Source organism: Haliotis rubra, unplaced genomic scaffold (genome assembly GCF_003918875.1).
Source record: "Haliotis rubra isolate DU_JTF1 unplaced genomic scaffold, ASM391887v1 Scf173, whole genome shotgun sequence".
Classification (NCBI taxonomy): Eukaryota; Metazoa; Mollusca; class Gastropoda; order Lepetellida; family Haliotidae; genus Haliotis; species Haliotis rubra.
Genome location: NW_025765703.1, coordinates 427,844 through 572,022, shown reverse-complemented (window position 1 = coordinate 572,022; position 144,179 = coordinate 427,844). Strand labels below are relative to the sequence as shown.

General features: G+C 40.7%; 1 protein-coding gene across 7 annotated transcripts; it reads left to right on the top strand.

The window, feature by feature from the left end:
* The first annotated feature begins 40,999 nt into the window (after positions 1-40,999).
* Positions 41,000-127,281, top strand: LOC124272790 (neurocalcin homolog). 7 transcript variants are annotated; one of them, XM_046707993.1, is made up of 4 exons: positions 41,000-41,100; positions 102,536-102,619; positions 120,064-120,521; positions 125,830-127,281. In XM_046707993.1, exons 3-4 carry the CDS (start codon positions 120,144-120,146, stop codon positions 126,025-126,027), a joined length of 576 nt encoding a protein of 191 aa, XP_046563949.1. In that variant the 5' UTR covers positions 41,000-41,100; positions 102,536-102,619; positions 120,064-120,143; the 3' UTR covers positions 126,028-127,281. The 7 variants fall into 7 exon arrangements, with proteins under 7 accessions (XP_046563949.1, XP_046563952.1, XP_046563951.1 ...); XM_046707991.1 differs by lacking the exon at positions 41,000-41,100 and adding an exon at positions 100,688-101,094; XM_046707994.1 differs by lacking the exon at positions 41,000-41,100 and adding an exon at positions 101,122-101,205.
* The last annotated feature ends 16,898 nt before the right edge of the window (positions 127,282-144,179 follow it).

Below are 144,179 nucleotides of genomic sequence, written 5' to 3'. Positions count from 1 at the left end.
TCCCACCTCACACTTCAGACTGGCTGAACGAAATACTAGGGGTGGGTATTGCAGAGAACTTTCATATTGCCATATATTGCGATGCGAAAGCATGTATTGCGATATGTATTGCATGAAGTATTTTTAAACAAAAAACTACTTATAATCGAGTTAATGCTTGATTTATAGAGCAAAAACACAACAAAATCACTATGCTTGATTAAGCTTTAATAACAACTTTTAATCATGATAAAATAAAAATGTGAATAATATTTGGCACAAAATGAAACAAGGAAATCGGTTTTCGATCAGCTACAAAGTATCCTAATGCAAGTAAAAATCGTTTTCATGTCTGAACCGGTAAATACCGGTAAACTGGTTATATTGTGCAGCCCTACGAAATACTGCATTGGATGTGAAGGCTTCTGCTTTGCTGCTTGTATGAAGATCCACCTCATCAGTCACTATCAGGCATTCTACAAACTCAAAATAGTGTTGAGATTATATTAAATGTTAAATCATAAAGACAACAACAGTTAGGAGACACAGTTTTTGTAAAAAAAAAATTAACATATATTTGAAAGTCATATGAGTGAAAATTAGTGTATTTTTTTAAATATTAAAAGAGAACTAGGTTGATCCATTGTTCACATTAAATAAGAGGGTTTGTGACATGTTTGGCTGTCCACAGAAACACTTGTCATACTCATGATGCTCATATCACATGACTTGACTCTAAATTCAATCAGACACCCAAATTGATGTGTCAGTGGTGACTTCATCCTAATTTGTTGTCAAATTCATCAGTTTCAACAAATTTAGAAGCCATCTAAATATTACTTGATGGTAAGGGCCACCATACTAACTCAAGGCTCTAATCAGGTTTGTATTGTGGATGAAGATTTTTGAAAAGCTGAGCAGTAATGTTTCCACCAAGATGTTCTGATGTCCGGATTCAGAAATATGGATGTGATACCACCTGTTTACAGTAACTTCATGGGTATTCCTACAGATATATCGTTAGAGATCAGGCAAGACCAAATTGGTTTTGTAAATAATGAAAGCATCTCAACACAGGAGTATATTAGCTGCTCAAGGATGGATGTCCACTCAGCTTGGGCATTCTGACTGAGCTGCTCTTCTAACTCGTCAAGGGGTGGTGGGATAGCCTAGTGGTTAAAGCGTTCGCTCGTCACGCCGAAGACCGGGGTTCGATTCCCCACATGGGCACAATGTGTGAAGCCCATTTCTGGTGTCCCCGGTCGTTATATTGCTGGAATATTGCTAAAAGCGGCGTTAAACTAAACTCACTCACTCACTCTAACCAGTCGAGTAAGTTGGTCCTTTCAGAGCAAGCTGATTCTGAGGAGGACTTTAATAACAACTATTGTCGATGAGGTCAGAAGTGATTCTAACCAGAAGTTCTGCTTGAGTGTATAAATGAATCTGAAAGACATGTTTGCCCAAGAGCCAACATTGAGTCTGGACAGGATTCATTTTGTGCTCCCTCCGGGAAAGGTAAATCCTCTCTTCAGTACATAAATGTGAAGGCTGATTCCTAGTTCCTACTTTTCTCTATGGGTCGAAGTAGGTCTTTTTTTGGAGGGTCTAAGACTATCAAACTTTGCTGACAGACTTCTATTCAAAATTTCTAATCAGTGCAAGGTTGAGGCCAAAAGTCTGGATTTATAGGGGTGCATACCTGCATATTCCCTCAGTTTGCAGCAAACAATTGGAGGTAGATGTTGGTGGTTCAACATCGCGATAGCATCTTGATAGCATCTTGGCCATTCATGAGGATTACAACCCATTACATCGGTTTTGCTCATCTGTGTCTTATAGTAGACATATGGAGGACATTTCAAAATTCTATGCATCAGTGACTAAAATGATGTCTGATGCAATTGCCTATTTTGATTCGTACAATGCGTTCCTGAATTATTATTGAATACCCATTATATTGCTTCAAGTACTTCATGGCCACATAGTATCACATAGGCTATAATCCCCAGTATATTCCTTCTGGTACTACATGGCCACATAGTGTCACATAGGCCATAATTCTCAGTATGTTCCTTCTAGTACTACATGGCCACATTATAAGTGTCACATAGGCCATAATTCTCAGTATGTTCCTTCTAGTACTACATGGCCACATTATAAGTGTCACATAGGATATAATCCCCAGTATATTCGTTCTAGTACTACATGGCCACATTATAAGTGTCACATAGGCCATAATTCTCAGTATGTTCCTTTCTAGTACTACATGGCCACATTATAAGTGTCACATAGGCCATAATTCTCAGTATGTTCCTTCTAGTACTACATGGCCACATTATAAGTGTCACATAGGATATAATCCCCAGTATATTCGTTCTAGTACTACATGGCCACATTATAAGTGTCACATAGGCCATAATTCTCAGTATGTTCCCTTCTAGTACTACATGGCCACATTATAAGTGTCACATAGGCCATAATTCTCAGTATGTTCCTTCTAGTACTACATGGCCACATTGTAAGTGTCACATAGGATATAATCCCCAGTATATTCGTTCTAGTACTACATGGCCACATTATAAGTGTCACATAGGCCATAATTCTCAGTATGTTCCTTCTAGTACTACATGGCCACATTATAAGTGTCACATAGGATATAATCCCCAGTATATTCGTTCTAGTACTACATGGCCACATTATAAGTGTCACATAGGCCATAATTCTCAGTATGTTCCTTCTAGTACTACATGGCCACATTATAAGTGTCACATAGGCCATAATTCTCAGTATGTTCCTTCTAGTACTACATGGCCACATTATAAGTGTCACATAGGATATAATCCCCAGTATGTTCCTTCTAGTACTACATGGCCACATTATAAGTGTCACATAGGATATCATCCCCAGTATATTCGTTCTAGTACTACATGGCCACATTATAAGTGTCACATAGGCCATAATTCTCAGTATGTTCCTTCTAGTACTACATGGCCACATTATAAGTGTCACATAGGATATAATCCCCAGTATATTCGTTCTAGTACTACATGGCCACATTATAAGTGTCACATAGGCCATAATTCTCAGTATGTTCCTTCTAGTACTACATGGCCACATTATAAGTGTCACATAGGATATAATCCCCAGGTATTCTGTTCTAGTACTACATGGCCACATTATAAGTGTCACATAGGCCATAATTCTCAGTATGTTCCTTCTAGTACTACATGGCCACATTATAAGTGTCACATAGGCCATAATTCTCAGTATGTTCCTTCTAGTACTACATGGCCACATTATAAGTGTCACATAGGATATAATCCCCAGTATATTGTTCTAGTACTACATGGCCACATTATAAGTGTCACATAGGCCATAATTCTCAGTATGTTCCTTCTAGTACTACATGGCCACATTATAAGTGTCACATAGGCCATAATTCTCAGTATGTTCCTTCTAGTACTACATGGCCACATTATAAGTGTCACATAGGCCATAATTCTCAGTATGTTCCTTCTAGTACTACATGGCCACATTATAAGTGTCACATAGGCATGTGTTCTGTCATTGTATTGCATGGTGGCAATCACTGGATTGTCTGGTCCAGAGTAGATTTATTTGCAAACAACATCATACAGCAGACTGCTGAAAAAAATACATGCTCATGATATAGTCACAATTGTACAATCGACTTTGCTTTTAGCAGAGATTTCTTATAAATGTTGAAAGGGTTTTGTCGCTTTTATTATATAGTTTCTCTGTAATTTTATCCCTTTCCACAGATAATTGATGAGAATTAAGAAGCAAGAATTCCTGGTGTCTAAAACCTTCTGAGGTCATTAAACTGTCTTTACACTGTTTTCCATTGTAGGCTGATCATTGGTAATGGCTGGACTCTCTTTATAGGTCTGAAAGTTCTTCTGTGGTTTCAACATGGTTATTGTCAAGCTGAATATCAGTATTGTCATATTAAGTCATGGTAACTGGTCAAGTAAGGTCACAGATATTGTGTGTTTTACTGTCTAGCTTTTTACTGTCCATTTTGTGTACTGTTGAACAGTACATGCCCCTGTGGTACTTACATGGCTACCTTGTGTCACATAGGCTATAATCCCCAGTATAATCCTTCTAGTACTACATGGCCACATAGTGTCACATAGGCTATAATCCCCAGTATATTCCTTCTGGTACTACATAGCCACATAATGTCACATAGGCTATAAGCCCCAGTATATTCCTTCTAGTAGTACATGACATGGCCACATGGTGTCACATGGGCTATAATACCCAGTATATTGCTTCAAGTAGAACTTCATGGCCACATAGTGTCACATAGGCTATAATCCCCAGTATATTCCTTCTGGTACTACATGGCCACATAGTGTCACATAGGCTATAATCCCCAGTATATGCCTCTATAGTACTACATGGCCATATAGTGTCACATAGGCTATAATACCCAGTATATTCCTTCTAGTACTACATGGCCACATTGTGTCACATAGGCTTTAATACCCAGTATATTCCTTCTAGTACTACATGGCCACATTGTGTCACATAGGCTATAATACCCAGTATATTCCTTCTAGTACTACATGGCCACATTGTGTCACATAGGCTTTAATACCCAGTATATTCCTTTAGTACTTCATGGCCACATAGTGTTACACAGGCTATAATACCCAGTATATTCCTCTATAGTACTACATGGCCACATAGTGTCACATAGGCTATAATACCCAGCATATGCCTCTATAGTACTACATGGCCACATAGTGTCACATAGGCTATAAGTCCGAGTATATTTCTTCTAGTACTACATAGCCACATTGTGTCACATAGGCTTTAATACCCAGTATATTCCTTCTAGTACTACATGGCGACATAGTGTCACATAGGCTATAATACCCAGTATATTCCTTCAGGTACTACATGGCCACATAGTATATGCCTCTATAGTACTACATGGCCACATAGTGTCACATAGGCTATAATACCCATTATATGCCTCTATAGTACTACATGGCCACATAGTGTCACATAGGCTATAATACCCAGTATATGCCTCTATAGTACTACATGGCCACATAGTGTCACATAGGCTATAATCCCCAGTATATTCCTTCTAGTACTACATGGCCACATTGTGTCACATAGGCTATAATCCCCAGTATATTCCTTCTAGTACTACATGGCCACATAGTGTCACATAGGCTATAATACCCAGTATGTTCCTTCTAGAACTACATAGCCACATAATGTCACATAGGCTAAAATACCCAGTATATTCCTTCTGGTACTACATAGCCACATAGTACTGTAAATCAATAAAATAATGCGAGCTACTTATTAATGCGAAAAATGCGACTATATCTGAAGCGCATTAATATATCTCGCATTATTATATTGTCTTTTGCACTCGATATCGTTATTACTAGTATTTGGGTCACGATAACCCAGTGAACAAAGACGAACGATTGATTCACAAAAATTCCTTTATTGACACAATAACATCGACATTATATTATATGAACAAGTAAAATACATTCTGGGGAAGAAAGATTGAGCACTAATCTTTTAAGTTGTATTACAGTCTTTGAATAAACAGTCTAGTTTACATGGTTTGAACTCACTGGACCACGTCCAGCAGACCTGCCAACTGCCATCCACGTAAGATTACCTCACGATTTCTGCCTACCTTTTCAATTGCTCTCTGCATCCAACGTTTGTTATCGTCTTTTGTCTTGAGATTAGCTGCCACTTTGTCGGCATACCACTCGGTGAATTGTTCCTTCATTATCCCTTTCAATTCTCCGTTCACTGATAGGTCCATCGGCTGGAACTCACCAGTGCACCCAGCCGGAACAAAGCGAACTTCAAAATGTTTCTTTTTCAAAGTTTGAAGAAACGATTCGCAACGATGTGCTGCAAAACATCGAAAATCAAGAGCGATGGCAACTTCAATTCCTTTTTCACGTTCCTTTTTACTTTGACGAAACTACTTCCCCTATTTCTGTAATGAACTCTTCCCGTTTTGTGTCATAATCAGATGGTAGTTTCCTGGCAGTAGCTGGATCCGGAAGACCGACAGGTCGACGCTACGTGACAGTTACGTACTTCAGCATAATTGTTATGTGCAGTATGATGCATGATACATCTTCCAAACGCTTTTGAATGATACTACTATTGACTAGTTGAGTTTGAAATGTCACACACGGAGATCATCCTGTCTACTGTCAATAAATAGTACTAACAGTTGAAAGGAAAGCCGTCTTTGATCCAAACGCCCATGTGTTCGCGGAATTAAGATGTTTACACTTGAGTCGGATTAAATACTAGTATAGTATTTCCCAAAGTTGTGAGTGTAGTCATTAGTGAGTATAGTCATTCTGGTCAACTATTTTCTGATTTGCCTCCTCGCATTAATAAATGCACGCATTTTCGTTTTGAGGTTTGCGCTTGCATTATTTAATACACGCATTAGTTTGTTGATTTACAGTATATGCCTCTATAGTACTACATAGCCACATAGTGTCACATAGGCTATAATACCCAGTATATTCCTTCTGGTACTACATAGCCACATAGTATATGCCTCTATAGTACTACATGGCCTCATAGTGTCACATAGGCTATAATACCCAGTATATTCCTTCTGGTACTACATAGCCACATAGTATATGCCTCTATAGTACTACTTGGCCACATAGTGTCACATAGGCTATAATACCCAGTATATGCCTCTATAGTACTACATGGCCACATAGTGTCACATAGGCTATAATACCCAGTATATGCCTCTATAGTACTACATGGCCACATAGTGTCACACAGGCTATAATACCCAGTATATTTCTTCTAGTACTACATGGCCACATTGTGTCACATAGGCTTTAATACCCAGTATATTCCTTCTAGTACTACATGGCCACATAGTGTCACATAGGCTATAATACCCAGTACGTTCCTTCTAGAACTACATAGCCACATAATGTCACATAGGCTAAAATACCCAGTATATTCCTTCTGGTACTACATAGCCACATAGTATATGCCTCTATAGTACTACTTGGCCACATAGTGTCACGTAGGCTTTAATACCCAGTATATGCCTCTATAGTACTACATGGCCACATAGTGTCACATAGGCTAAAATACCCAGTATATGCCTCTATAGTACTACATGGGCACATAGTGTCATATAGGCTATAATACCCAGTATATGCCTCTATAGTACTACATGGCCACATAGTGTCACATAGGCTATAATACCCATTATATGCCTCTATAGTACTACATAGCCACATAGTGTCACATAGGCTATAAGCCCCAGTCCATTTCTTCTTGTACTACATAGCCACATAGTGTCACATAGGCTATAATCCCCAGTATATTCCTTCTAGTCCTACATAGCCACATAGTCTCACATAGGCTATAAGCCCCAGTATATTCCTTCTAGTACTACATGGCCACATAATGTCACATGGGCTATAAGCCCCAGTATATGCCTCTATAGTACTACATGGCCACATAGTGTCACATAGGCTATAATACCCAGTATATTCCTTCTAGTCCTACATAGCCACATAGTGTCACATAGGCTATAATACACAGTATATTCCTTTAGTACTACATAGCCACATAGTATATGCCTCTATAGTACTACTTGGCCACATAGTGTCACATAGGCTATAATACCCAGTATATGCCTCTATAGTACTACATGGCCACATAGTGTCACATAGGCTATAAGCCCCAGTATATTCCTTCTGGTACTACATAGCCACATAGTATATGCCTCTATAGTACTACTTGGCCACATTGTGTCACATAGGCTATAATACCCATTATATGCCTCTATAGTACTACATGGCCACATAGTGTCACATAGGCTATAATCCCCAGTTTATTCCTTCTAGTACTACATGGCCACAGAGTCTCACATAGGCTATAAGCCCCAGTATATTCCTTCTAGTACTACATGGCCACATAATGTCACATGGGCTATAAGCCCCAGTATATGCCTCTATAGTACTACATGGCCACATAGTGTCACATAGGCTATAATACCCAGTATATTCCTTCTAGTCCTACATAGCCACATAGTGTCACATAGGCTATAATACCCAGTATATTCCTTCTAGTCCTACATAGCCACATAGTGTCACATAGGCTATAATACCCAGTATATGCCTCTATAGTATTACATGGCCACATAGTGTCACATAGGCTATAATACCCAGTATATGCCCCTCTCTAGTCCTACATAGCCACATAGTGTCACATAGGCTATAATACCCAGTATATGCCTCTATAGTACTACATGGCCACATAGTGTCACATAGGCTATAATACCCAGTATATGCCTCTATAGTACTACATGGCCACATAGTGTCACATAGGCTATAATACCCAGTATATGCCTCTATAGTACTACATGGCCACATAATGTCACATAGGCTATAATACCCAGTATATGCCTCTATAGTACTACATGGCCACATAGTGTCACATAGGCTATAATACCCAGTATATGCCTCTATAGTACTACATGGCCACATAGTGTCACATAGGCTATAATACCCAGTATATGCCTCTATAGTACTACATGGCCACATAGTGTCACATAGGCTATAATACCCAGTATATGCCTCTATAGTACTACATAGCCACATAGTGTCACATAGGCTATAATACCCAGTATATGCCTCTATAGTACTACATAGCCACATAGTGTCACATAGGCTATAATACCCAGTATATGCCTCTATAGTACTACATGGCCACATAGTGTCACATAGGCTATAATACCCAGTATATGCCTCTATAGTACTACATGGCCACATAGTGTCACATAGGCTATAATACCCAGTATATGCCTCTATAGTACTACATGGCCACATAGTGTCACATAGGCTATAATACCCAGTATATGCCTCTATAGTACTACATGGCCACATAGTGTCACATAGGCTATAATACCCAGTATATGCCTCTATAGTACTACATGGCCACATAGTGTCACATAGGCTATAATACCCAGTATATGCCTCTATAGTACTACATGGCCACATAGTGTCACATAGGCTATAATACCCAGTATATGCCTCTATAGTACTACATGGCCACATAGTGTCACATAGGCTATAATACCCAGTATATGCCTCTATAGTACTACATGGCCACATAGTGTCACATAGGCTATAATACCCAGTATATGCCTCTATAGTACTACATGGCCACATAGTGTCACATAGGCTATAATACCCAGTATATGCCTCTATAGTACTACATGGCCACATAGTGTCACATAGGCTATAATACCCAGTATATGCCTCTATAGTACTACATGGCCACATAGTGTCACATAGGCTATAATACCCAGTATATGCCTCTATAGTACCACATGGCCACATAGTGTCACATAGGCTATAATACCCAGTATATGCCTCTATAGTACTACATGGCCACCTAGTGTTACATAGGCTATAATACCCAGTATATGCCTCTATAGTACTACATGGCCACATAGTGTTCACATAGGCTATAATACCCAGTATATGCCTCTATAGTACTACATGGCCACATAGTGTCACATAGGCTATAATACCCAGTATATGCCTCTATAGTACTACACATGGCCACCTAGTGTTACATAGGCTATAATACCCAGTATATGCCTCTATAGTACTACATGGCCACCTAGTGTTACATAGGCTATAATACCCAGTATATGCCTCTATAGTACTACATGGCCACCTAGTGTCACATAGGCTATAATACCCAGTATATGCCTCTATAGTACTACATGGCCACCTAGTGTTACATAGGCTATAATACCCAGTATATGCCTCTATAGTACTACATGGCCACATAGTGTCACATAGGCTATAATCCCCTGTAAATGCCTCTATAGTACTACATGGCCACATAGTGTCACATAGGCTATAATCCCCAGTATATGCCTCTATAGTACTACATGGCCACATAGTGTCACATAGGCTATAATCCCCAGTATATGCCTCTATAGTACTACATGGCCACATAGTGTCACATAGGCTATAATCCCCTGTATATGCCTCTATAGTACTACATGGCCACATAGTGTCACATAGGCTATAATACCCAGTATATGCCTCTATAGTACTACATGGCCACATAGTGTCACATAGGCTATAATCCCCTGTAAATGCCTCTATAGTACTACATGGCCACATAGTGTCACATAGGCTATAATCCCCAGTATATGCCTCTATAGTACTACATGGCCACATAGTGTCACATAGGCTATAATACCCAGTATATGCCTCTATAGTACTACATGGCCACATAGTGTCACATAGGCTATAATCCCCAGTATATGCCTCTATAGTACTACATGGCCACCTAGTGTCACATAGGCTATAATCCCCAGTATATGCCTCTATAGTACTACTACATGGCCACATAGTGTCACATAGGCTATAAACCCAGTATATGCCTCTATAGTACTACATGGCCACATAGTGTCACATAGGCTATAATACCCAGTATATGCCTCTATAGTACTACATGGCCACATAGTGTCACATAGGCTATAATCCCCTGTAAATGCCTCTATAGTACTACATGGCCACATAGTGTCACATAGGCTATAATCCCCAGTATATGCCTCTATAGTACTACATGGCCACCTAGTGTCACATAGGCTATAATCCCCTGTAAATGCCTCTATAGTACTACATGGCCACATAGTGTCACATAGGCTATAATCCCCTGTAAATGCCTCTATAGTACTACATGGCCACATAGTGTCACATAGGCTATAATCCCCAGTATATGCCTCTATAGTACTACATGGCCACCTAGTGTCACATAGGCTATAATCCCCTGTATATGCCTCTATAGTACTACATGGCCACATAGTGTCACATAGGCTATAATAATGCCCAGTATATGCCTCTATAGTACTACATGGCCACCTAGTGTCACATAGGCTATAATACCCAGTATATGCCTCTATAGTACTACATGGCCACCTAGTGTCACATAGGCTATAATACCCAGTATATGCCTCTATAGTACTACATGGCCACATAGTGTCACATAGGCTATAATCCCCAGTATATGCCTCTATAGTACTACATGGCCACTAGTGTCACATAGGCTATAATACCCAGTATATGCCTCTATAGTACTACATGGCCACATAGTGTCACATAGGCTATAATCCCCAGTATATGCCTCTATAGTACTACATGGCCACCTAGTGTCACATAGGCTATAATCCCCTGTATATGCCTCTATAGTACTACATGGCCACATAGTGTCACATAGGCTATAATACCCAGTATATGCCTCTATAGTACTACATGGCCACATAGTGTCACATAGGCTATAATCCCCAGTATATGCCTCTATAGTACTACATGGCCACATAGTGTCACATAGGCTATAATCCCCAGTATATGCCTCTATAGTACTACATAGCCACATAGTGTCACATAGGCTATAATCCCCTGTAAATGCCCTTGTGGAACTATATGGCTATATTGTGTCACATAGACTATTATCGCCAGCACCCACTGTATAAAGTCATTGACACAAAGTGTCACACTGGCTATAATCACTAATCTTTATTACTTGATCAATAGTAATTTGTTTATCTGTGTCACTGAAAAGTTGATCCCTATCCTTTATTTGTGATTATTAAGCATATATTGATTTGGTGAGATAGCGGTGAAACATCGCTGCACAGTGTAATGAGGGAATTCAACCACCCACCAAATTACATACTGCTTAATTGGAATGGTTGTCTTGTTTCTCTCATGTTAATTCTGCCAAGTTGATTTTCACTCTAAGAAAGTACTTAGTAGTGATGAGGTAACACCATGAGTAGAATTCAGTCATAACATAGATTATGATAGCTGAGCTGGCAGGAGTGGCTAACATTGAATACTGCACAAATGGATGAAAATTGTATGCACCCTCTTATACATGATCAATCCCTAAACCTATTTGATCCCTTCAGTGTGCGGTATTGACATATCTCACTAATATTGACCTCCATACACCATGACAGGTGCTAGCAGGCTGTCCACAGCCTATATATCTTGCTCAGTCCCATTTACTATGTTTTGAGCCACAGGCACCTTTCCATTGATTACAGAACTAAATAAATGTCTTGACCTGTGAACGTTGATCACACATCATGTGTTGCCATGGGCAGCTTTCATCTGATCTGCCTCTGTATTATGTGTATCTTTGTGGAGAAGACAAGACCTCCACTATCGCCTCTGTCCTCTCCTGATGGAGCACAGACCACACATCAAAAGACTCCATCAGGAAAATATTATCTTCAATAGAGGCATATTATCAGCCACTGGGAGAACAGTATCCTATGAATAGGACTTGCACCGAATCACTTGGGCCTCCCAGACATGGGATGCAGCTTATTATGTGACATCTTCTCTCAGAGATGTTCCTCTCTGTTAAGTCCTATGGTCCTGCTCTACAAAGTAATCACTGCCTTGTGCCTATCACATCTTGTCCACTTCACCATTGACTGATGATGGTCAATGAATTGGGATCCCTTTCTGAAATGAGGCTTGTATCTCTGCATCTTTCTCTTGTAACGGTTTGAAACCATGGCTGTCTGTGTTTAGTGCCCTGTGAGGTTCCAGAACAGAACCCAGCACCCTATGTTGATTAGAATGAGGCTGATGTTATCTTTCTCATTGACTAACGGCTGTTGTTCGTGTTCCTGATGTCATGACCCTGTTGGGGTTCACAGCCTTCACTGCTGATAGGATATTGGGATTGGAAAGACAACGAGGGACATGGTAATCTTGCATATTGGAATAGATGGCGCCAAGAACCCAGTCTGAATGGTCTTCAGCTAATTCTAAAAAGACTTTCCATGTGATGATCTTCAGATACAAGATTAAAAGAATCCGTATTGGACATAGGGAAATCATGCAACCTTCAGCCTTGGTTGAAGAGGAACTGTTACTCTGTACACACAAGTCGTCTGGTGGTGATTACTCAAGTCCTGATGTACTGAGACCATCTGCACTTCACATTTAACACTACATTAACCCTTTTTGAACCCAGATCAGAAGATGTCCTGCCTATATGCTAAACTGACTAACTTGGAACACATGATCAGACTTCGTTGAGTGAAATTTTGAAGTTGGGAAATACAAATTTTATTACTAACAACTTCTTAAGTTTCATATGTGCGACATTTTGATACATATTTGTACCATATTGAACAAACTTTATGGATAACAACTGCTTTTATTTCATGAGTGCGGCATTTCATTACAGATTCTTGTACCTTTGTCAAACGGAAACAGTCCTCATGAAATAGAAGAAGTTGTTATCCATAAAGTTTGTTCAATATTGTACTTCCCAACTTCTAAAATGCCATTCAAAGAAGCAGATTTATACTGTTATCAAGCAATGTCTATTTCATTTTACATTCCTGCATGACAACAGTCCAAGAATCTGTATTGAAATGTCCCACCTATGAAACAATAGAAGTTGTTATCCATAACATTTCTCATGTTTGTCCCGAGTCATACGATTGGCTTTGATTGGTGCTGATGTTTCTCTGACTGGTTTCCCTGATCCAGACTTGAACACTTACAGGCTGATAGTGCTGAACTACTGCTGACTGCTGTTGACAGCCGTGTGAACAACATGCACAGTCTTTACCTAAACACTTCTGTGAGTGGTTGATCTTGAAGCCATGGGATGAGGTTGCCTTGGTTAACTTGAAACTCAGCATCAACTTGAATCTTTGTCTCCCTATTTGAATGGAGCTGTGGATCTTCGTACATAAAGCCAAGGTTTGCCAAAGATATTTTGACTTTAATTGCTGGGGTTAAATGTATTTCAGCTTGGGAGACATGTTGAGGCTCTATTTATCATACAAGGCGGTTGTGTAGCCAAGTGATTAAAGCATTTGGTCATCGCGCTGAAGACCTGGGTTCAATTCCCCACATGGGTACAATTTGTGAAGCTCATTTCTTGTGTCCCCTGCTGTGATATTGCTGGAACATTGCTAAAAGCAGCGTAAAACAATACTTACTCACTCATTTATCATACAAACTTTTCTCTGTAGACTGAGAGAACCAGTGTCTTACAATATATGTTGAAAGAAATATGCAATATTTGGGTCAGGGTGTTATATTTTATTTTCTCAAGTGGCTTATTTTGATGACCGACCCAGGTGAACTACAGTGCCCCAGCGCTATTCTTGCTTGAGGTGAAACTGATAATGTGTCATTTTAATGGATTACTTGTGTGACAACTCCTCCAAACAAGCATCTAACTACAGTCCAAGAATATCCCCATAAGAAGTACATATGTGTCATTTAATTTCCAGATGAAGCAAGTTGTGCAATTTTGGAGAATTACCTCCCTGGAAATATCATCTACGCTGAAGTAGCAATATACAAGCCATGTATGTGGGTGTAGAAGTTGGGCTTGATGGTATGGGATGTGCTTTATGACCTGTTTTCCACAGTAAAATGTTGAATATCCACTCCTAGAAAGTAGATTCCTGTTTGCTGATTGCATGGGGAGTGATCTCTTTAAACGTATCTGGATGGAAGTGTAGCAACAGTTTCAGTGGCCACCATCACACCAGATCACTAGTGTAAGAGAATCTCAGGACTAGTGGGAGAAATGCTTTGTTCCCGTCTCCCACGTGGGAAATGATTCTCTGTTTATGTGGCAAGAGCTTCAGACTGTGCCCTCTCAAGCCTCCCCTTATTGCCAGACCGCTTGAAGCTGATTGCTGTTTTCACAGATCCATGCTGGTTGTTGTACATAGAACATTACTTAGAGGCAGCAGCTGGGGTCTTGTGCTGGTGCACTGGTCTGTGTGGCAGTATTTTGTGCCTCGGTAGATGACCAGGGACACTCATTTACAGTCCTACTTTCAGAGCTGGTCAACCAAAGCCTTCCGTTTACCTCAGATGAGATGTTTACTCATGGGATAGGGTGTAAATTGTGAGTAATCAACAATATACAAGAGACTCTGAGAAGATATGGAGTACAACCAGGAATTTTACAGAAATTCACTACTTCAAACTGCAAAATAACATTGAAGGTCATAACGTTCCACTGAATGTCTGCCAAAGCCCTGAGTTGAAAACAGGCATGTTATGATTCAGCCACACATAGAACTGAAAAACTGTCATTGGTATTTTTACCTTATGAATCAAACTTTTAATTTTTTTGTCAGTCAACATAATGTTTATTCCCTCAATAAGACCTCTCAAAGTTTTTTCTCTACGCTGTATAAGTGGAAGAAATAAAGATTGTATAATGTCAATGTCTTGTATTGTATGTTGGATATAGCAGTCAAAAGTACCATATTCCAAGTACCATATCTCTCTTAAACAAATGTGAAGATGCCTAAATCAAAGAATTTATGTAAATATGTTTGGTATCTCTCTAATGTGTCAGTAGCTCTGCTGATGTAACACAAATTCCTGAAAAGGCATTAAAGTATTATTCTATTCTATGCTTCTACACCCATTTCTTTCTGTTATCTTTTACTTGAAAAAAAGATCAATAAGAATATGCAGAATAAACTGACGCAGGACATGACTGCTTGCAGACTGGTAACTTTGGAAAAATGATATTACTTAAACAGAATCTCATCCTTGTGTCTCGTGGTACGACTTCAAATATATAGACACTTGTTCATGTCAGTTAAAAGTTTTAAGTGAGTGAGTATGGTTTATGCCACTTTTAGCATTATTCCAGCAATATCACGTCGGGGGACACCAGAAATGGGCTTCACACATTCTACCCATGTAGGGAATCGAACCTGAGTCCTCGGCGTGATGAGCAAATGCTTTAACCGCTAGGCTACCCCATCGCTCCTAAAAGTTTTAAACTTTTATCAGCATGTATCAGTTTACTTGAAACCAAAATATGAGCTGCTGATATACTTGTGGTGTAGGTATTTGTACATTCATACCAGTGTAGCTACCTATACCCTGGAGACATGTTAAGTTATTTATCCAGATGGGGCACATCCTAACCCTCAGTTTAAGAATGTTTCCCACAGAGTCTGAAGTTTTCATTTGTGAAAGTTTCATTTTATATTATATGATTTCCACTGTGAAATGTCATTGTGGAGGTTCTCTTCATCAGTGTCAAGGGTTGAATATGTCTGTCAGCATGGGACAATGGATGGGTCTGAAAGTAGGACCACTACCAGATATCATTCACTTCCATTGTTGTCGGTATTAAATTTACATATACATCATGATTGTACAATTGATGTTGGGGCTCCTGGGGAATGGCCATGTATATTGGTATATAATGGCATTGATTGCCCAACCGCTTTCCGGGCTGCTGAGGGAATTCCAACTTGGTTAGTAGGCCTGTGTTGCTGAATCCCGCCAGAACTTGATCTGCCGATCATTCATGGGGACGGGGACAGAAATGTTGGAATACTTTATGTTATGAGTAAGAGTGTTTGATCGGTTGTATTTTGAGGAATGATGAAACAAGGACATTACTGCTTTGCCAACATTGTAATTGATTGGTTGGAATGGTCATGTGATTATGCTAGCCTTCTTGGGAAGCACAGACATCTGAGAAAGCATGGCCAAACAGAGGGTATTGATCAGAGGCTGGCAGAGAGCTAATGTGTTGGCCTCAAAAGCTTCCCATCTATTTCATATTTAAGCATATATCGATCAGAGCATTGGAAGCGACTGAGGCAAGTGGAGCTTGGTTTGAAGTTAATTTAGGTATTTTGTGAGGTGAGAAATCATCGGCTTACGTCCGATTCATGTCTACATTGTCATTACTAGCGACAGGAGATACCTATATATAGGACGGCGGAGAACGTCCGCCATGGAACTCAAGCTAAGAAACTGTTTCTTAATCAGTATACATGTCTTCAGCTGTGTTAATTACATAAACAATTTGCTTATTTAGCAATAAAGTTCTCCATTTGGTAGATCTTTATCTCTGTAAATCAATATTTATGTTGGTGGTGTATATGATTAAGGATAGTGGGTGCTGAGCTGTATCATATGGGATAGCAGGTGCCCTGTGTGTCTTGTGGAATTCAAAGTGTGCTGTGTTTGAAGGAAAGGAAGGTACATCTGGATGGTATCACAGAGAACATATACTGAGTTAAAAAAGAAACTTCACATTCTTTCTTCAGGGCACTATAAAAGAACAAGAGATGGTAAGATGGTTAAATTGTTATTATTTCATTGCTGAGGTCTGTGTGATGTACTCAATACACTGACAGTGCTATAATCAGTTCCAGTAAGCTACACCGCCGTTCCAAAACATGGGTATACAGAATGTCAAGTCACAAGAATAAAAATGCGAAATTTCTCAGTTCAATATCGTGTATGGCCGCCCCGCGCATTCACCACTGCCAAACACCGTCTCCTCATTGACTGCCTGATGCTTGTGAACATGTAGTTGGGGATTCTGCGCCATTGCTCTTGCAAGGCAGCGCCAAGTTCCTGCAAATTCTGAGGTTGGTTCCTAAGACCACGAAGCCTTCTCCCAAGTGCATCCCAAACGTGCTCTATTGGATTAAGGTCAGGGGACCTCGATGGCCAGTCCATGACGTTGATTCCAGCGTTTTGAAGGAAATTTCGTGTCAACATCGCGGTATGCGGCCACTGTAGACCTGGGCCATGAGCCGCCATGAAAGGAACGAGTTCAGGGGTGAGCACCTGGTCACGGTAAGCAGCAGCTGTGAGGTTTCCACGGATGACCAGAAGTCGGGAACGGTTGTTCCCACAGAAAGCACCCCACACCATGCAACTTCCGCCCCCGGATCTGTTGACCTCCTGTACACAACATTGGGCATACCGTTCACGACGTCGTCTCCGTGCCTGCCGTCCGCGAATCTGAGGGTAAACCTGGATTCATCGCTAAAGATGACTCGATTCCAGTCTCTCTGGGTCCATCGGAGGTGACGTTTGGCCCACAGCAGACGTTGACGTTGATGAAACGGCTTCAATATTGGCCCACGATATGGACGTCAAGAATGGAGATTGGCAGCCCGCAACCGATTTCGAATGGTCTGTGAGGACAGTCGACCTCTAAACATCTCAGCCCTGGTTCGTGTAGCCGGCAGAAATCTGTCACGAGGTGACGAGGACGATTTGATCGGTCTTCTGCTCGTGGACGCCACACGTGGATCTAACTCGACCTTGGGCAATCAGAAGTGGCGCCAGTTTGTTGTAGACGACCTCGCAAGTCATACACAGTGCGACGGCTGCATCCCATTGCTCTTGCGACGTCAATAACTGATCTTCCCGCTTGCAACATGCCTCATTTGACAATCGTGGCATTTCAAGTACCGTTAGAACTGTGGTTTAAAAGTGTTTTTTCAATTCTTGAGGCCAATGCAAACACGTGCATATGAAGAAAACTTCGATGCGAAGATCACTTGATCGACTGCACGTGCAAAACCTGATTTGGCACTAACGTCATTTGCACGCCGAATGGATGAGTTTGAGTGGGTTTTGCTAACGTTTTTCTAGAGTCGAAAGATAGGGATCCCATTTCGGATACATGGATGTATCATCAGAGAAAAATTATTCATTATTTTTCAAATTACATTTTGTGAAGTTTCTTTTTTGACTCAGTATATTATAGACATAAAGTATAGACAACCAGCACCTGTCCAACAACTTTAAAAAATAAAAGATAAATATACATGTGTCAATACTGCAGGGTTTAGTTGCACCAGCTTCCATTAATTGTAGTTCGAATCTCTGATTTATGATCGTGGTGTGCCAGCACCAAACCTGTGTTCCTTGGTGTTGACATGTAAAATACTGTTCAAGACATCAACCTGCTCTTCTGCAATCTTTCTTGCTGAAAGAATTTGTCATTCTCTACAGCATAAGGGGTGACGGGGTAGACTAGTGGTTAGACAAGCCAAAGACCCAGGTTCGATTCCCCACATGGCTACAATATGTGAAGCCCATTTCTGGTGTCCCCTGCCATGATATTGCTGGAATATTGCTAAAAGCGGCATAAAACTAAACTCAATCACTCACTCTAACCAGTCGAGTAAGTTGGTCCTTTCAGAGCAAGCTGATTCTGAGGAGGACTTTAATAACAACTATTGTCGATGAGGTCAGAAGTGATTCTAACCAGAAGTTCTGCTTGAGTGTATAAATGAACCTGAAAGACATGTTTGCCCAAGAGCCAACATTGAGTCTGGACAGGATTCATTTTGTGCTCCCTCTGGGAAAGGTAAATCCTCTCTTCAGTACATAAATGTGAAGGCTGATTCCTAGTTCCTACTTTTCTCTATGGGTCGAAGTAGATCTTTTTTCTGGAGGGTCTAAGACTATCAAACTTTGCCGACAGACTCACTCACTCTGTACAGCCTGGGTTGATACTCTTGGCCACAGGTTGGTCCAGATATAGATACCTCTCTTGAACTGAGAAACATTCATCTTGTCTGACAAAATCTGGCACAAAATATGGAACAATTAGGGAAAAAAAACCTATTTTGAAATATTAAAAAGTCTGAAATTGAAGTGAATAACTTGAAATTTGATTTTGCTTCCACCATTGGCAACATTTGTCCCCATAAGCCATGTGATGTGCCCAGGTGATCAATGGTCCTGTGATTTGATGGCAAGATTTGGGGGACAGGTTGGAGCAAATCTATACTTCCTCACTTTCTGTCATGGATTAAACATATTTCTCAAACCTCTATTGAATCTGCATACACTTCAGCTAAAATTGATAATTTTTTAACTCCCTCCTTATGGTATTGGCACATTTAAAAGTGAATATTTTGGATGCATGATGTTAAAAATTGTAGCCACAGATAGTTAATAGTGTCTACAAAAAACTCTGCAGAGTTAATCAAGTAACATTTCAAAGTGAATTTTATTTGTTTCTTTGTTTTGTGTGGGTTTTTTTTCAATATTTTTATTCATTTCAGTGGAGCATATACAGAAGCATATAAGTATGGTTTGATGGAGTATCAGTGTTGGCATAGCAGGCATTATAGACTATACAGCAAGTAGTGCATAGTACACTCACATGAGAAGATATATTCAGGCTACATATTTTTTATGGTGAAAGTAATACAATGGAATATTAATGTTGGCATAGCAAACATTTTAGTCTAGCATAACCAACACAATAGGTAGTGCATATATCACTTATAAGAGAATGTATAGTCAGACTAAGGATATTATTTCAGTTCCTTTGGCTATTACCTTCTGTGGTGAATATGGTACAATGAAATAACAATGTTGGCATAGCAAACATTATAGTCTGGCATAATATACTAGGCACATAAGAAACTGTGCATACAAAAATTTAAAATATAAATTTATCAAACCTGTGTAGACACATAAGGATTTAAACTCAGAGATGAGTGACATGTATCCAACATGCATGCACGTGCCACGTCCCGTGACGTCAGTGGGTTCGCCCTTGAGACGTGCAATACGTTGTTGCACGTGCATTCCGGGAAAGAGAAACAGAGCAAATGAATGCCACACAATACTGTCACTTTGGAAAGCTCAACCCCTGCCCTTGCCATTGTTCAAACAATTAAACGGCTATTGAAACGCATAGCATGCCAAGGCTCACGTCTGCGCAACGTCATGAGGCCATTGGGATGGTCCGTGGGAGAATATCTCAACGACAAGTGGCTGCACATTTCCACTGCCACCGGAACACCATTTCTGCACTGGTGAGATGCTACCAGAACACAAATGACGTCATTGATCAGCATAGTTCTGGACGTCCACGTGTACCAACGCCAAGGACACATGGATAAGGGTGACCCATCTTCGCCACAGGTTTCAGACTGCAGTGATGACTGCCCGAACCATCCCAGGACTTCGCCGTATCCACCCCAACACAGTTCGACAACGTTTACGTCATCGGAGGATCAGACCACGATGTCCCGCCATACGGCCTATCCTGACACAACGTCATCGACAAGCTCGCCGAATGTGGTGCCGAAATCATGTCCGCAGACCCTTGTTTTGGTGGAGAAATGTTGTTTTTACAGATGAGTCCAGGTTTAACATTTCCCATAGTGATGGACGTCAACGTGCCTATATGCACAGGCCTTGTTTTTGGAGAGGAATCGCTTTGGTGGTGGTTCCGTGATGATTTGGGGTGGAATAACAGCACGCCAAAGAACTCCTTTGGTGATTGTGCAGGGCAGCTTAACTGGTGTGGGCTACAGGGATCAGATTCTTCGACCTGTGGCAATTCCTTTTCTGCAACGTCATGGCCCTGGGTTAACATTCCAACAGGACAATGCCCGCCCTCATACGGCAAGGGTTGCTATGGATTTCTTGCAACACCACAACGTTGACTTACTGCCTTGGCCTGCAAATTCACCGGATCTCTCCCTGATAGAGCATGTTTGGAACGAGATGGATCGACGTCTACGCCATCTTCCTCATCCGCCAGATAACGTCCTTGACCTTGCAACAGAACTTGAGAGAATCAGGCGTGACATCCCACAAGCTTTCCTTGCACGTTTGATAGGCTCTATGCGTCGTCGATGCACTGCTGTTCTCAATGCCGATGGTGGACATACCCGTTATTGAGCTTGTGACATGGTCGTTTGACCCCTGTCCCGCTTGTGGACTCGTGACGTCATTGTGATTGACTTTTCAATTGAAATTCTCCCAACTTGTTATGGTCTCATGATCCCTCCATTAAAGTTTATATGTACCTTTGACATTGTTATCGTACTTATCAACAGGGATAATATTTTGACAATGCACAGTTTCTTTATGTGGCTAGTATAGATACAATAGCGTAGTACACTTTTATAGTAGGTAGTGCATAATACACTTGTAAGAGAAAGTATAGTCAGGCAAAGGATATTGTTAGTAGGAAACGTATACCAAGGGGTGAGCACTGCTGACCAAATTTAGTTGAAATAAGTTGAGAAACTAGTCTGACTCCTTCTTTGTGCTGTTCTTTGTGATTTGGTTTTCAAATCATAAAGGTCTTCATGCAAACTGAACCAAAACAGACTTGGACTAGAGGTCCATTTGAGCCAGATTGTCAGTAAATATTGGTTTGTGATTGACCACCTTATGGATTTTCTCTTGTAAGTGACCAGTGCATCATTACAGTCATTCCTAGATGCCATCTTCTTGCTGAAGTGACAGTCTGGCCAGGAAAATGCTTCCCATCAAATTATCATGACTGACATGGCTGCCGACAGGTGCTTTATTTGCTTTTCCTGATCAATTACAAATTATGGGCAGTGCCCCTCTGCAGAAACTCGGTCTTCAAAATGAGTCCATTTTAGGATGACACTGTTTCCATGTGGGTCACCTAATTTGTGTTCATTTGAGCTGATGCATTACTTCATGGCTTGTAACATAAACCCCACAGTCACGCCAAGATTTGTATGGTTGTCCTACTTCAGGTGGCACCATGGGAAACAGTTGTCTGGTCTGCGTGTGTCACATTCATTGTTTTAGACCAGCATGTAGCCTTTGGGGTATTTGTTTGTACGGGAAACACTTGTTCATTTCCCCAAAATGTGACGTTAACTGTTCATATATCAATATGTCATGACAACCACCTTTATGTAGGTGTCTATTTAAGAAAGTGGATATGTAATAAACGAAATAGATGACTGGTATCTACTCTCATTTGCAAGGTCAAGGTCATACTTGGAAGCAGTGATGAAAGTTGTGATGAAGCTTTGAGGGATTGTTACTAATGCTCTGAACTATCTAAATACCTCTATGCTTGCATTACTACAAGACAAAAGTGAATGTGTATCCCCTTCTTTATTCTCTTATCTTTTGTGGAAGTGAGTCCTGTGCAATATATACGCCACAATATAGCTGGGATATTAATAAGTCAACCAACCAATCAACCAACCAATCAAAAGCTTTGTACTCCACCACTACACAGATTTGACAATTTCAGAGACTCAACTAATCTGTGGTGTTTTGTGAAAATAGGAAGGGTCTAGTAGATTATCTGTGTCAGAGTACTGTAGATGTTTCAAGCTGCACAGTGCTACAATTTACAAACCAGCTGATGATCAGAAGTAGTCCCGTCTGCACATCGTGTTGTTGGACAATGTGCAATGCCACCACATTTGTATTATCAGTGGTATTTTCCATGAGTAATAAAGTGTTTTCAATGCATTGTAAATGCAGACATTCTGAAAATATACCTTGTTTCTGGAAGCAGAGTTTACTCTACAGGCTGGGAAGTTATACAACTAACAAGCCACCCACCCAAGGGCTTTCATTATAGGGCCCTTGTCTGGGCTCGCAGTCAACCTCAAGTCAGCATTGACTTAAACTCACGCCAGCGGCATGACAGTTTTATGTCAAAGTTGCCATCATAATTAGTGAGTGTTGTATTTCTTGGCTTGGAGACATTTTAGGAGCGCCTTTATCCATGATTCTGGTGACCACAGAGTCGGCTTAAGATGCCACCTTGCAGAACTGACATCGACATTGAACACCAAAGTCACCATAATTCCCTTTGTGGGAAGCTTTCCTCATGCACACACTTGCAACATGCGAAAACATTAGGTTCTGTTATAGTAGCAGCTTGTGTTAAGTTTGTTGTCATAATGAATTCATTCTTTTTTATCAGGACTGTTATGTTCTTGTAGGAGATGCTGTGTACATGGTGACCATTCTGAGAAACACTTCTATCAATCTCCCTTTAATGAAATGTTCTGCAGTTCATTGTACAGATTCCAACAGTATTTTCTTATCTGAAAGTCTTGAGTGCTTCTGTTCACACACAGTGTTTGGAATCCATGGAAAGGGATAACCTTTTAATGCAGTTTCATGAACTTTATGTGTCAGTTTCCAAACTGAAACGTCAACAAAAATGGTATACCATTAACAAATGTATTACAAAGGTTCGCAAATCAATGCAAAGTGCAGTATTTACTGGTTGTACAATCACAATGTCAGTAATATTGTCGGTGACAATATTCACCCAGTGGTTACAGGTGATGTATTCAAAACAAGCATATACTGGATATCTAGGGTGAAAGATTGTCCTTCACACAACAACTGGTCTTAATGTACTGTGAGCAGATAGAGGCTTGTGCTTGCCTTGCTAAACTTATATAGTCATACAAATCTTTTTTGAAATGTCCATACTGTGATGGATTAATCTAAGCTGATCTAGACAATTCCAGAGGTCCATTGACCCCAGTATAATAATAATAATAGCATGCTTGTAATGCGCTGTTCTCCATGTACAACATGCTCAAAGCGCAAGACATAGAAGTACATACAAACAGACTATAGCAGAGAATAAAAGATTAGAGAGATACATGGAAACAATGCAATGAATTATAGTTTACACTCATAAGCTAATCTGAAAAAGTGCGTCTTTAGTAAAGATTTAAAATTAGAAAGTTCTGTACAGTCACGTAGATATTGAGGTAGTTGATTCCAGGCTGTAGAGGCTGCATACGAAAAGGACCTTTCACCATACGTAGAAGTCCTAACAGTGGGGATAACGAGGAAACGTTTATCCTGTGAACGGAGAGAGCGACATGGGCGGTGCTGTGTGAGGGACTGGGCCAGATACGAAGGGGCAGATCCAGACAGTATCAGCGAAATAGGGCAGCTAACACCCTCTCTGTAACAGAAGCACTATTATACAGTTGCAACATTGTTTTACAATAAAGTATACGGTCATATAATAACAACAGAGTATGCTATTTCTAATTGTTTGTGTTGTTAGTATATGTTTGGATTGAGATCACAGTGGTATTCAGGGTGGAACTAATGGTGGTTTGTCATCACAGCAACTCGGCCATCCATACACTAAGTATACTAAGTCTGTTGTAGTCTCCCCAGCTGAAATGATAGGAAACATTTTGCAATGGAGGTGTGAGTGTATTTTACAACATTCTCACATGGGTTTCCCATGAAGCAGCACTTTTGGGCAGTCCATTATAATTTGTCTTCCTTTCACTAACCTCTGGTTTTGCTGGCCAAGCTGGTCCAATCTTGAACCCAGGGCCTAGCTTTTCGAAGAGCTTTTAGCGCGCTCAGATAGTCGTAAGTTAATGTTAATGTATGGCACTTACGACTACCTTAGAGCTAAGAGAGCTTCGAAAATCCAGGCCCAGGTGCCCATACAAGTGGTATGGGTTTCTGTAGTCCAGCGTTCACCTTTATCGGTAACTTTGACTCTCACTCACTTACATATGAATTAGATTCTAGTGGTACCCATGTATTGGGCTAAGTGTAGTCACAATGCAGGCTGTAAAGTTGCTAAGTAAATTATAAATAATGATGACAAGTTTAAGGTAGGAGTGTTATGGAGAGGATAGAACATGTACAAGCCGGTCGTAGTTGCCAGTATATGTTGATATTTGTTATGTGGATGGTGCATTAAAATGGATGGTTGCAGATGCTTTTTGCCATATACCATGGTAACTGCTGTTGCAAAGTATTCTATTTGAATACATGAATATTACATTTTCATCCATAGAAAACCCAATAATTTAAGGACCTCACCATGCACACCTTTTCTGTCTAAATCTAAAACGTATTATGAAAATGATCAGTCTCTATTATGTTCCTAGGTTAATGTAAACCAAACATGTGCTACATTTCTCTGACGACATCGAGTTCGCTCTGTCAGTGATCAGATGATTACAGTCAATATGGTTGAACAATGAATGATTCCCTATTCTGAAATGATAAATATTAAAGGCTACACAATAATTTTATTCACTCCAAAAGACAACTGTATTATGTGCAGTGTCATAATTCAATAATTAAATATATTTTATAAGATTGTGTAATTGTGCATGCATGTCTATTTCGCTGCTTTGTCAATTTCGCAATGTTCAAGTTTGAAATAAATCAAGTCCTATGATAAATATTTTAGAGCAATTGTAGACACTCCAACTACAACCTTTAAGTTTGACATGCCTTTGGCTGCAATATCCCCTCAGGAGAGATAAACGAAAGACGCAATATTGTATATTAACAAACAGTAGTCTTCTTTGGAAACTGGATATTCCCATGTGTGCCCTACAGCCTTAGTGTGAAGGCCATGAACTCAGTTATCTGAAGACACAAACCTGAGAATCCAGTAGCAGGACTTACGGAGACATCACAGATGATCTTGTCTAAAACAAGCATTTCATTAAAAATTCAAGCTCACATCAATCTAATTGAGAGAAGATTTCTTTTGGAAATGTGATATGAGGAAATAGAAACAATCTTCAGATGTGGAGGCATCTTGGGAATTATGTTGATAGAACAAATAGATACGCATGTTATATCCACCAGGGTAGTGGTAGGAACAGATGGTCCTGATATGTTCACCAGGGTAGTGGTAGGAACAGATAGTCCTGATATATCCACCAGGGTAGTGTGTAGGAACAGATAGATCCATGATATATCCACCAGGGTAGTGGTAGGAACAGATAGTCCTGATATATCCACCAGGGTAGTGGTAGGAACAGATAGTCCTGATATATCCACCAGGGTAGTGTGTAGGAACAGATAGTCCTGATATATCCACCAGGGTAGTGTGTAGGAACAGATAGTCCTGATATATCCACCAGGGTAGTGGTAGGAACAGATGGTCCTGATATGTTCACCAGGGTAGTGTGTAGGAACAGATGGTCCTGATGTGTTCACCAGGGTAGTGGTAGGAACAGATGGTCCTGATATGTTCATCAGGGTAGTGGTAGGAACAGATAGTCCTGATATGTTCACCAGGGTAGTGGTAGGAACAGATGGTCCTGATATATCCACCAGGGTAGTGGTAGGAACAGATGGTCCTGATGTGTTCACCAGGGTAGTGGTAGGAACAGATGGTCCTGATGTGTTCACCAGGGTAGTGGTAGGAACAGATAGTCCTGATGGTCCTGATGTGTTCATCAGGGTAGTGGTAGGAACAGATAGTCCTGATGTGTTCACCAGGGTAGTGGTAGGAACAGATGGTCCTGATATGTTCACCAGGGTAGTGGTAGGAACAGATAGTCCTGATATGTTCACAGGGGGTGGGGGAACAGATAGTAGGAACTGATGTGTCCACCAGGGTAGTGGTAGGAACAGATGGTCCTGATATGTTCACCAGGGTAGTGGTAGGAACAGATGGTCCTGATATGTTCACCAGGGTAGTGGTAGGAACAGATAGTCCTGATATGTTCACCAGGGTAGTGGTAGGAACAGATGGTCCTGATATGTTCACCAGGGTAGTGGTAGGAACAGATAGTCCTGATATGTTCACCAGGGTAGTGGTAGGAACAGATAGTCCTGATATGTTCACCACCAGTAGGAACAGATGGTCCTGATATGTTCACCAGGGTAGTGGTAGGAACAGATGGTCCTGATATGTTCACCAGGGTAGTGGTAGGAACAGATAGTCCAGGGTAGTGTGTAGGAACAGATAGTCCTGATATATCACCAGGGTAGTGGTAGGAACAGATGGTCCTGATGTTGTTCAGTGGTAGGAACAGATAGTGATATGTTCACCAGGGTAGTGGTAGGAACAGAACAGATGGTCCTGATATATCCACCAGGGTAGTGGTAGGAACAGATAGTCCTGATGGTGTTCACACCAGGGTAGTGGTAGGAACAGATGGTCCTGATATATCCACCAGGGTAGTGGTAGGAACAGATAGTCCTGATGTGTTCATCAGGGTAGTGGTAGGAACAGATGGTCCTGATGTGTTCATCAGGGTTCACCAGGAACAGATGGTCCTCAGATATGACCATTATGACAGGAACAGACAGTCCTTGTTATCCACCAGGTCAGATTTTCCTCTAGGAACAGATAGTCCTGATAACATCTGAACAGTGGTAGGTAAAATGGTCTCAATATTTCAGATTTTGCCAATCCCCAATAGTAATATGATATGTTCAGCACTATTTAGCACTTTTTTTCAAGTGGAACATTAATTTCATAAAATAAGTATTTATAATGTCCCTGATGATATCCAGGATTTACAACATGAATGCACTATTTTTACTGAGACATGGAGCCAACAGTCTGATACAGAAGCATGCCAAGAGACAAGATGGCATCTACAGATAGCTGATGAACATCACAAAAGTCTGGAAATTTCAGGTATTTCTAGTTCACAAAAATTATTGAAGGAAACAAGCATTTTAGTTGGAACGTAGTTTGTGTGTAGGACATGTAGACAAATGTACCGATAAAATAGCTATAAAGAATACTGGTTCCCTCCACCTGTGTGATTATTTTACAGATTCAACTTCAAAACCCATACATGTCCCGTAATTAATTAAAGCACTCTGAAAAGTTTCTGTTTGTATTTGCTATGTTTAGATTGAAAGTGCTTCAATAAACCACCTGAAGATTATCCTCATGACTGTATATGCATGTGCTCCTACAACTTGTAATAAACTGATGTTCTTTATGAGAGGATTTAAAGCTGCTTTGATCATTGTTTTGATGTCCACTTGAAGTGGGAGAAAACTTGAAGTGGTACAGGGCATAGATTCTTGCCACATTGGGTATGGTGGGGACAGTGTAGAAACAAGGAGATAGTAAACCTGGATTCAACACCTTGGCTGATAGAGCCTCTCTTGTTGGTTTAGAAAGTGCTTCAACAAACCATGGCTGGAACTTGGTCCGAAAGTTGCTGACAGTTTGGCATATGTCACTTGTATATGGCCAAATGGAATATGTTGTTTGTATGTGACTTCTGTCAGGACTGGGGCCGTAGGGTAGCCTAGTGGTTAAAGCATTTGCTCATCACACGAAGACCTGGGTTCAATTCCCCGCATGGGTAAAATGTGTGAAGCCCATTTCTGGTGTCTCCCGGCATGATATTGCTGAAATATTGCTAAAAGCGGCGTAAAGCTAAACTCACTCACTCACTCGCTCTCTCAAGACTGATGATTCAGACGACCCTTGAAGAAGACAACAGGCAACACTGAGCATCTCTCCTTTTCATCTATTTTCCATGCAGAGATTTGCAGTTGAATGTAACTGTTTGCGTTAACACAAAAACGTACGCACAATATTTGCCACCTGTGTGTTCTGCACGCAAAGCATTTTGTGTTCTGGGTAGTTATATTTTTAAATTACATCCTTAATTCTCATGATACTGAAATGTAACATTGTCAGTTTTGTCATGGTGAAGTTACCAAAACTTCCCCAGATGGCGTGCAATAATCTGACCTGTATATGACCATATATGTCTCGAATTCATATCCATATATAGTTATTTGACGATCAGAGATTACGTTCTCGAGTCACGTGTTGTGAGCCACACCTCCCTGTTACCGTAACGTTTGTTATTGAAGCAAATGAACATTCCAGTGTTATGATGAAAGTATGATAGCTTTGGAAGTGCATACTCGGACCTTCATTTGAAGTCGCACCCTGGCAGGCGTGGACTGAAGGATTGTTGTCTGCCCATAGCTGCCTGATACATGTTTAATATTGCATGCTGGGGGATTGATTCTCACTCACTCTCTCTCTCACTCACTGTAATTTATTCAATCTCGATAAGGAAAGTCCATTTATTTTAATGGCATATTCAGTAAAGTGTATCATTTATTAAGAACCTCATTAAAAGCACAACATTTAGAACCCTTGTTTGGAAGGTAGTCCCTACAGTGGGTATATGATTGGCAGCAATTTGTCCATGTTACCTTAGCAACCCAAGTGACCAAGAGAATGAACAAGAGCAGCAGGCATACTGAGACAACTGTAGTCTTTGTTCTTCCATTCCTCAACAAAATGTCAGAAAAAATGACTGGCTGAAATTGCCCCCCAATTACCCCAATACTGATGGCCTTCTGGTGGTGTTCAAGTCCCTAGCTGCTCTGGAACCAATAGTTACATGTCTTTAATGGAGTTGTCAGCTATTTGGACGTATTACTTGGCTCTTTCATGCCTACACCGCTGTTTGATGTTGGGTAGCCATCTTGATTCATCACTGTGGAATTCAAGATGGTAGATAACATATGGTTTGGAACATATATATTGTGACATCAATTATTCCACTCTTGCTTAATCATCAGTATTAGATATGTAGTGGTATGCTGGAATATGTTCAGTTGAATATAGATTCAAATGCATCATTTGCTTACATACTTTATCTGATAAACATGTGTATTATACATAGCAGTAACAGATGAATTCTTATTTAATTGGTGTGTGTATTCAGAGAATTATTTCACATCACCAAGAATTTAAATCTTTGCTTAGAAAACGATCACAAAAGGCATATCAAGTCATTTTTAAAACTCCGCAATTCATGCTTGTTGTAAGAGGTGACTAACAGGATCGGGTTGTCAGGTTTCCTGACATGGTTGATACACATCATTGTATCCCATTTGAGTAGATTGATGCACATGATGTCAATCACTGGATTGCCTGGTCCAGACTATTATTTACAGACTGAGGTCATATAGCTGGCTTATTACTGAATGTGACCTGTAACAACATGAACAAGTTTTACAATTTTAGGAAAGGAGAGAATTAAAAACTGAAATGAGCTGAAAATCTTATAACTGTAAAGGTTTGTGTTTGCGACATCTGTACTGAAGAATATATAACTGTTTCATTGTTGACTAAAACCTTCACAGAGACTAACTTAAACTTTGCAAAAGATAACATTGAAACTGAAATGTAATCACAATACCCAGAAACCATTTGGGGAGTGTTTTTAGCTACAGTATAACACCTTGATGTTTCTAAAAGTGTTCTGTATATCTAGCTGTTGTATTGATTTGATTGTGTGCATCACTGCGTAAAGGACTGTGACAACCAAGGCAGTGCTCACATGTATTACTGACAGCTCTGTGGCACACCTCGCAGCTCCTCTAGTGTTTCAGGTTGTCATGGCGCATATACGTCAGCTGTGTTAAGTTCCCTGCGTCACAGCTTTACACTTCCTGAATTGACAATCCCTGACAATCCATGACAATCCATGACAATCACTTTAGGTTCATGGTGCCATTGACAACGACATAGGAACCAACAGTAAGGCAGATTCCGAGCTTTTATATGAAGTCATGTTTTCAATATTTCAGAGAAGAATTTTGTATATCTTCAAACAATGTAGACCCTTCATGGTTCTATTTATTGCTTTTAACCATTTTAACCTAGTTGTAAAGTGTCTCTGAAATGTTCACTGATGCATTGCTTGTGAGCACTGAATACCATGGTTGGTTGCAGTGAAGGGGTTGGTTGGTATACCATGGGTGGTTGACTGTCATGGACAGTGTACCGTTCCACAAACGGATCTTAACTAAGATCAATCTTAGCAAGTTACACCAATTTTACAATCGTCTTAGCTAAAAGTTACACCTGTTCCACTAACGATCTTAGACCATTTCTTCAGATGCGTCCAGTGGAAATCTGAAAAACACACCAACATTTAGTCACAATCATTCTATTTCCAAACAGTCTTAAGCAAATATCAAAAAGTGTTGTTGTTGTTTTTAAATATATATTTACAGTTGCTCAAAATGGTATATATTTTTAACATATTACAAATATTTTTCACCAGACTCTAATTATATTATTCAAAATAATTTCTTTACACTGATGGCAGATTACTTTAAATTATTTTTGTAATATGAAGTGTCTATGCCAAGTAACACAACATGTATTAGAAATTAAAACACACAAAATTGGCTTCTAAATCACCATTCATAACCAAATATAATATTCTGAAATGTTTTACATTTCCCATTACTTATAATAATCAACATATCATAGGAATGATAGAAAACGTATCTTACTGTAAAGTGAAGCTATTTCCACGTTAGGTGAATAGCTAAACGTTTTTGGCACAGTCATTTTTTGGTTTACAATCAGTAGTTATTCCAAAACTGAATAAAAAACGATAGAAAGAAAATAAAAAATATCCATAAACGTGCCTGTAGCAATTATCTCCCTTTTTATGACCCTTTGAATATATTTTGCTGTCTGTGTAATCTAAGCAAAACAAACTGAATCTTCAAGCTGACCTACAAGCCCTCGTGAACTTTGACACCATTCCATCACTGATAACTTAACTATTAAAAAAAAGTCATAACGGTTGTTGTTGTTTTAAAGAATGCGTTAGATATTGGTTGTGTGTTAACATAGATATGTAGAACATATTGCACAAAGCCCAAATTAACTTTCGACTTTCCGTTTGAGAGATGTACATTGTATATAAAATGAACACTGCTATATCTTATATCGTCTTTCCGTCATTCTCCTCAAAACTGTTGCTTACCACGTCACCTATGTTCGGTAATGTCGTATTCCCCGAACATCAAAACAATTTCAATATATCTTCACTCAAAACAATTTCAATATTACTGTTATTTACTTACGCTCATGCTTATGTCCACTGGAATTCAACTTGAGATGTATCCATCGAATTAAATCTTGTCTATTCCTTTATCATGAGTTCTTGACATATCCATCAGCGGGATTATCCTCGAAATCGTCATTGCTAATATATTAGGGATATTCTTAGCTTGAATCGTTGTAGTCTATTGCCAGTGTTGACAAGAGTTGTGTTTCGCCTCTCACTGGTTTTCTTGGCGCTACCTCACACGTAATCTCGATGACAAGTAGCAACTATGGCATCCGGTCGTGCCGGAAGCGGTTGGCGTGTCTCCGTCGTGATCGTACTATTTACATTCGGGCTGGTCCCGAATGAAGTGAGAGTTGGAAGTTGAAACATATTTTTGAGAAAGAAAAATTAATTAGTGCACTAATTAGGGATGTATTATAATTGTGTAAAGCTGTATGATTAGTGCTATCCGTTGAATAAGATGGCCATGGCCGGTTGCAATCAGTCGAGAGGTACTTCATAACAAGTGGATCAACAGTGGATAATTTCTCAGCTTATTAACAAATAAAGGCAAAAATTACAATATCTGACTGTCATGGACAGTGTACCGTGGATCCGTGGAAGAAAGTTTTTTGCAATATCCCGGCAATAATTTAAATTTCATTAATCTACGGATCTTAACTGAACAGGAAGTGAGATCAATCTTAGCATACTTATAACAAGTATGGGCCGCGTTTGCCGTAGCGCGGGAGAAATTCAATGAAATAAGGCGATTTTGACATTGTACTTTCCAAATTTTATTTTTTGGAGTAAAGATGAAAAAGAAGAGAATTAAAATCGTCTTATTGCTACGCAGAAAGTTACACCTGTTCTTCACTATTGTTTTGTTGTTGCTGTTTGTTTTGGAAAAAACAACAATCTTAGGACCACGAGAGGCGGGGATCGTGTAGCTGGTGCCGATGTTACTATCCAATCCTAGCTAAGATCGAGACTGTTTCGTGTGAGAGATAGAAAAGTGCGAGTCACGAGTTACCTCCCTTTGCATACATCGAGCAGCGATGGAAGTTGTTTTGGAAACAACTGTAAACGCGGAAAAGAAACCATGAGCGAGAAAGAGCAATTTTGATCCTGAGGAAATATCCATTTTGGTTGACGAAGGGGTTATGTAATATGTGGCTGAACCTTGTCGATCAGCATGAACAAGGCGTAACAAGGCATCCTAAACCTCGCCACAAGCACATCATCTCATAATCGATGTATCTAGAATCAGTGAGCGATCTTGAAAAACACGCTCACGGTGTAATGCTCTCTCTTCTTCTTCTTCTTCACATAGAATAATGAAAGTCGCCATTTTGGTTTCTCTACGATTGATTTTAGCAATCCTAAGTTGGTCATGAGCACTTAGACTTTGGATCTTAACTTTATGATTGACTTGGGTAAAACCGGTTAGTGGTTATGGGTTAGGGGTTTACGATTGGCGTAGGGCTAAGATCAGTTAGTGGAACGGGACCCTGAACACTAAATACTGTCGTTGGTGTCAGTGAAGGGGTTGACTGTGATGGACAGAGCACTAAATACTGTGGTTGGTGTCAGTGAAGGGGTTGACTGTGATGGACAGAGCACTAAATACTGTGGTTGGTGTCAGTGAAGGGGTTGACTGTGATGGACAGAGCACTAAATACTGTGGTTGGTGTCAGTGTGGGGTTGACTGTGATGGACAGATGGACACTAAATACTGTGGTTGGTGTCAGTGAAGGGTTGACTGTGATGGACAGAACACTAAATACTGTGGTTGGTGTCAGTGAAGGGGTTGACTGTGATGGACAGAACACTAAATACTGTGGTTGGTGTCAGTGAAGGGGTTGACTGTGATGGACAGAACACTAAATACTGTGGTTGGTGTCAGTGAAGGGGTTGACTGTGATGGACAGAGCACTAAATACTGTGGTTGGTGTCAGTGAAGGGGTTGACTGTGATGGACAGATCACTAAATACTGTGGTTCAGGTGTCAGTGAAGGGGTTGACTGTGATGGACAGAGCACTAAATACTGTGGTTGGTGTCAGTGAAGGGTTGACTGTGATGGACAGAGCACTAAATACTGTGGTTCAGGTGTCAGTGAAGGGGTTGACTGTGATGGACAGAGCACTAAATACTGTGGTTTCAGGTGTCAGTGTTGACTGTGATGGAAGGGTTGTCAGTGAAGGGGTTGACTGATGGACAGAGCACTAAATACTGTGGTTGGTGTCAGTGAAGGGGTTGGGTGGCCAAGGTTGTTTTGTCAGATGTAATGAATGCACACTCACACACCTAACCAAGGCTGGTGAAAATGAAACTTGCAGAATTTCAGCCCAGAAGTGACTTCAAAAGAAGCAGTGTTAGCATTTGAATGGTACAGGCCTTGGATACACAGAATATCAATTTCAAGTCATGCATGTTCATCTTTGCAGTAAAACGTTGCTGCTGTTTAGTTTTGTCAGATTTGGCATGCCACAACTTGTTGTCAATAGCTGAAGTAATCTCTAATATCAGACCTTGAGAGGCCTGGACAATAGGCATCATTAAGGTCAGGAGCATATCACATGAGAAACCTTTCGGAAAAAAGTCTTCACCTTTGAACATTTTCACTAGTCTTTGAATGGATGTGTTTATATCTCTTAATATTTGGAATTGGAAGATATATGCTCTGTGCTGGATGTTTAGTCACTGCTAGATATATGCTCTGTGCTGGATGTTTGGTCACTGCTAGATATATGCTCAGTGCTGGATGTTTAGTCACTGCTAGATATATGCTCAGTGCTGGATGTTTAGTCACTGCTAGATATATGCTCAGTGCTGGATGTTTGGTCACTGCTAAATATATGCTCAGTGCTGGATGTTTAGTCACTGCTAGATATATGCTCAGTGCTGGATGTTTGGTCACTGCTAGATATATGCTCAGTGCTGGATGTTTGGTCACTGCTAGATATATGCTCAGTGCTGGATGTTTGTTTGGTCACTGCTAGATATATGCTCAGTGCTGGATGTTTAGTCACTGCTAGATATATGCTCAGTGCTGGATGTTTGGTCACTGCTAGATATATGCTCAGTGCTGGATGTTTAGTCACTGCTAGATATATGCTCAGTGCTGGATGTTTAGTCACTGCTCTAGATATATGCTGAGTGCTGGATGTTTGGTCACTGCTAGATATATGCTCAGTGCTGGATGTTTGGTCACTGCTAGATATATGCTCAGTGCTGGATGTTTAGTCACTGCTAGATATATGCTCAGTGCTGGATGTTTGGTCACTGCTAGATATATGCTCAGTGCTGGATGTTTGGTCACTGCTAGATCTATGCTCAGTGCTGGATGTTTAGTCACTGCTAGATATATGCTCAGTGCTGTGTGTTTAGTCACTGCTAGATATATGCTCTGTGCTGGATGTTTGGTCACTGCTAGATATATGCTCAGTGCTGGATGTTTGGTCACTGCTAGATATATGCTCAGTGCTGGATGTTTAGTCACTGCTAGATATATGCTCAGTGCTGGATGTTTGGTCACTGCTAGATATATGCTCAGTGCTGGATGTTTAGTCACTGCTAGATATATGCTCAGTGCTGGATGTTTGGTCACTGCTAGATATATGCTCAGTGCTGGATGTTTGGTCACTGCTAGATATATGCTCAGTGCTGGATGTTTAGTCACTGCTAGATATATGCTCAGTGCTGGATGTTTAGTCACTGCTAGATATATGCTGAGTGCTGGATGTTTAGTCACTGCTAGATATATGCTGAGTGCTGGATGTTTGGTCACTGCTAGATATATGCTGAGTGCTGGATGTTTAGTCACTGCTAGATATATGCTCAGTGCTGGATGTTTAGTCACTGCTAGATATATGCTCAGTGCTGGATGTTTAGTCACTGCTAGATATAGATGCTATGCTCTAGATATAGTGCTGGATGTTTAGTCACTGCTAGATATATGCTCAGTGCTGGATGTTTAGTCACTGCTAGATATATGCTGAGTGCTGGATGTTTAGTCACTGCTAGATATATGCTCAGTGCTGGATGTTTAGTCACTGCTAGATATATGCTGAGTGCTGGATGTTTAGTCACTGCTAGATATATGCTTAGTGCTGGATGTTTGTCACTGCTAGATATATGCTCAGTGCTGGATGTTTAGTCACTGCTAGATATATGCTTAGTGCTGGATGTTTGTCACCTCTAGATATATGCTCAGTGCTGGATGTTTGTCATCTCTAGATATATGCTCAGTGCTGGATGTTTGTCACCTCTAGATATATGCTTAGTGATGGATGTTTGTCACCTCTAGATATATGCTCAGTGCTGGATGTTTGTCACCTCTAGATATATGCTTAGTGATGGACATTTGTCAGCTCTAGATATATGCTTAGTGCTGGATGTTTGTGCACTGCTAGATATATTGTCAGTGCTGGATGTTTGTCACCTCTAGATATATGCTTAGTGATGGATGTTTGTTCACTGCTGGATATATTGTCAGTGCTGGATGTTTGGTCACTGCTAGATATATGCTCAGTGCTGGATGTTTGTCACTGCTAGATATATACTCAGTGCTGGATGTTTGTCACTGCTAGATATATGCTTAGTGCTGGATGTTTGGTCACTGCTAGATATATGCTCAGTGCTGGATGTTTAGTCACTGCTAGATATATGCTCAGTGCTGGATGTTTAGTCACTGCTAGATATATGCTCAGTGCTGGATGTTTAGTCACTGCTAGATATATGCTCAGTGCTGGATGTTTAGTCACCTCTAGATATATGCTGAGTGCTGGATGTTTGGTCACTGTTAGATATATGCTGAGTGCTGGATGTTTGGTCACTGCTAGATATATGCTCAGTGCTGGATGTTTAGTCACTGCTAGATATATGCTCAATTGTGGATGTCACTGCTAGATATATGCTCAGTGCTGGATGTTTGGCGGTGCTAGATTGTTTGGTCACTGCTAGATTCCCCACATGGGCACAATGTGTTGCTGGTGTCCCCCCTGTGATATGCTGGATGTTGCTGGTCACTGATAACTATATAGTCAGGCAGTCTAGATATATGCTCAGTGATGGATGTTTAGTCACTGCTAGATATATGCTCAGTGCTGGATGTTTGTAGATATATGCTCAGTGCTGCTAGATATATGCTGAGTGCTGGATGTTTGGACACCTGCTAGATATATGATCAGTGATGGATGTTTGTCTCCTCTAGATGCTTAGTTATGGATGTTTGCTAGATATATGCTCTGTGCTGGATGTTTTGGTCACTGCTAGATATATGCTCAGTGCTGGATGTTTAGTCACTGCTAGATCTATGCTCAGTGCTGGATGTTTAGTCACTGCTAGATATATGCTCAGTGCTGGATGTTTGGTCACTGCTAGATCTATGCTCAGTGCTGGATGCTTAGACACTGCTAGATATATGCTCAGTGCTGGATGTTTGGTTACTGTTAGATATATGCTCACACTCAGGTGTAATGACCAAATGTTTTAACCATGAGACCTCGACCACCACTCTTTATATTTGGTTATGGAACGCATGCACACATTTCAGTGTTCTTCACATCATCATCTTCGATGTCTACATGACAGCTCACCTAATACTTTATTTGACACTTGTAGCTTGTTACTAAATTATGAAGCTGTTATACATGCTTCTTGGTTTCTTTCAGTATATGATTTGATGATACCTTGATGCTTAACTGTTGCAAGGATGTCATTAATTTTTCAATGATTTCCAACAGGATGAATTACTGTTCGCGGCAACAAAAAAGCCTCCCTTTGTTGAATGACATAAAAAATATTGAGTTATTCTCAGTGTGTATTAATTGTTAATAGGTCTGTTTTGTTATACTTAGGCCTTGTCAGGATCACATTGTTACAATCATAAAGGGTAGCAAGAGCTTGTGTAAAAACATTAGTGAGAAATTAAAAATGATCATTTGATTGTAGTTGATAGTGATTTGTCATAAATGAAAATGCAACTGTTTCTATTCTAATTACAGTGAATTGACACATCATTGTTGTCCCAGGTAAATCACATTGTTCTCCTTGTGTAGACACATGTTGTTCCAGGAGAATCACATTGTGGCCATGTGTTACACATGTGTTCCAGGAGACACATGTTGTTCTATGTTGTTCCAGGAGAATCACATTGTTGCCATGTGTAGACACATGTTGTTCCAGGAGAATCACATTGTTGCCATGTGTAGACACATGTTGTTCCAGGAGAATCACACTGTTGCCATGTGTAGACACATGTTGTTCCAGGAGAATCACATTGTTGCCATGTGTAGACACATGTTGTTCCAGGTAAATCACATTGTTGCCATGTGTACACATGTTGTTGCCATGTGTTGCCAGACACATGTTGTTCCAAGAAAATCACACAGATATATGTTGCCATACATGTAGACACACATGTTGTTCCAGGTAAATCACATTGTTGCCATGTGTAGACACATGTTGTTCCAGGAAAATCACATTGTTGCCATGTGTAGACACATGTTGTTCCAGGAAAATCACATTGTTGCCATGTGTAGACACATGTTGTTCCAGGTTGTTCCAGTAAATCACATTGTTGCCATGTGTAGACACATGTTGTTCCAAGAAATCACATTGTTGCCATGTGTGTAGACACATGTTGTTCCAGGTAAATCACATTGTTGCCATGTGTCCAGATAATCACACATGTTGTTCCAAATAGAAATCACATTGTTGCCATGTGTAGACACATGTTGTTCCAGGAGAAATCACATTGTTGCCATGTGTAGTACACACATGTTGTTCCAGTTGTTTCCAAAATCACACATGTGTGTTGCCATCACATTGTTGCCATGTGTAGACACATGTTGTTCCAGTTTGACCACTTGCCACAGTTTGACACTCTTACAGAAACCAGCCACCTGCCACAGTTTGCCACAGTTTGACACATCTTACAGAAACCAGCCATTTGACTACTTGCCACAGTTTTGCCACATGACACTCTTACAGAAAAGCCAGTTTGACCATTTGCCACAATTTGACTTACACTTGCCACAGTTTGTTTTGCCACAGTTTGACACTCTTACAGAAACCAGCCAATTTGACCACTTGCCACAGTTTGACACTCTTACAGAAACCAGCCAAGTTTGACCACTTGCCAGTTTGTTTGACACTCTTACAGAAACCAGCCAATTTGACCACTTGCCACAGTTTGACACTCTTACAGAAACCAGCCAGTTTGACCACTTGCCACAGTTTTGACACTCTTACAGAAACCAGCCAGTTTGACCACTTGCCACAGTTTGACACTCTTACAGAAACCAGCCAATTTGACCACTTGCCACAGTTTGACACTTCTTACAGAAACCAGCCAATTTGACTACTTGCCACAGTTTGACACTCTTACAGAAACCAGCCAGTTTGACCACTTGCCACAGTTTGACACTCTTACAGAAACCAGCCAATTTGACCACTTGCCACAGTTTGACATTCTTACAGAAACCAGCCAGTTTGACCACTTGCCACAGTTTGACACTCTTACAGAAACCAGCCAGTTTGACCACTTGCCACAGTTTGACACTCTTACAGAAACCAGCCAGTTTGACCACTTGCCACAGTTTGACACTCTTACAGAAACCAGCCAGTTTGCCAGTTTGACCACTACAGCCACAGTTTGACCACTTGCCTTTTACAGAAACCAGCCAGTTTGACCACTTGCCACAGTTTGACACTCTTACAGAAACCAGCCAGTTTGACCACTTGCCACAGTTTGACACTCTTACAGAAACCAGCCAGTTTGACCACTTGCCACAGTTTGACACTCTTACAGAAACCAGCCAGTTTGACCACTTGCCACAGTTTGACACTCTTACAGAAACCAGCCAATTTGACCACTTGCCACAGTTTGACACTCTTACAGAAACCAGCCAGTTTGACCACTTGCCACAGTTTGACACTCTTACAGAAACCAGCCAGTTTGACCACTTGCCACAGTTTGACCACTTGCCACAATTTGACACTCTTACAGAAACCAGCCAATTTGACCACTTGCACACAGTTTGACACAGTTTCTTACAGAAACCAGCCAGTTTGACCACTTGCCACAGTTTGACACTCTTACAGAAACCAGCCAATTTGACCACTTGCCACAGTTTGACACTCTTACAGAAACCAGCCAGTTTGACCACTTGCCACAGTTTGACACTCTTACAGAAACCAGCCAATTTGACCACTTGCCACAGTTTGACACTCTTACAGAAACCAGCCCAGTTTGACCACTTGCCACAGTTTGACACTCTTACAGAAACCCATTTGACCACTTGCCACAGTTTGACTCTTACAGAAACCAGCCAGTTTGACCACTTGCCACAATTTGACACTCTTACAGAAACCAGCCAGTTTGACCACTTGCCACAATTTGACACTCTTACAGAAACCAGCCAATTTGACTTCATATTTTGCCACAGTTTGATGACACCTCTTACAGAAACCAGCCAGTTTGACCACTTGCCAATAAAGTTTTGACACTCTTACAGAAACCATCCAAGCTGAAGCTGCCTGGACTGTGTGTGTCACCAGTAGCTCTGTCCGTCTGTCCATGTGTCCTCACATCTCTTCCCTCTCCGACCCTCACATGCTCTATGATTTATTGATCCTCTGCTGCTACAGCAGGGTCATGTGATTGATAATTTCCTGGTGATCTGATTGGCTAGCTTGGCACATCATATTTAATTCATTCAGCAGCTCTGAGAACGAGTAGCAACACTCTGGGAGCAGGTATATGCTTGGACATCGCGTTGTTTATACTAGAGGTGATCTGGATACAGCTCCTCCCTGGCAGGTAGGCTTAATTCCACCCTTCTCATCCCATCCCTTAATCTTCTTCGTCAAGCCACCCACCAGCTGGGCCATCCTCACACAAATATTGGACACTGTCTGTGATGTCACGATGATGCCTTGTTTACATATTATATGTATGTATATTAAATGTAGTCTGCCTAGCTGTGTAGGCAGGAGAAAACCGCCACTGTGGTATATATGTGTTACACTCCATGGGGTCAGTGTTGGAGCTACACGAGGTGTTTTATTCCAATGAAGACTGAATCAGACATACAGTTTGTTTATATGCAGATCAGATGACTCAGTCCATTCCACCACAGGTTCCTCTTTCTTTGATAGTCAAGACAATATTTTTCCATGTTACATTTTATGATTATTCATTCTAATGCTCTATCAGATATTTTTGCTTGGCATAATTATTCACTTCCTCATAAAGATGCATTTGATGTCAGCATGGTTGTCATGCTTACATGATACAAACAGACCATCTGTAAGTATGTGTCGTTCATTCGGATATTTACACAACTTATTTCTCTCTCCAGATTGGTCAGTGTTTGGTTCATGGTGAATATGTGTAGTTATATGACTTAATAAGCACATACCTATATATTATTGTAGTGTATGTAATATAGTTGAATTTTCATCTCCAATATATCATGATGTGATATGGAACTAGTACAAAGTGTAGATCATAATTACCTACGGAAAATAACATCCTGCTAAACTAGAAGGTTTCCAGAAAATTGGGTTGTGGTTTAGCTGTGTGGTTGAAGTGTTTGGTTGTCATGCCAAATATCCTAGTTTGTTTATTCTCGTGGGAACAAGATGTGAAGCCCATTCTTATTATCTCTTGCTGTAGTATAGCTGGAACATTTCACTCACTCACTCAGTCTTCATATTGCATGTGATGTTAGAACAGACAGGGTTTGTATGCTGTGCAGTCAGGAGTTGGAGATTAATGTTTGCCTCATCAACTTGATGTATCTTTATGTGCATCTCGACAATTTTTAAAATATAAATAGTTGTTTTGAGTATAATATTTTCTGAACAATTTGTAGGTGAGAAGTATGCCTAACAACTCCACCAGAAAAAATATCATGCGGTATGTCTACTGACTACATGCACAGTTGTAGATCTTGTGTACCTTTCGGTCTGATTAATGTCCCCTCTCAAATCACCAATCCTCATTAATATTATACATGGATAGGTGAGAAGACATGCATAGAAAGATGGTATTGAGATGAGCGCTTCCATCCAAGATTGTGGCAAGGGATACCTGTTGCCACTGCTAATCATGTTGATTACACTAACATCAGGCCAGTGCTGACCAGTTATGGATGGTAATACTTGGTGTCCTCCCATTGGTCGTCCAGCCCTTCTATCCTATGGGATAAATAAATGTATGCTATGGTTGATTGCATCAAGACCTGTGTTAAGTGATATTAAGTGAATTAAATAAGACTGATATTGTTGAAGCCTTGCTTATTATGAATGTAGCTGAGTTTAGAGTCATCCAATAGATGAAACCCTTACATAGTCATCTTGCAGATGGGGTGAACCTCTTTAGTCATGAGGATATTGTGTCTCATGATATAGCTCTTATATGACATCAACCCCAGACTGGAAGGATATAGCTCTTATATGACATCAACCCCAGACTGGAAGGATATAGCTCTTATATGACATCAACCCCAGACTGGCAGGATATAGCTCTTATATGACATCAACCCCAGACTGGCAGGATATAGCTCTTATATGACATCAACCCCAGACTGGCAGGATATAGCTCTTATATGACATCAACCCCAGACTGGCAGGATATAGCTCTTATATGACATCAACCCCAGACTGGCATGAAATATCTCTTGTAGGACACAAGCCCAAGACTGGTAGGATATACCTGTTATAGGACATAAACCCCATATAGTAAATCCTGGTTTGATTCTCCCAGTGGCCCACCTGAGAAATGCCCCCTGTGCTGTTCCCTCACACCATCTGTCAGTGTAGTGTGGCAAACTGAATCTAATAAGGTTGATGGAGAAGGTTGAGGAGGATCGACCAGACTCGGATCAATGTCTCCATAGTTATGTTAAACAAAGTTCCATATTGATAATAAAACAATCTCAGAATGAGGGTATGGTACATGCACACGCGACTTTGTTGACATTGATTTTGATGTTTTTGAAGTGGTTATCTGTCTACCCTGTTAAACAAACAGAATGTCGGATTATGGAATTGATTATTAATAGAAGTTACGTTGAGAGTTCACTTTATGTTTAAGACTCCTGTGCCTGAAGTTCTGATCGCAGAATGTGACGAGAGCGATGAATGTGAATTTAACACTGTGACGTTAGTACATGTATCAGCAATATATTGTCACATTGATGTCTGTTATCTTGTAATGCTTGTGAGGAGCCTGAACAGTCATTCTGTGATATAATTTTGGAGGTAGGGACTAGCTCTTTCACATGATTTGGTATCAGTGCCTTTTGATGGTGGTTCATAAACATGGTCATGGTTTTGTCGGAATCATACAAAGTTCTCTGCCTTGAGCAGAGCTTTCTTAAGGTTATGGAAAGGGCTTTGTCAGTTATATCTGTAGGGAATAGCCATTTGTTGTATCGAAAAGTTACAGCCTCTGCAGAAATTGCAATGGTTGTGAATACAGAGTCATTTTCTTGAGGACATTTTCGTGTGTTGCTTGTTGTCCTGTGCTTTTTGTAGGCTGTAACCACGGTCTAATTTGTATCAGTTGGTCAACTGGGCTGCTGAGTCCAAGAGGGTCTCCAAACCCATGTTGACCAGGTTGATGGTTTGTCAGCAAGGACCACTGCGACCTCCAGACCAAACCTGTGTTGGCCAGGCTGATGGTGTGTCAACAAGGACCACTGCTAAGTCTGGTCCAAGAGCACCTCCAGACCAAACCTGTGTTGGCCAGGCTGATTGTGTGTCAACAAGGACCACTGCTAAGTCTGGTCCAAGAGCACCTCTAGACCAAACCTGTGTTGGCCGGGCTGATGGTGTGTCAGCAAGGACCACTGTGACCTCCAGACCAAACCTGTGTTGGCCAGGCTGATTGTGTGTCAACAAGGACCACTGCTAAGTCTGGTCCAAGAGCACCTCCAGACCAAACCTGTGTTGGCCAGGCTGATGGTGTGTCAACAAGGACTACTGCTAAGTCTGGTCCAAGAGCACCTCCAGACCAAACCTGTGTTGGCCAGGCTGATGGTGTGTCAACAAGGACTACTGCTAAGTCTGGTCCAAGAGCACTTCCAGACCAAACCTGTGTTGGCCAGGCTGATGGTGTGTCAGCAAGGACCACTGCTAAGTCTGGTCCATCCAGACCAAACCTGTGTTGGCCAGGCTATTGTGTTCAGCAAGGAACTGCTAAGTCTGGTGCACCTCCAGACCAAATTGGGCCAGGCTGATGGTGTGTCAACAAGGACTACTGCTAAGTCTGGTCCAAGAGCACCTCCAGACCAAACCTGTGTTGGCCAGGCTGATTGTGTGTCAACAAGGACTACTGCTAAGTCTGGTCCAAGAGCACCTCCAGACCAAACCTGTGTTGGCCAGGCTGATGGTGTGTCAACAAGGACTACTGCTAAGTCTGGTCCAAGAGCACCTCCAGACCAAACCTGTGTTGGGCAGGCTGATGGTGTGTCAGCAAGGACCACTGTGACCTCTAGACCAAACCTGTGTTGGCCAGGCTGATGGTGTGTCAGCAAGGACCACTGCGACCTGCAGACCAAACCTGTGTTGGCCAGGCTGATTGTGTGTCAACAAGGACCACTGCTATGTCTGGTCCAAGAGGACCTCCAGACCAAACCTGTGTTATAAACCAACTGTATTATATTTAGAAAATAAATGTTAATTTTGTGTGCCATTTAATGGTAAGAATGCTCACTTTGTTATTTCTTCAGAGAATTACTGTTTTTATAGTCACTCTTAATATTAGCTTCATCTTCAGGGTTTCGATCTTCAGAACTTACACACCGAGTACCTGAAGTCAGGTGAGTCAAGGCCTGTGTTTGCTTCCTGACAGCAGCCTGGCATGTATTGTGTTTCAAACACTGATGATAGAACCCCAACAAGATGGCCATACTGCTACCATTCACTGTATGGTCCAGGATGTATGCCCTTCATACCGGCTACTTATAGAAAGTTAGTAAATCTACCAGTGATTGTGGCAGACTTCCTCTACAAATTACTTATATGACTAAAGTTAATTAAATACTGGCGTCACCTATTGTATCTGCCTTATGATAGACTGCCAAAGCATTGTTATATTATGCTCAAGTCCTTAGATGATGCTGGCTGCACTACTTGGGCAACTTGTGTCAGAAATATTATATTTAAGTTCATTTTTGGCTTGCATGGATCAGTCCGGATGTTGGCAATGTTAACTATTTCATATCTTTATTTAAGCAGAGACTTTCGGATAATCTTAATGTTGGTTCACTTCAATTGAAAATTACAATAAATGTTTCTATTACTCTCAATTTAAAACACTTTTAAATGTAGAAAGATATTCCTTTACATCTCAGATCTGCACTGTCCAAAATTAGATGTGGTAATGTTAATTTAGCAGTTGAACCTGGAAGATACAATAAAGTTAATTACAATGAAAGATTGTTTATTTTGTAAATCAAATGACAAAAATGTTATTGAAGATGAATTTCATGTACTCTCCAAGTGTGAACGTTTTTCTGATTTAAGATTAAGATATATTCAGAAATATTTGCTTGATTTTGATCCAAATGCCAATTTTATCAACATTGTGAAGTCAAATAATGACTGTGTCATTAAAGATTTTAGTATCTTTCTGTATCATGTATTTCAGCAAATTAGAAATGTTCCTCTTAGCAGCATGTGCACTCAACTATCAATATCATATGCAAATAACTGTATGATGGGCCTGTGGCCGTTTACTGAATAAACTTGTCTGTCTGTCCATCTGTCTATAGCAGAGTATGGTGTTAAATACAAACAGTGAGATTATACCTTCTTATTCACACTGTACATCATATGTCCACTGCTAGCATTTCCATTACATAGGCTCACTTCATCACCAACACATTGACATATCTGCTAAATCTCACATTCTCCAAAATATTAACCTTAATATGAGTTTGATGGCGGACACATTCATCCACTGACTACTTCTTCCGAGGACAGATCTACATTGGTGTCCAGTATCTCATGTCTGCGTAATTCTTGTGCCCTTGGCGACATTCAGTTCCAATATGGCAGGGGGAGTCTTGCTGAGAGTAATCACTAGTCATTGATTTCACTGAGGTTCCCTCCTATTAGGGACATCTAAAAGCTGGAATTGTCATTACAATGTGGTTAGAAACACAATGTAGTACATTATCTTGTAATCCAAGACATGCTGGCAATCACTCTGTGTAAGTGTTGTTCACACAAAACTGAAGATGACAAGCCACAGGGTTTGATTAGAAGAGTTCTTGTGTGCTGTTTCAAATTGCTGAACCATGGTGATGATATGGTGATAGGCATAAAACAGTACTAAGTCATTACCATATGACAGTAAACAGTACACCTGTAACACACTGATAATGAATCAGTACCACACTGCGCCTGTAAGGATGGCATGCTCACACACTCATTACTAACTGATCAAATCAGTACACCTGTACACACCTGTAAGGATGTAAAACAATACTCACACACTCATTACTAACTGATCATGAATCAGTACACCTGTACACACCTGTAAGGATGTAAAACAATACTCACACACTCATTACTAACTGATCATGAATCAGTACACCTGTACACACCTGTAAGGATATAGAACATATGACACACACTCATTACTAACTGATCATGAATCAGTACACCTGTACACACCTGTAAGGATGTAAAACAATACTCACACACTCATTACTAACTGATCATGAAACAGTACGCCTGTACACACCTGTAAGGATATAGAACAATGCTCACACACTCATTACTAACTGATCATGAAACAGTACACCTGTATACACCTGTAAGGATATAGAACAATGCTCACACACTCATTACTAACTGATCATGAATCAGTACACCTGTACACACCTGTAAGGATATAAAACAATGCTCACACACTCATTACTAACTGATCATGAATCAGTACACCTGTACACACCTGTAAGGATATAGAACCATGCTCACACACTCATTACTAACTGATCATGAAACAGTACACCTGTATACACCTGTAAGGATATAGAACAATGCTCACACACTCATTACTAACTGATCATGAAACAGTACACCTGTATACACCTGTAAGGATATAGAACAATGCTCACACACTCATTACTAACTGATCATGAAACAGTACACCTGTACACACCTGTAAGGATATAGAACAATGCTCACACACTCATTACTAACTGATCATGAATCAGTACACCTGTACACACCTGTAAGGATATAGAACAATGCTCACACACTCATTACTAACTGATCATGAATCAGTACACCTGTACACACCTGTAAGGATATAAAACAATGCTCACACACTCATTACTAACTGATCATGAATCAGTACACCTGTACACACCTGTAAGGATGTAAACAATCCTCACACTCATTACTAACTGATCATGAATCAGTACACCTGTACACACCTGTAAGGATATAGAACATATGACACACTCATTACTACCTGACCATAAAGCAGGACATTGGGTTTAACGTCGTGCTTGAGAATATTTCGCTCATATGACGACGTGCATGCATGTGTATGTGTATGTGCGGCTGCTTGAACTAGCCCAGACTTAAGCTGGTTTTATAGTGCTAGCCCACCGAGATACCATGCCGCAGTGAAGCATGAATACTCCACTCAGACACATTATACTGACTCCGAGCCGACCAGTCCTTGTTGTACCCATTAATGCCAAGAGCCAGGCAGGGACCAACAAGTACCATAGTTTTAACGTCTTTTGGTATGACGCGGTCGGGGGTCGAACCCGCGACCTTCCGCTCTCCGGGCGGACGCTCTAACCACTTCACCATGGAGGCGGTCGCAGGACACTTGAACACACCTGTAGGGAGATATAAACAATGCACTATTTCAGTGTTCTTCACATTGTTTGAACGTAATTCTTCCAGTCTTGGCTGTGTGTGTTTTGTAACAGTATTTCTATTGGACATGAATCTTGTTAAGTTCTGTGTGGTATGTAATATGTATTGATGCATCACTGTGTTATGGTGTGGGAGCATGTCTAGTCACAAGAAGTTGTCAGAAACCAGTATCTGTGCTTTTGAACCGCACATTTATCCAGCTTATCTTTTTGCGGTTTTCTGCAACATATCAACGCACATGGGTTTCACCAAAGGGATAAAATGTCTGATGTTGGTTTTACCATCCGACAAGCTGACACTGTGATGTATCAGAAAAGTATTGTGCGGTATGGTGTATATACTCACTCATTCACTCACTGTCATGGTGATAGGCATAAAACAGTACTAAGTCATTACCATATGACAGTAAACAGTACACCTGTACACACCTGTAAGGATATAGAACAATGCTCACACACTCATTACTAACTGATCATGAAACAGTACACCTGTACACGTCTGTAAGGATGTAAAACAATGCTCACACACTCATAACTAACTGATCATGAATCAGTACACCTGTACACACCTGTAAGGATGTAAAACAATGCTCACACACTCATTACTAACTGATCATGAATCAGTACACCTGTACACACCTGTAAGGATATAGAACCATGCTCACACACTCATAACTAACTGATCATGAATCGGTACACCTGTACACACCTGTAAGGATATAGAACAATGCTCACACACTCATTACTAACTGATCATGAATCAGTACACCTGTACACGCCTGTAAGGATGTAAAACAATACTCACACACTCATAAATAACTGATCATGAATCAGTACACCTGTACACACCTGTAAGGATGTAAAACAATGCTCACACACTCATAACTAACTGATCATGAATCAGTACACCTGTACACACCTGTAAGGATGTAAAACAATACTCACACACTCATTACTAACTGATCATGAATCAGTACACCTGTATACACCAGTAAGGATGTAAAACAATGCTCACACACTCATTACTAACTGATCATGAATCAGTACACCTGTACACACCTGTAAGGATGTAAAACAATACTCACACACTCATAACTAACTGATCATGAATCAGTACACCTGTACACACCTGTAAGGATGTAAAACAATACTCACACACTCATTACTAACTGATCATGAATCAGTACACCTGTATACACCAGTAAGGATGTAAAACAATGCTCACACACTCATTACTAACTGATCATGTCATGGTGAATTCTTACCTGAGACTGAAGTAGCTGATACCATTGATTGTGCAAGGGATGGAATGAGCATTGACATTATTGTAAAAACAAACCAGAAGACAGAATTGCTTTGATAGCCTTCAAAAACCATATAATCCCTTGTAATTTATTCATTGAATATAACCTTAATCAATTTCTGTTGTGTGGGAAGTTTATGATGAAATGTTTCAACATAGAAGACAAATGTTTGTTGAGTTATTGTTGTGACAGTTTACTTAATGTGTTGACATTTTGAGTCTGTGTTATTTGTGTGTTGTAAGTGTTTTATCATTCCAGTTCAGATATCATCTGATCAGTGATCTGTAATGCCTCGTTTTCTGTTTTGGACAGTTCTGTTGGTTATTATCTTTGACATTAACAACAGTAGATCTACCACCATGCTTGAAACAGTAGATCTACCACCACGTTTGAAACAGTAGATCTACCACCATGTTTGAAACAGTAGATCTACCACCACACTTGGAACAGTAAATCTACCACCATGCTTGAAACAGTAGATCTACCACCACGCTTGGAAACAGTAGATCTACCACCATGTTTGAAACAGTAGATCTACCACCACGCTTGAAACAGTAGATCTACCACCATGCTTGAAACAGTAGATCTACCACCATGTTTGAAACAATAAATCTACCACCATGCTTTGAAACAGTAAATCTACCACCATGCTTGAAACAGTAAATCTACCACCACGCTTAGAAACAGTAGATCTACCACCACGCTTAGAAACAGTAAATCTACTACCATGCTTGAAACAGTAAATCTACCACCACGCTTGAAACAGTAGATCTACCACCATGTTTGAAACAGTAGATCTACCACCACGCTTGAAACAGTAAATCTAACACCACGTTTAAAACAGTAGATCTATCACAAAGTTTGAAACAATAAATCTGCCACCACGCTTGGAACTGTAGATCTACCACCACGCTTGAAACAGTAGATCTACCACCACGCTAGAAACAGTAGATCTATCCACCAAGTTTGAAACAGTAGATCTACCACCACGCTAGAAACAGTAGATCTACCACCGCGTTTGAAACAGTAGCTAATACTAGGAGGAAGAATATTTTAAATCAGAAATGGAGAAAAATTAGATTCACTCAGTCCCGTCAGCTGCGGACTCTGTTGCCGCTCATTTACATAAGTTTAGTGTTCTATGTTCGGAATATTGTTCTTTTTTTACAAACCTGCTTCTATTTTGAACATTGTATAAAAATGTCACTTGAATATTGCAAAAAAATTGCTTCTATTTTGAGGATCATGTGAAAATGTCGCTTGGATATTGCAAAAAGATAAAGCATGGCAATTATATTCTCTGACTATTGTAAGATCACTTTTTACAGAGCTGACACTAATATGAAAGTATGAAAGTATCTGTGATAGTATGATCGAATGTTTCAAAGAGCCATATTAACTTTTGCTCATTCATCTTATGATGAGGCTTCTATTCCCCAACATGATGCAGCTGATAACTGTACTCCTGTGATGGTAACAATGCAACATCATACACTTGGGTTTCAGCTTCTTAAGTTTCAGATTCATATTGAGTCAGTGCAAAGAATTTGAAGTTCAGCTGTATTAATCCGCAGAAATTCTGACCATTTCTCATCCACTTTTTCAGAAAAGTCACGAGTAAACAGTCGTAATTTCAACACAATGTGGCATTCTGTGTAATCCAAATATGATATTTATCCCATAATTGTCTGATTTGGTTGTTGAGATGCTTGGGTCTTCCATCTAATGATTACTCCAGGAACTGTGTCCACCAAGTCAGTGGCTCATGAGGACATTCAGATTTTCAGATACTCATGAGGTTTGCATTTCTTCAGTGGAACGTGACAAATATGAAAGAAAATGCACAACTTGCTCATTCAAGGTTCTTTCCATACATTGATGGCAAATACTGAAACATCGAAAATAAAATGGTCTCGTTGGTCTTGAATGACAAAAATCAGCAGTAGGAATCTTCAAGAAATGTTTCCAAACAAGGGGAGTGGGGAGCCAAAAGTTTTAGCATGTAGCATTACCATGTTCATCAAATGTCTTCAGCCTTAAGTGCATCCTTAAATGTAACCTCCAAAGAGTGGCATCTATGACTGGGTGTTGGACGGCAGGGGTGTGATGTGACTGGGGTTCATGGCGTCGGTCACGTGTGTTTGGCATTCCTTGTTCAGTTCAGTGATGCTATAGAAATTAGAGGTGTATGTATCTGTTTCATTATTGAGTTCTCTGTGTCTGCCATGCCTGCCAAAAGTCTTCATCTCTGTTGACATTGTATTGAACTGGTGAGGCTCACAGAAGACTCGCCCATCACTGGAAACTTCAAGCACATGTGACACATTTATTGTAGTCATAGTAAGCCTGTGATACTATATAATATACAAGTAACAATAGTCTTTCAGCTACTATACTTGTTCATGTGTTAAACTGTATAGTTGAAACAGTTGTCGACCTACCACAGCCGGAAGCCTATATAAATTATAGTGTTTAGTCAATGTGGAACAACCACAGTTGTCGACCTACCACAGTCGGAAGCCTATATAGATTATAGGGTTTAGTCAATGTGGAACAACCACAGTTGTAATTTAAACGATGGTATTACGATAGTCTTAGACCTATGACACTGCTTCAGTTTGCTATGTATCCAAATGGCACAACCCTAAAAATAGCTGTCAAGTTGAATTACTCTCATAAACAAGAGACTTTCTGTGCCAAAGTAGTGGACGTTCCAGAGAGTGTTCATGTGCACACCTGACCTTCAGTGGGTACAAGCATGATCATCTCATACTATCCTGTATGTCCTTCTACTGATGCATGTCCACTCTCGTTCTCACTAATGAGGTGCAATTGCTGTCCGCCCTGATCAGATCAAATACTTATGAAAGTTGATTAGATATGCCACCATATTTTAACAGGGTACAGCGAAGGCAACTTCTGACATTTCAGGATTCTCTCAGAATTCATTTCGTATTTGACAGCAACACCTCAAACATGCAAAACAATACCTACGTTACCTGTCTGCCCCTTTGGGTTGATAGAGATATGTTGCAATAAAGACATGCGAACAATAAGTATTGATTATTGTTACGGTTATAGCGATTGGTGAGTGATCCAGCCTTGCTTCCATGTCTGTTATGGTGACTTCCATTCATGCACAGCCAGATGAGCTCGGACAAAAGACTTGTCCGCTATGCTGAGGATACCTACGTTACTGGACCATTTAGCTCAGACACAAGACTTGTCCGCTATGCTGAGGATACCTACGTTACTGCACCATTTAGCTCAGACACAAGACTTGTCCGCTAAGACTTGTCCGCTATGCTGAGGATATGCACCATTTAGCTCAGACACAAGACTTGTCCGCTATGCTACGTTACTGCACCATTTAGCCTTAGAAGCGTATGCACACTACGTACTGCACCACATCCTGACCGCCATTGTAAAAAATAGATTGGAAAACGTCAAGAAATGTATGGTGACACAAACAACTTGGTCCATGGCATACCTCTTCATACATCTACTCTTGAAACTAGTCAATTAGAACCGTATATTATGAGTGATACCTACATTACTAGTGCTGTATTTGCACGAGACCTTTAACATGAAATTAATTAGCATATAGCATTATAAAAAAATAGTACAGTCATTGGTTTCAGACATCAGTGCTTATAATTTTCACATTTTCACTGTTTGGTTGATTTTTCCAGTTAAAAATACATACGTTACTGATACAAACGGTACCAAGATATAAGTAACAATGGCTTTAGAGCTTTCCTTAGAACTTTTCTTGTTTCCAAATTTAAAGATGTCATTGCTGTTTAGATTGTACTTTTAATAAGACGTAGCATCATGTTTCCACCGCATTCTTGATTAGACTTGAATGTTTTAATACCCTTTGATACATAGAGCTTGTCAGCCTTTCAACAGAAACTCCGAGGTAAATATTTGATATGATGGTTATTACATTTTGCCTTAGTAAATGCAAGAAAACCTATTTACTCTGCTGTGAAGGGTTAATAATTTTCGCCTAGGTCTCTTTACAAGATGTAATACCTACGTTAAAAGTAGTAACGAAGGTATCACCAGTTTCAATGTCTATTTTAAAGTGTATATAGTGCATTACGCTGCTGTTATATGACGTTATATAGCATATATTGAATTAATCTAGTGCAAATATATAACCTGTGAACAAACACATTTAATTTACATGTAAAAAATTGTGTTATAAAAGAATTTATGCATATATCTAAGTGTATATCTAGCTAAAGATTCAAATGCAAATCTTCAGCATGATAAATGGTCAACTTTAATTTCAAATGATAATGATGTTACATAGTTGAAAGCTTGATTTCTTCAAATTCAGAAGTTGATAATTTGACAAATTCACAGTCACCAGTGTGTTGACAAGGTCTATGTCGTCTGCTGCTATTTATACACTCTTTGCATCAGACTTGTGACTTTTGGGTATGTTGTCGTTTACATGTTGGCTTTGTATGTGGTTTCAAATTTAACTGAGTTAAGAGTATGGGCTGAAGCTTCAGTTAAAGCATATATTAGTTTACGAGAAGATATGTTCCAGGAGGACGTCTTCTGTAGCTTTTCGTAAATCACACATACATTACTCTGGGTGTTGGTTGAGGTTATTATTATTGATACAGTGGTGTGAACTGGTTTAAATGTTGCAGAACCGCCTTAGTTGCCATTTTCATGGTAGCATTTTGTTAACATATGGTGTTAAAGTAAGCTGATTGTGCGTTATGCCTTCTGTTAAGACATTTGGAAGTGATACCTACGTTACTATGTCTGAAAGCATATCCAATGGGGCATGTCCAGTTTAATTCATATTTTGTTATCTGAACTAATCTCTTGTCAGGGAATGTGATTTATTTATGGAAAAATAAGATTGTTTTTACATTTTAAGACAAAATTACTTCTGTTCCGGATAAAATTCGAGTTTTGTTTTTATTCACACTTAAAGCAAGTGAAAAATGATCGTCATTGATAAATGTATGCTAATTGACTGATAAGGGTAGTGCCACCACTGTATATAAGTCAGAGGTTCTTCTTAAATGCTATTTTTAAAGGCCATGTTACTGTTTAAAATTGATAATCTATTTATGTTGCTAAAACTTGATACTTATGTTACTTTTGGTACAGTCTGTAAAGACCACAATTCCTCAAGTGTAGTTGACAATACAGACTTGAGATGTTTCATGTTGTATTTTGTTTCTGGCAATAAAACATTAATCTGTCGATATGTCTTTAATTTTAATCAGAGACAACACTCTTCTGTTGTGTGAATTGATTGAAATGTCAGGAAAAAGTATATTAAGTCGCTTTAGTGATCTACCAAGATTGATTGATTGGATTTTTTAAAGACAATATAACCACTACTTCCATGAGTACATAGAAACAGCTTCAACGCCAGTCGGGTTTAAGCACATAGCAAACATAATATATTTGATGAAAACGCTATTGAAAACCTGTAATGTAGGTATCTGAGAGATTGTTTCACCCAGATGGGTCCTTTATTCACAACATCACAGCATCTTCAACATAGAACTGGTGTGGTGCAAACATTGGGAAATCATACTTCATATGGCCCTTTATCAGAAAACCAAACCAATTCAAGTCAACTGAAAAGTAAATTTTGCACTTTTTTCAGAATGCGTTTGCACCTTATTAGTGAGAACGGGTGTCTATCGATACAACTTGGCCAATGTGAAACTCACCCTACACTCATCAGTTGGATTCAGTCCATACATCATACCCAGTATTATAAAATGTAACTTTGTTGTATCTATATGACATTCTTGTAGCTTTTGATCTTGTTGCTGTGTTGCTGAAATAATGTTGATGTGTTGTTATATATTGACTTTTACCCAATGTGAGAAGTGAGCACATTGTTACTTGTGATGCATTGCATTAGGTTCTTATGAGCTAGGAACTTGTGTCAACATGTGCACTGTGCATCCGTCTAATGAACACATAAATGTATTGAACTTTGGACTTGGTATCATCAGTAAGTTGATCCAATTAGATATTTATAGTAAGCGTCTACACTCATCAGAACTTAAGGTTCAGGTATTAGTGTGATGGTTTCCTTTCATGTGAGTCATAAATGTGGGTCTGTTCCTGTGTGGTGGTAGTTATTGGTCTGGTTTAGTGTATGGTGTAATGTGTTGCAACTCCCCTGTAAACACCACTGTGTGTCTCCGAGTTACGTGTGTACATCCAGTAGTGCATAGCACCACAGATGTTATGAAAATCTGGTTACCTTTATTTGTATGTCTGCCATCTTGAAATTATTATTGGAGTTCAAGAGCATGTACAAATATCTTGATACTGTACCTGTGCCTGTAGATGTCATTACAGCACTCTACCAGTGGTTATGTGAGTGATTACTCTACAGAACCACAGCTTTGTTTGTATGTCTCACTTAACTGGTTATACATGCAAACATGCATCTCCAAATATTTTACACTTTGGAAACTGAAACAGCACTCAGTCCAATCCCACTCACTCACAGATACCATTTAAGCCAATATGAGGAAAAATCCCAACTATATATGATACCATTTAAGCCAATATGAGGGAAAATCCTAAAATATATATTTGTGTGCTATGATGACAGCAGACACTCCCTAAGAGCTGGATGTCGTTTGTTCCAGCTGGAGTTGATGTCCTGGTCAGCCCAAGAACTTTGATAAATAAGTCATTTTGGTTGTGTGTAATCCCAGGAGGATACAGGGAGGGTAATCCATGTAGTGTTTACAGGAAGATGTGTGGGGCCTCAGCTGGCCAATCAGAATCCCTGCAGACTAATGACTGACAGGAAGTGTAGTCCGTGTGTCCCTGTTGTCTGTCCTCGCTACCAATTAAGAAAATGACAGCCAGATAATCATTTCCAAGGGGCTGAATTAGTAGTTTGCTTGAGAAACATTAAAAGCATTGTTTCTTTTATATCATATATATCTTTGTTGAGAAACATTAAAAGCATTGTTTCTTTTATATCATATATATCTTTGTTGAGAAACATTAAAAGCATTGTTTCTTTTATATCATATATATCTTTGTTGAGAAAAATTAAAAGCATTGTTTCTTTTATAGCATATATATCATTGTTGAGAAACATTAAAAGCATTGTTTCTTTTATATCATATATATCTTTGTTGAGAAAAATTAAAAGCATTGTTTCTTTTATATCATATATATCATTGTTGAGAAACATTAAAAGCATTGTTTCTTTTATATCATATATATCTTCATTGAGAAACATTAAAAGCATTGTTTCTTTAATATCATATATATCTTTGTTGAGAAAAATTAAAAGCATTGTTTCTTTTATATCATATATATCATTGTTGAGAAACATTAAAAGCATTGTTTCTTTTATATCATATATATATTCATTGAGAAACATTAAAAGCATTGTTTCTTTTATATCATATATATATTCATTGAGAAACATTAAAAGCATTGTTTCTTTTATATCATATATATATTCATTGAGAAACATTAAAAGCATTGTTTCTCTTATATCATATATATATTCATTGAGAAACAGACACTAAACAACATGTGTTTATGTGTGATAAGGACATAGTAAACAGGATCATTTCTTGTCATTATTATTATTATAGGATAATTATATAGTGCACATATCCACGCAGCTAGTGCATGCTCAAGGCGCTGACATTTTTTTCCCTCGATCTTTGGATGTCAATCTCAACGGAAGTACTGTCCAGTGATGTGATAACACAAACATGACTCAATTACTCCCTGATTTACAGGACAGTAAGCTCCAGATTCCAAATACTTCCTGCTATAAGCTGATGAAAGCTGCTGGTAGCTAAGTTGTTAATGAATAGCCACTGGCCCGCTAGCCCAAGTCTAGTAAACATCCAGTTGGGCCAGTATATCTCCACAGTCACTGGCCCGACTGGCTAGTGAATTTTCATGGGGGGAGTTGTAAATGTATTACCTTTCAGGCATAGCTAGCCCGACTGGCTTGCAAAATTTGGAAACCATTTCGCACACTGGGTGCAGGGTTGTGATTTTAATGGACAAACATAAAAACTATTTGTGTCTGGGAGGTTCAACCTGTGTTTGCTATGCACATCCTTTTCATAATTCTTAGGTCCTGATGTTACAGGAAGTAAATCTGCATTGGTGTATTGTGTAGTTTGTCACCTTGACCAACTAACCACAGTGACAGAAGTAGTCAGTGCGTACATGTAACATGTTTCAGGAAATAACACACTGAAAAGTGTTAATTATAAGTTAGATGGTGTCCTTGGCATTGTGACAAATGTTGATACTACTAGAGTGACAACTTGTTTAACCAGTGCCCAGAAGAAGGCTGCTACAATAAATCATGTTAATGTATCTCAAATGACGAATACGGTTAATAGCAGTCAAAGATGTAGGACATGATTGAGTTGCAGAATCCTAGAAGGAGGCAATAAGGAAGCTGGAACAGCAATATGTTACAGGGAGAGAAACAGGAAACAATCTATGTGTAGTTTTCTATAAATAAATTTAAGTCATTCGGAGGCATTTGATTGGTTAAGCGAGCAGATATATATTTCATATAGGTTCCCTCCCATAAACTGAATCAAGTTTAGGCAATTTTGTGTATATTAGCTTATAATATAATGGGCAGGGTTTGTATTTTATTGTTGCAGTGAACAGTGTCACTGATTTTGTATTATCTACAGTGTTTTTGTGTTAATGCTTTAACAAGGAATTTTTGTTGACCTATCTATCAATGAGAAGTAACTTCAGTATATTTTTTTATACTTTACCTCCATAAACAAGAAAAATATAAATAAAAAAATAATCTAGCAATCTTTTTTGGGGTCCCTATAGAGAGCAGAATGAAGCATTCCAATCCCTGGTTAAAGGGAGCAGGAATGTCGAATGTTGTATTGATTTCATGGTTTCTTCCCTTCCAGGTTAGTGCATGCTATCAAGGCATCTCACCAGTACAATTAGATCAGGCCTGGATGGAGTTTGTCTGTTGCAAGTTTTTTTAATAGTTTAATCAGATTCAATTTAAGTGGGCTGACATTGGCAAGTGCTTGTTTCAAAGGAAAATCATTGATTTTTTACCTGTGCCCTCAGCTATGTTATGTAGATGCATTCAGGTAAACAGGTAGTAAATCTAAGTGTTTTGTCTTTATTGTCCTATTCCAATCATGCAGTGTGAATGACAGTAGGACAATGGAGCTACTTTACTGTTAAAGCAGGGAAAACAGAGCCTGTGTTGACTGTTGCTGAAACTGGCTTGTAGTTGCAAGTGGAATATTTTATTCAAAGCATGTTTGCCTCCCCTCCAGGGATGCTTGACTAGATCTCAGTATGTGTTCATTGTTGCTGACTTAATTAGAAATACAATTTGATCTGTATGGCCAGTAACAGCAAGAAAACATTTTGCTTGATTTAGATTTGAAATAGTTGTTTCTGGTGTGTGGCATATCTGTTTCCTGAAATTAAACAAAGAACTACCGTTTTATGCATGCACACAATTTCTCTAAAGATCTGTCCGTCCGTATGTCCCAATTCTTTTTAACGCAATATCCCATGAACTATTGAACCCAATAAGAAAAGCAAGATTTATGGATGTCAACTTCTTTATTGTGAACAACACGACGTTTTGGAGTGTATGCTTGCTCCTTCATCAGGTGAATGGTAGGGAGTACAAGGGGGATATATAGCTGGGTACTGGTGGCACACTTGTATATAGATGGGGCCTGGCGGCCCACTTGTTTATAGCTGGGGACTAGTGGCTCACTTGTTTATAGCTGGGAACTTGTGGCCCACTTGTTTATATCTGAGGACTGGTGCTCCATTTGTTTATAGCTGTCGTATGGTGGTCTGCATGTTTATAGTTGGAACCTGGGCCCGATGGACTGGTGGCCCACTTGTTTATAGCTGGAGACCGGTGTTCCACTTGTTTATATCTGGGGACACAGATTGAGGGTTTAGATCGAAATCCAGATTTACCCATATCATGACATTTAGTCTTTCCGTACCTTGCACTTGTTTGTGGGCTTCATCAAAGTATGGGTTTCCTGTAAGATAATGGTGGCTTCACGTGATAACTGAAATTCTGTTCTATCTCATCAAGCTTACCAGTTCCTTAAAGTGAAACTTGTTGATGGAAGCGTCATTACTTGGTTTAATTACGGAATATACATCCTGTGGACATTTAAACACTAAATAACCCTTGTTGGATTGACCTGCTAAGCTACACTTTGAAAGTATTACCACTTCCATCTTTCTCTTATTTAACTCTGAGTCTTTTCTTAGAAGCTATTTTAATGTTCTTAAATTAATCAACATCAATACTCCCCTTTTGCTTTGAGCATTTTGCCTTCATCTTTTGTCAATAATTTGAAGCGTCATTTATTCTAATCAGCATGGTTTGTTCTTTGATAGTTTCTCCTCTGATCATGTCAATCCCCAATCATTCTGCAGCTGTCTCCTATCATGCATACTGTATGTGCAGAACTGTCTGGCTCCATCTCAGACCCAGGCTAAAGCTTAGTTTCTGAATATATGCAATTTGGTAAAAATGCATAATTCTTTTTAAATTGAAAATGGGCCAAAGTGGGTTGGGAGATTCAGAACATGAGAAAATCATGTTTCATTTAGGGCTTATGAATTGCAGAAAGGGCTGGGTGGAATGGAAATAATGTGGTTCAGGCTCTGTGAGACAGACTATCTCAGACCCTGTGTTCTGTACAGCCTTTCTCTAGCATCATGTATACAGGAACACCAGACAGGAACTTCTTGGTTCCTTCTTAGACCCTGTGTTCAGTACAGCCCCTCTCCAGCATTTTGTATACAGGAACACCATGTGGTCTGTGCAGAACTTCCTGGTTCCTTCTCATACCCTGTGTTCAGTACAGCCCTTCTCTAGCATCTTGTATACAGGAACACCAGGCTGTCTGTGCAGAACTGCCTGGTTCCTTCTCAGACCCTGTGTTCAGTACAGCCCTTCTCTAGCATCATGTATACAGGAACACCAGATGTGTCTGTGCAGAACTGCCTGGTTCCTTCTCAGACCCTGTGTTCAGTACAGCCCTTCTCTAGCATCTTGTATACAGGAACACCAGACTGTCTGTGCAGAACTGCCTGGCTCCTTCTCAGACCCTGTGTTCAGTACAGCCATTCTCTAGCATCTTGTATACAGGAACACCAGACTGTCTGTTTAGAACTGCCTGGCTCCTTCTCAGACCCTGTGTTCAGTACAGCCCTTCTCTAGCATCTTGTATACAGGAACACCAGACTGTCTGTGCAGAACTGCCTGGCTCCTTCTCAGACCCTGTGCTAGTACAGCCCTTCTCTAGCATCTTGTATACAGGAACACCAGACTGTCTGTGCAGAACTGCCTGGCTCCTTCTCAGACCCTGTGTTCAGTACAGCCATTCTCTAGCATCTTGTATACAGGAACACCAGACTGTCTGTGTAGAACTGCCTGGCTCCTTCTCAGACCCTGTGTTCAGTATAGCCCGTGTTCAGTACAGCCCTTCTCTAGCATCTTGTATACAGGAACACAAGACTGTCTGTGCAGAACTGCCTGGCTCCTTCTCAGACCCTGTGTTCAGTACAGCCCTTCTCTAGCATCTTGTATACAGGAACACCAGACTGTCTGTGCAGAACTGCCTGGCTCCTTCTCAGACCCTGTGTTCAGTACAGCCATTCTCTAGCATCTTGTATACAGGAACACCAGACTGTCTGTGTAGAACTGCCTGGCTCCTTCTCAGACCCTGTGTTCAGTACAGCCATTCTCTAGCATCTTGTATACAGGAACACCAGACTGTCTGTGCAGAACTGCCTGGCTCCTTCTCAGACCCTGTGTTCAGTACAGCCCTTCTCTAGCATCTTGTATACAGGAACACCAGACTGTCTGTGCAGAACTGCCTGGCTCCTTCTCAGACCCTGTGTTCAGTACAGCCATCCTCTAGCATCATGTATACAGGAACAACAGACTGTTTGTGCAGAACTGCCTGCATCTTGTATACAGGAACACCAGACTGTCTGTGCAGAACTGCCTGGCTCCTTCTCAGACCCTGTGTTCAGTACAGCCATTCTCTAGCATCTTGTATACAGGAACACCAGACTGTCTGTGTAGAACTGCCTGGCTCCTTCTCAGACCCTGTGTTCAGTACAGCCATTCTCTAGCATCTTGTATACAGGAACACCAGACTGTCTGTGCAGAACTACCTGGTTCCTTCTCAGACCCGGGGCGGTGAGGTAGCCTAGTGGTTAAAGCGTTGGCTCATCACGCCGAAGACCTGGGTTCGATTCCCCACATGGGCACAATGTGTTAAGCCCATTTCAAGTGTCCCCCACCGTGATGTTGCTGGAATATTGCTAAAAGTGGCGTAAAACTAAACTCAGTCAGTCAGAGACTACAGTGCTACTTTGCTTTCCACAGCCACATATTCACCCACAGTGCACTCATGGGGCCTTATGGAAGTATCTGCAGTACAGCAGGACTTCATCCCAGCTACTTCTTGCCATTGTGCATGCAGGGATCACAAAGATGAATGCTGTCTTGGAGACTGTGTACAAACTGTATTCACTCCAGCACCAGTTGACAGTCTCATGTGCAGACTTGACATTCATTTTGTTCGATTTACACCATGTTTTATTATGAGGAAGTTTCATAAATAGCAGTATTAAATTATACAATGGATAGTTTCCTCTGTCAACAAATTGATCTGTACATTGTGATACAAGGAAGTGTCATTAGTTGTGGTTGTTCTTTCGAGCAAAAATAATGGCTCCATTTGTATTATTGATAGAATCACTAGGAACTGAACTTGCCTTTCAAGTTTGCCTAGCTTATACACAGAAGGAAATTGCTTAAAAGGAAGCATGGTGGGTTTATGAAATAAATCTTTTCCTCAAATAGTTTTATATTTGACTTGGTGAAATGCATTACTTTATGTGATGTTTCTGTACACAGATTTGTGCATGCATGCTGTTTTTTATATGCTCCAACCCAAGCTACTGATTGGCTGTATTTGTATGCTACAATCAAAATCATCCCAATCAGTCCGGGAGGGTAGTGTTCAATCACTACATGTTTACATGGGGTTGCTCATATCGCTGTATATACCTACAAGGGGCGCTCAGTTCCATTCAGAAGCCCAAGTGTGAATGGTGTAACATTGAGGACATAGTTTGCATCCCCCACTAATGTCTTATGTGGCAAAGGTCCTTCCCAGTAGTCACCTTTGACTCATAAGAGCCTCTCTTTAGCATTGGCAGAGTCCAGGGATTTATCTAGACCTCTCAGAGCCCACATCAGCCCAAGTCTTCAGCAGAGATCAGTTGATATTTCAAAACTGGAGTTCAGCTTTTTTAAAATAAATTTTAATGTAGTTGTAACTTGTATTGCATTGGTCACTTTTTTCTTACTGATGACAGGGCCAACAAAAAAGAAGAAGATTCTTTTAAGCTTAGTTTTGCGTTTTTGCATGGAATGTTAGATTTTTTAACAAAGTCACAGACCATTGTTATTCCAATTTTCCTCCCAAGAGCTCTTAGGTATCATTTGTAAACATATGTATGACATGTTACAATATCTATGATTTTTGTGTCATCTTTGAAATCACATTTGTCAGATAGTCACCAAATCGTGTATGAATAACAAATAGACTATAATGAAGTTTTTTATTTTCACTAATGAAATCAAATATGTCTTCCAGATTACTTATCAACAAGTCATTAGACAAGAAAGAAATGCCAATTCAATTCAAATTTATAGATGATGTAGTTTTGTACCTTAATGTGTAGGACCTTGCATTTCAGGATCTAGATTATGTATTGTCTTGAATGGAAGGCATCATTTCCTTGAAAGTGTAGGCATCTTTCAGCAATACTGACTGTAAACATGACCCGGCCAATCAATCATCCAGGGCTGCCTTATTTGATGACTTTACCCATCAACGTTCCTTTTCTGTTCCTTGTCATTTTGGTGTCATCATTAAAAACGTGAATGAGTGGTAGGCGTGTTAACATCACACCAGGGATCTCACCCCCAATGCTCTAACTTATAACAGTTGTAAATTAGCTTTTCAGAATTGGAATTGGACCCAGGATACTATGCTGAATTGTTCATTTCCAATTAACATTCCAGCGATAGATCCATAACCCTTTGTTTCTGATTTGTCTACTAAACAGCTTCATGCATTATGCAACACTTATGATTATAAGTATCAGTAGTTGCCAGTTTCACCTTGTGAAGTTAAAGCGGCCTTCACACGGCAAACTCAAGTTTGACAATACATGTTGTTGAACTTTTAAAAGTTTTCAAACTCACGTTTTCACACGTCAAACACATGTTGTCAAACTTTCGTGTCATTTGAGTGCCATGTCTGTATCGATGCGGTCACAGTGACAATATTGTTGACTGCGATTGGTTGTTTCTGAACAACACGAGTTTTACAACACTTCACACGTCAAACTCGAGTTTGAAAACACCGAAAGTTTGATGGAAAAGTTGGTGATAATAGAGACCGATCCTATTTCTGGACAGCAGTTTGACAACTCTCAAATTGGTATTGGTGGTGAGTTGTTGGAATGTTCACACTCTCAAACTGGCTTTGTCAAACTTTAGTTTGCTGTGTGAAGGCCGCTTAACGTTGTTTGTTATCACTTGGTTGTAACAGGTATCAACTCTTTGGCGGACCATTGCACATGCATCATTGATGCATGCAACAAGATAATGAGCTTTTTCACATTTGTTAGCCTCATTGAGCAATTTACCAATTATCACTCTTGTAAATTAATTTAGTTTTGTAAATTTTGTAATATTGTGGCTAACGCTTCCCTGTATAGACCTGCAGAGTTAAACTATTTGTAGTATTGCCTCATCAAACCTTTTCCATACATTGGCCTTATCCTTGTGATGTGGCTGGAAGGATTTGTATTTCACCTTCCCTCACGTTCTGCATGAACATTCATACAAGGAACAAAGATGGGGAAGGATCTGGTGGTAGCATCAGGTGATTTTTACTGTGTCATCAGCGTTCTCTACAGATGATGGTTGAGCGTTACTACAACTCTGGCTGGTGAGAAGTTTAAAGGCTTTGTTCTGGCTGAGGTGTTTAACTTTATCTTGACTGTTTTGTGGTCCCTAATACCAATTAAGTTTGAAATAAGCATACTTTCAAGTGAAGTTATGTGTTTTACATTTGTTATCAGAGAATAGATTTAATCAGCTTGCTCAGCTGGAAGGCAAGAGTGCAACTAATGAAACTGATAACATTGTTTTTCTGATAAACAGAGGCTACTTCTCAGACAATATAGGAAAACTGCAGATAAAGGTTGGCATTGTCAGGATGTGACTATCCTGGTTGGCCTAAAAATATCAGAGGTTCCATATAGCCTCTTTCACCCACTTATACACCTCATACTGCAAAACCTCCAATAGCATCAAACTTCAGCAACTTGCGTAGTCACAGCTACATCAGCATGGACTGTTCTGCTGCTCACATGAAAGACAAGATAATCCAGAAAGATTAGTACTGCAAATTATGGATGGATAAGCCTGTGTCTGGATCCGATGCCCTCAATGACAGTACGAGCCAACAAATTATGGATGGATAAGCCTGTGTCTGTATCCGATGCCCTCAATGACAGTATGAGCCAACAAATCGTGGATGGATAAGCCTGTGTCTGTATCCCATGCCCTCAATGACAGTACGAGCCAACAAATCATGGATGGATAAGCCTGTGTCTGTATCCCATGCCCTCAATGACAGTATGAACCAACAAATTATGGATGGATAAGCCAACAAATGTGATCTGTATCCCATCCCCCTCTCAATGACAGTACGAGCCAACAAATCGTGGATGGATACGCCTGTGTCTGTATCCCATGCCCTCAGTGACAGTACGAGCCAACAAATCATGGATGGATAAGCCTGTGTCTGTATCCCATGCCCTCAGTGACAATACAAGCCAACAAATCGTGGATGGATAAGCCTGTGTCTGTATCCCATGCCCTCAGTGACAATACAAGCCAACAAATCATGGATGGATAAGCCTGTCTGTATCCCATGCCCATAGTGACAATACAAGCCAACAAATCATGGATGGATACACCTGTGTCTGTATCCCATGCCCTCAGTGACAATACAAGCCAACAAATCATGGATGGATAAGCCTTTGTCTGTATCCCATGCCCTCAATGACAATACAAGCCAACAAATCATGGATGGATAAGCCTGTGTCTGTATCCCATGCCCTCGGTGACAGTACGAGCAAACATATCACTCATGTTCAGGCACATTGTTGCAAGTGTTGACACTACACAATTTATCGCCATGTAATGCTGCCACATGTTGCACCGTGCATTGTCAACACTATATTTATGCTACATAATACTACATCTGTATGTCTGGTGTGACATGGGTAAATATGGAGCAGTTACATATATCAGAGATATGAGGATATATACCCAGTCTGTTATTACTGTCAGTGTGTGACAGCATGTGTTCACATCATAATCAGCAGCTGTTTATGTGATCAGAGAACATTTGGCAGCAACTGCAATCGACTTTTGGTTAAAGTCCCATTAAACTTACATGTCATGAGCTGGGTATTGAGCTTATTTAAGTTTCGTGGGTTTTAATTTATGTTTTTTATGAAGATATGCATGATGGTCATGAACATTTATTTAAACAATTTTCTTTACACACGAAACATAGTAAGGATGTTTACTTTTAAGATTGTATGTCTACATTTGTACAAATTGACACAATATAGAAGATGTTAATGCTCAAGTATATCCAGTTTCTATTTTCTGAGGAAACAGATTCTATTGAGCATAAAAGGGAAATAATGGTGGAAATTGTGTGAAATTTATTTAAACCTAGTTTCTCTTCCCTATGGGAAGTCCCTTGCCATGATATTTCTGGAAATGCTGTCAATAACAACTCACAACTAGCACCTGGGGTATAGTTTTCATCTTTGTATTAATATTCTTGTGAATGTGTCAAAATTTATCATATGTTTTATTATAATGTTTATTAAATATTGAAGAGAAAAAAAGATGAATAAATATTTATGCTAGTTTTGTTGATTCTTGGTAAAGAGTTGTCCAGTGTGATGTTGTTCCTTAATCCGATGCCTAATCTGATTTTAAAAGCATGATCTGAGATAATGTTTTCCCATCCTGATTGATAAGAAAATATCCTTTGAAAAGCAAATTGAAACCTGTCTCTCTCAATTACAATGTTAAATGAGTGCAATTGTACCAAGTGTAACAAAGATATTTTCTATCTCGCCTACATTTTAGGTTAAGAACAAATAGGAAAAACAGTTACTATGGTTACAACAATCAGGGCTTGGAATGAGAGAATGGAGACATATGATTGTGTAATGAAGCAAGGGTCTGTAGACATGGAACTGTTGGCAGTGAGTTTGTGGGGGTGGATGAGCAAGGGCAGGGAGACACAATGTCTTGGCTGATAGGTCAACTCTCCAAGTCTCAGTAACAGGCGGCCCAGCTTGAATAATAGAGCCAGCTTAACACCAGGCATGCAGACCACACACAGAATGTCATTGTCCAGGGTTCTTAACAATAGGTGTTCAGACAGCGTTGAGTTTTGACTTGCGCATGGCCAATGCATTTTAATTTGATAGTGTTGAGCTTTTTGTCCCTACTAATGTTGTTACCAATCTTTAGAAGCCGAAGACATTTTCTTAAAGATTTTGTTAATCATGACTGTAAGACATCAGATGTGTTCCTATCTTAACCATGAATTGATGTGTCTCGAACACAGCTGATTGTACAGAAGTGTTCAGGAGCAAGTTTACATAAAGAAACTGAACTGAGTACTGTCTGCATGTACAATTATGAACCCGTGAAAAACAGTGCGGACTGCAGTGTCTCCGTGTATATCATCAAGTTAGGGTGTGTATTGAGGCCGTGCCAAGCCATTTTCCCTCGTCAACATGGGTCCCAGGAGGCACACTCACACCACATTCTCTCCCACCCTCTCCATGATGGCAGACATACAAACGTAGGAGTGGATTTAACATTCAGGTGAAAGTACTGAAGTTGATGCAAGGACAATTTGACAGATTAGCTGAGAGTACTTTAGCAAAGGTTGATGTTCATGACTTTCACAGAATTGTCCACTTGGCGCAGGAAGGATGCCCTTCCCCAAAGCGGGTGACTAGTTGCTGTCTCAGTTAACATGCAGTACTCTTGCCAACCTGGGTCATACAGGCCATTACCACTGCATTCAGACTAAAAGCATAGGATCAGTGAAGAGGCTGGGACCGCTGGTATTGATGACTAAACACGTCTTGATTGAGAATCAATGAACACATTAGAATCGACTTTATGTAACAATGCAATTAAAGTGGGGTCATACACTACAGGCTGGGTAGAGTCACAGCCTGCCATTGATGCTGCTGCTGCTGCTGCTGTTGATGAGGTGACCATGGATTCGGTACTGATGCAGGTGGGTGGAGGAGGAGTGGCTCCAGCCCTCAGTCCTGCTAAGGAAGGGGAGCTGGGGCAGTCTCGCAGTCAAAACATTTACTTGTCACTCACAAACAGTTTGATTTCACAACATGGAATTATTTATATGAAGTCCATTTTTTTATTCTTCCAATGATATTGCTGGAATATTGCTGAAAAGTGGTGTGAAACAATATTTGCTTCTGGTGAATCTGTGTGTAGTGGGGACAGAGATGGCCAAGCCATGTCAAGCAGTGGAATTTTCCATAAAGAACTGATTCGCTTATCTTCACAGAATCCAAAAACATTGGTTAGAATTGCAGATTATGATTATTGGTTTGCCAGTTCTGTACCTTTACACATTGGCTTCACCACGTTGACAACAACTGGGCCTGCTGTACCTTTACACATTGGCTTCACCACGATGACAACAACTGGGCCTGCTGTACCTTTACACATTTGACAACAACTGGGACCTGCTGCTTTACACCTTTACCTTGGCTTCACCGATGACAACAACTGGGCCTGCTGTACCTTTACACATTGGCTTCACCACGTTGACAACAACTGGGCCTGCTGTACCTTTACACATTGGCTTCACCACGATGACAACAACTGGGCCTGCTGTACCTTTACACATTGGCTTCACCACGATGACAACAACTGGGCCTGCTGTACCTTTACACATTGGCTTCACCACGATGACAACAACTGGGCCTGCTGTACCTTTACACATTGGCTTCACCATGATGACAAGAACTGGGCCTGCTGAAGCTTGCCTCCCACATTATGCTGACATGACGTGATTTAACTGAATATCTACTAAATCTGCACTGAACCTCATGCATAGTCATTCACAGAGTCATTCAATAGTTTAAGCTTATTGGAAGTCAAGGGTCTGAAACTCCCTGGAGTCGACTGATGCAAAGAATGATAGGGTAGCCTAATAGTTGAACAGTTCCATGTCCATCCCAGTCACCATTACATTGATTGAAATATGGTAAAAAATGTGTTTAATCTTCGAATTCTCCCCTAGACAGCAGTAGACACTCTCTCACTCACTCGGGATGGTGGGGTAGCCTAATGGTTAAAGCGTCCGCTCATCACTCTGAAGACCCGGGTTTGTTTCCCCACATCGGTACAATGTGTGAAGCCCATTTCAGGTGTCCGCCGCCATGATATTGCTGGAATATTGCTAGAAGCGGTGTAAAAACCAAACTCACTCACTCACTCACTCACTCACTCACTCACTCACTCACTCACTCACTCACTCACTCACTCACTCACTCACTCACTCACTCACTCACTCACTCACTCACTCACTCACTCACTCACTCACTCACTCACTCACTCACTCACTCACTCACTCACTCACTCACTCACTCCTGTGAAGGAATAACCAAAGTAGCTCAGCACTGTCCTAACCCCCACTGACAGATTTGATTGTGCTAGGGACAAACTCATGAACTAACTACCGGTAAACTGGTTGATAGCTGGTACATTGCTGACATCTGCTTTGCTATGAATCTTTGCTGAAATACTACTGCTTGAATATAACTGATGGAAGTGTAAGCTCTTGAAGGTCTTGCTTTCAACAGTAGAAGGAACAGAAGAACTGACATGTTGAAGGCTTAGCAGAATAAGTGTTTGATTTTTTTGGCAGATGAAACGTAAATACTTCGCTGTGATTCTTGGATATTGTATTTCTAGGAATGTCAGTTATGCTGGCAAAAACATGTTTCGCTTGTGTACATATGTAGGTTTTCTGTGATGATTGTAAGCGCTATATGGTGTTGGAGGTTTTCAAGTTGTTTAGAAGCCACACAAGTGTGGGAAGACAGAAATGTTTTCACAATCAAGGAATGGTAGCTTACCAGGAAGGTACATACTTAACATAGCCTGTTATAATCAGTATGTAATGTCCAGCTTTTTATCATTGTGATAAGGATTGATTGATTCACTCCGTTTTGACACTGAACTGGGAATTACTCGTGCTGTGTGAATGGTAAGTGCTGGCTGTGCCTCATGCAAATAGCGTAGCAGCTAGAATGTGAGCTCTCTGGGGAAACATCATTCCGTTCAAGTTTACGTTTTATCACCGTTGCACTCATTGTCTGCGGAGCTGTCAAGTTGATGTATTCGGAGCAGAAGTGAAAATACCTCATTCTCCTCTGGCGTGTGCTGCACGTTTATTCAATGGTAATGGCTGGCCTGGTGATCACAGGTAGGCTTAGTCAACACAGATGTCCTGCTGCAGCGTGCGGTTCAGAACTGATCACTTAAACAGATTATGCCTAAGGTGCAATAGTCTCTCTGTTCCTTACCTTTAACATGGTGTAACTGATCTAAACAATTACAGGCTCATGGATATAAACCAGTGTCTCTGGACCAAAGGAAATCTGTTGGTTGAACAGGGACAAAACAATTTATAGAAATTGCCTGAATGTGCTAAGTATTGCTGCTTGCATTATTAGAAATTAGTAGATTGGTGAAACATGTCTGATTGCTGGTATACTGTTGTACTTGTTTTGGTTGGAGCTCTGTCTTTACAAATAGCATGTCTTAATAATGCGCCAAGGGTGTATGTTCTGTTGTGTTAGTTTCCAGGCGTTCATACTTGCCTTGTTGGTTAACTTTCAGGTCTGTGGTTTTCAATTGAAGGTCTGTCATATTCCATCGATCCAAGGTCTGCCGTACTGGCCCTTGTCCAGATGTGTTGTCCTTTGTAAGACTAGAAGGAATTACAACGTTTCTTGACCAAAATATGTCATTTCTTATTTGGAATGATTTGTGGCAAACATGAACCTGTATGTGGCGTGGTCTGCATGTCGGAGTGTGCCAAATGTAGTTTTGATTGTTTCATTAAGTGTGTAGAGAAGAAATGGTTCTTACTGTGATCATGTACACAGACATATTGAATCTGTATTATCAGGTTGCAAGGTCAATACATCTTGCTGATTGAAGTTTTTCTAACCATTAAGATCATCCCTGTATTTGTTCTGTTCTTTCATTCGCAATGTTTTTCTTGAAACCTTGATGTGAGATAACTTCATGCTGTAGTAAGATAACTCCATGCTGCTGTGAGATAACTTCATGCTGTAGTAAGATAACTCCATGCTGCTGTGAGATAACTTCATGCTGTAGTGCATGCTGCTGTGAGATAACTTCATGCTGTAGTAAGATAACTCCATGCTGCTGTGAGATAACTTCATGCTGTAGTAAGATAACTCCATGCTGCTTTGAGATAACTTCATGCTGTAGTAAGATAACTCCATACTGATGTGAGATAACTTCATGCTGTAGTAAGATAACTGCATGCTGCTGTAAGATAACTTCATGCTGTAGTAAGATAACTCCATGCTGCTGTGAGATAACTTCATGCTGTAGTAAGATAACTCCATACTGATGTGAGATAACTTCATGCTGTAGTAAGATAACTGCATACTGCTGTGAGATAACTTCATGCTGTAGTAGGGCGGTGGGGTAGCCTAGTGGTTAAAGTGTTGGCTCGTCACGCCGGAGACCCGGGTTCGATTCCCCACATGGGCACAATGTGTTAAGCCCATTTCTGGTGTTCCCCGCTGTGATATTGCTGGAATATTGCTAAAAGCGGCGTAAAACTAAACTCAGTCAGTCATGCTGTAGTAAGATAACTGCATACTGCTGTGAGATAAATTCATGCTGTAGTAAGATAACTGCATACTGCTGTGAGATAAATTCATGCTGTAGTAAGATAACTGCATACTGCTGTGAGATAAATTCATGCTGTAGTAAGATAACTGCATACCGCTGTGAGATAAATTCATGCTGTAGTAAGATAACTGCATGCTGTGGTAAGCTGCTGTGAGATAACTTCATGCTGTAGTAAGATAACTGCATACTGCTGTGAGATAACTTCATGCTGTAGTAAGATAACTGCATACCGCTGTGAGATAACTTCATGCTGTGGTAAGATAACTGCATACTGCTGTGAGATAACTTCATGCTGTAGTAAGATAACTGCATACTGCTGTGAGATAACTTCATGCTGTAGTAAGATAACTGCATACTGCTGTAAGATAACTTCATGCTGTAGTAAGATAACTGCATACTGCTGTGAGATAACTTCATGCTGTAGTAAGATAACTGCATACTGCTGTAAGATAACTGCCAACCAGTTCAGTATTCTATCACTCATTCCACCACCTTCTCTATTTCCCTTACAATACTGGTACACTTTCTAACTTGTTGTGTAAGCCTGCTGTTGCTACTACACAATACCAGTCTCTTGATTGTCCTAATTCATAACAGTTAAGTGGCTAATGGTGTGAACCATTTGTTTGGAACAAGAGTATCCGACTGGATCTGTAACTAGACACTACATGCAGATGGCTTAAGTACACCTATCTGTAGTGCATAGTCTGTGCAGAGACACTTGGAGTGAGTGAGTGAGTTTAGTTTTACGCCACTTTAAGCAATATTTCAGCAATGTATGGCGGGGGTCACCAGAAATGGGCTTCACACATTTTGCCCATGTAGGGAATCGGACCCGGGTTTTCGACATGATGAACGAACGCCTTAACCACTAGGCTACCCCACTGCTCCAGGACACTCAGACAGTAAGGTATCATGATGGTGCTACTTTAGCTTATATGCAGGGTGAGGCTTACATTATCAAAATAGTGGAGGGATAAAATCACTCTGTTGAGTGAAAAGACTAATGATTGAATATCGTTCAAGCCCTTTTGCTCTCCAACCCAGAATGAAAGGAAATACAACAGATTTAACCACAAGAAATGGTTTTGATAAAACCGCTTGATGATCATGATCTTTATAGTCAAGATAAACTGAACTTGAGAGCTTTGATTGATTACCTACTCCTAGTACATGTTAGGTTAGTCAGTGACACAGTGTTTCCAGTGCTACAGTGGCCCAGTTTTCTGAGGTGTCAGGGTTGCATGTCTTTACTGCTTGAATCCACTTGATGGCTTCCTATCTCGGAGATTTTTTATTCCAGTAAAGTGGAGAGGTTTACATCATGCCTCAATTTGGGCATTACTTTCATTTTAACTAATGTACTGTGATATCTCCCATTCCCCTAGAGATGAAGCTGTTTTGAGGCAGAAATATGAAGGTCCACAAAGCTGAAAACAGCCTTGGAGGCCCAGAAGCCCCCTGTGCACTTCATGTGTTATAAGGCATCTATGTATAGATGTAGTCTTACTGATCAATACAGAATGCTTTATGCAAGATTTGCAAACTGCAGATCAGACCCGAGCTGAGGCTGTTTGGTTCCAGCTATCCAGTATGTTGTTAAATTACACAAACTGTAGTCAGGGATCATGTCCATGGGAGATTGAGTTCTTTCTCTGTGTCAATGTTTGTCCCTCTAATGAAGCTGCCAAATATATGATGGAGCAGTAATTCTGTGTAGTACTAGGGGAGGGAGCCTGAAGGTGGTGGATGCTGCTGACATGCTGTGGCGGTAATATTCCAGACGGCAACAGTCTGGATAATACTGCATTTGTACACTTGGTTTTAAGGTTGAAGAGTCCTTGATGAACCCTTGGATGAACCCAGAGCAGCAGTTTATAGATAACTACTGCAGTTGTATATCAGTATGCAACCTATAGCCTTACTCACAAGAGGTCAGGGCATAGTTACACATCAGGATCTCAGTGCTGTGACTTTTGTTGGGCTCATAGCTTAACACAATACCAAGTTAAGACCCCATCATTTCAGAGCTATGACCCTTGCAAGCCTCAAACGTGTTCACATGATGGGGCCACTGCCAGAAAGGATCTCAGTTCCATGACTGTGTAGATACCTCATACTTGTACTCATGATTAGGCCCAGTTCAACAAATGATCTCAGAGCCACAACCATTCCATTGTAAGTCTTCTACTGATACACATGTTAAGGCTCAGTATGCCATTGTATAAAGCGAACCTAGCACTAAGGTGATCACAATGTTCATAACTTAATGTAGACGTACGACAGTCTTGGCGCTAAGGTAATTTTGTACAACAGCACCCTCTCCCCAAATGATCTCAGTGCCATGACCAACCATTGTAAGCCCCATACTGGTACATATTCCATGCCTAGTACCACAGGTGACCTCAGTGCCATGAGCAACCATTGTAAGCCCCATACCGGTACATATTCCATGCCTAGTACCACAGGTGACCTCAGTGCCATGACCAACCATTGTAAGCCCCATACTGGTACATATTCCATGCCTAGTACCACAAGTGACCTCAGTGCCATGACCAACCATTGTAAGCCGCATACTGGTACATATTCCATGCCTCGTACCACAAGTGACCTCAGTGCCATGATCAACCATTGTAAACCCATACTGGTACATATTCCATGCCTAGTACCACAGGTGACCTCAGTGCCATGGCCAACCATTGTAAGCCGCATACTTGTACATATTCCAGACCACAGATGACCTCAGAGCTACTACCTTGTAAGCCCCATACTTGTACATATTCCAGACCACAGATGACCTCAGAGCTACTACCAATGTAAGCCCCATACTTGTACATATTCCAGACCACAGATGACCTCAGAGCTACTACCATCGTAAGCCTCATACTTGTACATATTCCAGACCACAGATGACCTCAGAGCTACTATTGTAAGCCTCATACTTGTACATATTCCAAACCACAAGTGACCTCAGAGCTACTACTATTGTAAGCCTCATTCTTGTACATATTCCAAACCACAAGTGACCTCAGAGCTACTACTATTGTAAGCCTCATACTTGTACATATTCCAAACCACAAGTGACCTCAGAGCTACTACTATTGTAAGCCTCATTCTTGTACATATTCCAAACCACAAAGACCTCAGAGCCTACTATTGAGCTACTTGTACTATTGTCAGAGCTACTACTATTGTAAGCCTCATTCTTGTACATATTCCAAACCACAAGTGACCTCAGAGCTACTACTATTGTAAGCCTCATACTTGTACATATTCCAAACCACAAGTGACCTCAGAGCTACTACTATTGTAAGCCTCATACTTGTACATATTCCAAACCACAAGTGACCTCAGAGCTACTACTATTGTAAGCCTCATACTTGTACATATTCCAAACCACAAGTGACCTCAGAGCTACTACTATTGTAAGCCTCATACTTGTACATATTCCAAACCACAAGTGACCTCAGAGCTACTACCATTGTCGGCCCCATACACAAGATAGTGGAAGGTCCAGAGGCAGAACCAGGAACAGTAGTCAGTGAGTTCAACTCCCTCAGACCCTTTGCACTCTCGCCACTGGACAGGCAATTAAGTACTTCAGTGAAAACACTTCCAGCAAGAGAATATCTCCACCCTTGTGGCCAACAAGCAATCATTAACATTGATTGGAGAGCGTATTGTGACTGTTGTCTAAGGTGAAGATGAAGGGAAGGTACAGCTAATTGCCCGTCATCATGGGGGAGCATGGAACGAGGATGCCCAAACACTGGGTCAATGTTGTGGAGTGCGTGAAGATGGTGTGAGTGTTGACACACTCTCCATGATGAGTTGTCAGTTTGTTTTACAGGGATCTTATTCCCAGTTCTAACCAGTTCGTTTCCTCTGAAGGAGTTGTTGGTCTGTTTTATCATTTTCATGTACCACTTCCAGAAGTATGTGCATCTTTATTTTTCAAGATCAATTTCATGGTGGTTTTTTTCTGTACAAAATAAAACTGCTATAGTCTGGACACTGTTTTTCTGGATCCCTGATCAAGCCATGGCAACAGTGTCGACATCCATCTAACTCTGCTGACATTACCTGCTGACTGTGATGTCGTTTTAAGAATTGACTTCAACATGTTTGTGTTTCTTGAAGTATAAACATAAACGTTGATGTGCGCTCTAGCAGTTTAGCAAAAATGTGCACCCCATGTTTCACATTTATACCTCAATAAAGTCAAAAGCATATTGTAGCCATTTTGTCGCCATGTTGACAGTAACTGTCTGCTTATTTACTCATTCACACACAGAAAACTGTAGACAACAGTACAAAATTGCTGACTTTCAGACCCAACATGCCACACAATCCCCACCCATTCCCTCATCAGCAATGATGGGAGCAATAGTTGTGAGCATGGCCTTTTATTTAATGGCAACATAAACACACAAACTGCTTGGTTATCAAATCAAATGTCATGAAATCATTTGCATGTGTTTATTTATATTTATTGATACATGGCATTGTGATATCATCTGCAGACTATGATGTCTGAATAATGCAGTACCACCTGAGGCTGTGATATCACCTGCCATAACACATGTAGACTAGCTTGTCCGATCATGGTAATTCCAGCAGCACCTTTCATATTGAACTCGTCATCGGCTGCTGACTTGCAATTACCTGGAAGCATGGTACAACCGACAAATCATGTCACAATGAATTGCTGTGTCACCATGACCTGACACCTATTGAGTTTGCGCGTGACATATTGCCTCATGACTTCATCTGTGTCCAGTCAGGAGATGTCGGAACAGCATGTCTTGAATTATAATTATTATGGAATCAAAGTAAAGGCGATGGACAATTTTTTTATGTTTAATTCAAACTTGTTATGAACCACATTGATGCAGCGTCCATGTTCCATCGGCGCCAGTCATCCAGACACAGACACATCCCTAAAGAATGTTCTGTAGCTCTTTATGGACTAAAGTCCAGTGTGAATGATGCCCTATGTTATAACTTCTTGGACTAAAGATTTGTCATTTAACAACTACATCTCTAGTTCCCATATGCATTGATTCCCTGTGCCTTGCGTTTGGTAAGTCTGTCAGGTTTTCTTGGACAACAGTTCATCATGTGTGGACCCAGAGCTGGGGGGAATGACCAAGGTCAGAGTATTTATTGTTCATGCCAATGTGGACTATTTCCTTCAGTCAAAGCCTCTATTATTTCCAGTGGAATCAATCCTGTCTTCTGTTATCACCAGGCTTGGGGTCAACCAATCTATACCTCAGGTACTTACAATAGCTCCAACCAATTAGCGGGAGGTAGCGACACTCTGCCACAAATTTACTTGCGGAAATGATGTCCCGTCTGTTCAGGGACGGAGCTGTCCATGGTCAACAGCGAGCGTGATGGCAGTCTCCTGGTTACACCACCATCTCCATGTTTGCCTGGTGCAGGCACACAAGCAGATGTGAGTTTCTATAGCAATTAATCAACACAGTGAAGTTATTACCCAGCTCACTGTATCCATTTAGGTGACTGAATACATCAATTTGTTCCAATTTCAAAATAGATATGAAGGAATGTAGGGTTCAGTGGTCGAGCAGAGCAGCTGCCATCACACTATGGAACAGAGAGAGTTTGTGTCTCTTAGTTTACTTGTTTGGTCAGGTACACACCACTTGGTATTATCTGTACCTGCATATTTGTGTGACTTGTATCATTCAGTTATTGAAGTTTGGTCATGTATTCAGTGTTTCAGAAGAGAATTCAGCTGCTGATAAGGTAGAGTGTTCAGAGTATTTCCTTCTGTTTTATTGGAATGGAAGATGCAGATCAGGTACATATGTACTGGATGTGAAATACTAGCTTCTGTCTCTAGTTAATAAATAGTAAACATAATACTGGCATGCAGACTGCACTTCTCATAAACGTCAATGTACAAACAGATAATCATCTGCAAAAGAATATCAAGGAGATAGGTGGGTAGATGGGTAGGTAGGTAGGCAGGTAGATGATAGATAGGCAGGTAGGTAGGTAGGCAGGTAGGCGGGTAGGAAGGTAGGTACAGAAATGGACAACCATTGCTTAGTGAAACACCAACTCTTCGAGAAACACTCATCCAACATTATTGGGAGTTCCTTTCAGTAGTTAACAGATTGGATGCTGAAAACTAAATTGTGTCAACGTGAAGGTGTGTTTCCCCATTCATAAGATGTCCTTGATGTACTGGCAAGCATATGACTTAGATAGATAACCGGCTAGCTACTGTTGTGATACAGGCAGTATAGTGTTTATGAAGAGATGGTGTAATGGTATTATACAGCATAGATTACAGGGAGACACTTCAGACACCAAATATAGCCGGCAGAGATAAGGATCCTCCTCGTCATCATATGTAATGAGATTAAATACACTACTCGTGATGCATTATGGGAGAAACTAATAACATCAGTGTCGCAGTTGTGTATGGCGAGGAAGGCAGAGGAGGAACACACTGCCCGTGGGTGTCGCAGCAAGATTACTTTCAATCTTATGTCCGGGAAATGGGAACAAAATGAGATTTGGCTGTGAAATACACCTCCTTGTATGGCTTGTTGACATGGAAGGACACATGCTGATGTGCACTTACGTATTTTGCTCTGAGTTTTGAAAAATTAAATAATTAAGATGTGATTTAATAAATGAACACAGTTGACTTAATGGACTACTAATTCAGTGTTCTTTTAGGTGGAGAGATGTTTGTACCTTTTTCATACAAAACCCAAAGTGTTTGCTTGATCAAGTTTCCCGTTTTGGAACCAAAGCATTGCATGGGAAGACTACAGATCAAATCTATGTCAACCGTGTTTGGATTGATACTTCAGCTTCTGACATGCCACTTAAAGATATTGAGAAATAATTTCTTGGAAGAGGATATTCCTTCTTTTTTTCTATTTTCATTTTCATGAAGTATTTTGTTGATAAATATTGGTTGAATAATTCCCCCAGAGTCTTCTCTGAAGATTGTGTATGTGAAGTTAATACAATGTAATTGGCAGTCCTACACTGACACACATTTGTTAAGTGGCTCATACATTTACTTGTTACCTGGATAATATAGTACTTACACCAGTCATTGGCTGTAGGGAAGTGTTCCTTTCAAATATGAAATCCAAAATGGCTGCCATGTTGCACAATCATATATATAAGTCTTTGCTCACTCCTTTGACCTCAGCAATTTCAAAAAAATTATTTGATAGATTAGGAAAATTTTGAAATATACACACAGCATTAGTCATTTCATGTGGATAACAATTCCTAGAAGCTGCCTCTGTACTAAATGGTTACTGTGAGAACACAGCCTGACAACACTAAGAAGTAATGCAGTCACCAGCTGTCCATGATTTATTGGCTTGGAAATCATTTAATGGCTCATGAACTTCATTTCTTACAGTGTCTGACATAGTATCTATAGCTCAACATCTGAAGTGGGAGAAGTCATAAATTCCCTTTGGAAATTGACCGCCTCCGTGGTGTAGTGGTTAGAGCGTCCGCCCGGAATGCGGAAGGTCGCGGGGTCGATCCCCGACCGCGTCATACCAAAACACGTTAAAATATGGTACTTGTTGGTCCCTGCCTGGCGCTCGGCATTACTGGGTACAACAAGGACTGGTCGGCTCGGAGTCAGTATAATGTGTCTGAGTGGGGTATTCATGCTTCACTGCGGCGTGGTATCTCAGTGGGCTAGCACTATAAAACCAGCTTAAGTCTGGGTTAGTACAAGCAGCCGCACATACACATACACACGCATGCACGTCGTCATATGAGCGAAATATTCTCAAGCACGACGTTAAACCCAATTCCACCACCACCACCTTTGGAAATTTCACTTCACAAGATATACATAGTACTTGACAATATGCAAGAAATAGCCATGAAATGTACTTCTTGAAAGAAGTTGAAGAATACCTCATTTGTTCATTTTACTATAATTTATCTTTATTACCTTGACAAAAAATCAGATAAATTTTAGTAAAATGAAGGGATCACACTGACTCTGACTGCAAGTTGATCCGTGTTATGTCCGCAGTTGATCAGTTTGAATTATAGTGAAATGAAAGAATTAGATGTTACTCAACTACTTCTTAGTACCTTGCTACAGGTTCCACCTGTTGATCCATGTTATGTCCTTGCTACAGGTTCCACCTGTTGATCCATGTTATGTCCTTGCTACAGGTTCCACCTGTTGATCCATGTTATGTCCTTGCTACAGGTTCCACCTGTTGATCCATGTTATGTCCTTGCTACAGGTTCCACCTGTTGATCCATGTTATGTCCTTATTGCAGGTTGATGCAATCAACCACTGGTTTCCAGACTTACTGTGGTCTCTGTGGTTACTGTGCATGTACATCATCCATGTGCTCTGTGAGTGTGAGTGAGTGAGTGAGTTTAGTTTTACGCTGCATTCAGCAATGTGGCAGTGGTCTGTAATTGAGTCTGGACCAGACAATCCAGTGATCAACAGAATGAGCATCGATCTAGGCAATTGGGATACGATGACACGATTGTGTCAACCAAGTCAGCGTGCCTGACCACCCGATCCGGTTAGTCGCCTCTTACAACAAGCATGGGTTACTGAAGGCCAATTCTAACTCTGATCTTCACGTGTGTCATGTGCTTTGTGACATTATTCAGCCCAAGCAGGTAATGAGCAGGTGATTGGAATATGATGAATGTCATTATTGGAAATATCAGTTATTTCTTTGTCGTTTCAGTATGTGCAAACACCATCTTTGAGCTGGCATGTAACTGGAACACTGTCCAGAGCAGTGTTAAACAAAACTCACTAAGCTGAAGTGTCTTTTGTCCCCATTTTCATCCGTATGGCATTAGTTTGCTGTTTCAGAATCTTAAAAGCTATAAACAGATTGGTAATTGCACGTTTTCATCAATAACTAATAATAGATTGTGAGTGTTCAATAACATTAGCAGCAGATGACATTTTGAAATCTTATTCATTATTGATAGCATTTTCTGTGGGAAAGGTCAGTTAAAATTACATTGCCTCCAGAATCAATAAGGTATATATTCTGGTTTGCCTATTGTGTGAGCTGATGATAAGGGACGTGGTGGCAGCCCGAAGTTGAGTAGGAAGTTCACAAGGAAGCCCCCGTCTGTCTCACTGAGACTGCTGTGGACAAACGCGCCATATTTCCCTCAGCAGAGTTGTGTCCCTTAGGCATGCATGATCATGTGTCAGAATTCCAAATCTCCAAAAGAATTTATCCTTTGCCTGTCAGCTTGTTTATGGGTTGTCTTTTCCTCCAGAACAAAGTGGGCACAATGTGTGAAGCCCATTTCTGGTGTCCCCCGCCGTGATATTGCTGGATTATTGCTGGAATATTGCTAAAAGCGGCATAAAACCATACTCACTCACTCACTCACTCACTCCAGAACAAAGCTGATTTGCCATGATATGACTGCAATGCAGGGATAGCAATGAAACATCTTCTGTCACCGCCCCTGTCTGATGTTGCCTATTGTGATAGAGCTGGAATATTGTTAACAGTGATGTAAAACCATACTCACTCTCTTACCACCTGATACCACTAGTTAACTCATTGTCACTTTGTTAAACTGTCCTCTGCTTTCAAAGATCGTAATAATGACATTAGTTTAGCAGGTACACTGTTACTGGAGCTGTTATGGAGTGTTTTCAATGATGAGTGTACGTATACCCATGTCCCAGCTGCTCTTAACTAAAGAGATGTATTACGCCCACAATTGTACAAGGAGCCAGTGAACTGTTGGCATTCGCAGAGCAGGATTAGCTGAGACTGAGGGGGTGGAAGGTGATGGATAGTATGATGGGCTGAGGACATGTTCTAAAGATTCAGATAGACTCACAAGTGACCCATACCTTATGAACATATATGAGTGACATAAATATAGGTCCTTGAAATGGAAGGTCGGTGAGCAAAACTAAAGCACTTGCAGCTAGAGAACACCTGATGCTGGTGAGAGTGAGTGAAGGAGTATGGGTCTACACCGCTTTTAGCAGTATTCCAGCAATATCATGGTGGCGACACCAGAGAGGTGGCTTCATGGTTAGAACCTTAGAGATATTGTTTACGTGGCGAGAGATCTGAGCCTGGTGACACACTTCCGCATACTAGAGCCATCAGGATGAACTTCCCCTGGAGCTTGACTAATGTGACACCCAATCAGTGTCCAAGTTGTCTGTCACTCACATTACTTCTCTTTGAATATTTATGATTGGCCAGCCATTGAGACATTGGGATCAATAATAATGACGACACTATAAGGCTTGCATGTATTGTCCGGTGGCAACGGAGATGCTTGTTCAAGCTACTATTGGTAAGCCTGATTATGTTCTTGGGACTGGAGCTTTGCCTGTGGTTTCACTTGGGGTAAAATATTTTTCACACAAAATCTTTCATGTAAATACATTGATCTATGAGACAGACAGATGTTTATGACAGTGGTTGACGATTAGCTTTGGAACTGTACATGTTAGATTTGGGACATTACCAGGTTTGTCACTCACTGGTACATGTGGTGATAACAACTCATCAAACTGGACGAAACAGGACAAACTCTTGACTTGCAGTCAAGTAAAATATACACTAGCCACTCTCTCACTAAACATATTTGAAAGGCCAGCATGTCTTCAGGTGAAGAATGATGGTATTCAGATGCATAACAGGGTGGTTCTGCTGCCAGTGGTTGCAATGACAACCTGTATCTGTATCCACCATAGTATCCAAAGTATTCTCCATTCTTTTATGATAATATCCTGAACCATCTTTGTGGGGTGGTGGGGTAGCCTAGTAGTTAAAGTGTTCGCTTGTCACACTGAAGGCCCGGGTTCAATTCCCCACATGGGTACGATGTGTGAAACCCTTTTCTGGTGTCTGCCGCTGTGATATTGCTCGAATATTGCTAAAAGTGGTGTAAAACCATACTCACTAACTCCACATCTTTGTAACTTCGCACAGGGTTCCTTTTAAGAATAATTCGACCAGAGGGCTATTTTTGACGTTGTGATATTCAGGCTTTTTATATGTTTATATGTTTTCCCACAATACTTTTTCAAAATGTGTCTCGTCATCACCTTAATTATTCCCGAATAACAGCAGCCACATAAATAGTTTATATCATTTTTCACTGGTGATTCATAAGGTAAAGATTATGAGTTAATAATATATCTTTACACAAATAATAGTATAACTAGAAGTGACGCTTCTTGGCCAAGAACCAAAGCTCTTCATGTGTCATCTTTTCAGTTGAAAATCTCCAGGGTTATCTATATGAGCTTCTTGTTTATCAGGATGGCAAGACTTTTCATGTCATTGCACATTGCTATCCGTTTATGTTAAGGAAGCAAGTAGCATATGGTGTTATGAGATGTTTTCCTCCAGCATAACATCTTCATTGGCTATCCAAGTTACATTTACCATTGTTAATAATTGAACAGTAAATATCATGCAAATCCAGAATGTTGCAGTATACCAATAGTATTTTATGTTTTTGCAATGCACAACACAGTGTATTTGGAAACTGATCTCATGCAAAATATCACAGTGTAGTAGTAGTATTGTAAGTAATGGTGAAGCTTGTCTCTTGAAATTGAAAGGTGTCATGTAAAGTGAAGTGTTACTAAGTTTAGTCTGCTGGTATTATAGCTGCAGCCTGTTAACCCTAGCATATTGACAGGCCTAATATAAGTCAGGAGGGTATAAATCATGGGGAAACAGGTGTAATCTTGGAACTACTTGATCCCTGTGCCCAGTCTGTCCACCCTGATGAACAGGTATCTTGATGGATTTAGGATATGGCTGTAGTTTGTCAAGAACTGTTAGGTTTGAATCATGGCGATCAGTGTGTTGGCAGCGATGCCCAAGTCAGTGAAGTCAGTTAAGGCCACTTCAAACAATGTTTTTGTATGGTCATGTTGTGTCCAATAAATGTTTGACAAAATCCAGGTTTTGTGTGTCAGCTAAATAGTGTAAGAAGACCTGAAGCAACTCATGACAAGCAGAGCCTATCAAATCTAAGGGAGGCAACTCTACACAGTGGCTGAAGCACACCCAGGAGCTGCAAATTAGGTCACCATAATTAGTAAGCTCTATACATTTTTGGAGCAGATGTCACTCTGAGGTGTAACTTCTCCTACAAACCAGCAGTGTAGAGACTAGATTACTGTACCGTGAAACATGCAACCTAAGGCAAAGAAAGGAACTGAAGCTGTTAAGGGGATTAGTATCTTGTGTTGATGCTGATCAGAGTGGGTAAAGCCTGGAGCATGAAGTGTGGAGCCTGGAGCCTGGAGCCTGGAGCCTGGAGCCAGAGAGGAACACAGAGGGACCACATGACTGTGAATCAACTCTCAGTAAGAAGTTTATAATTCCCCACAAAATTGGAGTTGGTCTCAGTTATTCCACCTGGTTGGACATAAGGGACCATTAAAAGTTAAAATCTGTTTGCTTGGCCCCTGTTGAGGAATACTTTTCATCCTTTATTTTACGTTCTGCTCTCACCATGAGAATAAATTCTGCTCTGTTGTGCAAGGCCAAAAAGATGACCCTATTTTTCATGTTGATGTCATGTGCAATTTGCAACTGAAATTGTCCCAACCCCTTCACAGAAATGTTATGTTATTTTGAGTGTTGCTGAGTTATGGGACTGTTTCTGGTCAAACAGTTTTCAAATTATGAGGATTCATTCTAGTGTATCATGGTTAATAGAAATGTCTCATTGAAAGATTGAATAGTGTTTGTAAGTGTGAGTGAGTGAGTGAGTGAGTGAACATGAATAGGAACTATTTGTCATTTGGAAAGGGTTCCTTGTTGATATGAAGTCTTTTCTCTGGTACCATGTTTTCAGGAACGTGAGTTCCACATTGTGCTCCATATGCAGTGGGTTTTCTTGTATCACAGTAGTAGTAGTTGGAATGGTGGCAGACAGGATATACCTCACAAGAATATGATGGGATTTGCATCAAAAGAAGATAAGTGTTGGTTTGGCTTGCAACTGCTTCAACCACATATTTCTGTGTAAGGCATGTAGATATCTTATTGTCGTTAAGATATTGTTCACATGGAAGCTTGGGTACAACGTGTGAAGCCCATTTCTGGTGTCCCCTGCCGTGATATTGCTGGAATATTGCTAAAAGTGGCATTAAACCATGCTCACTCACTCACTCACTCACATGGAAGCTGCTGTTGGATATACGTGACTTGTAGGAGGTTTGTTTGAGCCAGATGTACTCGAGACCCCACTACATCAAACCAATACCATGGCACCCAACAATCAAACTGGACAATAACAATTTGATCTCCCACTCTTTGCCATGTTTACTTTTGATTTTTGCCCTTTACTGGATAGGATGGTGTTATCTGGAGATGCAAAGGCTGCGAAGACTCCTGTAATTGCTGGTGATTCTTGGTAAACATGGCCAGCAACGTAGAGACAGTGGCCTACTTGCCAAGTCTGCCAGGCTGGGATCAATAACATGGCCTCCTTCCAGTAGAAGTGTGGGTCAACCACGCCAACATCAATCTCAAATGATCAGTCGGGACTCACATCTTAGATTCACTACGCCTACAAATTGTCTCAAGACTGATGATGATGATTGCTCCAACATCTTGACTTGTCTTACCTGATGTCACCAAGATGGTGGTCTCCTTCACCAATGTTTGTAAAACATTTCCCTGTAATCAGAGGCTGGTGATGGTTTTAACTTTTATTTATCTCTGCTGTAACAGTCGTTCCTGTTAGAAGCCTATGTTTGGTGTATACTGCTGCATGTCTGCATGTGACTGCTGCAAACACAGATTTTTGTCGGAGGTTGCATCACAACTCAAGTTTCATCTTCTGACAGGCATCATGGACAGAATCTGCTTTTATTTCAGTCATGACATTTTATGGGGGGCACATTTACCATGTCTTCTACTGAAGATTTTCAATATAGGCTGATAATTTCCCAGGAAAATTTTGATCACATGTCATGATCTTCTTTATCTTGAAAGTTTCAAACATTTTATTGTTGTATGCTTTGGGGCTGGCTCAATAGATATATAATTTAAAATATTATCAATGGATAAAATTATTAACAGTTATCGACATTGTGTCTTCCATAATATTTTACATAATGTATGGTGACAGAATAATGTTTTAATGTACACACAATAAAGAAAGTTATGTCTTAATTCAGTATTGGCCCATAAATTATGTTCAGGACACTGGACCCGTGAAGATCCGGGTTAGAATATTGATTTTCAGTAACCCATGCTTGTCGTAAGAGGCGACTAACGGGATCGGATGGTCAGGATCGCTGACTTGGTTGACACATGTCATCGTATCCCAATTGTGTAGATCGATACTCATGCTGTTGATAAATGGATTGTCTGGTCCAGACTCGATTATTTACAGACCGCCGCCATAGAGATGGAATATTGCTGAGTGCGGTGTAAAACTAAACTCACTCACTCAGGACACTGTTTTGTTGGTAACCCACGTTGTATTGTGGTGAGGTGGGATGTCTTTTGCTTTTTGTCTCAGGGTTACTTATGTAATATCTATCAATAATCAATTGATATTAGTTAACAGTTTTTGATCTCTTGTAATGTGCAAGTATTCTAATAGATCACTAACATTCTTGCTTTGTACCTTATATATAAATTTAGTAACACATTCAAAGTACCGTTTCTGAATTTATGAAAATGTATTTATGTGTGAAGTAAAAATACTCAGTATAGTTCCTTTTCTTGATGCACTTGTTTGAAATATATTGGAAATTTGAACATTCATTCAGCGTTTGAAGTCAGAGAGTTCACAAAGCTGTCGGTTGATTTATTTAAGGGTCCTTAGGTTAAATGTGACTTTGATATAATTGATTAGATCAGTACAATGAGAACATTCCCGCATGATTCTCTGTGTAGTTACTCTTTTGTTTGAGGGATTAATGTTACTTTCATTTATACTATGTATTTTGTCACCAGGCAGAATGTCCTTCCTGTCTTGGTTTCTTAATGCACAGGGACAGTCATGTGTGCTATGTGTCTTGTTTTCTATAAACACATTCTCCATGCCTATAAGGTTAATATGCTGCCCTATGTGGAGGAGCCGATGTGTGGAGCCCTGCTGTAAAACCTGATTCATCATGAGATGACACTGATAGGAACAATAAAGTTTTGCTTGAGGCTATTTTGAGAGTTTTGACAGGAGTTTGACGTCTCACCTACATACCAACACAAAGGGCACCTGGCGGGTCACGCATTACCCTGATGACTGTGTAAGGAGAATAATCTGATCATACTTTGTCTAATGGTGTATCAAAAAGCCTATCTTCTGTAACAAGCAGTGTCTAGTGATCTGTGACAATGTATTTTGTCCTATAACAGTGTATGGTGCTCTCTAACAGTGTATATCGTCCTGGGGATTCTTCATTGTTTAGTGTAGATGATATTTCACTAAATCTGATTTCTGATTTAAGTAACATATTCAATAAATATTTTTCACTAAAACGTGAGGGAATTGTTACTTTTGGTATTTTCATAAGAAAAGGTCATACATTTTCTTGAAATGGAGTGAGACATGCGACAAAATCACAACACCCATCAATAAAAATCTGAGAACAGTGTTTCATCTTCATGTGCTTGTGAAATAGCTTTGAAAAGGATGAATGAGGGAAAGCCTCAAGTGATGCACATCTGAGACATTTAAGATACAGAAAATCTTCCATTTGCCTTTGCTGACCTATATCCTTTCCTTAACAAAATTGTGCTGATTTACATATACAATGGGGAATATTCAAGTAGAGAAAGTCTTCAGATCTTATGTGAATATTTTGTTGCCAGCCGCAGAGGCATCTGTATCCCTGACCACAGTCTCTCTCATCTCACTTCATGGAGAAGAGATGTAGTATGGGATTCCGGCATTGATTTCTGACTGAGTGATGATCAATGATGTTCTACTGTCAGACTTGTACCTTTGATCAGCTACAGATCCCTCCAAGTATGTGAAGGATACTCTGTAACGCTTCATCACTGGGAGCTGGTCAGATGTCTGTGTGTCCTCTTGTTTCCTGGCCATTACAACTCACAGACTACATGCACTATGTCTGGTGCTATTGGATTTGAATCAGATGTCTGTTTGTTTCTTTTCCTTCTCAGTTGGCATTCCAAGGTAGAATATTTCCCGTTAACACATGCATTTGATAACAGATGACTGTTAGTTTCTCACTTCTCGATGGGAATTCCTGGACCAAGCATCTTACTGGTAACACATGCTTTTCATAACAGGTGACAGAAATGAGAGTATTTTGTGTTGGGGCTGAATGTTGTAAAGCAGATAAATTCACACTGGTTTTCATGGCTGTTGCACAATCTCTTGAGTTCTTGGGTTCAAATCCTGATACCATGGTTTTAGCTGGCAACTGACATACAGTGAGATGTTGTTGGGCTGAATCACCCTGCACCAAGCTGCAACCTCAGTTCCTGGGTCCAATCTTGACTTGTTGAGCTCCACCACAGATAGCTGATACTGGACGGTGTCAGGGTTAAAAGTAACAACTGTGCTTTTCCCTCAGTACATAAAGACTCACCACAAATATCTTGTTCCACAGTTAAACTTCAGCATGGTTAATTAAGTTCCTGCAACAAACTGCACCATATGAGGGGTGCTGCCATCTGTTTTCTCACACCAAATGTTGTCTCATGACAGAGACAAGACTGTCTAACTTACTGTATGTCGTCTCTCTCTGTTTCACCTCAGTTTTCTCCGACAGACCGTCTGGTGGTCTGCAACATCCAGGCACATCCTGAGTGTTGTTGTCTTGCTCCAGCAACATCCATCGAGATCCTGTGTCCAACAGGGTTGGTTCAGTGCTCCCGGATCAGCATGCCAGTTTTAACCTGCATATCAGCTTGATATTTGATGGAGGCCAAAGTGACATGGCTTGTAGGTGTTCACTACTCTGTCGGATGTTCCCAGGAATTTGTAGGGAGTATACAGAGGAGGATCTGGAATTCAAGGCATAAAGAGGCTGTGACAATGTTTCCAGATCCTCTAATGCTGTGATGATAGTTTGAACAAGATAACAAATGGGTTGTGATGTTGATTCTCTGTACCACTAGAATTACACTCATAAAAATACCTTCCTCTTAACTGTTTAAGACTAGGATGGATGGTAATCTGATAATATACTTATTCTGGCCTACTATTCAAACTGTTTACTGAAGAACCGTGGATCTGCTCATTCCATGTGTTAGTTTACTGACAGTTGCCGAATCCTGCTGTGTAAAGTGTGGCTGTGTAGCTACTCTGTTGTCAGATGGGTTTCACTGCACATTCTTGAAAGAGCAATAGTGCTATCATTACACTCAAGTCAGGATACTGCAACTCTCAATTTCAAGACTCCTGTTCCAGTGGGTTGTTTAATGTGCCCTCTGTGATGTAAATAACCTGTAAATAAACAAGTTTGGATCAGACAATCTGGTGATTGTTGTTGTGAGCAGTATATAATTTCATACTGTCGGTGTATGAAGACACACAAACAACCAAGTTGTTGAGTCTGGGCCTAGATTTCCGAAAGCTCTCTAAGTGCTAAGATAGTCGTAAGTTAATGTTAATGTATGGCACTTACGACTATCTTAGCGCTAAGAGCGCTTCGAAAATCTAGGCCCTGATCTATATGGTCGCTGCTTATGACTGGCATCGGTTGCTGGGAACCTATTCTAACCTAGAATCTCCATAGTGATGGTGGTACTGCTGTCTTCAAATGTGACATGACTCCAGTTCATATTGTGTTCATTGTTATCTTCATGGATATTTGTCCATGCGCTTCAAGGTGTCACTGATTTGATTCCAGTGAAATATGAGTTTTGTCAGTTTTATTTTTCTTATATAGGTCAGGTTCTTGTTCATCAAAATGTAACAGATATATAAAACATGTGTTATCTCTTACTGTAATCATATTTTGTTTGGTGATACACAGTTTGTGTTTCTATGTCTTTGTGCATTAGGACTCAAGAACTTTGGCATCACTCAGGAATCCCACTTCTCATCGCTAATGACGACTTGACAAATGAGATTAGACAAGAATAGCTGATCAACTTATCTCAGACTGCAAATGAACTCGCTGACCCCGCCTCCATATTGTTTTGGTAAGCAGCAGAGCGTATGCTGTCTTAAAAGACCACACCAGCCTGTCAATGTTATTAATGACTGACCCTACACCGATGAGGTCAGCAGTTTATACCTTGTTCCGCCTCTCAACCAATCAGCTGATTGTTTGTTTTGTATACACAGTTAGTCAGGCAAGGTCACCAGCCACACATAAACGCTTCAACACATCCTCGTATGATCTCATCATTTTTGAAGATGTGCTTATGAAAGTTAGACATTTTTCTTCCTCTGGCTGACACTTTGACAAATAATGGAGATTTATCTTGTTCATTTCTAACATCCTGGTGCAAGATGTTCTTGTAAGTGTAAACATTTGGTTTACTTAATCAGTCATTATGACTGGCACGTACAGTATTTAGCCACATAAGAGGCTGACTGAAGAGTCTGTTCAGATACTGTCTCCTGGGTAAAATCAAGTGCCTTGTAGGGCAACCATTGTGAATTTCAAACTTCACTTTTCCTATTCCATTCTATACACGTAATTCTGTCCTTTTCTTTCACTGATACTGGTTAACTTTACACAAATTAGTGTGATAAGGTTACTAGTATCAGTTGTATTTAGTATGGACAGTGGTATCCCACCCATGTACGATACAATGTTCCTTTAACAGGCTTACTCCTTAAGTGCTACTTACCGGTTTATACTTATCTGATAAGTCAATTTGTTAGAAATGAATGTAGAAATAAAACCATCTGTAGGATAACTTATCTGATTATTCTGTCACAATAAGGATTTAATGTCCAAAAAATGAGCATTTTGATAAGAGGACATTAATTGAAATAGTAGTAGATTGTATTTCTTCCCTCACTCCATGCACAACTGAAAACAGTTGGCCTCGATAATGGCTGTTTATCACCATGTGATTTATCACGCAACAGCCCATACCGCGGCAACCGTTTTGCAGCTGATGCTGGATTGGTTTCTCACAGGCTGGTGTATAATCAGCATCACACCCTCAGGAGTCATCACACAAGTTGGATGTCTACTGCTCCATGCTGCTTCTTTAACTAGTGGGTGGCTGGCTGTTCCAAACCTCCATCAATCCTATTTTCAATTTTCTTTGTACTACAGACTTGGCCCTGAACCTGAATGTATGGAGTTGGAGTCATTGTGATGTGCTTGTACTAGGTATTGCATGTTTAATGGATGTATTAATTATCAACTGATGGTGAGCCTTGGCATGTACAATACTTCCTGACATCTGATGCCCAGCTATCCAGCAGCCCATGCCTGTTGTGGATCACATGGTCTGATGACTTGGTTGATGGTGTGCCTTCACACCTGGACTGCATGGGTTCTTGTTGTTCATGATATCAATCTCTGGTTTGTCCATTACAGACATAAATAATTTTTGTCCATTACATGTTTAGCAACAATTATTCAAACTAATTTCATACACTGTTTACATAACATCTTATTGTTTGGTAAGTGGAATGATTGCTATCAAAGGGTAATATGGAAACTGCTGTAGTAATAGCTCCAGCAGCAACATTTTATTTTGGTGACAATCATATATTTTAGTCAAGTCATGAAATTTGACAATGTATCAGAAACATCAAACTGAAATGATTCATTATTAGAAAAGAGTTTAAATACTCGATATCGATACATTCATGTTTCACTGATAATATCTTATAAGTAATCAGCATATGGTTAAATGATGACAGCATAGTGGAATGATTGGAATCCATCCTATAATGACATCATAAGGCACAGGTAATGACATAGGTGCAGGGAAACCCTGAAGATCCCTGTAGAATAATCAGCTCCAGCATAAAAGGCTTAATTATTTAAGAGGCATAACGGATCGGGTGGGTTTCATTGACAGGCACAGATCAAGTCCTATAATGACATCATGCTGTTGATCACTGGATTGTCTGGTCCAGACTGATTATTTACAGACCGTCAGCCATATAGCTGGAATATTGCAGGCACAGCTCAAGTCCTATAATGACATCTGTTGGCCTGGTGCAGGCACAGATCAAGTCCTATAATGACATCTGTTGGCCTGGTGCAGGCACAGCTGAAGTCCTATAATGACATCTGTTGGCCAGGTGCAGGCACAGATCAAGTCCTATAATGACATCTGTTGGCCTGGTGCAGGCACAGCTCAAGTCCTATAATGACATCTGTTGGCCAGGTGCAGGCACAGCTCAAGTCCTATAATGACATCTGTTGGCCAGGTGCAGGCACAGCTCAGGTCCTATAATGACATCTGTTGGCCAGGTGCAGGCACAGCTCAAGTCCTATAATGACATCTGTTGGCCAGGTGCAGGCACAGCTCAAGTCCTATAATGACATCTGTTGGCCTGGTGCAAGTCCTATATTGACAGCTCTCAAGTCCTATAATGACATCTGTTGGCCTGAGGTGCAGGCACAGCTCAAGTCCTATAATGACATCTGTTGGCCAGGTGCAGGCACAGCTCAAGTCCTATAATGACATCTGTGCAGGCCTGGTGCAGGGCACAGCTCAAGTCCTATAATGACATCTGTTGGCCAGGTGCAGGCACAGCTCAAGTCCTATAATGACATCTGCCAGGTGCAGGCACAGCTCAAGTCCTATATTGACATCTGCAGGCCTGGTGCAGGCACAGCTCAGGTCCTATAATGACATCTGTTGGCCAGGTGCAGGCACAGCTCAAGTCCTATAATGACATCTGTTGGCCAGGTGCAGGCACAGCTCAAGTCCTATAATGACATCTGTTGGCCTGGTGCAGGCACAGCTCAAGTCCTATAATGACATCTGTTGGCCTGGTGCAGGCACAGCTCACATCCTATAATGACATCTGTTGGCCAGGTGCAGGCACAGCTCAGACCTGGTGCAGACTCTAGTCCTTCAAGCACAACTCACTTGATAACTTGGATAACCTTGGTCTACTGTTTCCATACATGAGGCATGTTCTTCATCATGGAATGTGTTGCTGTTAAATTTGATTTTGTCACTGGTCATTGGCGGATACAGAGGGGGGGTTAAAAAAACCCCAATCCCACCCCCCTTTTGAAAATGACTTAAGACCACTTTTAAGATTTTTTTTTTGCATTGGCAGAGCCAATGGAGAGTTCAGGGGGTTCATCCCCCTTTCAAAATTCCTGGATCCGCCCATGCTGGTAATGTTGCAGTTAGTGCTGATGGTGCTCCTCAGTATGTAGACTGACAGAAGTCTGTTTTCTGTGTAACATCAGGTAGGAGAAGTATTTCTGCATACTTTATCTGTGGTACTTCTTAATATTGTTGTGAAATCTAACACAAGATTCTTGTGACCAGGGTTACTTCTGATGATGTGTTTGGTAGCGTGCCAAAACCTAGGAAAGTATTTTGTTTTTTTCACACTTTCTGCTTGTTTATCTTATCCAAACATATAGTTGACCTGTGGTTGAAGTCATTGTATCAGAATGCCAAAGGGAAAAATGCTTATAGAAAAAAGAGTTAATGAATGCTGAAAGAAGTTTGTTATTTTATTTACATCTGTGACCAGAATTATGTCTGATGCAATTCCCTACCTTGACTCCTGTCATTTCTATCCTGTGTTTTCCCTGGATAATTGACTTACCTTTGCATGTGTTTGTGACAGGTGGTCAGTTTGGCTGCACATATTCACCTTTTCATAAACACATGCTTAGGATATTGTCATGTGTAATGGCGAATTCTCATAATCATAGTAAAGAATCTGTTTTTATCTCTATTCAGTGAATTACCTTAGAAAATAGAAATTTTGGGAAAAGGCCAAAATTGGTACAGTGTGTGAATCCCTGCCTTGCTGTTTCAACAATATCACATTTCTCTGTATTGTCAAAAGTTGACAAAGACCACTCCACTTCATGAAATAGCCAGTTTTTAATTAATGTTTCTACACAACTGACTGACATGAAATCTAGATAGTCTGGCTTCTGCTTCTAAGGTATGTACAATGTACGTGTTAAAGATACCTGTGTTTCAGAAGACAGTCTCTAAGCCTGTACAGGAAGGAAAAGACTATCAGTTTCCCAGCACAGCCTATCTGATGGCAGGAGGAATCAGAGTGTTATGGCTGCTGCTACTGCTGACGAGCATGAGAAACTATCTAGAGAAAACATTTGATATTTTACCTGGCAAGCTTGCCTTGAAAATGTACACATGGTTGTTTATATGTAGATCTTCTGATGATAGGCTCCAAAGGGTGGAGCTTGGTGTGAACTTCCAGGAAAGATTCTTAACATGATAATACTGGAGGATTTGGTGCAGTCTTGTTGTCGTTCCTTTCTGCTGTGACCTTTCTCAGATATAATGGTTACATTCTTCAGAAGGCCAAGAGATATTGTGGGTTCATAGATTGAAATATGTATGATAAAAAACAATGTTGCACACTGTTTGTAGAAGCATAGTGATGGCAAAACCTTTCGAGTTTTTGTTCTGTGATATTGTTTGTTGTTGGACAAATGGCACAAGGTACATCCTGAGGTCTCGGATTTACACGTATATGATTTCAAGTTTCTGTCAAATAAATAAATAACAAAAATGACATTTTCTTTACATATACAAGTTCTCTCCTAACAAAAGTAATTGCTCCATCTTGTGTCTGTTGACAGAAAAGAGCTCCTCTGGAGTAGATTCCTGAATAGATGAGTCCTACAACTTTATGGATGACAACTTCTTGTTTTTTGCGTTAAGCGATGTTTTGATGTAGATTCTTACATCGTTATCAAGTTACACGTGACTACAACCAAAGGGTGAGAAGCATACAGTGGAAACCACCTAAGTAAAGACCGCTTAACTAAACATACCGGATAAGTAAACACTTTTCTTTGGTCCCGGCAACTTTCTTCATTAATTATCACTATTAGAGTCTGGTTAACTAAACTCAGATAAGTAAACAATACAGCTTACCTAAACGTCTTCTCACGGTCCCTGGAAGTAAATTACTTAACAAAAGAGACTGGATAACTAAATTAGCGATCACCACATAATCCGACATGAGGGGCAGTCGTGTCAGTCTCCAGTCAAACAAACATCTTGTTTACAGCTCGCTGGCGTCAAGCAGTTGACAATACACTGACAACTGGAGGCCATCCCTGATAAGTTGTTCATTGTTACATATGCATACATATACATGCATATGGTTGTCATTTGCAGGTTTTTATAAGTTTGGATAAGTAAAATACCTGATAAGTAAACAATTTTTGGCTAGTCCCTTGACATTTTACTTATCAGGTTTCCACTGTATATACATGGTATGTTGTGACAAGCAGCAGATTAACTTTAACAACACCCTGAATAGATGTCGTAAAGATGCAACTATAGCCTGGAACCAGTCTCTGTGAAGAGATCTTAATGTAGTACTAGGTCCATGCATTCTGGGCTGGGAGCTAGATACCACTGAATAGATGTCGTAAAGATGCAACTTTAGCCTGGAACCAGCCTCAGTGAAGAGATCTTAATGTGGTACTAGGTACCTAGGCCCAGGTGCATTCTGGGCAGGCAGCTGTTGATATCATTGAATAGATGTCGTAAAGATGATGCTATGCAACTATAGCCAGGAACCAGTCTCTGTGAAGAGATCTTAATGTGGTACTAGGTACCTAGGCCCAGGTGCATTCTGGGCAGGCAGCTGTTGATATCATTGAATAGATGTCGTAAAGATGATGCTATGCAACTATAGCCAGGAACCAGTCTCTGTGAAGAGATCTTAATCTGGTACTAGGTACCTAGGCCCAGGTGCATTCTGGGCAGGCAGCTGTAGATATCACTGATATGATATGATCTGATCTGTGTATGTATTGTTTGAATAAACGTACGCCAGGTTGTTTAAAGCAAAACTGTTTGTGATAAGAAATACTTTGCATTGATAAAACTATTGAACAAGGATGCCTAAAAGGAACTGGTTGATTGTTTGAGGAAGCCGGAAGCATATAGCGTATGGGAGTACCGTGGAGGCAGTGCTTCTGGTGTGATTACTGTGCTCTGTGATCTAGTAAATGTGTCAGCCCTGAGAGTGGAATGTTGGTTCCGTTTCCGGCTGCATCACACCAAAAGTAGGTAAAAGATGGTAGTTATTGTTTCCTAACTGGGGCTCGGCAAAACATACAATATGTTGACTAAGCACGTCTTGAGGTTCAGATCCAAGTCATTTGCAGCACATTATTTGTCTATGAAACTATGACATGTTTTATAACAACCATTTTGACATGTGTAGAAGGAAATAGTAGGTGGGAGGTGTAGGGGGAGTGTGTACAAGCAAAGAAATATTGTAAATGTTGCAATACATGTATTTGTATTGTAATATATTAGAAGCTTCAGTGACAATGACTGACACAAACTGTACCTGCAGATCCAATTTTCTACATACACATTGTACATGTTACATACTGTACATATTGTACGGTCAGTCATCGCCATTATGTAGCCATGGTTACAGGGGAGACCACTTCTACATTTCCACCATTTCAATCCAATCAAATTCAAAGGGGAATAATCTTTTGTGAACAAATATCTGTGTCTATTTTAGATTAAGCAACACAAATATTTATGAAAGTATGGTTCTTTTCACCCAATGTATGAAAGCAGATAAAAAAATGCAGTATGTGTTGTTAAAAAAGCACATTGCTGTATCTCAGTATACCCATAATAGTTTGCAGCCTGAGTGACCATAACACAGCTCTGGCCAGTGTTCCACCATGTCAGACTGTACAGCAGTCCCAGAACTATCAGTAGGTAATGAAGACGCAGTACACTCCTCATAAATCAGTCTGTTGCTGTGCCAGTAGTTTTATGTTTGTGACAGTGCTGCTCAAATATATTTATATGAAGGCCATTAATCTGTTCCAAATTCAAGAAGCCCCGTTCCTTGTCTGTCATAAAGGCACCTAACATATGACGGCAGCTGATAAAGGCATTAAATCATGGTCTTCTGGAGATCCTTCCAATTTCAGCCTAACTTGGCTATATCAAGCAATGCTTAAAGTATTTCCACTGGTTCAAGGGCCATCATATGACTGAAACACTCACTCACTCACTCACTCACTTTTGAATTGTGATATAAAAACATCCACTTGAGATTGTGTGGTGTTACATTGATAAGAGGTACAGTTGAGAGGAGAGGCCTTACTTGGATAGTTGTACGTTGTTTCATGAAGTTACCTCTGAAAATGTGAATGTTTTGAAAAAAATGTCTCTGTTTTGAAAGCCATAGGCACTTCCTTCAATCACTGCTTGATCTCTTGTACTGCTGTTATCACATGTTATGATTTTTATACCACCTGGGTGGAGTTATGTCAGCTGTATCATCAGGTCATTATTCTTCATATCACCAAGGTCAGACAGTTTGAGTGGGGAGTTAACATTTAGTCAGTTAGCCTACCCCTAATACCCCACACTCCTCCAGTAGTGGAAGTCCAACCTTGAGCAGTAACTAATACCACTAACATGAATAAACAATTATTATAAACAATAACTCATACAGTATTCTATAGGATTTAACATTGTCTCAATTGGCTGCCAATGGTATGAAGCTTGTTAATTAGAAAAAACACAATTACACCTTTGGGAAAAAGGTTAGGTCTTTAAGTATGACAACACAACTGGGCAATTAGCTCTGGTGGTAGCAGCAGTGTAATTCATTGTGAAATACAACTTTTCAGCAGAGCATGTTGAACATATATTGCATGGGCCACTGAGCAGAACCCATTGTCGCAATAACGTTGATGGTGAGACTGTCAACTGAACAATAGTGTGTTCACCTCAATGATATCTATTCTATTAGCAGCTCTATAGCCTGTAGAGAGTAGATTCAGCCTTAACATTAAGTACTCCTTGCATCAAGGACGGAAAACAATAGGCAGAGAAATTTCAAATGCTTAATCCACTAAGTATTGGCACAAGCAAATGCATTACATTGCTTGTATTTGATCCAAACATGCAGCTGGTCATAGCCAGTGTTCTTTTATTGGTAGGTTATAGTCAGGCCAAACAAGTCAAATTGCTTATATTTTTGGAAATAACGATCTACGAGACAGACAGATAAATTTCAGAGTCTGAGGTGTGTGCGTGTGCGCGTACTCATCTCCAGCGAATATGACTGTAACTGTTATCCATATCATGCATGATGGCTGCATTTCTTTGTGTTCATCTGATAAGAACACATTGATCTCATGAGGGGCGGTGGGGTAGCCTAGTGGTTAAAGCGTTGGCGGGTTCAATTACTCACGTGCGCACAATGTGTGAAGCCCATTTCAGGTGTCCCCACTGTGATATTGCTGGAATATTGATAAAAGTGGCATAAAACTAAACTCACTCACTCAATCATGACTATTCTAAAGATCCTCATGTTTATAAAAAGTTTAAGATTTATTGAATTCTGTTAGCTGGGAGTGTGCATGTCACTTATATATATATATATATATATATATTGAGAATATATACTGAAACTAATATAAGTAAAAAAGTACACATTTTCAAAATGTAATAATTAATATTTTTTTCAACAAAGTTATTTGTACAGACACTGTATGTTTTTCAGTGAGCACTGCCATCAAGAACCTGTATCACGCGCCGCAAACAAGAACCTGTATCACACGCTGCAAACAAGAACCTGTATCACACGCTGCAAACAATAACCTGTATCACACACTGGCCCTGTCAGAGTTGTCTTGTACTACTGATGCTTCTAATTGGTTGTTCTCTGTAGTCATGTTGATGCAAGGAGCCCTTTTGCTGGATGAGCTCACAAAGATAATGAACATAATAAGACTAATTGTTCTTTAATATATTCCTTTTTTCTAATGTTTATTCAGGAGTTGGTTCCAAGGTTCATTCGCACCAGGCTGACGATCGGTCAAAAGTAGGGTGATTTGGTGGATTTACATGTGGATGGATCTACTTAAATGTTATGCCAGTTGATTCTGTGGAGACTAATTGCTAAACTGTATAATTAAAATGATTTTCAAGAAGACTAACTCGATGTCTCATCATATAAACAGGAGGCATACATAGGGTTATACATGTTTAGGTATATATATATCTGATGTAATGTTTTAACATGTTGCAACAGTACTTGATGCACTCACAAATATATACATAATACTGCGTGACTTTGTTGTGGGGATGTTTGTGTGCACCTATTCCGCTCTACAGATATTATGATCCACTGAAACAGTCGGATACTCTCTTACAATTAAGTTACTAGATTAAGTCTAAATTCAAACAGTGTTATAGTATTCTGTCTGTGTGAAAGGTTGTCAATAAATTAGTTTGAAAATATATTTATGAGTGATCATATGTGTGACCTGAGTGGCTGGATGACTGGACTATACTAGCATAACAACACTGAACGTAGAAACAAAGAAATTTCACACGTTATCCTGGCATTTATTCACGGTTTGGGAATATTATTACTTGCATTTTTTCTCTGCCTATTTCCAAAAGTTGTGCCATGATCAGCTAGTTCTGAGTTTGAATCCAATACAATCCTTCTTCTTTATCTCTACTCTTGGACTTTCTGTGCTGAATGTTTTATCTGTAATGGTGTGGGACTTTGCAGTAACTTGGAGCTGATGTGCTTTGATATACCTGCCCTTAGTGACATTTACCCCAGCCCAGCTCACTCACTCACTCAACAGACTGCATGATCACCTGGAAATATGGTATATCTTCATGTAAAATTTTGACAATAGTTCTTGAAATATTCAAAAACATATCTCAAATTGCAGATGAATATCCTATAACTATTTTCCTGAAACAGAATTATTGCAAATTATTGTATACAAGCATGCACATGTCAACCAGTTTATTGTGATATCATAAAGACCCATTGTTACTCAATGTACTGTGACTAATCTTGACTTTGAAATACCATAAAACATGCAGTATGAACTTTAATGTAGTGTGTGTAGAGTATTATTTTCATGACAGCAGTTAGGGCTATTGCTCCACCCACTGCACAGCAGGCATGTTATGGTATATACATCTACTGCTGTGCTGCCACAGCGATAACGGTATGCACAGCATGTTGATGACAGTGCCCATGCTGTTCACTGAAGGGAGGTGACGGCACGCACAGCATTCATGACTGTTGACAATCACAGCAAGCCAGCCAGCCTTCGCATACCACTGTCAGTGTAATACTACATGTGTCAACAATGTGACATTTATCTCATATCAGACTCATATCAATACCCAATTATTGTAATTATATATGGTAGCTTGTTTGAAGCATCATACTTAGATGAACACTTAGTCCCTAAATATATACAATTTTGATAGAAACAAGCAACCACTTATAAACTGAGTCTCAATGATTGGTCCAGTGCAGATATGCATTATGGGAAGATAGTGGTAATGATATTATAATCATAGTGTCACTGTTGTAATTATTCCAAAAATCGTAGACTATTGTACTATTTTTGATACTTCAGCAGACATTTAGTTACGCTTACCTGCCCCATACTAAGTTAAATGTTTGCCTACAGAAGACACAGTATCATCGTCTTGTTTCACTTCACCCATGTCCGAAACAGCCAACATTCTCTACACTAAGTACTCCAAACTAGGATCACACCCAAACTGACTTGAAACACTTTTAGATCCAATTAAGCAATTCTTTACATTAAATTGTCAGATTTCCTGATGTATTGTATACACTACAGGTAGGATGGACTGGAATTTCTCGTGCTGTTAATGAGCTCTCTGGCTCCCATCCCTCTGCTCTGTGAGCTAGCTGGGCCGGCAGGCCATGGTGTCTGCAGCACCTGGAGAGTTGAGACATACACTACACTTAATAACAGCCAAGTATCTGCACAGATGTAGACGGGGAGAGAACCAGGAGGGATATATGTGGCACTGGTGGGCGTTTGGGGGTTCAGTATACGCTGTGGCAGATTCCATGCCACTCTCGATTTAACTGCTTAAACCTTTTTGTGAGAAATCAGCTGGATTGTCAAGTCCCACCAACATATTGAGGTGCGGTGATCACACACACACCTAGCTGTGACGGAAGCACAGCAACACCCGATCACAGCAGCAGGTATACCAGTGCTGACCTCTAGCGAGTGTTCCATTCACGCGCTTGACTTGTGTATCTGGGCCAGCGTGATGTGCCGGGTCTAGGTAGCTAGGCCAGTTCACACAAGTGGCATTGTTGCTTAGGAGCAGTCAGGCAGAACCACTGTAAGGGAGAGATACTCTGGATACTCCACCTGTCACCCTGTCTCTGGCTACATACACTACTGACAGTCACTGGGATGGAATAGGCCTGCTAGCTCCCTCAGGTAAGACGAAGCTGCTGGTCTCCCAGCAAACAGCCTTGCTAAGCCTCACACACACACACACTCACAGATCACACCAAACCGTTGTACACTGCCGACACACAGGACATGAAGGTAGGGTGGAGTCACAGTTTCCTTTGCCCTACAGTTGGAGGGGAATATCTACACATACTTGAGTTCAGTCACTATAACTTTAAAGGTTTAGCCATGTGTTATACAGCAGGCTGACTTGAAGTGCGGTGTAGGCTATAAATAGCTCAAGTCGTAGTGTGGGACTGGTGACCTCATAGTGTTGTGTTTGCCATGATGTATATGGAAAAGGAACTATTTCTGTGTGTTTGTGATGAATGAAGGTAGGTGAAGGTGCTGGCATCACATGCTGGGTGTGGAAGGGGGTCTGTGTGTGCTGATGCCATGAGCAAGTTCTCAGCATACAAGCACCTGCAAGATACCGGCCATTGTTGGGATTGTTGCGTACATGACTGCTGTTGTAAGAATGGCAGTGTTTCAAGGATTATGCTGGCTGAATGGCCAGGCTTTTACCATATGGCCACAAAGGATATCTGAGGAATAATCACTTGCTTTTGTAGAAGCAGACTATGGTTTGTGGTAATATATCAGGCCAGGTTGTCAGCCAGGCAAGGGGACTGTGCAGCGTGGTCAGGTGGAATGCTAGAAACAGGAAGTGCTCTATCATTCATAAATATCCACATGTACTTATTGATTCAGACAATGGTGGGAGATTTACAGTAATGGACATCATGAATATGTGGAATGTGATCCATAGATTCTGTCAGGAACCAGTCAGTCTTCTGAGCGTGTAATATTGGTATTTATCACATGCTGACCAGGAAATAGTCAGCCATATTTTTTAAGGAATGCTATGTATGGAGATACGTAAGTTATAGCATGGTATGTGTATGTTTTGACACGTTTGTGTTATGTACAAAGCTACATATTATTATGTGTTTGTGTCAACACATGTTTATGTTTATAATAACTGTTTATGTTATCCTGAAATCATGTTGTGTTTTCATATCTACTACCCAGTCCCAAACACCCTTCCATTCCTTCATCATGCTGACACCCTAACTGACTGATTCACCAGCCACTTTCAACAATTGCAAATGCTTTTTCCACATAAACCAAGCAGATCCTTCCAGCTTTGACCATGCCTCTTCTATTGTGTGGGAAGCTCTTTGCCCCTAACCAGCCCCTAAAATATAGTTTTACCCATCCGGACTCCCACTGGAATACTGACATGACTAAAATGTGTGGCGTTGCAGAGCCTGTTGTTGTACAACAGCTGTTGGACTTGTTGTTCATGTTATCGTCCATTGGTTTCACAGATGACTTAGTTACGGCAGAATATTTCTAACTGTGACTATGTTACAGCAGGACTGTTGATAACTGCTTACAACCTTGACTTGTCATCTGTTTACAGTTTCAACTAACACCCTCCACCCTTCTACCATCATCAGCCGACAAGCCATAGCCAGCCTCCATTCAACACCTATGCTAGCCCAAGGTAGTTACTCATCTTGTTAAGTGTGGTGGTCACTTTCAGATGATCTTTTTCTATTTTGTTTCCTATATTATGTTCACATCAAGCTAATTCCATCAAGCATGTTCACAGATTTAGATGCATGCTTTCCATCATGTAACCCCTACTCCAGACTTACACTACCAGAACTAGGTTTAGCAGTCCTAACCAGCCCTTGACTTTTGTTATGACCAGTACACATACTACCCAGGTGTCAAATGCTGCCAGTTCAGAGATCTTGGCAACTCAGACTTAACTGATTCATCTCCATGTGCCCCATGGAGACTGTTGTTGGGGTCTTGCTGTTTTCATCCGTTCACCTCCCGCTACAAAAACTGATCAGCTCGGAGTTGGAATATGTGTCTGAGTGCGAAAACTGTTAAATAGTTTCTGGGGAGGATTGCACCAACAGATGGCATTAGTTCAGACTAGATAACACACTCATGCAACCCATGCTCATGAATGCATGTGCATGCGCGCACATACACATATATGCATGCATATCTCCCTGCAATAGTCTGAAACAGGAAACAGCCTTGCATCAGAGCTTACTGTGTCTGTGTCTGTGTCTGGGAATGTGTTAATGATTTACACATAACTGGTTTTTCTCATCATGTCTCTTTGTTTCTTAGTAATCTGTGGAAAACATCCCCTGATTTATGTCCTGTCTGATGAATGACAGTTTGGTGATTGCCGTACTGTTCCTTCAACTATTATTACTGCCTTGACGGCAGCAATGTGAAAACAGTGACAAGAACCCTGTAATGGCCGTCAGTTTTGATGTTTTCATTCCTTTACTATCATGCAGAATTGAAACTGCAATCCAATCCCATGCTTCATTGAACAAATAGGTAATTGTCCTTGAATTTTATAAAAAGATGGCAAATCATGACCATAAAATTCAGCCACGTTTGAATATTGATGAATTCTCTGCAACATATTTTTAATCATTGATGTGGATCAATATTCTTCTATGTGGCCATTGAGGAACTAATGTTGGTAGAAAGAAAATGCAAACACTCATCAAACTTAATTAAAGACCAATTTGTTATGCAAGATCATGAAATGTCTATTTCATTATTCTTGAACGGCATAATGATCCAGTAGAGGCTCCAGTTTATGATAAAGATTCAACATCCATCGGAGACCCACTTTATGATAAAGGTTTCAGCTTGGAAGCTTCCAAAGTGTTTTAAGCGATGTGTGAGAATTTTTAGTCTTTCCTTGACGCCAGACCGATAGGCTGACGTCAATATGACGTCATGACGTGTTGGCATCAACACCCGTGTACAAGCCAATCACACTTCGTAGTCGGGACAGGGTCTAGCTGGAGCTCACCCAGGTTAGTAGACTGTTTCTTCCTAGTAGACCAGGAAACATCAACCTCCTTCATGAATATCTTCTGAATTGTTAGGACCGAATTTCAACAGTATTCAGTGCTTGTCTTTATGGAATATTTCAAAGATGAGGCTATTTTGTAGCTGTCCATTTGAAGTATTCAAGCTCTGATAGCAGCTTTACTATATACATGGCATTTTAATTTTATATGTTGATGTTTCACAGCAGTGTTAGAATTAGGTCTTTGAATGGCATTGAGAAGTGATAACATAAGTTAAAATTGTTTGGAAAAATTGTCTCAACACAAGTCTCATTACACTAACTACCAATATTCTCTCTTCATTGTTTAAATTGTTAGGCGGTTATTAAATTCATTTCCATGTTAATCTAGAGATCATACCAGTGTTTTGTGTCCTGATCATGAGAGTAGAACATTTACTTGGTAGTTCATTTCTCCAGGTGGAGCACTAAGCCGTATGTACTGGACACATTCATACCTGGCCAATGGTTGATAAATTACTTTGTCATTCAGTTTGTCTTTCTTGCTGTTTCAAAGTCTGCCTACTTCCTGTTGTATATTATTAGATGACCATAGCTTGTCCCCGTAAGGGTATTGTCTTGTGTTGACCGATGGGACTGGTGGCATTGCTTTAGGCTTCTGCTGGATCTGATGCTTCCAGCAGGTTTGAAGGCCATTTGTGTTACACGAGAACTATAACTGTCGAGGATACCCCAAGGTTTACAACAAGTGTTCTGGTAATCAAAGGAGTGAGGTATTTGTGTCCTAGTTTTTCTTTTTGTTTATTTGCAAGAATTTTTCCTGTATGGTTAAGATGGTGCTATTTATTCTTATCACACAAAAGACTTATAGACTATAACTAGACAAATAACTATAGATGTTGTATGGACTACAGCGAACTAAACGTTCAGTGTAAAGGTCAGTTTTATGTTAATGGTGACTGTGGAGTCATTGACACATATAGGACTGATTGACTGAGTTTGGTTTTACGCCGCTTTTAGCAATATCATGGCGGGGGAACACATCACGGAGGGGGAACACCAGAAATGGGCTTCACACATTGTACCCATGTGGGGATTCGAACCCGGGTCTTCGGCGTGACGAGCCAATGCTTTAACCATCAGGCTACCCCACCATCCCGACACATATAGGAAAATGTTGACATAATGAAATATTGCTTGTTTACCTCAAATTTGATAGTGTTAAACATATTGATTCTGCTTCTGTGTATTCTAATGTTTTACACTTTCCCATTTTCAATACATGTTGGCAATGTGTTTCTTTTAATATTATTATGTGTAGGCTTTCATTATATTTGACAGGGTTCGTAATTTTATGAGTAATGCTCCTTCTAGGGCATCGCCCCTTAAGCTTGAATGAATTTGTTCTGCAAACACACAACAATTGTGGGTCGGCATTCTACAGATGCCATCTACCAAGGCTTTAATGAAAACTAAATTGCGAAGCCTGTGAACACAATGTGCAAACCCTTTTGTGTAGGGGCACCTGCCAGTGCATCTTTAAGTTACAGGCTTTCTATACATCTTGACCTGGACATTGGAGCAGAGGCACTTTATGTAAATATTCTCTAATTTGACTAGATTTAGGTTGAATTGTTTTTGTTTTCTGAGAAAAATGATGAAAGAATTTTAAATAGGAAATGTGTGCAATATTATACTGTGGCACACAGAATATTCTGAATAACAAGTATCACTAACATGTATGTACCTGTGAAGGTCCGGGTTAGAATACTGATCTTCAGTAACCCATGCTTGTCGTAAGACAGGACTAATTGGGTGGTCAGGCTTGCTGACACTTGTCATCAGTTCCAAATTGTGCATATCAATGCTCATGCTGTTTATCATTGGATTGTCTGGTCCAGACTCGAATATATACTAAACTCACTTACTCACTAACATGTATGGATTTGATACATGTGAAAGGAATATAGCATGTGTTGACCTACTTCTGTTAGGTGACTCAGTTGATCTTGTATCAGGATCTGCTGATGGTTGGTTTGAATCCAAAATTTGCTCTGGTTGGCCTTGACCTTTCATTATATCCATCCTTGTAGGTGCATGACATTTATGTCATTAAGCTGACTTCACTTTACACAACTAGGACACTTTACTTAATAGCATTTAAACCAAATCTCCCACCCATGAGATATGGAACCAACACATGGTACTACCGATATGACTTTCTCTATCCAGTGTTTGCAGGATTACGTCGTTGCCTTTACTGTAAAATATGGTCAAGAAGTTAGTGAAGCTAATCATATATTGCACCTCATGTTACTTTCAGTTAGCAAACATATGTTATTTTGAATTTTTTTTATGGAAAACAACTTTCCATCTTCTAGATTTTCCATGGTTGCCTGCTTCTATCTTAATGAAATTATATGAAGTGTTTCCCCTGCCGTCATATTGCTGAAATACTGCTAAAAGCGGCGTACACTCACTCACTCACTCATAATTCATATCCATATTTGTTTATCAAATTACTCATATTCTGTCCCACATAAATATCATGCTCAGCTTGTTCCTCTGTATTCTCCATGAATCTCTAGACACTGGTGAAGTCTTGCTCTATAATACACTGTATTCTCCATGAATCTCTAGACACTGGTGAAGTCTTGCTCTATAATACACTGTATTCTCCATGAATCTCTAGACACTGGTGAAGTCTTGCTCTATAATACACTGTATTCTGATGGAGGTTTTTCCTGTTACATTGACAATTAATTCAAAGTAAATCTGGGATGTGATTTGCTTCTATAGGCAGGACAGCTGTTTAACAAGCAGCTGAATGAACAGTCATACAATCATGAAGCATTCATTAGAGCATTGTCCTAGAAACATGCCTTTCAGTTGGTGGGTTACCTCACTCTTGTAGGAGCATTCAGTGTTGGACAGGTATGGACTCCATGTATGACCATGTGACAGATAGGGGCTGATGGGTGACTGGGTGACAGGTATTACAGGTTTATTTACACAAGATTAAATGCAGATACTACATACAACACAGTTATAATTACACAAGATTGAATGCAGATATCAGAGGTGTAATTACACAAGATTGAATGCAGATACTACAGATATCACAGGTGTAATTACACAAGATTGAATGCAGATACTACAGATATCACAGGTGTAATTACACAAGATTGAATGCAGATATTACAGGTATCACAGGTGTAATTACACAAGATTGAATGCAGATACTACAGATATCACAGGTGTAATTACACCTGATTGAATGCAGATACTACAGATATCACAGGTGTAATTACACCTGATTGAATGCAGATACTAGATATCACAGGTGTAATTACACAAGATTGAATGTAGATACTACAGGTATCACAGGTGTAATTACACCTGATTGAATGCAGATATTACAGGTATCACAGGTGTAATTACACAAGATTGAATGTAGATATTACAGGTATCACAGGTGTAATTACACAAGATTGAATGTAGATATTACAGGTATCACAGGTGTAATTACACAAGATTGAATGTAGATATTACAGGTATCAGGTGTATTAAGCTGCTTACTAGATTGTCGTCATTGTTCTACTCACCATTGCTCTGAAGCTAGCGAGATAACAGTTCAGGTAGATTATTGCTGACTACTTGTCAACTTTTGGCATGTCACAGAGTAGAACTATACTCAGTCAATGAGTATATGTGAACTTATCACCTGGACTCTTGGTGTGTCACTGTGGGGGCACCAATGAGGAATCTACAGCTAACTGTCCAGTGAAGCAATTCTAAAATTCCCATTTTTATTCGTCATGATTGTTTTCAAGGATGTAGTAAAGCCTGTTGTTTCATATATGTGTACTAAATACCTTACCAACTCCTCTAGTGACTTATACCTACACAATGACCCATAGCCAGTCTGATGGACAGCATGGCTGGACAGCACACCAATGACTGGCCGTTTCTATTTGCAGGTTGTGATATATTGCTGAATACTGCAGGTTGTGATATATTGTTAAATACTTTGGGCTGTGATATATTGCTGAATACTGCACTTTGTGATATATTGTTAAATACTTTGGGCTGTGATATATTACTGAATACTGCAGTTTGTGATATATTGTTAAATACTTTGGGCTGTGATATATTGCTGAATACTGCACTTTGTGATATATTGTTAAATACTTTGGGCTGTGATATATTGCTGAATAATGCACTTTGTGATATATTGTTGATATATTGTGATATATTACTGAATTTGATATATTACTGAATATTGCAGTTTGTGATATATTGTTAAATACTTTGGGCTGTGATATATTGCTGATTACTGCACTTTGTGATATATGAATAATTATTACATGTGCTATTACATCAGTATTGTATTGGTATAGAGAGGGTCACAGGATCTTCTATAAAACATTGTATTGCCCTGGCACCCAGCACATATTGGTGATACTGCCCAACATAATTAAACCAATGGGCTCAAAGGAGAGAAATATTTTAGCCAGCCATCAGAATGTACTGCAAAGTTTGTTGTGAAGCAATATCTCCAAGGTAAATAATATGTCAATTCTCAACTCAAATTTAAATATTGTTGCCTTTTATCTCATGTAATCAAACAATTATTGACCACAATTTGGGCAATATAATATTTTATGGACCACAGATACTGACCTTGACCACTGACCTTGGTTGTTATTAGCTTTTGAAATGATCTATGGCTAAATACTGCAGGTTGTGATATGAGTGACTACGTATTACCAACTGCCATTGTCCCAAACTCACAATGGCCGCCTTCAAAATCAGTTATTGTCTGTAATGCCACCCCACACACACACACACACACCCCTCCATCCCCACCTCCATCCCCCCTCCATCCCCACCTCCATCCCCACACACACTGTAGATGATTCAGCCTGTGTATGGGTTGTAAGATTTCTTCTAAGCTTGAAATGTATGATGCTGTGCATGCAAACGCACTGTGACAATATTAAGCATATACTATATGACTGTAACATTAATGTTTCCTTCTGACTGACATTTTACTCATGGAATATTAGGTATATGACAGAAATAGAGAGCCGGACTTGCGCAACCAACTGTCATTAACGGGTTGCATGTCTTTGATGTGTGAAGTCAGTGTAGCTCAAGATGACTTCCTCTTGATACTGAGGGAAGAAAAGGCTCATCATTAGGAAGATAGTATATTAGTGTTGCTGTGACTGCTGGTATTAATGTGGTACTCAAAGACGTTAATCATCACATAATCCTTTCATATTACTATATTTACTGTAACTGTTATGCCTTGTTTTAAACTCCTTGTGAGTAATGTGAGTCAGAGAGTATCTAGTAGGTTCGGGGAATATAGATTTTTGCTTCAATATATGTAGGATGAAGGCAGTTGTACAGTTAATGTATTTGGTGAGACTGAATCGACGCTTCAGTTTTTTATATCTTTACATATGATATCATTCTTTAATCCATATGGAACTTATTACCATATTTGAGTTATTTTGTAGAGAGGATAAGAAGATAAAGATGATACACAGACAGAAATATATCGCCCTTCAAATAATAATTTTTGTGTTCCTTTCCCTGTGGGCGTTCTCAGACAGAACGGATTGTAAGAAATATATTGCCCCTCAGATACCATCCTTCTCTCATCTCCCTTGTGGGCATTCTGTGACATGAATCTTCAGGAACTATGGCTGAATATTTGAAAAAATATCCATGATGTAACAGTGCTTCAGTGAATCATTACAGCACTATAACTCATAACAGCTGCCATTAACCATGGCATTAGCTACAAGCTGAGATGGCGCAGGTCTTTACAGTCAGGCCACCTTTACACAAGGCTCACTCAGACCAGCTGAGGTGGCACAAGTCTTTACAGTCAGGCCACCTTTACACAAGGCTCACTCAGACCAGCTGAGGTGGCACAAGTCTTTACAGTCAGGCCACCTTTACACAAGGCTCACTCAGACCAGCTGAGGTGGCACAAGTCTTTACAGTCAGGCCACCTTTACACAAGGCTCACTCAGACCAGCTGAGGTGGCACAAGTCTTTACAGTCAGGCCACCTTTACACAAGGCTCACTCAGACCAGCTGAGGTGGCACAAGTCTTTACAGTCAGGCCACCTTTACACAAGGCTCACTCAGACCAGCTGAGGTGGCACAAGTCTTTATATTCAGGCCACCTTTACACAAGGCTCACTCAGACCAGCTGAGGTGGCACAAGTCTTTACAGTCAGGCCACCTTTACACAAGGCTCACTCAGACCAGCTGAGGTGGCACAAGCCTTTACAGTCAGGCCACCTTTACACAAGGCTCACTCAGACCAGCTGAGGTGGCACAAGTCTTTACAGTCAGGCCACCTTTACACAAGGCTCAACTCAGACCAGCTGAGGTGGCACAAGTCTTTGCAGAGATGCATCATTTGAATAATGCTTAGTCTTGAAAATGAAACTAATGACTCCATTTATGTTGAAAAGTAAACTGGAAATTCCAAGGGTTTTTACATTGAGGAAAGGATTGAGTGAAAGTGATGTGGTTCAGGTACAGTGAAACAGATGTCCATGAGTGAGTTTACACCGCCTTTAGCAATATTCCAGCAATATCACGGTAGGGGACACCAGAAATGGACTTCACACATTGTACCCACATGGGGAATCGAACCTGGGTCTTTGGCATGATGAGCGAATACTTTAGCCACGAGGGTATCCCACCACCCTGATCCCTGGGTTAAAGTCCCTTGAGTTTTCACTGACGTGTCGGTACAAGGCTAAAATGGGCTGTGTTCTAGCCAAGTTGGTAAAGCGTTGCATGCATTGCTGGAGATGAGGGTTTGATCCTAGCTGAGTTATGCTCAAAGATTTCGCCATGGTCGTAAACATCATTGACCTGCTTTTCTTACTTAAAACTTTCCTCCTTCAATATACTAACTTCATTATCTGACTGAAATTCTGTTCAAATGCTATTGAGGATAGTGAGTCACAAGAAAGCTGCCTATTTTGTCAGATGGTGTTTGTCAGTCTATGTGATTAACGTAACGCATGTCTATTTTAACAAGGAAATGAACCCTCATCAAAGTGATCAGCTTTACAGGGAATATATGTATCAAGTGTCTTCACAAAACATTGATGAAATATGTGATCCAGTGAGATGATGAAAGCAGCTCTATTGTCCATATGTATTGTGTGGTGAGGATGTTGATCACTGCTGTGTTTATTAATATACAGGGCATGATTGGAAATTAACATCCTTAAATGTCAGGGAAGTGTTACCTTTGTGGGGCCTGGCACAGGGACATGAGGACAAAAAGTGTTGTCAACAGAAATGACATCCTATCATCTCGGCATGCTATTCTTCCCAGCATGCGTCTGTCTTGGCGATATTGGCTGAGCAGAGGTTTCCGGCCTGCATCTGTAGACTCTGTGAGTGGAATTAAACAGGAAGATTCGTGGCAGTGGACTTCTTGAGACAGATTACTTTTTGTTTAAAAATATTCGATTTTGACTATTACGACAAAAATATTAAATGAAAAATCTAAAATGAAAACCAGTGAGTTTTTTTATTCTGCCAGCCAGAAATATGTAACATATGAGCAGAAAACTAAAAAGATCATGTGAGCTGGTTAACTATATATCTGAGGGAATTGCTAACATTTAGAGGTGAGGTTGTATAATTTGTAGAAGGGGGAAATATTCAGTGTGGAGATGTTTCTGTGACGTTCAGTGTGGAGATGTGGCGTTCGCTCACGTCAGTGTGGAGATGTTTCCATGTGTGGAGATGTTTTCCATGGCGTTTCCATTCAGTGTGGAGATGTTTTGTACAGTGTGGAGATGTTTCCATGACGTTTCCGTTCAGTGTGGAGATGTTTCAGTGTGGAGATGTTTCCATGACGTTCAGTGTGGAGATGTTTCCATGACGTTCAGTGTGGAGATGTTTCCATGACGTTCAGTGTGGAGATGTTTCCATGACGTTCAGTGTGGAGATGTTTCCATGACGTTCAGTGTGGAGATGTTTCAGTGTGGAGATGTTTCCATGGTGTTTCCACGTGTGGAGATGTTTCCATGACGCTCAGTGTCATGTCCATGACGTCAGTGTGAGATGTTTCGCTCAGTGTGGAGATGTTTCCATGACGTTCAGTGTGGAGATGTTTCCATGACGTTCAGTGTGGAGATGTAAGAGTGCACCATATCATGTATACCACTCCTTCACAGTGTAGTTGCTCCTGTGTCAGTTCTTCTGTGTTATATATGTAAACTTATATCCCTCAGCTTCAACATGTCAGCTTCTACACCTGATGTTTACCTTGGCACCAGTCTGTTTATTTGTTCAAATCGTACATATGCTGTAAGATTCTCTGACTTGAACGTCCTGCTTTGAGGATACAGATGGAACAGTTACCATTCCCTTCTGCCATCCACTTATTCTGAAATGTACACATTTATTTGCAAGTGTTACTCATTTATAAGGTGTCGGTTATCGAATTCCAGACATCTTGATGTATTTGGATAAGCAAGTCATTACTTTCTTGTTCACCATGGCAGTGGCACAGTTTTACTGTAATGTCGTTGAGGTCTGCCCTGGTCATGATGGAGTTACAGCAACAATGTCATCTGACATCATGATGGGTTTATTGCTTCATCCTGTCACACATCCACATGATGGATGGAGGAACTGCCAACTGTAAGAGACAGATCTTGGCTGTCCATTGTCTTGTCCAGGTTGGTAGATCAGGTCCCAAATACATGTGTTGTACCTGAAATGAGGATAAGACTATTAGAGTGACTATTTAAAATAGACTGGTCAGTGAGTGACCAACTGGGGTTGTTTTCCATCAGGACAGTTTTGGAGACTCTGATTGGAGACTTCATGGCCCCGTTCCTGAAAGCGATCGTAGCGCTATGACAGTTGTAACTCACATACTTTAACATAGACATACGATTGTCCTAGCACTATGATTGCCTTGAGGAACGGGGCCCAGGCCATCAAGGTAGAACAGTGATACAAGTGAGTCAGCAATATTCCACCTATATGGCGGCGGTCTGTAAATAATGGAGTCTGGACCAGACAATCCAGTGATCAACAGCATGAACATCGATCTATGCAATTGGGATACGATGACATGTGTCAACCAAGTCAGCGAGCCTGACCACCTGATCCCTTTAGTCGCCTCATATGACAAGCATGGGTTACTGAAGATCAATTCTAACCCAGACCTTCACGGGTAGTGATACAAGTGGACACGCAAGCACCCCCATTGTAGTTGAACTCCAACAGCGAGAGGCAGAAGGTTGCAACAGTTTACCACATACACTGACACAAGAAGTCAGGGATCATCAGGTATTCATATAGTCCATACACATTTAACGAAAATAAGTCTTTGAAATGTTCTTGATCCCTAACTGCTTTTTGTTCAGTGCAAAGGGGACAGATAGGAATATTGAACCCATTGCTGTTAACATATTATTTATTTCTCTCCATATTAACAAAATAAACTTCTCACACTGTTGTTTATTACTCTGTATGATGAAGTTATGAAAATGCTGATATGAGCTTGGCATTACATTACACACATGGAATTCAGTAATAGAGAGGTGTTTTGTCGGAAATCACAACCAGAATTTCTTTCTGTGATCGAAACCATACCCAGTGTCATGTTTTCCATGCCGGACGCCATGTTGGCAATTCCTGTGGTATTGCTGCTTTCATGTAGCTGTGAAGAAGGGCTGTAAGTAAAGAGCTAAATATATTTGATGTTCCTCAAGATTGGGTAGTATTTCACTTAGCTAGTCTGCATCACTAGCGGTGGTGGCAGCAGCCGCAGTGCACACATCTTCCTCCACCACACCCCATGATGTGCAGACAGGCAAGGGTGCTGCACTGACTCCTGACCTTCTTCTCTACTCACCCAGCTAACCTCTCCATGCTTTCTGTTTATTTGTCATGGATAAAACAAAGCATTTGGAGATAGCTTTGTAAACTGTGTTTGTGAATTGGTGTCTATCCCTCTCTCCTTTCTCACTCTTAACCACCAAGCAAATAGCATTGCACAGGATGTGATGATAACCTAGCATGATATTAGTTAAAAGCCAAAAAACACCAGGTTAAGTTGGAATGGAAACATCTGTTATTTGAAACAGGCAAAGAATGAATTATGTCTGAGTGGAGGTGTGTATCAGTGGTGGGTAAGCCCCAGCAAGATGGTGAAGACGATCAAGTTCTGTCTCTGCATGCAAAGCAGGTCAATGTAATCTGAGGACATTATTGGTGGATTGCTGCAGACTACACCTGTCCTGATGTGTACAAGCTGTGGGCAGATTGCGACCATAGTGGTCATTGTCCAACTGTGCTTCTTCTGAACAAAATGTATGCTTGGCGTGGAATGTGATTAAAATGAGGATCAGGTGTTCACAATGGCTGCTAAGTATGGATAATCCTTCCCTTGGGCAACTACTGGGGCAGATGATTCACAAAGCAATAACAATGAGATAAGATTACCCTCTGTCATACTGTTACAAGTATACTTAGTGCAGGTGCACCTGGTTGAAGTGCATTTCATATCGATTGTAAAGTTCCATGGTCACACTGTTGACCTCCAGGTAGCCTGCTCCAGACACTGTCTCACCTGTATTGTGAAAGCTGACTGAATAGAGCTGCTATAGGAGAGGGAAGCTGCCTACTTATAAGACACTGCCTACTAGATACCGCCTACTAGACACTGCCTACCTATCAGATATATGGATGCATGAGTACCTGCTTATACACAGGCGGGAGAGTGTAGCTTTATTACACATGGAGATATCCTACACATGCTCCAAAATGTTTTTCTAACTTTTCTCTTTTCTCATAATGTTTTAGAATATGATCAGTACAAAACCGGCAGGCAGTTCATTCTTCTTCTTTTTTTATAATTTTTGATTTTTGATTCTCCACACATCCAGGTCATACAGTTCATTACATAACGGGTTGGTATAAACACGATTCGCAAATATATACAAAGTTCATTCTTGTTATAATTTTTGTGAAGAAACGATTTAGTGTAGTGTAATGAATATGGCTTATCGTATTGATATACCAGCAGAGTGACCTGTCTGTGCATGGCGGACCAGGTATCCTTCCTTATGTCAAGGACATGATTTAGTTGCTCTTCAGTTGGTGGAGGAGCTCCAGTGTAAGTCACTCATCATTGTGAGTGGACACTAGCTGCAACAGGTTGTCACTGTAGCTAGGTAACACCACCAGTAACAGCTAGGGTGCCTGTCTCACATTTCATTATACTCCTACATATACCTGTCAGCTCTCTGCCGATCGTGTCATAAAGCAATTATATAATAGCTGATATCATATATATCACCTACCATTCCAATATCACCTTCTGATATGACATTTTTAAACTTTTATGAGTTTATTCTACAAATGTTTTCACAGAATCTGTATAATTTACCAACTTTGTGCTGAAAGTGTGTTGTATGACAAATGACACATAGTGTCGAAGTGGATATTACATCACAAATGGGTTGTTCTTTTAACTGAATGCAGTAAGCTGAGAACAAAAGAGTGGCCAGATTGATGTGAGCCTGCCATTGTCTTCAAGTCTTCTAATCATCTAGCCTCAGGGGCATGCTCACATTTTACCTGACCCTGTACAAGTGACCCCTCTGGCTATGCACAGGGAGCAATCCCTTGCGTGTTGAGGGAGGTAAGACAGGCGTCCACTCAGTAGTGTGCACAGGCTGTAGGTGACCAGTTGTACAGCTTCTCACAGGGAGGAGCAGGAGGAGGGTGTGCAGTATAGGTAAGCTATCCAAACTTCAGGACGGAGTAAGCTAGTCTCTCAGACCTCTGTATTTAAGTGATGGTTACTGGCTCTTCCAGTGGTGTGTAGAATTTGTTCCAGTTATATGTGTCATGTGAATTGAAGGCCCTGGTTTGATTCCATGAGGACAATATGTGAAGCCCATTTCAGGTTGTACACACTGTTAGTTGTTGGAATATTGTTTAGAGTGGTGAACAACCATTTACCCATTCATTTGTATTGAACACTGCTGGAATGTCAGGCAGTTCTGAAGATATCACATCACCATCTGATTGTAATGTATGTACAAGAAGTATGTACAATGAAGCTTGGAACAGAGACATCCTATTATCACCTGGTTGTGTTCAGCTGGTATGCGAAAGAAAGCCATATCTTAATGTTGTCACTTATGAAGGCAATAAAATAACGTCTTATCTGCCACTGATGTTTTATTGAATAGTATAATTTGTTTACATGACAGTGGCTGCTGATTATGACGTGTTATGCCTTGTTATTACATGGATCTGTGGTCAATACGTGTATTTTGTTGGCTCAGCATTCTGTGAATTGATCCATCAGTTATGTCATTACAACAACAGGAGGTTGTCTCTGGCTTTACTGTACAGCGTCTAGTGTCTGTGAGGCAGCTCTGATCTGCAGCTTTACTGTACAGCTTTACTGTACAGCGTCTAGCGTCTGTGAGACAGCTCTCATCTGCAGCTTTGGTGTTTAAGTGATGACAAGAGCCTTGAAATTGATGACTCTGACTGTTCATGTAAGTGTGATTTACAACACAGATGCATATTACAATCCCATTTTTTGTGGTTTGAAAAAAGAAAATCCAGTTGGTGTTTGTTTATGAACGAGAGTCTTACTTTAAAATACCTCACCTCTGTTGCCATCACCAAGTTGGGCAGGTGGGATGTTTTGCCATTTTTCCCAATGCAGTAAATTGATGATGAAAATAAAGGTAAACATGTACTTCAATTCATGTCAGTAATAAACATGATCAAAGTTCTTCGTTCTGTTCAGTCGGTCTTGTTATAGACGTGTGTGTGTGTCCTTCACCTTTACCATATGCTCAGAAGTGAGCCAGATATGCTCTGCATTACCTGCACTTTCATCTATATTAGATTAACACACTTCGAGGAAGCCATTTTCCTAAACAGGCTCCTTCCCCACCAACTTTGAAGCTTTTTGACTGCGAAACAATTGGTGAAGCTAAATGTGTGCAATAACCTGTGTTTGTATAGGATGGGGTGGTTGGAAGGCCCTGGTGCTGGTACTCAGGGGACCTCCAACCAGCCCTGAGGCGACACATATATTCTTACAGTGGTTGTGTATGTAGGTGATCTAGCCCCTCCTTGCTGGGCAGGTAATCCGTGTTATAGGATCCACGTACATATTATAACATTAGCCGGGTGGAAGATCACTGAAATGCTTCACAACTCTTTTGGGGAGTGTGCATAGTTTGATTAGGGCGTATGTTTAAGAAAGATGTCTTTGGTTTCTAAAACAATTTCAGTGTATTTTCGAATGTAAGGTTGGAAGAGAAAAGATCTCTAGCATCTTCATGTTGTTTAAAGTGAAATTCGGTACGTTTTCACTGCAAACAGACTATAACTATCCAAATGTCATGATGTGTTGGAAACGGATACCTTATACATGAAAACATATTATTGAAAATATCATTCAAATGTCTGTAATTTTAGCACACATTATTAAATTTTTACCATCTCCTTTGAAATGTGTTTGGCTGAAGTGTTTGTAGTTTCTCATGTGGTTGCTATAGTGACTTTTCCCATGTGTTCCTGGTGAGTGGAGGCAGGTATTGATCTGTCTTACAGCAGCAGAACTATTCTATAAATCATTCATTTCAGAAGTATTGATAAACTGGATGAAATGAATTTTGAGAAAATGAATAATAGACAGCCTGTATGCTGAAATACACTGATTGAAAACAGAATCAATGTTATTATCAGCCCCCAAATTAGACTGCATAATCATACGGAGGTGGAGATTTGTGGATGAAGTTATCAAGGAGCCACGTCTAGAGAGCCAACACAAAGTCGAAAACGCCATGTTACCAAACTGTTTTTTATATTTATTATGCTTAAAATTCTTGACCTCCAACTCCATGACTTTGAGATGTAAGGAGAACACAGAGTGCTGCTGTAAGATGGCAGCTAATGGCCTGGCAACGGTCTATTACTGTTACATATTTCTGGAGGGAACTCAATACTGGTCGGAATTACTGCCATTCATTTGTACATGATTTGGTTGCTAACAGCGAGGTTGTGGAGGAAGCAGTCATTCCTAGAGGTACCGGTAGCATTTCTTGGGATAAGTTTACATGTGGAAGATGTCCACATTTAGGACTAATCTTCTAAGTTGTTAGTTTAGAACTGGGTTTATTTGGGTAACTGAAAAAGTTTAACCAGAATGTGGGGATAAGATTTTTTCCTAATTTAATCCTGCATCATCAATCAGTGTTTGAATGAGGGAGCTGATTATTTTACTGTTTTTCCTAGACAGGTTTTTAAGAAATACCAGAAATGATATTCATGTTGTGGTCATTCCATGTCATGTATACGTCTATTACGTTGTTGTTTAGTTCTGTCAACTGGTTGGTGGTGTAGCCCAGAAGTTAAAACACCCGCCTTGAGTTTGGTCTCACATATGGCTGCAATATGTCCGTTTTTGGCTTTCCTTGCTATGATGATTATCAAATACTTACTGCTTAAACCTTGGTTCAACCAAACTCACTCAGTTCTGTCAAGGCAGGATCATTCTGATACAAACCTCAGTCACCTCTGTGGTTGCTCAAGGTATGCTGTCTGATGGATGCAGTGTTTACAGGACTGAACTATGGTGTGACAAACAAACACTGTAACTACTGGGCTACCCCACCGCCCCTTAAAGTAATAGACTTAGTGTCCTTGCCAACAAGGCTGAAGCTTCCTGGACTGGACAGTGCCCATGTCTGACAATTTCAGCCCATATCAATAACATGATTAACATGATTATCGACATAATTCCCAGGGTAGTTGTAGCCTGCTGATCCAACACATGCCTTCACATGGCAGCCTTGCTAGGCACAGCTGGATTAGGGGCTTAAGTACAAGGCTATGGTGAGATGTAATACAGCTACACTCCATACACAACTGATATGACTTTGTTTACATTCTTGGGTTAGGAGTAGTGTTGTCAGACAACTGCTGGAGTTCAGGATGGCATGTGGTATGCTGTTTGATATGCATGTTTGATCCAGGAAATTTTGTCGTAGAATTCAAGTCATAGAAGTGGGAAACGTCATCCCTATATACTGCATTGTTGGCTGTAGGACCAAGGTCACAAACAGGTTGAAGTTGGTCATGAAGCCCTTGGTGGGTGACCATGTTTGTCTCCTGAGAGTTTCTAGGACTTTGTTCCTGCCCCACAATGAAGAACCTGTGACACATGTGTTTACGCCTTAGGCACTTGGTTTTCTTTCAAAATTCCTTCTGTTCACCCAACTGTGAATGGGTACCCGGTGGGATAAGATGGCCATATGACTGTTAACCCTCCCAGTGCTTCACAGGCAGCTTGGGCTAACTGGGGTCATATAATAATGTCTGAGCTTGTGCCTAATTTGTCCTTAGTGCCACGTAACATCTTGAGGTGGATATTAGGCGTTCAACAAATATGTCAGATTTATGTGTGTGGTTGTCATGTGACACTGTATGGATGGTTGTCATGTGACACTGTATGGATGTTTTGTGACTATTCAGAGTTGTATGTGCCACATGGTATTTGTTTTTGTGCAGTACTGTATAGTAGTTGTGTGACACAGTATGCGTGAATATCTCAACTAGATTATACTGGCTGTTGTATTTATGGTCCTGTAACTTGTTTATCTATAGTTGAATGTTCCATTTATGGCTTCACGGTGCTATGCTCTTGACCAATCAGATCTGTACAATCAATTGCTGGACTGCTGCCAGATATTGCCTTTTTTTTCAATACTCAGCGGCTCAACAGCATGTACAGATATTACAATTACTTCCTTAGCCAACTGACACTTAGACTTTTCATGTTTTGAACATGTATTTTGTGGGTTTTTAGACGTAAACAGACTGTTACTTTGATTGCATGATTTATCATTGTGTTTAACTTCATTTATGTAAGTTATCATTTTTTAGAGCAGTAATAGCTGTATTGATGGTTGAATGGTATAGTTTCCACCTCAGATATTGCTGTTGTTTGTAAAAAATCTTCACATTTACTATTACCATTTCAGTTTGAGCTTTGAGCAAGGCCTGTGAGCACCAAAGCCAAGCAAGGAAGCAGCAAGCAGCAAGTGCGAGAGGAAGAGCGAGCATGGGGAAGAGCAACAGTAAACTGAAGCCTGAGATTCTGGAGGATCTCCGCCAGAATACAAGCTTCACAGACGAGGAACTCCAGGAATGGTATAAAGGATTCCTCAAAGACTGTCCAAGTGGACACCTCTCTGTAGATGAATTCAAGAAAATATATGGAAACTTTTTTCCGTATGGAGATGCATCGAAATTTGCTGAGCATGTGTTCCGCACATTTGACACAAATAGTGACGGTACAATAGACTTCCGTGAGTTTATGTGTGCGCTCAGTGTGACATCAAGAGGGAAGCTGGACCAGAAGCTAAAGTGGGCATTCAGCATGTACGATCTGGATGGTAATGGATACATTTCTAGGAATGAAATGCTGGAGATTGTTCAAGTAAGTTGTCAGTTGATCCTTCACCTACATGCCCCTGTGATGATCTGGTTAGAATTGGTTAGCTGCAATGCATTGTAAGAACTGACTGACAGGAAAGAGTGAGAGGGTTAGACTCACTGACTGGACTGATGCATGCCATTGTAAGGTCTACACTGAGTACATCAATGGTCATTATGCTAATCACTAGATTATTTGGTCTAGTTTTGAGATAAAGCTGGACAAGTACTGAGTGCAATCTGAAACCACAACCTTGGCTACTTCGGTGTATGAGTTAGCCTGGAGGTTACAGCACTGGCTCTTCACACAGGACCACGCCAGCTTGTAATGCTGTGTGAGATCATTTTTGGGTAAAACCAGCCTTGCTCACTTCATGTAAGACATATGGTAATAGTTTGGTAGATCAACTGGATTCATATGCAGAATTTCTTTCCAGGGTTACAGCAAGTGTTCACCTAACATAAAAATCAATACACCATACAGAACTTTGTTTTCCCGAGCATTGGAAATATATATGGGTCAGGCTGGCTCTCAGGCTGTTATATGACATGTCGGAATTATTGCTGTGGAGCAACATTTTTTGATAAATTGTAGAGTGCTAGTCTGTCACAGGAATTCTAGCATCAAAATACACATTCAGTCATGAACTCTTACTTTAGATTATGTTTGTGCTTCATGTGACAGACATTAAACAATAAACAAACAATGCAAAATATCAAACCGGAATATTTCATTATTGGCAAAAAATATTGGTTGAAAAACGTGATCAAATGGTATTTGATTCCTGGAAATTCATGCATATTAATACATACAAACATCGCTCACACCATTGTATTGTTACGTCGTCAGCTGTGATGACGTCATTCAAATCATATTGTGACGTAAAGTCCGAATGACGTCACAAATGAACAGTTCCAGATGCTACCATGGGAGACAGCCGAAACGGCCGGCTGATGACATTTCACTGCTGTACTCGTACTCGATGTCAATGAGTGCAGACACAAAAACGTGTGTGGACCTTTTGGTTTACTTTTGTGTTTACAATGTCGATAAACATCATGTGTTGGCCAATTTCTGGTTGTTATTGAGTATTTGAAGCATGGGAATATTTCATTTGCTTCAAATACTCAGTGCTTCAAATACTCAGTAACACCCGGAAATTGGCCAACACATGATGTTTATCTCCTAACTAGATGCCCTATACATTGCACACACACTATTGGACATTCAGTCCGATGAAACGGCCCACCCTATACACTGTATAAAAATATTGATTATGCACCCCATTTCCCATTTTCACCAGCCCAGTGTGTATCCAGGATACCTCACCCTCCACCCACCACCCTATATCCGCTTCATTCTATATCTTCTGAGTAGTCCTTTTCCAACACCCACAGCACAGCACAGCACCCACCAGCTTAAATAAATCTCAGTAAATAATTCCATGACTCAGTTTATAGAAACATGTATTTACACCTGGCTATATTTCTGTTTAATGTGTTTCCTAGCAATTCATTTGTGAGCAGTAACTGCACCCGATATGGAATAGGCAGCCAGAATACCTGCCTCTTGGCAGTATGTCTTGAGCTTATCTGACTGTGGCAGGGCTGTGAGTGCCTCCAATCTACATGGTTTAAACACGCAGCAAGTGAAAACAAGTTCCCTAGCTCCCAGAAAACACTACACATCAGGTATTAGGTCTGACATTCAACAAATCATCCTTTCATGAACAAAAGGTCAGATTGTAATCATTTAAGCTGATCTCCATCTTTCCTCCAGAGTAAATCCTACAACCTCTGTTTCCCCGTCATTATGCACTGACTCTCACGGAGAGCATGCTATAGAGAAACTCAAGCCACAATATTTCTTGTCACGGTGAAGTCATAACTAATGGATTTTACGCAGAATATTAGCAGTGGAATATCTATCAAGGCTTAGTTGGATTCTGGCCAAGATTTCAGTTCTCAGGCTGACGGTCTGTGGTAATCTCCGTTTTGAAACTCACACCTGATTTCATCACCACCTCATGATACCATGCATGTCAAGAAACTTACAATACTTCCTATACCAGATACCACAGGGATGCATAGATGAAATATACTACTCCACTTTGGTAGGGATATTCCATTACATATAACTGATTACTGTAAATCTCAATATTCCTGTGATATGGTCAGGACTAGTGATGTTAGTCAGTTATGCATGGAAATTTGTAAATGTTAATTACCTGAATCAGGAACGAAAACTGTAAATAATTAATCTTGGGACTGGAAATAGCACATTGTACCTTAAATACTCATGTGGATTGAGTTTACCTGAAGAAATACCCTTATTTCCATAAGCATGGTTGATTACAATGAAAGTTTCTAAATAATACACAATTACACCTTTGAAATGAAACCCAAATACAGCAGGATAAATACTACCAAGATACATCCTACCCTGGTACATCCTACCCAGATACAGCAGGCCCTGATACATCCTACCCAGATACAGCAGGCCCTGATATATCCTACCCAAACACACTGGGCCCTGATATATCCTCCCCAAATACACCAGGCCCTGATATATCCTCCCCAAATACACTGGGCCCTGATATATCCTCCCCAATACACACTGGGCCCTGATATACTGGGCCCTGATATATCCTCCTCCCCATATACATCAGATACCCTGATATATATCCTCCCCAAATACACTGGGCCCTGATATATCCTCCCCAAATACACTGGGCCCTGATATATCCCTACCCAAATACATGGGCCCTGATATACCCCAGATACACCAGGCCCTGGCCCTGATATATCCTCCCCAGATACATCAGGCCCTGATATATCCTCCCCAGATACATCAGGCCCTGATATATCCTCCCCCAGATACACTCAGGCCCTGATATATCCCCTCCCAGATACACCAGGCCCTGATATATCCTACACCAGGCCCAGATACACACCAGGCCCTGATATATCCTACCCAGATACACTGGGCCCTGATATATCCTCCCCAGATACATCAGGCCCTGATATATATACACTGGGCCCTGATATATCCTCCCCAAATACACTGGGCCCTGATATATCCTACCAGATACACCAGGCCCTGATATATCCTACCCAGATACACCAGGCCCTGATATATCCTCCCCAGATACATCAGGCCCTGATATATCCTCCCCAGATACACCAGGCCCTGATATATCCTCCCCAGATACATCAGGCCCTGATATATCCTCCCCAAATACACCAGGCCCTGATATATCCTACCCAGATACACCAGGCCCTGATATATCCTCCCCAGATACATCAGGCCCTGATATATCCTCCCCAGATACACTGGGCCCTGATATATCCTCCCCAGATACATCAGGCCCTGATATATCCTCCCCAGATACACCAGGCCCTGATATATATCTCCCCAGATACACCAGGCCCTGATATATCCTGATATATCCTCCCCAAATACACCAGGCCCTGATATATCCTACCCAGATACATCAGGCCCTGATATATCCTCCCCAGATACACCAGGCCCTGATATATCCTCCCCAGATACACCAGGCCCTGATATATCCTCCCCAGATACACCAGGCCCTGATATATCCTCCCCAAGATACATCAGGCCCTGATATATCCTCCCCAGATACATCCAAATACACAGGCCCTGATATATCCTCCCCAGATACATCAGGACCTGATACATCCTCCTCCCAAATACACCAGGCCCTCATATATCCTCCCCAAATACATCAGGACCTGATATATCCAACCCAGATACATCAGACCATGGTACATCCTTTCATTGTCTATTCATCCCTATCCAAATAACAAATGTCTAGTTGTATTAACAAGACAACAAACATATTTTACTTTCCGAAGATTTTATACAGCATGTAGATCTCCATGGTTTAGAATATTACACAGGAATTACACTATAGCATCTCAGCGCTTCAACATTGCACTCATCAATACCTAACCAAGTCTTGCTCATTATCAAGTTTGAATGTATTCTATAAACAAACCTTCTCCCCAGTTTAACTTGTTGCCATAATAAGCTTAACTATGCTGTGTGGCTGAGCAAGAACAGCACTGCCAAGGGAGGAGGCCCAAGACTTACCACTGTGTGCGGGGATGTCAGCTGTTATGTCTGTGCTGAAGCAAGCTATATTTAGTCAAGAATCTACATTCAATTAGACTGTGTGCAATAGGAAGGGTCAAGGTCAAATACATTGCACAAGTGCATCATGGGATAAAAACAAGCTGAACAAATTTGCTTCAAATTTTTGCCATACTCAAGGTTGTGTTAGATGTATTTTCCAAATGATTAAAGACATGGGGAGAAGGTTTGTTCTGTTGTTTCTTGATGCTTCTCCATCAGCCAGTAGTGAACGTTACTCTGCTTGATACACAATTCCAGACTAGAATCAAGACTCATACCACATCACTCCTTGTGTTCAATGTCTTCATCAGTCTGAATTAAATGTGAGTTCAGAACAGTGTAATTGTACTTCTTAAAAAGAAATTTCCTCTCTCATGTAAATTCTTTGATATTAGAGACCACCATTTGTCACCCAGTAAACATTGCATTATCCTTGAACCATCCCTGCAGTACATACTGTTAAGTAACCTGCTTCCTTCATTAGCTGTCTCCACCTCCATTCCTATCATAACCCTTATGATGATACAATCCACAAAATCAATATAACCTTGGGAAGATCTTTGTGGAGTCTTTGTGCTGAACCTGTATTCATGTACATGGTCATAGCGAGTATAAGGACATATGTCTGTGATGTAAGGGGAAGCTTTCTTGTCTCCACACTTTTATTTACTTCTCCAGTCCCTGTGCCATAATGGACATGATAGATTACGCCACTGCATGAGATGTTCTCCTAATGCTCTAGCCTCATCCACTGGTTGTGAGGAAAGTAGCTTCTGTTAAGTATGTGTGGGTGGACCTGACGCACTGGTGCTTTGTCCCTTCGTCTTTGATGGAATTATCACTTGAGGAGCCTACATTGACTATCGAGTGTAGATTTGATGTCTGAACTACATCAAACGCAATGTTTAGGAATTGATTTCCTCTTCAGATGTTTTCTACTTTTGATTTTCAATTTTAAAATCAAGAATTTGTCATTTGATCATAATAATGTCCATGAGACTTTGCATGGAACCACTATGTTCTGTACTCTCTGCACTTGCAAAACCCTCCTGCAAATCGATAGGCTGATAACACTTTGATAAATTTGCAATCTAGTGGTTAGGTCATCCGAAGGTTACCTGACTGCATGATTAATGGTGTTAATGTTGTGTTTCAGGCAATTTACAAGATGGTCGGCACAGTTATGAAAATGCCTGAGGATGAATCAACACCGGAGAAACGTACCGACAAAATCTTCCGACAAATGGATAAAAACCTGGATGGGAAGTTGTCTTTGGCAGAATTTATTGAAGGTGCCAAAAGTGATCCTTCAATTGTGCGTCTGCTTCAATGTGATACTCACTCCCAGAGTTGAGTGGGGCGTATTTGGTTCTTTTCTATGTAGATCTATCACCATATTCTGGGGTTGCCTCCTCTTCAATTGCCTCTTGCGGAGCCTTGTGACTCAAGAAGGTATCTCAGTCCAGGCAATGGCAGGCATAATGGCGGCCACCTTGTGTTACTGTTTTGTTCAGGCTCCAATGCTGTATATATTCACTGTACAAGGACAGCCAAATGCTGTGAAGAATGAACTGATACTGTATTCCACACACCCCCATTATAACTTGGGAGAAAGATGGTCTCAGTGGTGTTCCTACTGTATACTATTTTCCACGTGTTTGTTGTTAGAGATTTGTATGTATGTGAATATAGGGAAACTTCATCTAAACATGTTGATTTGGCTTCTGATTTGAAATTGAATGCTGTTTTTCTATGATTGAGTTGAATTTGTTGTGAGGACATCATTTCCATACTTAACATTCTGAGATGTGTTTGTACAGCAAATAATTACAATTATTTATAATTGATAATATATGAAGTTATTGATATTCATGAGATGTTTATATTCTGCAATATAAATATATATATATATATATATATCAGAGGATGAGTATAAAATGACTTTTAAGAATATTGACTGTGTTGTCTGAGCTTTTTTATAATAGTCCCGAGTGTATTTACTTCTCCATCAACACTGATGAACTAGATACACAGCAGCATGAGTCTAGTCCATAGCACAGAAATAACTAACCAGACATTGATTAACCTATCATAGAAAGCAAGCCTTTATTCATTGTGGTGCATCATGAAAATCCATGTCAACTTGAAAGCACAGTTATTCATAAGCACCTGCTGTGTTCCTGTGAAAGGTGTTTGGTCGAGGGCAGATAATGTATCAAAAATATCTTGACAGGGATCTGATATAAGTATATAAAATTATTCATTTAGGATGTTCATTCCATGAATGTCTGTACTATTACGTTTTGCCAGATCAATTCTATTTCTTGTGTTAGATGTATCCTGGATGAAAATGCCAAGACACAGTGTCGAGGTAAAGAATAAGACGGTCATGGTTGATCGGAATGTAATTTCATGTAGTAAACTCCATATAGATGCAACAAGAGTGCAAACAAAAAAAACATTACATCAGCGTTCGAAATACCTTCCTGTCTGACTGCCGGGGATGGGTTATTTTCAACACAGACTGAGATTCTCAGATTCACCTCAATCGGGTTTGAAATTTAGATATGTATCAAATTTTCAGGATAATAAATCATTATTAATTCACTCTTAAAAATAAATGATGAATTCCAATTGGACGATAAACTACGTCGCTTGTTAAACCTAAATTAATTGCGGGCAGGTAAGAATTGGTCAGGGCTGGCAAGTTTTACGTCTAACCAGCCCTGTGATCTGGCTGAAATCTTCGGGAGTTTCATACCCTGATTACATTAGTGTATAACCTTTCCATCTGTAATTAAAGACTCATCTTAAACACAAGAAAATGACTTGTCTGGCTATAGATAGGATATTATATTTTTTGCTGTCTTGAGTGTGTAACAGTAGTCTTTTCCTGAATGGACATGTGATTTATATATTGTCTTGCCAATACACTGGTCTGCGGTCCAATCTTCTTGACAACACATTGGATTTCTCGTCCTCATACTTTTCATCAACATCTACATAAGGACTGGTCAAGCTGCACAAGTATGGTCAACATGTAGGGAGCATTAGAGTCAAACCTCTAGGATAGCATTTGCTTCCATTATTATCTACTTTAATCATTATGTTTAATATAAGCAATTCTCATTTTCATTTCTTTCAAATTCAGTATTGTTAGCCAAACATACTTTTTACAATACATTGTTGAATGTTTATATTAATGCATATTTTTTCATCTTGAAGTCGTTTTTGTTTTCTTAAAAAAATTGCCATGATATTTTTTCATTTTACATTGTTAAACTAGTTTAGTGTGCCCTGAAGAAGATCATGAGAATGTTGATTGTACAGATTGAAGCGAGGGAGGAGTTGTATCAGTGAATTGTAGTTCTCACCTGTCTGTTATTTTAACTTGATTGCAGGTAAAATTTTCATTCTCTTGGGTGATTTCCGGTTTCTTTCATTTCATGGAGGCTCCTTTCTCAACATATTGTGATGGTAGCCCTATTTGACTTAGACAGGTGTGTAGGCCTGTAGTTTTGACACCTCATATTTCTCACCTACCAGATATTCAGGGTAGATTTCAGATACAGGCTCCAAGCAGTACAGTCATCAGTCAAGATTTGTTGCCTGTATCATGCTCCTATTAGATGAAGTTAGTTGTAAAGCGTTTTCAAGACATGTTTGCAGAAATGAAGATTGATTTGAGCTATTTTTCTTATTGTGTACAGAAATATAAAGGCAGTGTTTTTCACGATTCATAGTCCATATAGATCTGAGCTGGATGGGAGAAAATGTGGAGTTATTTCCCTTTGATATCAATCGCAGCCTGACATCCTACTTCATGATAGGGAATAGTTTCCACAGTTGTATTTGCACCATTTCTATTCATGCTGGCTATGAAACTAGCATAGGGATTTGCAGCGAAATTCAATACTATTGCACATGTGACATCTCCACATTTGATTTGATGCATGCGTAATAAAGGGAGATAAATCTTGTGGCTCAGTGATGTACATTATCACCTGTAGATCTGTAAATATATCTCATCTAGGCTCAAGCTATCTAGGTCATGTTAAATATGTCATGGTGGAAGCATTGAAATAAGCACAACCTGAGACGACTTACCACGAAGGGGCATTTCAAATGTTCATATAAATTCTTTACAGGAATCTGATGAACTGTTGATTAATATTATTTGGAATAGTGACCTAGAATATTGTTGTTTTTCCAAATGCTTGAAAACTAAATGAAGATAAGGAAGAGCACTGTTCCTAATGTTAAAATGACCCTAATTATGATACTTGGTGGCGTTCTGGGCCCTGTCCACAAACTGATCATGGGACTACACTAGTTGTAGGTCTCTTACAGTATGAGAGCTACGATTTTCTTAGCCCAAAGGTTGCTTTGAGGAACTACCCCACAGCTAGCATTGTTCAGTTTCCATGACAGTCGGTAGATAGCTTCAGCTCAACAGAGGTGCTCTTTGCTGTAGTAACCACAGACTGATGATGTTACGTGGGTCCTGTGTGAAGGAATGCCTGTGATTGTACAGTGACACTGGCAGGGTCTAGCAATACACTGGGACTAATGTTAAATATCTTGTTTCTCTGTCACTCTATGGTAACACATTGCTTTACAGCAGTTTAGTTCTGTGTTAATGCTAAAAATATGACACATGCTCGCAAGATAGCTGCCCACAATGTGATTGGACAAGTATCCATTACCGTGGGTACATACCGCCTGTATTACATACCATACATAACCACCAGAAGGTTGAAGACATTCATTGGTAGAGAGGAGTAGGATGTGTGTAGCCCATCATTGAAGTGTTCACTAACTCTTTACGCAGAATGCTGATTTTAATCCCCCCTATGACTAACTCATTTGATAAATATTTTGTATTTATGCAATGGAAATTTATTGTATATTTTGCATGAAGTTTTGCTTTGCACAATCTCCGCTATAAATATTCCTGGCCCAAAGTTTGAAGCATGTGCGGTACCATGGTGATTCAGTGTATTTGATGGGACTGCAGTCATTTGTATTATACATCTCAAGATCATTTGATGTTATTTCATATTTTTCTGATCTCATGTTAAGCATTTACATGTGTGTTTGTCATATGTCATCTGACAGATGTTGTCGAGGAGGTTATTAATGTTTTCAGGTGTTCTTATCTAAGCTGTGTTAGAGGCTACAAGCCTTGCACCCAACACTTAATTGCAACCCAGAAACATGCCATTACAACCATTAAAACACAGTTACAAGCCTTGCACCCAACACTTAATTGCAACCAAGAAACATGCCATTACAACCAATAAAACACAGTTACAAGCCTAAAACATACAGTTGCAACCCGGAAACATGAGTTACCAATGAGAAACATACAGTGTTGACCTGCAGAACAAACACAGCTTCTCTGGTCTAGTGGATAGAAAATCTGCACAGGTAGCAGAAGGTCATTTGCTAAATCCCTGGCTATGCCATACCTCTTCACATAGCACACTACATAATTCTCACAATCACTCACCAACCCCCCAGTCTTACATCAAACATATATTCACACATGGGCTTCATCCAACACTGATCTATTTATATCATGGCACCCATCAAATACAGACATGATCTGTTGCAGCTTTACACACATCAGAAGTTGCCCATCCAGAACCATGCCCTCAAAAAAAAGAAAGAAAGAAAGAAAAAGACATTCACCAACTTTGCACCAATCAGAAATGTATTCAGCCACAGCCATACATTCATCCAAAATACCTACAAACATTCACATCAGCAGCGATAGCACTAATCAGTTGGTTCACCCAAAGTTGCACCCAGACATGTGTGAACCAGCTCCCTATGTTAACACAGACCAAACATACATGGTTTAACTCAATATTCATTTGGTTGTAGCAAAATTCACAATGTGTTTATTCATTTGTATTCTAGCAGCAAATGCCTGCAGCACAGGCAAACAAATGTACAATTGAGATATTCTGATTATTGATTGGCAGTTGTTCAGGACAGCTTTATTTCCCTGCACTGTGATTAGATTAACCAAGTGACTAGACTCCACCTCACACAACCTTCACCATGTGTTGTGGTAGCATGTATGATTGTTCTCCTTGATATTGTGCCTCTGGGCACATGTTGTGCCACTTGGCACATGTATTTTTTCATCATTGAGAGTTTTATTGTGCTTGCACAAGGTCCCCTGCCGCTGTATGCCTGTAATACATAGTTGATAATGTCACACTCAGTCTTCGGCCAAACTTTTTATATTTCTTGGTTTACAGATTTTCATATGAAAATCCAGGTTGGTGAGTGTAAAAACAACTGAATATATTTCAGAATTGGTTCAGTTTGTGAAAGGTCATCTGAATGATGCTGAACAAATAATTTATCTGTAATCACTTGGTTTACTTGCTATTTGTTATTCTATTTTGACATTTTAGGTTTAAACACATACTTTTGCGTCTTGGGGAAGTATATATAAAGCATTTTTCAGATGTGTTTACTTTTTTTTTGTTGCTTGGTAGATCCGTAAACCAATTATTAGAAAAAGTGTTGCCTTGGACATGGAGGACACTGTACATGCCTACTGTGCCATTCTTCAGAGCACTATATGACAGAAAATGAGAGCTTTTTTCTGTTTTTTACTGTATCATGTTGAACAAAATGGTTGTATACTTCTTCCGAATACAAATAGAAAATTAAAATGTTTAACCAGTTAGCCCTGTACAGTGTACTGTCTGAATCATTTTACAGTATATGGGATACCTACCACCCTTCACAGTTTGTGTACTCTGTTGTACACAGGTAGCATGTACAGGTAGCTGGAACACAGCCACAGCACAACATGCAGTGTCTGCAGTATAAGTCAGTGTCAGGCCAGCCCTCAGAATGTGTGTGGAGTACTTGCTCAGTGTACTGTACAGTGTTTCATCTGTACATTTGTGCATAGTTGGGTATAAATACAGGACTTAAGCACAACTGTACAGCTGTACACAAAGTTAAACATGTTGATCCTGGACCACTGTATTGCTGTACAGAGTTCATGTTCATACCTCACCACTGTGCAGTACAAGCCTAGTTCCGGTAAGACCTCTACAACGTACAGTGAAGGTGTCTGTTCATGTGTATGTCAGTACATCAACTGTACATCATATCTGTGTACACATGTGTACAATTCTGTTGCTCCCCATGTTTTTCTCTCTGATGTAAGCACCTGCCACCAATGTAGCATTTTCAACATGGCCCCCAACCTTTCACCTGCCACTGTGTTTGCAAATAAACTCTCCCTCCAGGTTCTTGTTCCCCTGTCGTTTATTCCAAGAAGACGTCAGCCATACGTGACTGGACAAACCTGCAGAGCCTAAACCAGACATCATGTACCACCATACTTGTCACATGGACAGCAGCAGCTTGTCCTCTGTCCTCTTGTACTCAGCAATCACACAGGTTTTATCAACTATACAATGCTCCACATAGGGACTGGATATAAGCTGTATAGGTAGCAAAACGTTGTACATAACCTGTATGTAACGGACCAAAGTTCAGTGAACCTATATCTCGCGCATTGCTAAATTGATAAAACTCGGGTTTACTGAACCTTCTTTGGTTGTGCAGCTTACATCAGCTAAGTAATGCTCCATATGCAGCTTATTAGGCCTCAATGTGCAGCTTTTATCTATGAGTGTGGTCAATAAGCAGGGTCTCACTTGGAAGGAATAGTGACATCTTTTATTGTCGAAATTCTGTGATGTCATGGGGTCATAACTACTCAAGACTGATTGAAGTGAGCAAATTGTTTCGCAGTTAAAGTCTGTGAAATATACAGGTGATGTAACCTTTGGAAGATGGACCCACTTGAAGAACATGAGATCAAATACTTACATAAGATGTGCATGAACATATTACAAGAGAAGGATGTTTCTTTCCTATGTTACCTTAAAGAGGTTGACATGACATTAAAGCTTGACATGGAGAGCCTTGGAGACGACCCAGTTAATGAAGGCCTACAAGCAACACAAGAAAATCATTCAGAAAATCACGATATGGTTGGTGATGGCTGACTGGCGCACGACTGGATGTTGTGTTGTTGGTTCAGTGGGTATTCCCACTACAGAGTACCATCCATTATCACAGAAACTTTGGGAATGAAGAATGTATCAACTGGTTGGGTCCAAGCTTCTGACATCAGACCAAACAATCATATGAAACATTTACTCGGTTTGAAGCGATCCAGTTTTGTTCTTGGAACCAGCCCTAGGTTCCTGGGTTCACCCCTTTCAACCTGAGCTCACAATATGCAAGTACTTGTTCATTGCGCATTCCTCACGTTTCTGCACTTCCAAAGGTCAAAGACCCCGGCTTATGTTATTGACTGGTCACAGTGAAACATGGCTCAAACACCTCATTTGATGAACCTCTATATTATTATGTAATGTAACTTTTACTATCTTGTAATTCCTTTTATGACGAGGCTTTAGACTTATCAATCAACACTTGCACTAAGCAATCCATCTACATGCAACATATTACCACGTGTAAAGTAGCTTCACTTTGCGACATTACTTGTAACACGGTACTTCAACATCTTCCATCATGAGGTATACACCAAATACGGAAACTCGAAATACAGATAAATCCAAACGTATTCATAATGTGATAATGTTGGAGAAACAGATTAAGCCGGAAGCAAGCTTCGACGTCAGTACAGCGTATCTCCATGGATACCGGTTGGATACTGCTAATCTTCGGGTATTCCGTGCACACACGTGTATGGCGCGCATCCATGAATAAGCATTTAGACGGAGTATTCTCGTAACGATATGTCCCTACTACAGTAAAACAAACATCATCGTGTTGGTTACCATAACATGAGGGCAGAGTTAACCAACGTGTTTCAACATCGTGTTGGTTACCATAACATGAGGGCAGAGTTAACCAACGTGTTTCAACATCGTGTTGATTACCATAACATGAGGGCAGAGTTAACCAACGTGTTTCAACATCGTGTTGATTACCATAACATGAGGGCAGAGTTAACCAACGTGTTTCAACATCGTGTTTTTTACAATTCCGTTAATTGAAACAATTCTACATTGACACTCACAAATATTTTACTGATACAAACGGCTGCGAGTCAACCATACTTAAAAATTAGTTAACGCGACAATATACACATGACCTGCTCGTTTGCCAGAAGATATGTTCACGGCGTGTTTAGCCACAAAGTACCAGTAATAAGAAAGTTCCTTTGTAGACGTTCAATTACATAAAACGTTCTTTAAATCTTTACGATGTGTCTTAAGTCAAACACTACACATAATAAACTGGGTTCTCCCCACACCGCAAACGATGTACACATCAGCGACAACGCAATTTCGTGTAGTCCCATCTCAGAGCATGTTCTGTTGAAGAACTTACCCTCGCGCAATCGGCACCTCATGTTCCTGGTCCTAACCATGTCGGTGTGTGTGGAACCTCCACTAGAACACAGCAAGACGTCGGCCTGAAGTCATGGGAAGACATCGTGTGACATCACGCTCAAACTGTGTGGAGCCTCCACTAGTACACAGCAAGACGTCGGCCTGAAGTGATGGGAAGACATCGTGTGACATCCGCTCAAACTGTGGATCATTCATAAGCTTGGTTCACCTACACCAAATCCGAATGTACTTACTTTCCTGTATTCATCTCTTCAGTAAGCTGTGTTTACCAGTGCCACAACGTTCCATTAATTGTCTTTGTGTTAGCTGCCGTAAGCTGACGACAAAGGGAAGGTCCCTAATTGTAGACTAACACCATAACGTTGTTATTCAGTAGGTTTTGTTGGGACATGGAAGATGATAATCCCCAAAAGTAAAACTTTTAAACTATTTTCACTAATATTTGCTCATTAATAAGTGTAACATTTGTTTATTCTGTGAGAATTAAACTGTTCTTGTTGTGTGATCTGTCCTCGTTATGTATGGCGACAGTATTGTTGGTCAACTAGTAAAGCTGAAACTGTCATTAACGAAACAATAGCTGCCCTATACGTGACGTTCGTGGGGCGGTGGGGTAGCCTAGTGGTTAAAGCGTCCGCTCGTCACGCCGAAGACCCGGATTCGAATCCTCACATGGGCACAATGTGTGAACCTCATTTCTGGTGTCCCCCGCCGTGATATTGCTGAATATTGCTAAAAGCGGCGTAAAACCATACTCACTCACTCACTCGTGAAGTTTGTAAGGTTTGTTTTCTGTGCGCTTGGGGGATTACCAGGAGAAAACGTCAGGATAACGCTTGGACTTGTTCACAGCGATATACGATTCTCTCTCGTGTAAAAATACTAAAACACTCCCAATGTAGTACACCCCTTAAAGACTGTGCCGGGTCGTAGTGCTGCTGCTGACTGCGACACGGTCACGCCGTTTTACGATGACGGTAGTGTTACTGTCACATTGTGTAAGGCTGTCAGTGCTGAGATTGATCCATGCACAGTGCCAGAACAGAAGAGAATAATACACCTCCGTACATGTGAAGTCGCAGCTCCATCAGTATGGTGACTTGCGAAGATGATGTCATGGACGGAGACGGACGTTGTCTCCCCCCCCACCCATGTACCGCTTCTAGGCAATGTGGCTGTTGGAACACAAGGTAGTCTTGCCTTGTTGAATAATTGATCTGAGGAATGCTATCGCAAATGTTTGCTCACAGAAAGGAAAAATTGATTTTGTGGACTCGATACCAACATGGTAGATGTTCCCCTTATCTGCGTACGGGGTCGTATACAAACGTCTAGGATCTTAGTGGACATTGTGACGGCCCTAAACAGACACAGGTTTCAGGCAGATCCCTTTATAAAACTGAAATGTCAAGTTGAAAATATTTCCCGTGAAATCTTTAAAAAGTGACAAGGAAGCCGATCACATAAATGTGGCTAATCAGATGACAGTATATGTCAAACGTTTTCTCTGCCCGAGTCCTGTATGAACACTATTCCGAGGGATCGTTGTAAGTTCAGGATCACCACCCAGAATGAGATCGCGAATCGACTTCTTTGGGAAAAGCGACATTTTTTTATTGATATATTTATTTATACGTTTATTCTGTTTTTAACTCGGTTCGTCTGACGCTCAGTAATATGCTAGCACGTACAATGACAACACTGCACCAACCGGTGACCATGCACACTGTCACAAACCTGATGTTCAGTGAACCTTTCGAGTTTATCTGACAGAATGTCTTGTTTCTATACTTCCCTTTCCAGATTAATGTTTGTTGGTTGTTGAAGGCCTTGTGACAGAGGTCTGTAAATAATCGAGTCTGGAGTATAGACATGGGCAAAACTAACATGTTAGTGGCCTTGATAATACTTTCATTTGGCTTCTGGCAGATTTGTTGGGACCCTCAACAGGGGATAGCTGTGGCAGTAAGTACCATTTACTGTTTCCCCGCATGGAAGAAGAGATAATCTGATCCAGCCATTTATTGATATGCAGTCCGCCTCTATGTCAGCCAGACCTCTAGGAATACGTCACACTCTTATTCCAGGCTAAGGGTTCTGGCAGATGACGGTTTGTGGGTGCTGTTCCGTGAAATGACGCGGGGAATTTTACCTAAGACGTCAGGACAGCATTCTACCGGCGATGAGGAAGATAGGATTATTTCTGCCTCACTCTGTCAGCCCACTACATCATCGATCTCTCGTATAGCTAGTTTCTGTCTACCCTCCTTGTTTCAGTCGCTGGCCTCTCCGCACCCGCACAAGCACTAGTACGGGTGATTCATTGAGCCTGGTGTTCTTTTTCAACATTGTCAGTTCTTCTGCAGTTATCCCCTTGTGTTCACGGAAAGGTAGCAATACCCTTTACACCCATTTATCACTTACATATGGATGCACAAGTGACCACGCCAATACTAATTATATAAAGATCCAGGTGCGTCCCCAAAATTCAATTACCATTGTAATGTTATCTATGGCTCCATCGGAGAATAGTTTAGGAAGCGGATTACATCTTCACTCACTCACTTCCACTACTCGAGACATCGATACTGTTCTACTTTCACCCACATCAATCACGTGATCTCTCCATTGTTTTTCGACCCCAGCAGTGATACCACTGGTCCAGGGACTCGACTCATGACTTCCTACGGGGTCGTGATCAAAGAAGTAACGGGGTCTTCGTTCTTGGCGGAGTAAACTTGTCCATTAGCTTAACATGATCTTGGCCCAGCGTTTCCCGCTAATTCAAGCGCCAACAAAATTGAAAACAAATATAACATTGTTCATTTTGCTGCGATCATGAATGGTTTGCTGTGCTGCTGGGAAGACTCGAACAATTCAAGCTGATGATTTCCACTGAAGTCTTCAGGGTTCAACATAAATCCTCTCGTGGGTAATTGGCCTCCTTGTCTCTTACTTTGAATATTTAATCATTATTTCATACAACAAGAACATGAGAAACACTACCACATTTTACGAGTGTTTATGTCTTGTAACATGTTATATTTGGGATTACACTTTCTTAGTAAAGTACAGATTCTAGTACTTTTGGGGTTGAGTCCCATCCGGGATTCGAACCCACGCCCTCAGAGTCAGGCACCTAATCGTCAGCACACAAAGTCAGACGCCTAGACCGCTCAGCCACCGCGGCTTCCACAAAAATGGAAGTCGGACAACTGGTAGTCTAGACTGAGGGCTTTGTGTACCCCTCTGATAAGTGTTAATTGGCACGGCTCCCACGGCCGAAAGCTATGAAATACACAATGCCATTTTAGAAAGTGATCAAATGTAACATATGTTATATTTGGGATTACACTTTCTTAGTAAAGTACAGATTCTAGTACTTTTTGTGTTGAGTCCCATCCGGGATTCGAATCCATACTCTCAGAGTCAGGCACCTAATCGCAAGCACAAAAAGTACTAGAATCTGTACTTTACTAAGAAAGTGTAATCCCAAATATAACATATGCTACATTTGATCACTTTCTAAAATGGCATTGTGTATTTCATGTCTATCTCTTGTCTAATACCACAGTTAATACATGCGTATCTGTTCGTAAATACCATTATCTCAGTTTATATTTTTATGAATGTTTACCTGTTGGTTAATACCATTGACACAGTTTAGGACCTATTTAATATTATTTACCTGTTGGTTAATACCATTGCCACAGTTTAGGACCTATTTAATATTATTTACCTGTTGGTTAAAACCATTGCCACAGTTTAGGACCTATTTGATATTATTTACCTGTTGGTTAATACCACTGCCACAGTTTAGGACCTATGTGAAAATATTTACCTGTTGGTTAATACCATTGCCACAGTTTGGGACCTATTTGATATTATTTACCTGTTGGTTAATACAATTGCCACAGTTTAGGACCTATTTAATATTATTTACCTGTTGGTTAATACCATTACCTCAGTTTATGCATATTTACCTTTTTGTTAATATCATTGCCACAGTTTAAGCATATTTACCTGTTCGTTAATAACATTACCACAGTTATGTATGTTTATCTGTTGGTTAATAACATTACCATATACTTTAGGCGTGTTTACCAGGTTTCTAATCTCCAGAGAGGGAATCAATAAAACATAGTTGCCATAATCGTACGGCCGGGTAACCTGATTATGATCAATGACAGCATCATTTGGTAACATGCATTTATGATTGTTTAACGGAAGGCCGGTGGAGCGGCGCCAGTTTACTGTACCGTCAACAATGGGATGATGAATTACATTGCGGCCATGGCTCGCACCACGTCAACACGCTGTGGTAGTCTTACATAAGCACTTTCCATATACGGCCGTGTAAATAGTCAATCTACTGTCATCCGATCATGATGTACCACCTATGCAATCAATTATCATGTGCATTCTGGAGAGAACATTTATCCTGCGGCGCTTTTGATATGTGTTCTTTTTATTGATGTGGGTGTTGTTGAAAAAAAAATGAACGTATGCTTTATGTTTCGGAAATGAAATGATTAAATTATTGTCTCCCTCTGAGAATAATATTCTACTCTGAAATTTGCTCTTATTTCTCTATTTTAACTGATGTCTTAAAATAAGGAAAGCAATGAAATGACGATATATATCTGTAAAACTAATTGCGAGCATGTAGATCAATATCTGATGTGTTCCTTGTGCTGGGCGATACATGCACCACACCTTGATGGTTGGGACACTTCCGGAAAATACCCTATTCGCGCAATACCTTGAGAAGAGCTCCCCAAGCTGAGCCACGATGGCGGGTGTTGGGTCAGTGGCGTTCACTCTCCGACCCAGAACGTCCAACAGATGATCCGTTACGAACATGTCAGCTGGGGACCTACCAGGCCAGTGTAATGTCCATATGCCTTCTTGTCGGAGAGAATCCGTGACGATTAAAAATACATTGCCGAAAACGTTGGCAAACGGAACAACCATAAGACACAATGTTTGTGAACATATCGCTGGCCAGTCAGACATCCAAGGACAATTACTAAATCAGCCCGCCTGTATAATACCCCAGAATAGTGACCATCGCCGTCACTATTAACTACCCTTCACTGCCCGTATCGGCTCTACCCTTTACCACCACCACCGACCACCACCTCTCACTGCCACCACCGACCACTACCCTTCACTGCCACCACCGACCTCCACCCTTCACCACCACACATCACTGCCATCACCCTTCACTCCCACTACCCTTCACTACCTTTCACTGTCACCACCAACAACTACCCTTCACTGCCAACCCCGACCTCTACCCTTCACTGCCACCACCGGCCACTACCCTTCACTGCCACCACCAACAAATACCGTTCACTGCCACCACCGACCACTACCCTTCGCTGACACCACCGAAAACTACTCTTCACTACCCTTCACTGCCACCACCATTCACTAATCTCACTGCCACCACCGAGGACTACACTTCACTGACCACTACCTTCACTGCCTACTTCATTCACTGCCACCACCGACCACTACTTACTTCACTGCCACCACCGAGGACTACACTTCACTGCCACCACCGACCACTACCCTTCACTGCCACCACCATTCACTAATCTCACTGCCACCACCGACCACTACACTTCACTACCACCACTGACCACTGCCCTTCGCTTCCACCACCACCGACCTCTACCCTTCACTGCCACCACCGAGGACTACACTTCACGGCCACCACCGACCACTGACCACTCCACTGCCACCACCGACCACCACCCTTCACTGCCACCACCGACCACTCACCTTCACTGTCACCACCGACCACTACCCTTCACTGCCACCACTGACCACTACCCTTCACTGCCACCACCGACCACTACACCTCTTGGACCACCACCACCGACCACCACCCTTCACTGCCACCACCGAGGACTACACTTCACTGCCACCACCGACCACTCACCCTTCACCTGCCACCACCGAGGACTACCCTTCACTGCCACCACCGACCACTACCCTTCACTGCCACCTCACCGACAACTACCTCCCTCTACCACTGCCACCACCGACCACTACCCTTCACCCTTCACTGCCACCACCGAGGACTACCCTTCACCTGCCACCACCGACCACTACCCTTCACTGCCACCACCGACCACTACCCTTCACTGCCACCACCGACCACTACCCTTCACTGCCACCACCGACCACTACCCTTCACTGCCACCACCGACCACTACCCTTCACTGCCACCACCGACCACTACCCTTCACCGCCACCACCGACCATCACTCACCCTTCACTGCCACCACCGACCACTACCCTTCACTGCCACCACCGACCACCACCCTTCACTGCCACCACCGACCACTCACCCTTCCACTGCACCTTCACTGCCACCACCGACCACTACCCTTCACTGCCACCACCGACCACTACCCTTCACTGCCACCACCGACCACCCTTCACTGCCACCACCACCACTCCTTCCGACCACCGACCTACTACCCTTCACTGCCACCACCGACCACTACCCTTCACCGCCACCACCATTCACTAATCTCACTGCCACCACCGACCACTACCCTTCACTGCCACCACCGACCACTACCCTTCACTGCCACCACCGACCACTACCCTTCACTGCCACCACCGAGGACTACACTTCACTGCCACCACCGACCACTACCCTTCACTGCCACCACCATTCACTACAATCTCACTGCCACCACCGACCACTACACTTCACTGCCACCACCGACCACTACCCTTCACTGCCACCACCGACCTCTACCCTTCACTGCCACCACCGAGGACTACACTTCACGGCCACCACCGACCACTACCCTTCACTGCCACCACCATTCACTACCCTTCACTGCCACCACCGACCACTACCCTTCACTGCCACCACCGACCACTACCCTTCACTGCCACCACCGACCACTACCCTTGACTGCCACCACCGACCACTACACTTCACTGCCACCACCGAGGACTACACTTCACTGCCACCACCGACCACTACCCTTCACTGCCACCACCGAGGACTACCCTTCACTGCCACCACCGACCACTACCCTTCACTGCCACCACCGACAACTATCCTTCACTGCCACCACCGACCTCTACCCTTCACTGCCACCACCGACCACTACCCTTCACTGCCACCACCGAGGACTACACTTCACGGCCACCACTGACCACTACCCTTCACTGCCATCACCGACCACTACCCGTCACTGCCACCTCCGAGGACTACACATCACTTCCACCACCGACCACTACCCTTCACTGCCACCACCGACCACTACCCTTCACTGCCACCACCGACCTCTACCCTTCACTACCACCACCGACCACTACCCTTCACTGCCACCACCGAGGACTACACTTCACTGCCACCACCGACCACTACCCTTCACTGCCACCACCGACTGACCACCACCCTTCACCGCCACCACCGACCTCTACCCTTCACTGCCACCACCGACTTCACTGCCACCACGACCACTACCCTTCACTGCCTACACTTCACTGCCACCACCGACCACTACCCTTCACTGAGGACCACTAACTTCACCCACCACCGACCACTACCCTTTCACTGCCACCACCGACAACTATCCTTCACCACCCACCACTGCCACCACCGACCCCTTCACACCGCCACCACCGAGGACTACACTTCACTGCCACCACCGACCACTACCCTTCACTGCCACCACCGACCACTACCCTTCACTGCCACCACCGACCACTACCCTTGACTGCCACCACCGACCACTACCCTTCACTGCCACCACCAACAACTACCCTTCACTGCCACCACCATTCACTACTCTTCACTGCCCTTGCCGGCCTCTACCCTTCACCACCACCGATCACTACCACCACCGACAACTACCCTTCACTTCCTTGCTGACCCTTCCACCCTTCACCGCTATCCTTCAATCACTACCACTGGCAACAACCACTACCCTTCACTATCACCCCCACCCAACCGCCACCATCACCGACCACCATTACCGTATACTACCATCACCGACTACTACCCATCACCGCCACCACCACCACCATAATTCAGGACTCTTCACCTCCACCCTTCACTGCCACCACCATCGACAGCTACCCTTCACCGCTATCCTTTGATTACCTCCACTGCCAACAACCACTACCCCTACCACCACTGCCAACAACCACTCCCCTTCACTTTCACCCTCATCCACTACCCTTTCAATCCACCACGAAACATAACCTCAGATTCAACGCTCACAATATTTCTCTGAAAAAGAAGTAGCCGTCGAACATTATTCTATTTCACAACAATGATAATTTCGTTCAGAACACCTTTAACGTCTAACATTTGACGCATATACTGTACTAAGGTGGGGAGTTTGTCACAAGCTACGCATGGTGTAAAGGCACATGGAGACAAACACAAGGATCTCCCTCGCCCTCTAACAACAGCAGCTTAGTTAGTTATTTACTTTATTTAGCGTCGCACGCACAACTACGGTATTTCGGCGACGGGGTAGTAACTTATTAAGAAATGAGGGGGGGAACAAAAAATAGAAATTTTGAAAGAATGGTGTTACTACCCAAAACAAAAATAGAAACGGAGTATAAAGGGAAATTTAAATGGAAGGCCGAATTAAGAAAGTAAGGAAAAATTTGAAATAAGAAAAGAGTAATAGAGATTTGGAATTTAATATAGATGTGGTATAATAAATGGTTATTGTCATTGTTTGAGGACAGAAACTTGTTAGTATGTTTATAAACATATTTATTAAAAAGGTCACATGCAACCACAAAATCAAACATAATTAAAACACAATTATCACTTATTCATGACATATAATATACATTGCTGGTTATGAAAAAACATATAAACAAAATTATAAGCGTACAATCGCAAATCAAAAGTGCAATATTGTGTACTTGGGTTTACTTCCCAAGAAACGAAGCAGCCGGGATACCGAACCCAGTCAGAGCGGGTGGGTGTGCACTCAAGTGTAACGGCTGGTTCATTTGGTGATGCCCGCACGGCTCATTGTGTGTGTATATATAGAGATGTTGGGTTTTGTAAATACATGCTCATTTTTTTGTGTATAACATTTTGCAATTAACAGACATCATAACATGTCATGTGTTCAAGTATCACACCTGCCTGTCTGTGTAATTACATAATGTGACAGAGACCGAACTCGGGCCATAAATCAATGCGTTTTGTTTATGGTGTATAGCCTGATTGGGGTTAAGTTCAAATTGCATGTGGTCAGTGATCGCAGTTGTGTATTGAATATTGTCATCAGCAGACAGGCAGGCAGACACACAGGTGTCAATAAAACAAGACATTGAGTTTTGTCTGTGACAACGACATATCTATATCACAGTTAGAAATTCTGTCAACGCTAAATAATGACATTGCTTTTAAGTATCGAACTGAGAAAGTGACTCGGTAAGAAGAACGTGTGGTGAAATAGACAAATGAAATTATATAAACAGTTAATTTACTGTCATAACATATAAAAAGCTCGCGCCTGTGAGATATCAACAAAACATTAGAAAAATAGCTCACACCAAAGCCTTCACCGAGTATTCACCGGACAACCCGCTTCCAAGCTGCGCGAACCTATTTCACTGCGCACGTGCTATGAGCGCAGCCCAGCTGTTGAAACCCGTTTTCCCCGAAAAGTCGGGGGGAAATTAGTGAATCGTTTGAACTCAAATTTCGCGCGGTTTTTTTCATCGCGTTATTTTTCAACTTTATAAGTTGAATTTGCATTTTTTGACGATTTGTTTCGGTAAGTCCATACCGAAAGGTATCAGAATCTTCAAAGTTGTGTTTTACGTTGCATGTGAATTATTGTATTATTGTTTGCGTTGCTAGATGGTTTTGTATAGTTTTGTATGGATGAGATATTTAATGAGTGGTTTAGTTAATTTGGGGTTTGTTAGAATGTGCTTGAGATCAGAAGCGTTAGCATTGTTGAGGTACTGTTTTAAAGCATTGGTAAATGGGGTTCTTTGTTTATTATATTTAGAACAGTAAAATATAGTGTGGGCTATTGTTTCAGGAATTTGG

What these genes read in the sequence shown, in the direction of transcription:
- LOC124272790 (XM_046707993.1), top strand. Translation starts at nt 120,144, where the DNA reads ATGGGGAAGAGCAACAGTAAACTGAAGCCTGAGATTCTGGAGGATCTC. An exon ending in AAATGCTGGAGATTGTTCAA is followed by an intron (nt 120,522 to 125,829) that starts GTAAGTTGTCAG and finishes GTTGTGTTTCAG; the next exon opens with GCAATTTACAAGATGGTCGG.